Source organism: Bufo gargarizans, chromosome 1 (assembly GCF_014858855.1).
Source record: "Bufo gargarizans isolate SCDJY-AF-19 chromosome 1, ASM1485885v1, whole genome shotgun sequence".
Classification (NCBI taxonomy): Eukaryota; Metazoa; Chordata; class Amphibia; order Anura; family Bufonidae; genus Bufo; species Bufo gargarizans.
The window spans coordinates 739,854,894-739,976,789 of record NC_058080.1 but is presented as its reverse complement, the minus strand read 5'-3'; the positions used below and the strand labels follow the sequence as shown (position 1 = coordinate 739,976,789).

At 47.3% G+C, this 121,896-nt stretch overlaps 4 protein-coding genes across 7 annotated transcripts; 2 read left to right on the top strand and 2 right to left on the bottom strand.

Annotated features, from left to right (window-relative positions):
• Nucleotides 1-2,622: 2,622 nt before the first annotated feature.
• CGRRF1 (cell growth regulator with ring finger domain 1) lies at nucleotides 2,623-38,456 on the bottom strand. 3 transcript variants are annotated; one of them, XM_044276478.1, is made up of 7 exons: nucleotides 38,268-38,452; nucleotides 37,988-38,110; nucleotides 36,943-37,082; nucleotides 32,985-33,162; nucleotides 9,364-9,505; nucleotides 4,515-4,622; nucleotides 2,623-4,030 (listed from the first exon to the last, which is right to left on the bottom strand). In XM_044276478.1, exons 1-7 carry the CDS (start codon nucleotides 38,444-38,446, stop codon nucleotides 3,734-3,736), a joined length of 1,167 nt encoding a protein of 388 aa, XP_044132413.1. In that variant the 5' UTR covers nucleotides 38,447-38,452; the 3' UTR covers nucleotides 2,623-3,733. The 3 variants fall into 3 exon arrangements, with proteins under 3 accessions (XP_044132413.1, XP_044132415.1, XP_044132416.1); XM_044276480.1 differs by lacking the exon at nucleotides 4,515-4,622 and having other exon boundaries at nucleotides 38,268-38,456; XM_044276481.1 differs by lacking the exon at nucleotides 37,988-38,110 and having other exon boundaries at nucleotides 38,268-38,446.
• A 144-nt stretch (nucleotides 38,457-38,600) lies between these two features.
• GMFB (glia maturation factor beta) lies at nucleotides 38,601-58,481 on the top strand. The gene is made up of 7 exons (XM_044276482.1): nucleotides 38,601-38,906; nucleotides 47,656-47,752; nucleotides 51,114-51,163; nucleotides 52,083-52,132; nucleotides 54,607-54,689; nucleotides 57,230-57,303; nucleotides 57,582-58,481. Exons 1-7 carry the CDS (start codon nucleotides 38,904-38,906, stop codon nucleotides 57,651-57,653), a joined length of 429 nt encoding a protein of 142 aa, XP_044132417.1. The 5' UTR covers nucleotides 38,601-38,903; the 3' UTR covers nucleotides 57,654-58,481.
• Nucleotides 58,482-66,544: 8,063 nt separating this feature from the next.
• On the top strand, nucleotides 66,545-80,471 carry CNIH1 (cornichon family AMPA receptor auxiliary protein 1). The gene is made up of 5 exons (XM_044292988.1): nucleotides 66,545-66,732; nucleotides 70,099-70,167; nucleotides 75,990-76,102; nucleotides 77,649-77,792; nucleotides 79,992-80,471. Exons 1-5 carry the CDS (start codon nucleotides 66,652-66,654, stop codon nucleotides 80,017-80,019), a joined length of 435 nt encoding a protein of 144 aa, XP_044148923.1. The 5' UTR covers nucleotides 66,545-66,651; the 3' UTR covers nucleotides 80,020-80,471.
• A 4,331-nt stretch (nucleotides 80,472-84,802) lies between these two features.
• CDKN3 (cyclin dependent kinase inhibitor 3) lies at nucleotides 84,803-94,242 on the bottom strand. 2 transcript variants are annotated; one of them, XM_044292965.1, is made up of 8 exons: nucleotides 93,934-94,242; nucleotides 92,942-93,045; nucleotides 92,339-92,394; nucleotides 91,963-92,007; nucleotides 89,097-89,319; nucleotides 86,873-86,904; nucleotides 85,882-85,985; nucleotides 84,803-85,300 (listed from the first exon to the last, which is right to left on the bottom strand). In XM_044292965.1, the coding sequence occupies exons 2-8, from the start codon at nucleotides 93,013-93,015 to the stop codon at nucleotides 85,214-85,216; spliced, it is 621 nt and encodes a 206-aa protein (XP_044148900.1). In that variant the 5' UTR covers nucleotides 93,016-93,045; nucleotides 93,934-94,242; the 3' UTR covers nucleotides 84,803-85,213. The 2 variants fall into 2 exon arrangements, with proteins under 2 accessions (XP_044148900.1, XP_044148910.1); XM_044292975.1 differs by lacking the exon at nucleotides 91,963-92,007.
• Between the last annotated feature and the right edge of the window lie 27,654 nt (nucleotides 94,243-121,896).

Below are 121,896 nucleotides of genomic sequence, written 5' to 3'. Positions count from 1 at the left end.
TTATCTACAGTGACCCATAACCATCAAGAGGTAGCGTCTATTCAATGCTGCTTCTGCCAATCAGAACATCGTTTTACCACTAGGTGGCGCTCCATAGAGGGACCACTGAAGAGTTTGGGGGGTTTTCTATAAACCAGAGAATGACTGGTTGTGCGGTGCACAGTTCTGCACACTTTATATACTTAGTGGGAGATTTATCAAAACTGGTGCAAAGTAAAACAGGCAACCAATCAGATTCCACCGGGCATTTACCTAAAAGAGCTCTGCAAAATGGAAGGTGAAATCTGATTGGCTGCTATAGACAACTAAGGCTACTTTCACATCTGCGCTTTCCCCTTTCTGCTATTGAGATCCGTCATAGGATCTCAATATCGGGGGGAAAACGCTTCCGTCATTGTCAATGGGGACAAAACTGAAAAAAACCGAAATGGAGGGCTCCAAGATGCGTCCCCATCGCGGACAGAATAACACTGCAAGCAGCGGTTTTCTGTCCGCACTGTGGTGCAGAGCAAGACGGATCTGTCCTGACACACAATGTAAGTCAAAGGGGAAGGTTCCGTTTTTTCAGACACCATAGAAAACGGATCCGTCCCCCATTGACTTTCAATGGTGTTCATGACGGATCCATCGTGGCTATGTTAAAGATAATACAACCGGATCCGTTCGTAACGGATACAGATGGTTGTATTACCAGTAACGGAAGCGTTTTTGGTGATCCATGATGGATCCAGTAGCCTAAACCCGTTTTCCTTTGCACTAGTTTTGCCATCATGTCTCCCACACACAGCACTCAGAACCTAGAGGAGATCCTGCTCCCCTACTACTCAGGGTCGGACTGGTCCACCAAAGTATCCTCCGGTGGGCCCAAGCTCTGACAATAATGGACCCCTATAAAACAGGGCCCTTAAGGAGGATGGGCCCCCAAATTTCCTATGGTGGGACATCAGTCCGACGCTGCTACTACTATATCTCATACATAGGAGGCAGCAATAATATGGAAGTCACTATAGGGAGTTCACGGTTACACCTGACAGAATGCCTTACAGGGCTAGCTCAGCTGAATGTATTCATACCTCTCACTTCATTCCAGAGGAAAAGGACTTTTAATCCATATGCAAATGAGCAGTTAAGTGCACAGAGGGCGGGCCCAAGCCGCTCTGTGCATCCTTGCTCCTCCTGGCCTCTCCTTCTCGATTTTCAGGGCCCACTTTCTGCATATCCATCTCGCCTGCCCCTGTCAATCAAGAAGGAGAGGGAGGAGCAAGGATGCACTAAGTACTTCGGTCCGCCCTTGGTGCACTTAAAGGGGTTGTCTCACTTCAGCAAATAGCATTTATTATGGAGAGAAAGTTAATATAAGCCATGTACTAATGAATTGTGATTGTCCATATTGCCTCCTTTGTTGGCTTGATTCATTTTTCCATCACATCATATATTGCTCATTTCCATGGTTACGACCACCCTGCGATCCATCAGCAGTGGACGTGCTTGCTCACTATAGGAAAAAGAGCTGGCCTCTCTGGTGGGCAGGACCATGGGAGTGCGCATAGGCTGGTGATTTTTCCTGTAGTGTGCAAGCACGTCCACCGCTGAAGGATTGCAGGGTGGTCGTAACCATGGAAACTAGACGTGTAATGGAAAAATTAATCCAGCCAGCAAAGGAAGCAATATGGACAATCACAATACATTAGTAAGTGGCTTGTATTAACTTTCTCTACATAATAAATGCTATTTGCTGAAGTGAGAGGACCCCTTGAACTGCTCATTTGCATATGGATTAAAAGTACTTTTTCTCCAGAGTGAAGCAACAGATCGCTAAGTGAAAGCTATCATCACATTCAGCTGAGGTAGTCCTAGAAGGCACAGTGAATTTCCTGGTGACACTCCCTTTAAGTGTATGGCCGTTGTTCTGCCACTTTTCTATACCCGGACAAAAGTCTATACCCGGAAGTGATGTAGCTGCACCGGAAGTCACGTGGACGCGTTGGAATCAGCTGGAGGAGGGGGTGCGCGCGCTGCGCAAGCGCATTCAGCTAAAGTATGTTAATCTGGCAGAACGCCCCTGCATTTTCCCAGCCCTCCATTTCTTTACTATCCATTTCTTTCTTTACTATCAATGGCGGCATAGAGTTAGTTTTAGCAAATGCCGAGCGCAGCGAGGCCGAGCCCGATGCGTGGCGAGCATACAAATTAATGTAGATTACGGGCTCGCGGCGTTCTGCCAGATTACTATACTTTAGCCGAATGCGCTTGTGCAGCGCGCACACCCCCTCCTCCAGCTGATTCCAACGCGTCCACGTGACTTCCGGTGCAGCTACATCACTTCCGGGTATAGAAAAGTGGCAGAACACCGGCCTTCAATATTATCTATAATATAGCATCATGGTCTGAAGCCCTGGGGATGTATCACTGTATCTGTCCGTACATACAAGAGCTTACAATCTAACATACAGAATAGTCTTCAATGTACGCTGGAGAGCAGCGTTCTTGAACCTGTGGGTTTTAATCTGTTGCACTACAACTCACAGCATCCCCAGCATGCTGTGAGCTGTGGTTCTGAGACCACCTCTGCAGAGAAAACTATGAAAGCTACAGTAAATCAAGAGACAATAAAAACTTGGCTATAACATGATAAGTATAATATGGAATAAAAGCCTAAAAAGGGTCAGTGACTCGTCCGAGGCTACTGCATACATCGTCCATTCTAACTGGAGATCCCTCATATAAGGGTTAATCTTGTAAGTCCCCGCCAGTCCTGGAGTCGTCCTCGTCCAGTAATTCATTCTGTCATATCTTCATAGGGAGTCGGAGCTCCCCTGTTCTAATACAGAGCTCCAAATCCCCAGCATAAATACAGACTTAAAGGGGTTGGTCCATGAACATCGCTTATCCACAGGATAGGTGATAAATGTATGACCGCTGGGGGTCTGACTGCTGGGACCCTCGAGAGTCCTAATGTCCCCAGTGCGAATGCAGCAGTAATGCACATGGGTGACCATAGCTCCATTCACTTCTTTGGGACCACCGGAGATAGCCAAGGCAGTCCCATAGACAGTGAATGGAGCGGTGGTCATTCACACAGAGGACTCGGGGTTTCTCCATTCTCAAGATCGGTGAGGCTCTCATTAGTCAGACCCGCCAGCGATCAGACATGGAGAGGTGATAAATGTTGTCTGTGGGCCAGCCCCTTTCAATGATAACATTCTTACTTTCTGCAGCCACCCCTAGGAGGAGCTGAAGAGCTTACTGCATTATTATGGAGCTCAATGTATAAGCTGTATGCAGGAAGAGCCTGAGCTCCCCCTAGTGGTGGCTGCACATAGCTAGACGTTAAGCATTTAACTATATGACCATAAAGAGGATTTGGAGCTCTGTATCTAATAAAATGGACCATCATCCACTAAACAGATATGTCCAAGAAACTTTGGAGCTTTTTAAATAAGAAAATACACAAAAAATAAAAAACAAAAAGATACCCAACGAGTACTGAACATAAATTAATTACAATTAGACCCTTGCAGGATACTCGCGGGCACTGGATGGTTGCCTCGGCAGCAGTCTTGCCCAGGATGCAGTGGCTTTTCTCCAGATTATGTGGGAGAGCATGCCTAGACAACCCCTTTCCATAAGGATATCCATCAAGGTACCCTCTAAATCACCAATCGGGGGCCCCTACGTGCTGATGGAAGCAGTGCATGACGGCTTGTGGAGGTAGTATTCTAGCTGCAGTTCATTACTCCGTCAGCGGTGTCCTGCTACGTAAAGGGAAGGTTTCCTGAACAAAATGGCGGCATATTGGGCAATGCTGGAAGCGCATCAGGCAGCCGTCACACAGGCACACGTGCCGACACGGTAACAGCACCCAATTCACCGAGTCATTCTGACACACCACACAGTCTTTGACGCTGCTCTCTTGTAGCTCTTCCTCTGATATTCCCAACTTCTCCAGCAGTTCTTTATCCATGGAGACATTGTCCTCCACGGCCTCCACTGACTCTGATGGGTTATCGCTCACAGACATGTAAAGTTGCTAGGAAAGAAACATACATGATGAATGACGGTCATAACGCGTGACTACCAACTAGAACCATGTTCTTAAAGACGCCGGACACGTAAATACTTGTATTCCCCATAATATTCTGGAGCATCTTTACATTGAGCTGTTCCCCTGTTATTCCTACTGGAAATGTGACTGGGTCAGTTGTGGGCGTCCTTACACAATCTAATCTGTGCTGAAAGACTGTGAAGGGACACATCCTCTTGACATGGGGAATGGTAATGCCTAGTTTCCAGGAGGAATAACAGAGGAGAAAAGATGCTCAAGAATTATTTCATGGGGGGGAGGATGCAAACATTTACTGACACTTCGGGAGAACAGCCGGTTCCTTTTTTTTAAGTAAATGTGCAAGATCTATTCTTTTTTTTTTTCTGAGAAAGAGCGCCACCCCTGTCCGCCAGGTTGTGTCTGGTACTGCAGCTCAGGTCACATGCGGAGGACACAAAAGTTTTTTTACCTTCAGGTCGTAGAATTGTCCTTGTGCAGTGAGCAGATACTGGTACATTATCCTACAGGGCAGCCGGTAACTTCTGTCTGGAATATGAATGATGGTCAGCATGGACACCTGTAAGGAGAAGACGTCAGAGTACGTTTAGCGTACATGCCGGGAAAACGTATGACGCGCACTCTAAACGTGACCATAGGGCTACATCAAAGTGTTCTTTTTGCCTCCGTCAGTCCGCCACATTTTGTCATCAGGGGTGCACCTAGCCTTTCTGCTGCCTGAGGCAGAAACTGAAACAGTCCCCCCCCCTTCCCGCGCTAATTTCTCAACCTAACCCCTTTGCCACAATGAAAGCGCTCATTGCCCATGGCCCTTCCGCTGCCGCCCTCTTGCCCCTACATGGTGCTGCCTCATTGGTGGTGCACCCCTGGTCGTCATACCGGATACAATACCGCAGTAGACTGCACAATTCCATTGGACGGATGCTACTGGATGGTATCTGTTGGCGTCACAACCATGGTGTGCGCAGAATCTTAGCAGGACTAGGCCAAGACAGTGTTCAGCCTATGAATGCAATAAAAACTGTTTCCATTCACAGACAGCAAGCAGAGATCTTGAGAACAGTGAGAAACTGAAACACAAAGCATATGCTGCAGAAACTCTTCGTTCTACGATTCAGCTTCATGAAAATGTTGTAGAACAAGAACATTGTGTGGCCCCTGTGCGACGTGATTATCGGCAGGGCGGGTTTAGGTCGAAATCCTCCATTTACTGGAATATAACAGTCAGCAAAACAGGGGAAGCTGGAAATCACCTCCCCGTGGTGAGTAGCAGACGGCGGCTCTACCTGAGCCCCTGCTGCTGACGGGTGAAGCGTCCGTGTCAGCACAATGCCAAATTCCACGCTCGTCTCCTGCAGCTCAGATTTAAGGAGCATGAGTTCAATAACCGAGAGGCGAGATCGGTCGCTCATACTCAGCCGAGGGTCACGTGACTGACGGCGACGCAGTGTGCCGCAACGTTTCACAATCTTACCCCCAGCTCAGGAAGAACCATGGTCACTGCATACTGGAAGCCGCGCCTAGAGTCTATCTACACACGCCCAATCCCGTCCAGTCCCCTTGCTGCCCCCACAAAGTAGTTATGCCACCTTTGTGCCCCCACAAAGTAAAATGTCCCCTTGGTGGCCCCCTGACAAAATGCCTGGTAACTGCTCCCACAGTTATGCCCCATTAATGCCCATTTCACAGCAAAATGCCCCCGCACAGTAATTATGCCCCCATAGTGCTTCCACACAGTAGTACTGCCACCTAGTGCCCCTCTTACAGTTGTGAGGCCCCTTAGTGTTAATAAAACAAAATAGTAATACTCACCAGGCCCTGTTCCCCCCCCGATGAATGGAGCAAAGCATGCTCTTCCCAGCATCAGGAGCAATGAGCTGGGCAGGAGAGCACACAGACCGATTCCCCGGCTAGAGAATGACCTTCGGCCTGTGCGCCCTCCAGCTCAGCTCTGCAGGTGCGATGACATCACCGCATGGCGACTGCAGCTAGGGAGAGCACAAGCCGCTGAATGGTGAAGCAGGGAGCGTCCGGCTCCCTGCTTCACCATTGCATTCAACTCTATCGGCATCCACAGGATGCAGATACAGTTGAAGTCAGGACATACTTCACCCATCCCAGGACCATAGGACAGCTGGCGAAATCTGGGATTGTCCCGCCGTATCCGGGACAGCTGGCAGGTATGTGACATTACGCGATTCTCAGGGGGTACTTTCCCTAATTACAGAGATCTATTTCATGTGTTGAGTCAAATAGGCAATGGTACATGGGAAGAAGTGGAGTAGCATGGGTTACCAGCACCTGGGGCAAGCCAAGTGTTGTGCCCCCTAACCTATGGGCATGCCCTATTTATTAAAGCATGCCCACAGTGTTCCAAGACCAACATAACCAATAATAACACTATATAAGGGCCAAATAATACCGCTCCACCATGACCATAGCCATTTAGGTCCCCACTCAGTGACTTATAGGTGATGTCTCCTGCTGATTGGGGGCATTCCTGTGGTGCCATCTGTACTTATAATGCTGCCCCCCTAGTGCCATCTCTACATATAATGCCCCCCATATCACCATCTTTACATATTATGCCCTCCAGGCCTAGGAGGCTGCACAGCGGGCACAGGGACTATCGACCGCCCTCAATTTTCAAGGGTGTTTCATTAGAACCCCCCTTGAAAATGAAGGCTGCTTTCCCATATACATCAATGAACCTTTCCTTGTATAATGAAGAGTACTGCAACTTTCTCATATATTTTTGGGGGTTTCAATTCCTCACCATTTGTAAGATCTCTGCTTCCTGTCATTGAATGGAAACATTTGGATTAACAGTCAGAGGGGGGAAAACTGGATTTCTGCCAGCGATTTACAGTTCTATCCGGTCCACATGTGGATTAAAGGGGTTAACCAGTTTCCTGTATTGAGGACCTATTCTTAGGACAGGTCATCAGTATAGGAAACTGGTAAGTCCCCGTCCAAGTTGTTAAAAGGGGCTATCCAAAGTCTAAAACATGCCCGCCAATGACCGGGTCCCTCATACAGATTATACTTTACCCGTTCCCCGGCACCCGCGTCGCCCGGGAGATGCAGTGGCGGCCGTTCAGGGATCAGGAACGACACTGGTGCAGGGGAGGGGGGTAAGTATAACCTATATGAGGGGCCCTGGCATTAGGGGGCATGTTTTAGACTTTGGATAACCCCTTTAAAGGGGTTCTCCGGGAATTAAGAAAATGAAAATACTTAAATATTATATTATTATAAATATATTCCCAAATACCTTTCATTAGTTATTATGGCTCGTTTTGTCTGGGGAGCAATCATCAGGGGGAACAAAATGGCCGCTGTCCCATCAGTTCACACAAAACCTGCCCTGATCACACAGGAGGACAAGTTACTTTACAACACTGAGCTGAAGAGCTGCCTCATCCTCCTCTCTGCTTGTCTGGGATTATGATTCTGAATACAGATGATAAGAACTTTAGCTCAATCTCTGGGGAATTTAGTTAATGAGGAGACATGAAGTACAGAGAAGGACGGACTGTGGTAATGGAGACTGTAAACAAGTGCTGCTGTTCATTACCTTCCACTCATGTCTCCTCATCTTCTCCATTCCCACAGAGATTCACCTGTATTCAGGATCATAACCCCTGACAAGCAGAGCAGAGAGGAGGATGAGGCAGCACTATGGCTCATTGTGGTGAAGTAAGAGCTCTTTCACACCTGCGTTCTTTTCTTCCGGCATAGAGTTCCGTCGTCGGGGCTCTATGCCGGAAGAATCCTGATCAGTTTTATCCTAATGCATTCTGAATGGAGAGAAATCCGTTCAGGATGCATCAGGATGTCTTCAGTTCCGGAACGGAACGTTTTTTGGCCGGAGAAAATACAGCAGCATGCTGCGCTTTTTGCTCCGGCCAAAAATCCTGAACACTTGCCGCAAGGCCGGATCCGGAATTAATGCCCATTGAAAGGCATTGATCCGGATCCGGCCTTAAGCTAAACGTCGTTTCGGCGCATTGCTGGATCCAACGTTTAGCTTTTTCTGAATGGTTACCATGGCTGCCGGGACGCTAAAGTCCTGACAGCCATGGTAAAGTGTAGCGGGGAGCGGGGGAGCAGTATACTTACAGTCCGTGCGGCTCCCGGGGTGCTTCAAGAGTGACGTCAGGGCGCCCCACGCGCATGGATGACGTGATCGCATGGCACGTCATCCATGCGAATGGGGCGCTCTGACGTCATTCTGGAGCGCCCCGGGAGCCGCACGGACTGTAAGTATACCGCTCCACCGCTCCCCACTACTACTAAGGCAACCAGGACTTTAATAGCGTCCTGGCTGCCATAGTAACACTGAACTGCATTTTGAAGACGGATCCGTCTTCAAATGCTTTCAGTACACTTGCGTTTTTTCCGGATCCGGCGTGTAATTCCGGCAAATGGAGTACACGCCGGATCCGGACAACGCAAGTGTGAAAGAGGCCTTAACTTGTCCTGCTGTGTGATTAGGACAGGTTTTGTGTGTACTAATAGGACGGTGGCCATTTTATTTCTCCTAATGATTGCTCCCTAGACAAACTGAGCCATTCTAAGTAGTGAAAGGTATTTGTGAATATATTTATTATAAAATATTTAAAAAAAATATATTCCTGGAGAACCCCTTTTAACGTAGGTGTAGCCATTCGCTGTGGTTTCCGCGTGGAAACCATGACCGAGATCGGGCATTTTTTCCATGATGCGGATTTCAAATCTGTGTTTTCAGAAACACTGTGGGATACATGTGGATTTCCCGCGGATTTCAGCACGGAATACCCGCCAAAATCCAACATGTCATAATACTTCTCACAGCTGAGGTGTTGCAACAACTGTATCCGACACATCAGCAGCACAAATCTCTGCTACAGTGTATCAGTGCAGGCCTATGAGCTCTCGGAGGACTGCCTAGACTGGATACAGTTGTAGCAAACCTTCAGCTGTGAGAAGTATTAGGTTGGTACATATTTTTCAGCTTCTTAAACAACATTTTGTGTCCGACAACAGGTGCGGCGTCAAAACAAGTCAGTCCGTAAGACTAGGAAAGACAGGGACTTTCTATCATCGGGCTTGGAAATATGCAAATAATTAGATCGGAGGCCGGGGCTTCCCTTTATACCACCATGCTGAAATGTGATCTGAAAGCAACAAACCACAAGGCCCTGATCTTCATCCAGTAAAAACAAGGACAAAAACTGACTCAGAGCAGGGGGTGCACATACTTAATCATCCATCATGTGCGCGGGTAAACAGCTATTCATGCATTAGTGCAGACTTACTATGAACTCCCGGTCATCCACATCAGCCATTGTCAGCAGGGCTACGAGAGGATAACGAGTCCGGGGCACCGGGCCAAAATCTTCTATCTGGTTGTCCTCTGGCAGCTGAATTAATATTTCTTCCTTGCTTTGTTTCGGCACGCTGAGTGAGTGTTCAGGAAAATGCTGCACCCGCGATACAAGGGGCAGAGTGATTAACGGGGGGCTCTTATTCACTGCTGATACAATGAATCGGTGGTTACTGTGTTGCAATGCTGAGTGACTCATGTCTTTCACTAATTCCTGGTGACCTAAGGTGCACCCAATTTTTTTTTTTCTAGCGTGGCGTCAAGGTTAAGCATAGGATGTTCCATCTTAAAGGGGAACTCTAGCTAAATATATCTTCAGATGTGCCTAAAAGACAATGTAAGGGTACATGTACATGACCGTGTGACGGACGTTTTCAGAACAATTGAAGTCTTTGGAGCTATTCGTATGGCTGCTTTTTTTAAGGGCCAGTGAATAACGGCCGTCAAAAAATAGGAAATGTCCTATCATTGGCCGTTTTGGTGGACCCAGGTTGTAAAGGGACAAGTAGGCGACTGGCCCTATACTTGCCCTGGATGAAGAAAGGGGAGAGGGCCCTATACTTGCCCTGGATGAAGAAAGGGGAGAGGGCCCTATTAGTCTCTTACTTGCATATACAGAGCACATGCCCCGATGGGGGTGACCCCGTCAGCAACCTGAGGAGGCCGTATCCCTACCAGTATCCCTCACTCATGTACCGACATGACATGTTTCGTCCAAAATCGTGGCCTCTTCAAGGGATTAAAGAGTGAAAAAAGAAGCAAGAAGGAACAAAAGTTACAAAAATTACATATGTCAGTGCGCAATTATGCAATGCCGGTAATCTGCTAGAAGGAGCCAGAGTACGCCCGCACCCCCAAGGGATCAAATGGAGGGGTGGAAGACTAGTGGCTCTCCACCCTGGGGCATCTAAAATTAAAGAGGGTGGTCTATGTAACCCATCAAGTCTCACCAGATACAATGGAGGTCGGCATCCTTGTCCAATGCCGTGTTAAGTACTGTTCCCGTATCCACCGGCTCCCCTGCCTCCACCACCGTTGCTCGTGTCAGTGGAACACATGTCGAGGCTTCTTTTCTAAAACCACATATTTTTGCTAGTTTGGCAGTGATTAACCCCTGTGTTTTAGATCAGACATATAAGGAAACAGGGATAAGTTTATCCGAAAAATTTAAGTCAATCTAAAGATGCCTGATAATGGATTAACTGAATATTAAGGCTCCCCCGTAGCTATCATTTTGGGGGCTCATTAAGGCCATTCGGGGACACTGTCTTAAGAAGGAAGATCCACCTAGATTCGCGCTGCAGGATCTTCTTCTCCCAATTGCCCCTCCTTTCTGATGGTTTAACCAGTTCTATCCCCATGGACGTCAATCAGTCTGTTACCACCACGTGCCTCGCTATTGGTGTATCGCCTTTATTGGTCACATCACCTAGATGTTCTCCTACTCTTTGCCTAAATTCTCTAATTGTTTTACCAATGTATTCTATTCCACAAGTCCATGTCATCTTGTAGATGACTCCCCTCGACTTAATCATGTCCTGAGTCTTGTACACCTTGTGACATTACACCTAAATCGTTTCCCTGTGTGCATGAATCTACACGCAGCCATGGATAGGTTTATGGAGCCACATTTTAGGAGCCCATGGTGCCACAAAGTGGCTGTGCAGCAATCTGTCCCCGAGGCTCTTCCCCCGTCTATATGTGATGCCAGGATGTCCCCTTATCACCTTGCAGATATCAGGATCCATTCGCAAGATGTTCCATTGCTTGGTTACAATTTCTCAGATCTTCTCTGCTGCTTCGTCAAAAGTTGCAATGAAGAATCTCTCGAATTGAGTCTAGGGCCCTCATATTAGGCTACTTTCACACTTGCGCTTTCCCTTTCCGCTATTAAGATCCGTTATAAGATCTTAATAGCGGGGGAAAACGCTTCCATGTTGTCCCCATTCATTGTCAATAGGGACAAAACTGAACTGAACTAAACGGAATGCACCAAAATGCGTTCCGTTTGGTTGCGTCCCCATCGCGGACTGAAAAAACGCTGCAAGCAGCGTTTTTCTGTCCGCGATGAGGTGCGGAGCAAGACGGATCCGTCCTGACACAGAATGTAAGTCAATGGGGACGGATCCATTTTCTCTGACACAATAGAAAACGGATCCGTCCCCCATTGACTTTCAATGGAGTTCATGACGGATCCATCAAGGCTATGTTAAAGATAATACACCCGGATCCGTTCATAACGGATGCAGGCGGTTGTATTATCAGAATGGAAGCGTTTTTGCTGAACCATGATGGATCCAGCAAAAAACGCTGGTGTGAAAGTAGCCTAACCCTAACTGGAGGTTAGCAGGGATGTACGTCCTGTCTGGAGAGCCCATTGAAATGCTGGTTTTAATGTGCTCATGGGATAGCCCCTAGCCACAAATCTTCTGCGGGGGTCCTGAGCTTGTCGTCAAAATTCAGTTTTTTTTTTTACAAACTATTGTCCACGGGTAATCCCCCTTTTTACAGAGTAAGGTTGACTACTCTCCCAGAGTAACATAGAATGTGTGGATGTCGGCTTCCAAAATATCGAGGTGTCCAGCTCCCCTTGTGGACTCTTGGTGATACAGATATCTAGGAATGGTAGCCTAGTGGGGCGACATTCTGATGTAAATCTTAACCTGACCTTTAAATTGTTAGCCCAGTTGGTGAAGGTTTTTGCTGTACCGTTCCAGATGACAAATAGGTAATCAATGAAACGTGACCACATATTAATGCAGCCCGTGTCTACTTGCGCCACATCTCCAAAATGTGGGTTCTCTCCAACCAACCCACAAACAAATTTGGATATGATGGGGCACAAGAACCCCCCATCGCAGTGCCCCTGAGCTGTTGGTAGAACTTATTATTAAACCGAAAGAAGTTTCTGGTGAGTGAGAATTCTAGTACTGGTTATATTTCTGATATTGGCACCCTCGTGATGATAAGAAATACTGCACAGCCTGTAGCCCCCATTCATGAGGCATAGGTGAATAGACGGCCTCCATGTCTATGCTGAATTACTGTCCAAATGGATGCCATCAAGCTGTTTCAGAAGATCCCCCATATCTAGGGTGACCACTCAGACCACCCTCAAAAGACGTACTTTATACCCTGCTCCCGTTCCGCTAAACTACGCCCCGACCCGGTTAGGCCAAGCCCCCTCCCAGTAAACAGACGACGGGGATTTCAAAAAATTAAGGCAGAATCAACTTCATTTCAGCTGCGGGGTGAGTGGGAGGGTGACTTTCTCCCTGCAGCTCACACTCAGACAGCACAGTGCTGCTGTCTGAGTGTGAGCTGCTCAACAGGACATCCCTGAGTCCGTCCAGGCCCTGCGCCGGAATGACGACAGGGGGTCTGAAAGCCGGACTGTCCAGCCTAAAACCAGACCTCTGGCCACCCTACCTGTATCACTAATGTATGACAGTAGGGCACTACAGTGGGGGCCATTATAGATCCAGGTTGAACTACAGGGGGGCAATTATGATACTGAGTGCATTATGGTGGGTATTATAGATACTGGAGGCACTACAGTGGGGGCCATTATAGACACTGGGTACACTATGGTGGGTATTATAGATACTAGGAGAAACTACAGGGGCCATTATAGATACTGGGTGCACCATGGTGGGCATTATAGATACTGGTGGCACTATTGTGGAGAAACTGAATGGAATGACGTGGTATAGCAGGAGGTGCTCAAACCCACATGCAGTCGTGCATATATATAGGGGAGCAAATCCTGCACTTGTGGCCCGTTGCTAATGGCAATCCCCAGCAAACATGCATACGGTGGAGGATGCCCGCAGCGAACCACAAGTACCACAATAGACATCCTACACAAGGTAACAATTGTGTGGATGTTATAATCAATATAACAATATAACAAAATAGCAAAAAACAGGTGCACTCTGCGGTATTACTAAATCCTCAAACTGGTTTTAAAATTGAGAGATTAGTCAACATGTCCTACGGTGTAGGACATGTCTAAGCCCGGGCACCGCGACAAGGTTTCTCAAGTAGCCCGGGACCTAACACTCTCCTACCTGTGCCAGTGGGCAAATACCAGGAGCCAGTGGGCAAATTACAGGAGCATAAGGCCGACTCACAGACAACTCACCAGTTGCCTCCAACATGTATCCATGCTTGCAATGGGAGGAGGGAGGAGTCTGCAAGTCCCACTCAAGACTGTCTGGTATGGCCCAGGCCTCACAGGTGCACCTAAATGTGGCCTGTAGATGGAAAACAGGCACATTTAAATTGGAGTTTATATACCTCCAGGAATCTCTATATATACAAACTGAATGGAATGACGTGGTATAGCAGGAGGTGCTCAAACCCACATGCAGTCGTGCATATATATAGGGGAGCAAATCCTGCACTTGTGGCCCGTTGCTAATGGCAATCCCCAGCAAACATGCATACGGTGGAGGATGCCCGCAGCGAACCACAAGTACCACAATAGACATCCTACACAAGGTAACAATTGTGTGGATGTTATAATCAATATAACAATATAACAAAATAGCAAAAAACAGGTGCACTCTGCGGTATTACTAAATCCTCAAACTGGTTTTAAAATTGAGAGATTAGTCAACATGTCCTACGGTGTAGGACATGTCTAAGCCCGGGCACCGCGACAAGGTTTCTCAAGTAGCCCGGGACCTAACACTCTCCTACCTGTGCCAGTGGGCAAATACCAGGAGCCAGTGGGCAAATTACAGGAGCATAAGGCCGACTCACAGACAACTCACCAGTTGCCTCCAACATGTATCCATGCTTGCAATGGGAGGAGGGAGGAGTCTGCAAGTCCCACTCAAGACTGTCTGGTATGGCCCAGGCCTCACAGGTGCACCTAAATGTGGCCTGTAGATGGAAAACAGGCACATTTAAATTGGAGTTTATATACCTCCAGGAATCTCTATATATACAAACTGAATGGAATGACGTGGTATAGCAGGAGGTGCTCAAACCCACATGCAGTCGTGCATATATATAGGGGAGCAAATCCTGCACTTGTGGCCCGTTGCTAATGGCAATCCCCAGCAAACATGCATACGGTGGAGGATGCCCGCAGCGAACCACAAGTACCACAATAGACATCCTACACAAGGTAACAATTGTGTGGATGTTATAATCAATATAACAATATAACAAAATAGCAAAAAACAGGTGCACTCTGCGGTATTACTAAATCCTCAAACTGGTTTTAAAATTGAGAGATTAGTCAACATGTCCTACGGTGTAGGACATGTCTAAGCCCGGGCACCGCGACAAGGTTTCTCAAGTAGCCCGGGACCTAACACTCTCCTACCTGTGCCAGTGGGCAAATACCAGGAGCCAGTGGGCAAATTACAGGAGCATAAGGCCGACTCACAGACAACTCACCAGTTGCCTCCAACATGTATCCATGCTTGCAATGGGAGGAGGGAGGAGTCTGCAAGTCCCACTCAAGACTGTCTGGTATGGCCCAGGCCTCACAGGTGCACCTAAATGTGGCCTGTAGATGGAAAACAGGCACATTTAAATTGGAGTTTATATACCTCCAGGAATCTCTATATATACAAACTGAATGGAATGACGTGGTATAGCAGGAGGTGCTCAAACCCACATGCAGTCGTGCATATATATAGGGGAGCAAATCCTGCACTTGTGGCCCGTTGCTAATGGCAATCCCCAGCAAACATGCATACGGTGGAGGATGCCCGCAGCGAACCACAAGTACCACAATAGACATCCTACACAAGGTAACAATTGTGTGGATGTTATAATCAATATAACAATATAACAAAATAGCAAAAAACAGGTGCACTCTGCGGTATTACTAAATCCTCAAACTGGTTTTAAAATTGAGAGATTAGTCAACATGTCCTACGGTGTAGGACATGTCTAAGCCCGGGCACCGCGACAAGGTTTCTCAAGTAGCCCGGGACCTAACACTCTCCTACCTGTGCCAGTGGGCAAATACCAGGAGCCAGTGGGCAAATTACAGGAGCATAAGGCCGACTCACAGACAACTCACCAGTTGCCTCCAACATGTATCCATGCTTGCAATGGGAGGAGGGAGGAGTCTGCAAGTCCCACTCAAGACTGTCTGGTATGGCCCAGGCCTCACAGGTGCACCTAAATGTGGCCTGTAGATGGAAAACAGGCACATTTAAATTGGAGTTTATATACCTCCAGGAATCTCTATATATACAAACTGAATGGAATGACGTGGTATAGCAGGAGGTGCTCAAACCCACATGCAGTCGTGCATATATATAGGGGAGCAAATCCTGCACTTGTGGCCCGTTGCTAATGGCAATCCCCAGCAAACATGCATACGGTGGAGGATGCCCGCAGCGAACCACAAGTACCACAATAGACATCCTACACAAGGTAACAATTGTGTGGATGTTATAATCAATATAACAATATAACAAAATAGCAAAAAACCTGGGCCATACCAGACAGTCTTGAGTGGGACTTGCAGACTCCTCCCTCCTCCCATTGCAAGCATGGATACATGTTGGAGGCAACTGGTGAGTTGTCTGTGAGTCGGCCTTATGCTCCTGTAATTTGCCCACTGGCTCCTGGTATTTGCCCACTGGCACAGGTAGGAGAGTGTTAGGTCCCGGGCTACTTGAGAAACCTTGTCGCGGTGCCCGGGCTTAGACATGTCCTACACCGTAGGACATGTTGACTAATCTCTCAATTTTAAAACCAGTTTGAGGATTTAGTAATACCGCAGAGTGCACCTGTTTTTTGCTATTTTGTTATATCACTATTGTGGAGATCATTATAGATACTGACGGAACTGCAGTGGGGGTAAATATAGATACTGGGGGCACTATGGTGGGCAGGATACTGGGGGCACTACAGTGGGAGTCATTATAGATACTGGGTGCACTTTGATGGGCATTATAGATACTGGGGCACTCTGGGGGGCCATAATATATGCTGAGGGCACTGCAGGGGTTTGAAAAAACAAACGTTGTAAATGGATAGACAGCCAGGAAATGGATGCACACACTCATGCAAAATAGCCACAAAAAAACTGGCCATTTTTAACACCCTGCACTCTTACCAATCGGTTGTTTCTGGGTGGCCCTGGAGTAGAAGTTGGTGCTACACGGCTCTGTCCATATTACAGGTGTTCTGAATAAGCTACCATTCCTCCCATCATCCAGTCACTAACCAAACAATGAAGCTCCAAATGTTAACAGGGCACAAGCTACGGGAGACGGTGCAGATGACTGTGGTTAATGCTATGTCTAGTGCTTTACTGTAAAGCTGCAAAAATCCTAATGAAGAGTCGGACGTTCCCGTGACAGGTGGCAGGAGATCTGCGAGACTGCCAACATGGACACGTTTTCCTTTTGGATCAAAGGACGTCTGTGTTGTTTCTGGTGCTTGCCTCACCTTATTTCCCCAGGTGTTGCTATTACGGTCATTTAACCTTCTCTATTTATAGTTGTTTCTCCCACTATGCTATGCGGTTTATAGCTTCTGTTGGACTTGTGGTTAGCTGGTGTTTGGTTCTCGGCTGAGTTCCTGGTGCTACCAAAGCTTCATTGAAGATAAGTGTTTCCTTTCCCTTTTGTGTTTTGTTTCTATATATGTGTGTGTTGCCTTTCCCTGTTGTTTGTCATTAGGCCTGAGGGAGACTCCTGTTCGTCCTTCCCTTTGGAGGAGCAGGTAGACTCAGTCCTGACATTAGTTCCAGGGTCCTAAAGGGTGAGAAGGGTTTCTAGGTATACGGTGCATGAACTTGCCTACCACTGGGGCCTATTCATACTGGTAGTCTGTCAGGACTGGAGTTAGGGTTTTCTCTAGGAGGTGCCTATCTTCCTTCCCTAGTTTCCAGGCCTTGTTCCGGTATCCCCTTTCCCTCCTATGCTCGGTGTGGTGTTTTCCTCCAACACACGAGCGTGACAGGTGTAGGCCATATTTGCAAATTTGATCTTCTCCCCTCTTTTCAGAAGTGTGTGGGACTTAGTGGGAGGGAAGTGGTCTTCAGCGGCCCAACGCTCACAGCTCATAGCTGGTGTAGATTTCAGTTTGTGACGTTTGAAAAGTCAGAAGGGGAGCCACATTTATTAAAGGGGTTGTCCTGGATTTTGATATTGATGACCTATCCTCAACAGCTGATTGTGGGGATCCAAATCTTTGCACTTTCTCTGGTGAGTGCTGCAGCCTCTTCTTAGGCCAGTGACGTCACTTTAATCCGTCACATGGCCTATTCAAGTGACTGGGCCTGGGCTGCAATACCAAGCACGGCGCCATACATTGGATAGTGGCTGTGCTTGGTACTGCAGCTGTGAGGAGGCCGCAGCGGTCAATGGAGCGCCGTGGCCTCTTCAAACTCTTAGTAAATCTGCCTGCGTTTCAACTCTTAACCATTTTCAGTATGGATACAATTCTATTAAACTGTTATATGAGATCTGTATGGTTCCAGGCCCTGGATGTAACTATTCCCTCCTATACGTAATCACTCTCAGCTGCAGTCTGGTACAGTTTTATCCACTAAAGATAATCCCCTCCGAGATGCATTTACACATAGGGGTCAATCTACAGAAAGACATCTCTATCCTGGACACATCTGCATGTATATACTCAGCAAGCTTCCTAACAGCGCCACCTAGTGGCCAAACTGTACATAGCAGAAATCATGTAAGTAATAGGACTATAATATTTGTGCTCTGTCAGCACAGACTAAAAAAATAAATATTGCAATCATTAATGCCTTTAGGGTATATTAGCATAAGGTTAATTTTTGCTAGTATCACAATTTCTGCTAATGCTATACTCCCCTGAGTTCCTTGGTTTCTAAGACCAGCCAGAACTAGTTTAAAAAAGAAATGAGAGTAGAGGAGAAGCAGCAGGGAGACATTTACATCTGAATAACAATAAAGTTGCCCATACATCTCTGAATTTAATTGGCCAAATTGCAGCAGGTCAATTACCCACTGAATTGTACATATGAATGATCCTACTAGCAACATAACTAAACTGGTTGGCCAGAGCTGCACTCACTATTCAGCTTTGAAGTATAATACAGGATGTAACTCAGGATCAGTACAGGATAAGTAATGTATATACATAGTGACTGCACCAGCAGAATAGTGAGTGCAGCTCTGGAGTATAATACAGGATGTAACTCCGGATCAGTACAGGATAAGTAATGTATGTACACAGTGACTGCACCAGCAGAATAGTGAGTGCAGCTCTGGAGTATAATACAGGATGTAACTCCGGATCAGTACAGGATAAGTAATGTATGTACACAGTGACTCCACCAGCAGAATAGTGAGTGCAGCTCTGGAGTATAATACAGGATGTAACTCAGGATCAGTACAGGATAAGTAATGTATGTACACAGTGACTCCACCAGCAGAATAGTGAGTGCAGCTCTGGAGTATAATACAGGATGTAACTCCGGATCAGTACAGGATAAGTAATGTATGTACACAGTGACTGCACCAGCAGAATAGTGAGTGCAGCTCTGGAGTATAATACAGGATGTAACTCAGGATCAGTAAAGGATAAGTAATGTAATGTACGTACACAGTGACTGCACCAGCAGAATAGTGAGTGCAGCTCTGGAGTATAATACAGGATGTAACTCAGGATCAGTACAGGATAAGTAATGTATGTACACAGTGAGTCCACCAGCAGAATAGTGAGTGCAGCTCTGGAGTATAATACAGGATGTAACTCAGGATCAGTACAGGATAAGTAATGTATGTACACAGTGACTGCACCAGCAGAATAGTGAGTGCAGCTCTGGAGTATAATACAGGATGTAACTCCGGATCAGTACAGGATAAGTAATGTAATGTACGTACACAGTGAGTCCACCAGCAGAATAGTGAGTGCAGCTCTGGAGTATAATACAGGATGTAACTCAGGATCAGTAAAGGATAAGTAATGTAATGTACGTACACAGTGAGTCCACCAGCAGAATAGTGAGTGCAGCTCTGGAGTATAATACAGGATGTAACTCAGGATCAGTACAGGATAAGTAATGTATGTACACAGTGACTCCACCAGCAGAATAGTGAGTGCAGCTCTGGAGTATAATACAGGATGTAACTCAGGATCAGTAAAGGATAAGTAATGTAATGTACGTACACAGTGACTGCACCAGCAGAATAGTGAGTGCAGCTCTGGATCAGCTGTTCCTGAGCTGCGATTACCTGTGGGTGTGGTCGCCTGTGGCTGTGTGTAGCTGCTGCTGCTGCTCCTGAGCGTTTGGAGGAAAATCTATCCACCTGAGGCCGGCTCTCTCCTCCCCAGGGGGAGAGTGGGTTCTCAGGCATGAGCGAGGGAAGCAAGCCCCAGGCTCCTGTTCCCAGCGGCAGGCCTTCAGGGGACAGGAGAAGCCAGCGTTTGGCCTGCATGGAGGACTCAGGGGTAAGAAGATCTGGCAGGAGTCGCAGTAATGTGGCTTCTGTCTCCCCTGAGTCTGAGGGTAGTAGGAAGAGCCGCAAGGCTGGATCCGCTAAGGAGGACCCGAATGCCAGCATGGGTGAGAGTAGCCCTTCCGGGGCCCAGCAAAAGCCGAGTGTTCACGGAGGTGAAGCAGATCTTGAGGAGGAAGGCTGGGGCGTACTGAGGGCCCGGGAGTCCATTTCCACCTACGGATCCCGGGTCATGAGCCACCTCCGTGAGTACGAAGACGCGACTAAGACCCTGAGGAGGCTCCGTGAGGAGCTGCGCGGCTTGAGGTCTTGTGTTGGAGTGGCCCCAAAGAGGAAGAAGCAGGGGCTGGAGAGCCAAATAAAGCAGCTACAAGCTGACATTGGCGAGATTGAGCAAAGGCGGACTGTACTCCGAGATAAAAGCGGCCCGTTTAAGGAAAAACTCCTAAACGAGGAACGTTTTCGGAAGATGGCGGAGGAGAAGAGGCAGATGGGGCAGCAGCCTGACAGCCAGGTGGAGAAGGAACCAGTCGTGCAGGAGGAGGATGATGATGATGACCAGCAAGATCCACCTGGCAGCCTGCAGGAGCAGATTCCGTACAGTGGGCCCCCTGCACGCCAAATAGCAAGGTCACCCAGCTGCGGCTCGGGGGATGAGTATGAGACCTGCGGCCCGGGAGGGGCCCTAGTGGAGGAGATCCAGCTCCTGGAGTCCCCAGTGCGTTTCCAGGACTTATGCTTTGGTGATGAGTTGCCACCGGAGACGCCTGGGGAAGGAAAGAAAAAGGCTAAGAAGACCAAGCTCCAGGAGCAGGTAAGATATGTATACACCCCCCTCCCTGGGACCCCCGGGTTGACCGCAGGGCCGGCTCACTGTATTAGCCCCTCTTCTCAGCCCAGCCCGTGTCCTGCAGTGGACTCGGTGCAGGAGAGAGGGGAGAGCGAGGTATCCGATATGGTGGTGAGCTCCGTCTCTGTTTGCAGTAACGGGGATGGAGCTGGTGCGACACCGGCTGAAAAGCCGGACAGGAAGGTTACTGCGGAGGATGAGAGAAAAATCTCTGGCGCTGGAGTTTGCTCCCTGATGGGAGGAGGGGGTGGCTCCACGCCACAGATGGCTGCAGGAGCTCCGATGGCTCCAACCGCTGATGACGCTGTTCCCTCGGGCCAGCAGAGGCATGAAGGAGCTGTCGGAGCTATGACGGTTACGCCTCCCAATGAAGGTCAAGAACTGAGGCCAAAGCCTTTGTTTTGTATTGGCGCTGCTGGTCCAGATGAGCGGCGCCATGAAAGAACAGATCAGCAGCGTTTGGATCAGTGGCGCCCGGTAATGGATCAGCGGCGTCCAAAAGTTGTAAATGGTAGTACTGAGGAAGCGGAGGGCAATGATAAAAGTGGGGTTGGGGCTGTGGTCTGTCTTTTGGGGGCAGCTCCGACCCCAGGGCCCAGTGATGCTGAGGTACCAATAATTACACCAAAACACACCGGTTCAGCCAGTATGAGTGAGGGAGCAGGTGGGGGGCAGAAAATTATTTTTAATAAAAATATGTCTGGGGGTTTGGATGGTGGAGTGAATGGTGTTAGGAGGGAAGGAAGGGAGGTCGCAGAATCTGTTGTAAGTAAGGCAGGTTTGGGGATGGAAGATATGGAAGTGGGTGGTGGAGGGTCTTTGGTAAGCGGGGAGGGTGTGGAACCTGGTCCGGTTGCCCCCCCGGCTGTGGCAGCCCCTGTGCGCAGTTTTGCTACTGTCACGGCCGGGGTGAGTAGGGGACCCTCCTTGTCCTCTGGCTCTGGGGACGGCGTTTTGCAGCGGCGTCTTCTGGAGGCTCTAAAGAGAGGGGAGAGCACAATCAATGTAGAGGGGAGGGAGGTTGATCTATCCTTTTGGATAGATAGGCATGGCCTCTCAGCCTTCCGAGAGCAAAGGAGCGGGGAGACCACGTGGTCCCTCCCGACAGCTGGGCAGGGTGCTCTCCGTAGGAATGTGGTCCGTCTGAGGTGGAGGGGCAGTGATACATGTCCTTCAAGATCAGAAGTTGTTGAGCTCCTTCTAAAGATGGGCTTCAAGGCGACAGACATCTACGCCTTGATACATCCCTATGGGACCCCTGAGTTCGATGTCAGCTTTGTTCGGCCGGAGGGACTTGAGCTCTTCTGGTCGAACTATGAGATGGCAAAGGACGAGCCCAGCTGGCGAGATTTTGCCGTCCAGGCAGTGTCTCGTCAGAACAATGTGAAGAGGGTGACCGTTCTAACCCGTAACGAGTCACTCTCGTGTATTGACATCATGACGTGGCTCGGCCGATATGGGGAGGTGGTGGAGGTTCCCAAGAAGAACAGGGATGAACATGGCATCTGGTCTGGGGCCTGGACGTTCATGGTAAAACTTAGGCTTTTAGGAAACACAGTTACTCACATACCATCTGCCACCTTCCTTGGAAGGGATCGCATCCAGATTTTCTACCAGGGTCAGCCGAAGCTCTGTCACAGATGCGGCAGCCCCACACACTTCAGTGCTAACTGCACTGTACAGAAGTGCGCGCTGTGTGGGGAGATTGGCCACCTCGCTGCATCATGTGCAGAGATTAGGTGTCACCTGTGTGGTGACTTAGGTCACCCATTCAGTCGCTGCCCTCATTCCTTTGCCAATGCGGTCAATGCCCCGGCGGGAGGAAGCCGTGAGGCCAATTCTACTGGGGCAGGGGCTGGCAGAAGTGAAGGAACAGAGGGGCCAGGGAAGAAAAGTAAGCAAAAGACGCCTGCCCAACTGAGGCGTCAGGAAAATCGCCGAAGGGAGAGGGAGATGGGTGAATCCCGGGAACCTCAGGCAACTGGGGAAGCTGGGATGACCCCTGATCTCACCCCTGAGACTGCTGCTACTGCTGAGGCCCAAAGGGACAGTGAGCTGGATGAGGAAATTGGGAGGATCCAGGAAGAGGAAGGTGCCATCTCCTCATTATCCCCCCATGACGGGGGAAGTGGGGGATGGCAAAAGCAGGGTAATAAACGTACAGGGAAAAAGGGAGATTTAAGATCTTCTCCCACCCGCCAGATGCCAAAGGAAGGTACAACCAACCCCCCTCTGATTAGTCTCTCAAACCGGTTCCAAGCCATTGGTGACACCTCCCCCTCCTCAGGGGAGGGAGCCGGTGGGGAGGTTTCGGGAGTCGCGGTGACACCTGGGCCTGCGGGGGACGCCGAGCCTCCTTCTACTGGGGAAAACATGTCCTCAGGGGTGGGGGCTGGCTTGGAGTCAGAGCACAAGGGCAGAGGTGAAATGGACACATCTGTTTGTTTGAAGAGGGGTAAGCCATCATCTGATGAAAAAGTTGGTGGGGGCAGTGGGAAAAGAAAGCCATCTAATTCAATCACCCATGATGGCGGCACTCACTCCGTTGACGCTGGCGTCCATTAATGTCGCCAGCATTAAGTCAGATACGGCTAGATTTGCGGCCTTTGATTTTTTCAGCCGGGTTGAAGCTGACATTTTGTTTTTGCAGGAGACCAGGCTGCCAGATTTGGCATCTGTATTTAAAGCTAAAAGGGAGTGGCGACGCGGATCCTCCTACTGGTCTCTTGCGGCCGAGCCGTATAGCGGGGTGGCAGTCCTTTTTACTGCACCGGTAGAATGCCGACGGGTTATTGAATTAGAAATGGGGAGGTGCCTGATCCTGGATGTCCTCATGAGGGGACAAGAACTTCGTCTAATTAACATCTATGGTCCCCAGTCCAAGTGGGACCGTAAGTGTCTCTTCATGAGGATCAAGCCCTATCTTTTTACAAGTTGGCAGGTGGTCTTTGGAGGGGACTTCAATACTGTCACGAGGCCCCAGGATAGGGGAGGTTCCAGGGACAAGCTGACTTACGACAGCATTGCGCTTAATAAAATAGCTAGTGAGGCTCGTCTGGTGGATGTCCACATCCGGCACACCCCAGGCCACCCGGGGTTCACCTATCATAGGGCTAGTTGTAGGTCTAGAATAGACAGGTTTTATTTAAAGGAGGAAGCCGTCTCTTCAGCCGTGTCCGCTGTGGAGGTGGAGTTCTCCGACCACTGTATGATTTTGTTTTCTCTGAATGTTGCAGAGACCCCCCGAATGGGAAGGGGCTACTGGAGGCTCAATTCGTCTCTCTTGGAAGAAGCGGAGATAAGACAGTCCTTTGAGGATTTCGTTCAGAGCCAGGTACCATTGCTGGATCTCTGCGGCAGTAAGTCTGAGTGGTGGGAGATCTTCAAGGAAAGGGTGGGGAGATTCTTCCGCCAGCTCTCGAGCCTCAGGAGTCTGAGTAAGTATCGCCTGTATCAGGGCCTGAGGAGGAAACTCGAACGTCTTGTCTCGACTGGGGGTAGCCGTGAGGAGATCTCCAGAGTGAAGTCTTTGCTTATGAGGTGTCAGTACGATAGGCACGCATCTTTAGTTTTTGAGAGGGATTACGGGAAATACCGCTCGCCCGACCCTTACAAAAACTGCAGGATGTCAGTGAGTAGTAAGATTGTGTCAGGACTGATTGATAGTACGGGTTCTCTGAGAAGGTCCAGATCAGGGATCCTGGAGGTTGTCAGATCCTTTTACTCACATCTCATGGCAAGGAGGGATCTTGATCGTGATAAGATATCGGCTTTCCTGACTGAAACTGTCCCTGAACCAGGGGTAGACCCCTCTCTTGACGGTTTGACGGAAATGATCAGTGAAGAGGAAGTCAGTCTGGTGATTGAGGGGCTTGCTCCCAAAAAATCACCTGGTCCGGGTGGCTTAACATCTGAGTTTTACAAGACCTTTAAGGACACCTTAGTTCCCCTCTTGACTGAGGTATTAAATGAGTGTCTCTCCTCGGGTACTCTACCAAAGTCAATGAGGAGGTCGGCCCTGATCATCCTGTCAAAGGGTAAAGATCCTTTCCACATTGAGAATTGGCGTCCCATAGCGCTCCTCGGTGTGGACAGAAAGATTTTGGCAAAGGTGCTATTTAATCGGCTGGTGAAGTTTGCACCCCAGCTCCTTTCTGGGGCCCAGCATTGCTCTGTTCCCGGCCACAGTACTTTTAGTGCTGTGCTCAGTGTCCGGGAGGCCGTGGAGCAGGGCAGGGCAGGTCACTGGAAGGGGTACATGCTGTCCTTGGATCAGGCAAAAGCATTTGATCGTGTTAACCACGAGTACCTCTGGTCTGTCCTTCTGAGATATGGCCTGCCCGGGGGGTTTGTTGATTGGCTTAAGACCTTGTATGCAGGGGCAGAGAGTTTCCCGCTTGTGAATGGTTGGATTGGGCGTCCTTTTGGGGTGGGATCTGGGGTTCGCCAGGGTTGTCCTCTGAGCCCGCTTTTGTACGTGTTCGCGATCGATCCCTTCCTTAGAGGGGTTGATCGTGGGCCGTTGGCGGGCATCGGGATGGACCGGGCGGCTCCGGAGACTACACTGAGGGTGGTGGCGTATGCTGATGACGTAACTATCTTTGTGTCTTCGAGAGGGGAGGCAGAGTGGGTACTGTCTGAGGTAGAGCGCTACTCAGAGTCATCTGGGTCCAAGATCAACCGAGATAAGTGTGAGAGTCTCTGGCTGGGAGGTGGAGATCCTGGTTTTGATCTCCCGGACACCCTTCCAGAGCCCCAGGAATCTACAAAAGTCCTCGGCATTGAATTTGGCCAGGGGGATTACCCCCATCAAAACTGGGATAGCAGGCTTAAGATTGCCGCTCAGAAGGTGGACCAGTGGAAGGGTTGGTCTTTAACCCTCAGGGAAAGGGTGAACATTATCAAAACCTACCTGATCCCTTTGCTGTTATATCTGGGCAGTGTGTGCGTCTTGCCGGAACCTTTCTGGACTCGGGTCTACAGTCTGTTCTTCCAGATGTTATGGGGAAACAGACTGAACCTTGTCAAGAGGGAGGTTACTTACCGTACGAGGAGACTAGGAGGGTTGGGTATGGTCAACCCTGTGGTGTTCCTGGTGAACACCTTTATTAAGATTAATCTCTCGAACCTCTGGCAAGAGAGGGCTCCTCTGTGGGTAGCCTCCTGTCGGGGATGGTTTCGGCCTTTCTTCCAGGAATGGGAGACAGGGGGGCAAGTGAAGGATCTCCGCACACCACATGGGCATCTCCCGGCTTATGCTGCCCTGGTTCTGAAGGTATTACGTCGGTGGGGTCTGGGGATGTGGGAAATCAGGACTCAGTCAAGGAGACTCCTTGACCAGAGGGTTCTGTTGACCCATTTCCAGAAACCTCTGGCCTTCAGGGACTGCCCAGGTCGGGATCTGAGGGTTGGGTTACGGCTTTTAAATTCCAATAGGATCCCCTTGAAGTTCTTTGACTTGACTTGGCGCTGCTTCCATGGGAAACTGTGTGTGAGGGACAATCTGAAGTGTAGGAGCTCTGAGGACAGGGGGTGTCCCCGTGAGGAGTGCGGTGGTGTGCTGGAAAGCATGGACCACTTCCTGCTTCATTGTCCCTTTAACACAGAGGTTTACACCAGGGTGGGGACCTCCATTGGCTGGCCTAGGCTGGTCACTCTCTCCTATGCGGAATGGGCCTATGGAGCATTCAGACACCTGGGTGGTAGGGACCTTTGCACTTTATTCCTAGTCAGCTCAGTGGTCAGGTACTACACGTGGCATGCACGGTGTTTAGTTTCGACGCAACGCAAAATCCTCCCCGAGGATGAGGTGGTTAGGAACATTCTCGGAGACCTGGTGAAGGTGCGCTCTCTGGAGTACGAGAGGTTGGGGGCGGGTAGAGCCTCTCTCCTCTGGAGGGGTTTTGCCTTTAGGGTACCCTAGCCTGTTGTCTCCCCTCCCGGTGGTGGGCTGAAGCTGACACTGTAGATTTTTGTTTTGTTTTGGTGGCTGTATGAGGACATAGGGCTTGCAGGCGCCAAACTTGGGCTTTAATGGGTTGTGTGTGGCTGAAAAGCCTCACGGTGGGTGGTGAGGTTAAGGTCTACTATGTAATGTACTATGTAATGTAGTTTATATGTCTTTATGTCTATATATATTTGTATATTTGTATAGGTTGAGTTGTCGGGTGTAGTGTTAGGTTGGGTGGTGGGTAAATGGGGGGAGGGTTCCATGGAACATTGGGGACTTTGTGACATATAAGAAAATCCTGGGCTGGTTCATGGACGTCTATTATCATGTACTGGGGGCATGGGATGCGGGACCAGCTCAGGGACCCAAAAAAAATAAATAAATAAATAAATAATATATATATATATATATATATATATATATATATATATATTGTAGGAAGGTGCAAGGGTCCGTCATTGACGGAAGGTACGTGTCACCGAGGTTCCTGGCCTCGGTGAGATAAGAACCGGTTATTTTATGTGTCAGCAGCAGCTAGTGCTCGCTGACACTGTTTATTCTTAGTGTGGCTGAAAAGCCGATCCGGGCCGGTTCTTATTGGGAGCAGCCAAAGAGCAGGGTGGGTGGCTGTTCCCCGCGTCCAGGCCAGGTTTTGGGCTGGGGTTTAAAAACCCAGCCAGCAGCTCAGCTGGGTGTGGTATGTTCCTCCAAGTAAAAGTGGTGCTGTGAAGGCTCTGTGTTTTTGGGGAGCTGCATGAGAGCCACCAGCCGGAAGCCAGGCACCCTAAAAGCCGGCTGTGGATATTCAGGTGACGTGTTCGTCTTGAGTTCTGTGGACTTTGGCCATGTGAAAAAACATGGGGATTTTCTGTGGTGTGCATTAACACCAGGACTCTGCCAAGTGTTTATGTGATTTTTTCCTTGTTGTGTGAATAAACACTGACTTTTCCGTTACTACCGTGTTCTTGCCTCTGTACTGCGTTCGCTTACCCTGCCTACCAGAGCGAATCCCCACAATTGGTGGCTTGGAGCGGGCAAGCGCAGTGAGGCTGGCGTGGAAGCCGAATTTTTTTTTCTCTCTCACGGTTGTATGTCATTTATCAAGCCGGCTAGATTTAAACCGGTGTCAAGAGACAAAATGGTGGCTGTTATGAAGGCCCTCGTGGAAGCTAACCTGCAGCAACGCGAGGCTAATAAGCAGCAGCAGGAGACCAACCAGTTGCTGCTACAACATGTAATGGCATTACAGTCAGCAGGAGCAACCCCAAGCGTACATGATGTCCGGAAAGCAGTACGTGCAGCGATCCCTAAAATGACCCCTGCAGACGACGTCGAGACCTACCTGGCGATGTATGAAAAAGTGGCCACCAGGGAAAAGCTGCCCCAAGACCAGTGGGCTGAGGTCGTCGCTCCGTTTCTGACGTCAGAGTCCCAGCGGGTGTTTTTTGACTTGCCTGACGATCAAGCAGCCGACTACCCAAAGGTAAAGGGGGAGATCTTGGCAAGACTGGGGGTGAATGTACTGGTCCGGGCCCAGCGGGTGCATCAGTGGGGGTTCAACCCGGCGGAGCCCGTGAGACCCCAGTATTATGACTTGCTTAACCTGTTACAAAAGTGGCTACAACCTGACGTGTTGAGCCCCACTGCTATGTTGGACCGGTTATTAGCAGACAGGTTCTGGAGGGCTCTGCCACCCCCTCTCCAGCAATGGATTGGCCAGGTCTCCCCAGGGAATGCGCTGGAGATGGTCGACCTGGTGGAGCGCTATGAGGCTACCCGAAACTTACAGGGGGGTTCTGTTGGGAGGGGGGCAGTCAGATCCCGTAACTCTCCACACCGGACCCAACAACCGGTGCCCATCAAACCTGCCCGAGATATAACCCCTGTGGACCCCGCTCCAATAATCTGCTGGCGGTGTCGGGAGCCAGGCCATGTTCGAGCGGACTGTCCACGTCAGGGGGAACCCATGGACACAAACTGTGGCTTCCGTCAATCGTTATATGCCAGGAAACTGTGTGCAGTGGGTGCTTCGGAGCCTCTGAACCACCTGTGCCAGGTAGAGGTGGGAGACACTCCAGCGGAGGCTCTGTTGGACTCAGGAAGTCTGGTGACCCTGGTAAGGGCTTCCCTGGTACGCTCCGCTGAGTACACCGGCCGTAAGGTTGGAGTCATGTGCATCCATGGGGACTTAAAAGACTATCCTACTGCTATGGTGTCTCTGTCTACGGTTTCCGGCCGGTGGATCCACGAGGTGGCTGTTGCAACCCACCTCCACTATGAACTTATAGTAGGGAGAGACTTCCCGGGTTTCACGGCACTGTGGCCGGTTCCGAGAGTGACTGATATGCATGATACAGGGGTAACCCTAGCAGAATGGCCTGGCTCAGGGGGGAGACCAGAACCCTGGGAACCTGAGTCTAAAGGTCCCGCGGTAGGGGTGACCGCCACTTCGGTGGAAGAGGAGGAGACATCCCCACTGAGTGTAATGGTGGGAGACATGGAGGACTTGCCGCCGGGGCCTGAGCTGGCAGACCTCAATGTCTCTGGGGGTAATTTTGGTACCGCGCAACACCGGGATCCAACCTTATCCCGGGCCTGGGAAAATGTGCTAATAATAGATGGTGAACCACAACAACCAGGGGCAGAGTCGGTGTTCCCCCGTTTTGTGGTCCATCAGGATATGTTGTATCGGGTAAACCAGCTGCGAGGTGAATCCATTGAACAGTTAGTGGTGCCTCAGGCTTATCGCAAACTCGTGTTAGAGTTAGCACACCAGCATGTTCTCGGGGGTCATCTGGGAATGCAGAAAACCCAGGACCGGATACTACAACGGTTTTACTGGCCCAGTGTGTTTAAAGAGGTGGACGACTTCTGTAAATCTTGCCCGACCTGCCAGGCAACGAGCCCCCAGCACCTGTTTCGCAGTCCCTTGGTACCCCTCCCGATCATTGAGGTACCGTTTGAGCGAATCGCTATGGACCTAGTAGGTCCTGTACCAAAGTCCGCCAGGGGACACCAACACATCTTGGTTGTCCTTGATTACGCTACTCGGTACCCGGAGGCCGTGCCACTGCGACATACTTCTGCAAAACTTATAGCCAAAGAGCTAATGGAGATGTTCTCCCGAGTGGGGCTACCTAAAGAGGTCCTGACTGACCAGGGGACCCCTTTTATGTCCAAGGTCATGAGGGAACTCTGCAAGTTGCTGCGTATAAAACAGTTACGGACGTCTGTGTACCATCCACAAACGGATGGACTAGTGGAAAGGTTTAATAAAACCCTAAAAACCATGTTAAAAAGGGTGGTGACCAAAGATGGAAAGGATTGGGACCTTCTTCTGCCTTATCTCATGTTCGCAGTGCGAGAGGTGCCCCAGGCCTCTACTGGGTTCTCGCCCTTCGAATTGCTATATGGCAGACATCCTCGTGGCTTGTTGGACGTAGCCAAAGAGGCGTGGGAAGAACAACCCACTCCGCATAAAAGCGTCCTGGAATATGTTACCAAGATGCAACAGCGGATAGAGACCGTTTTGCCTCTTGTCAGGGAACATATGGAGGCCGCTCAGCGAGCCCAGAGTCGGATCTATAATCGGCAGGCTCGGGTCCGGAACTTTAACCCGGGTGATCGGGTGTTGGTTCTCGTGCCGACAGTGGACAGTAAGTTCCTAGCCAGGTGGCAGGGGCCCTACGAGGTGCGTGAAAAAATAGGAGAGGTAAATTACAAGGTACACCAGCCGGGGAGGCGAAAGCCGGAGCAGGTTTACCATGTTAATTTGCTAAAACCTTGGAAGGATAGGGAAACCTGTACGGAAGACAGCCCGCGACCGGGTTTTCTTGGACAAGAGGGTCCGGCTCCTAAGTCTGATGCAAGGGAAGCGGTTGCCACAGTAAAAATTGCTGACAGCCTCTCCTCTAAACAGGCTCAGGAAACCAGGGAGTTTGTTAGTCGGAACACGGATGTGTTCTCAGACCTCCCTGGACGTACTTCCGTAATCCAACATGACATTGTCACCGAGCCTCAGGCAAAAGTCCGGTTAAAAGCATATCGAGTACCCGAGGCTCGGCGAAAAGCCATCTCGGAGGAAGTGCAACTTATGTTGCGGCTGGATGTCATTGAGGAGTCTAAAAGTGAGTGGGCCAGTCCGATAGTGTTAATACCCAAGCCAGATGGGACACTGAGGTTCTGTAATGACTTCCGCAAGCTTAATGAGGTGTCCAAATTTGACGCGTATCCCATGCCCCGAGTGGATGAGCTTATTGAAAGGTTGGGCCAAGCCCGGTATTTTTCTGTGTTAGACCTCACCAAAGGGTACTGGCAGGTACCCTTGACAGAGGCTGCCAAAGAAAAAACGGCTTTTGTCACGCCAGAGGGGCTTTATCAGTACAAGGTACTACCCTTTGGTCTACATGGCGCTCCCGCCACGTTTCAAAGGCTAACGGATATTATACTCCGTCCACATCGTCGATACGCTTCGGCGTACCTGGACGATATCGTTGTCCACAGCACCGACTGGGAAAGTCACCTACCTAAAGTACAGGCTGTAGTGGACTCCCTTAGAAAGGCGGGACTAACAGCTAACCCAAAGAAATGTGCAATAGGGTTAGAGGAGACTAAATACCTTGGGTATGTCATTGGACGTGGAGTCATTAAACCTCAAGTGAGCAAAATGGAGGCGATACGGAATTGGCCCCGACCTGCTACCTCTAGACAAGTCAGGTCATTCCTGGGAATGGTGGGCTATTACATGAGGTTCGTTCCCCATTTTGCCACTTTAGCGGCTCCGTTGACAGGGCTTTTAAAGGGACGGAAGTCCGTGATAGTCCGCTGGAATGACCAGGCGGAAGAGGCTTTCTCCGCTTTGAAGTCGGCCCTGTGTGGGTCCCCGGTTTTGGTGACGCCCGACTTCAAGAGGGAATTTGTGGTCCAGACTGATGCCTCCGAAGTAGGCCTCGGTGCTGTACTGTCTCAGGAAGTCAACGGGGAGGAGCATCCCGTTGTCTTCCTCAGCCGTAAGCTCACTCCAGCGGAGACCCGGTACAGTATAGTGGAGAGAGAGTGCCTGGCCATCAAGTGGGCACTCGAGTCTCTCCGCTATTATCTGTTGGGGAGGAAATTCCGTCTGGTGACCGACCACTCCCCTCTCAAGTGGATGAGCCAGGCCAAAGAGAGGAATGCTCGGGTCACCAGGTGGTTCTTATCGCTGCAAAACTTCAAATTCACAGTAGAACACAGGGCAGGCCGGTTACAGGGAAACGCGGATGCCCTGTCCCGAGTACACTGTCTGGCGTGTGTTCACCCCCTCAGGGTTGAACAAAGGGGGGAGGTATGTAGGAAGGTGCAAGGGTCCGTCATTGACGGAAGGTACGTGTCACCGAGGTTCCTGGCCTCGGTGAGATAAGAACCGGTTATTTTATGTGTCAGCAGCAGCTAGTGCTCGCTGACACTGTTTATTCTTAGTGTGGCTGAAAAGCCGATCCGGGCCGGTTCTTATTGGGAGCAGCCAAAGAGCAGGGTGGGTGGCTGTTCCCCGCGTCCAGGCCAGGTTTTGGGGTGGGGTTTAAAAACCCAGCCAGCAGCTCAGCTGGGTGTGGTATGTTCCTCCAAGTAAAAGTGGTGCTGTGAAGGCTCTGTGTTTTTGGGGAGCTGCATGAGAGCCACCAGCCGGAAGCCAGGCACCCTAAAAGCCGGCTGTGGATATTCAGGTGACGTGTTCGTCTTGAGTTCTGTGGACTTTGGCCATGTGAAAAAACATGGGGATTTTCTGTGGTGTGCATTAACACCAGGACTCTGCCAAGTGTTTATGTGATTTTTTCCTTGTTGTGTGAATAAACACTGACTTTTCCGTTACTACCGTGTTCTTGCCTCTGTACTGCGTTCGCTTACCCTGCCTACCAGAGCGAATCCCCACAATATATATATATATATATATATATATATATATATATATAATATAAAAAAAAAATTGTGTGTTGCATTGGGGTGGTGGTGGGTGGGCTTTTTGTAAGTTTAACTTCTGTATTTGTTAAGTGTAGGTAGGTGCAACCGGATCAGGAAGGTTAGTACATGTACATAGATATTGTAAATATTGTACATAGCTGGTGTTCTGTGGCGAGTGGGCTGGACCGGTGCTGTCTGCGCCGCGCTGAGGAGCATCATGTCCTGTATGGTTGGTTTGGTCTCTGTTTTATATATTTATTTATCTGTTTGTTTTAAAATTTTAATTAAAGAAATACAGGATGTAACTCAGGATCAGTACAGGATAAGTAATGTACTTACAGAGTGACTCCACCAGCAACTATATTCTGAGCATCTGGAAAGGATACATATGCTGCTCCTTGTGAAGGTATTCACTATACAGGGCGTCCTCCAGCACTCCAGGGGTCTGTATCTGGAAGCAGTAGACATGTTTCTGTAAAGCCTCTTGCACTTTCTGTACACTGCACCCCCAGTAACAGGACAGAATACACTTCTCCAGACAGTGCGGTCTCAATGTAACCCCCTCTGTGTGAAGAGAGCAAAGAAACCAAGATTAGGACCCTTCGCTCCTCTCCCCTCTATGATAGTGAATCAGCAGTCAAGTGCTGTATCCATGCCACTATAATCCTCACCTGTGCATAGACAACAGTTGTTCTACTAAATGTAAATGACAAAGAATATCCTATTGCTAAAGGGGGCTGCCCCATTTGGGACGTATTATGGCATATCCACAAGCTCAGCTATTTTCAGACGTCCTATAGAAGTGAATGGAGAAAGCTGCGCATGTGCCGCACTGTATGCGTTCCCAGGCAGGCGTGATGGAGCTCGGTTCTGGAGATAGGAGCGGGTCCATCCTATCAGACATTTATGGCATATCCTGTGGACATGCCATAAATGTCACATGTGAGAATACCTCTTTATTTGCAGCTCAAAGGGGTTGCCCTTGGATATCCTACCCACAGGACCACTGGGGTCCCCCTGACCACGAGAGTAAAGTACATGCACTTGGCTATCTTCAGTGGCCCCACAGAGCTGAAGGAAGCAATGCGCATGTGTGTCCACGGCTCCATTCAAACTGGGCAGCACAGGCCTCTGTTCTCGTAATCAGTGGGGGCCCCAGTGCTCAGACCCCCTGCCTCAGACACTTATTCCCTATCCTGTGGATCGGGGAAACATTGTCTTAGTGGGACAACCTCTTTAGCGCTCTGCCAACGAGAGTAAGCTCTCAGTGCCCATACTGCGGACCGCAAAGTGTGATCCGCAATGCACGGCACTGGCTGTGTGCATTGATTTGAATGGGTCCGTGATCCGCAACACGGCATCTTTTTGAGATGTGGAGGCACGGATCAGTAGCCCAAGGAAGTGCTTCGTAGTAGGGCTGGGCGATATGGCCTAAAATCTATATTGCCATATAATTTGAAGCATGTGCGATATAACGATATATCACAATATATTATTTTCTTCTGTATGTATATAAATTACAAAACTGTTCAAGGAATTTTGCCATGGCTATTTGCAATCATCCATGTCCCACAGCCAGCGCCATGAGCCCCATGCCATAGCCATCCACCGCCCCCCCACCCCCCGGTAGATTCGGGCCCCTGCTAATATACATACCTTTCCTGCATGGTGGGCGGCTGGCTGATGGAGTCCGCAGGAGACGGACTGCGTCTTCTTCCCAGCATGCACTGGGAGGGACCTGACGTCACACACAGAGTCAGCCAGCACGCTGACGATGTGTGCACGCAAGGCCCTGGCCAATGCAGCGCGGTGCAGAGTCGGGAGGCCACGGAGCAGGGAGTGAGAAGGTTCTACAATTCACTACTGCTCCGTGGTCATCTAACGCGATATGGCGATATTGACAAAATCTATATCATTGCCCGAATTTATATTGTTCATATCGTATATCGTTTATATCGCCCACCCCTACTTCGTAGTGCTTCCGATCCCTGCTTACGAACACCGCAGAAAGATAGGTGAAGCCCTATTTTTGGTCATATCTGACAGATTCGGACCCATTTAAGTCAATTGTCCGTTTACGATCCCCAATACGGGTACTGAGCGCTTACGCCAGTGGGCATGAGCCCTTAAATAAATGTTATTTTCAGTTACTCAGCATTTTCAAAATCTCTGTTTGCTTTCAGTGGATAAAAACATTCTTGTTTACAAAAAGAGGCTGAAAATCTGTACAGCCTTAATATTTTATCATAGCTGAGGGTTTGCTACAATTGTCTAGGGCTCTAGGCAATCCTCTGTGAGCTAAACAGCATGGAATACAAACAGATACATTTTACCTACTTTGTAACAAAACAGGAGAGAATTGTGCTGCTGATGGAATTATCTGAAAGAGGATGCAATAGGAGCGAATCATCAGTATTAGTTCTGTTAGGCCCCATGTGCATGACCGCATCCGTACTGCGGCCCGCAAATCACAATTCTGCAAAACCAGTCATGTGCATTCCGCATTTTCCCAATCCGCCCGTCCAATCATATGTTAAAAATGCTTAATCTTGCCCGCAAAACAGACAAAAATATGACACGTTTTATCTTTTTTGTGGGACAGCGGAACGGACTTACGGATGCGGACAGCACATGGTACTGTGCATCTTTTGCGGCCCATTGAAATTAACGAGTCCTTATCTGATCTGCAATGTTTGAGGCCACAGAACTCCAGTAAGTGCCACGGCCTCCTTGCAGTTTACCAAGCTCGGCACCGTCCATTGTACAGCGGCTGTGCTTCGTATCACAGAACAGCCCCAATCACTTGAATAGGACTGAGCTACGCCTAGGCCATGTGACCGATGAACATGACGTCACTGGTCTAGGAAAAGCAGCGAGCAGGCCTCTTCAGGTGGGCCAGGAGTTGGCCCCACACAAATCAGACCTGATATTTATGATCTATCTTGAGGGTAGGTCATCAGTATTAATGGGGTTGTCCTCAGGATAGGTCATCAATATCAGATCAGTGGTGGTCCTACTGCTAACACCCCCGCCGATCCGCTGTTTGAAGTGAACACAGCACCCGTACGAGCGCTGCATTCTCTCCACTGTTTAGGCTACTTTTACACTCGCGTTTTGGGCGCATCCGTCATGGATCTGCAAAAACGGATCCGTTACAATAATACAACCGCATGCATCAGTCATGAATGGATCCGTTTGTATTATCTGTAACATAGCAAAGACGGATCTGTCATGAACTCCATTGAAAGTCAATGGGAGACGGATCCGTTTTCTATTGTGCCAGATTGTATCAGAGAAAACGGATCCGTCCCCATTGACTTACATTGTGTGCCAGGACGAATCAGTTTGGCTCCGTTTCGTCAAGCAGACACCAAAACGCTGCAGGCGGCCTCCAGAGCGGAATGGAGAATGAACGGAGGCAAACTGATGCATTCTGAGCGGATCCCATTCCATTCAAAATGCATTAGGTCAAAACTGATCCGTTTTGGATGCTTGTGAGAGCCCTGAACGGATCTCACAAACGAAAAGCCAAAATGCGCGTGTAAAAGTAGCCTTACCTGCTCGCCGTTGCCATTGAAGCGGGAGCAGTGTAATGACAACTCTGCTGTCCCCATTCACTTCAAGGGGCCAGCTCCTCCCTATTCCACTGACGGCGAGCAGGTAAACAGAGAAGAGAACACGGCGCTCATACGAGTTTTGCGTTCTCTTCAAACAGCTGATCGTCAGGGGTGGCAGCAGCTGAGCCCCCGACGATCTGATATTCATGATCTACCCTGAGGAGCGGACAACCCCTTTAAGGACAGCAGGCGGAGATCTTAAAATGGTGAGGAACTGAGAAAATTAATATGGAAACCTCATTCAGGTATAATAGTTTGGCGGTTGCTTACTTCAGAAGCCCCTGTCAGTAAGCCCTTTTAGGCCACCTGTTCACACAGCGCATTTTCAGAGTAGATTTTCCTACGGAAACCCACAGTGCAATTCAATACCAGCCATGTAAATGAGATTTTACCAAATCTCATCCACACACTGCGAAGATTTTCTACGAAGAAACTGACCTGCAGTGCGGATTTTAAATTCCACAGTAAGTCAATTTTTGCTGTGGATTTTTACAGCAGATTTCACCTCCATTCAATAGAGAAAGGGGAAAATACATGTTAATTTTGCCAGGGTATCTCCAGGTATAAGGGGGTCCTCTGCTTGCACTTCTCGTGTGCACTCTTGTTACAAACAGTGAAGCTCCCTCTGGAAGACCTGGCATGGTCAGTGTACTACATGGACATATGGGGGGACCCCGCTCCATGAAGTCTTTACCAACCTCTCTCTGCAGCAGCCGGAATCACTTACTGGCTAATGTGGCAGTATCTGGATTAACTATTTCAAGGCCAAAGGGGTTCTTCACTTCTTGCATCTGCTTCTTACAAATGAAGGTATTGGAAGCGGTCTCAGCTGAGTTTCTCAGTATAACAGGGACGTCCAGGCCGCGCCTGCAACAAGAAACCAAGTGCGAAGCTTATACAAGAAAATTCTGAGAATCTTGAAGCCACAATCCATGCCCAGATTTTATAAATTACAGGGGTTGTCCGTATCGATAGCCTACCCTTAGAGTAGACCATCAGTATCAGGGGGGTGGGGGTCTGACACCCAGTACCTCCACCAATCAGCTGTTTAAAAGGAGCGGCGCACTTAGGCCTGAGAGTCAGACACAGCGCCGTCCATTTTATAGAGGCTGCGCTTGGTACTGCAGCTTATCGAATGGGACAGAACTACGGGTTGTACTGCGCACATGCCATGTCTGAACTTTGCAGTCGGATCACTGTAGGGCACAAGAACACCGAGGACGACTGTTGCTATATTTGAGCTCCTCTTTATTTAAAGTGAATGCATCAACAGGAAAACTACGCGTTTCGGGGATGCTCAGCTCCCCTTCATCAGGTTTGAGATGCCATGTCTACACTGTACGGCCGAAGAAGAGGCCGCAGCCCCCGCCGGAGCCCCGCTGCCTCTTCCAACAGCTGATTGGTGGAGGTGCTGATACGTTCATCACATACGTAGCCGTGTAAACAGTGACCACCGTCCATATCCTTTTCCTGTACTGAAAAGGCGCAAATACACAACGTTTAGCAGTTCCTTGACCGCTTTCAGCACAGAACAGGGATTAAGCGCCATCTTGATAAAGGATATGGTTGGCAGCGACTATTTCCACTGCTACCCTGGACACCGAGGGAGGGCAACTCTGTGAGGGCTAAGGTAAGGCCAGAGGCCAGCTAGCACTAGAGCAGGACATTACTGTAATTTACCGTAGAAGCAAGGAGGAAAATTAGCAAAACTGGTGCAAAATTAAAGTGGTGCAGTTGCCATAGAAACCAGACTACTGCTTATACAGCTGTACCTCTTAGCAACCAACCAGATTGCTGCTTGTTGAACGGTTGTCCACAGCAACCAATCACCTTGCTGCCTGTGTAGCCTCTGCCCACAACAACCAATCGCCTTTCTTCTTTCATTTTCCCAAAGGCTTAAAAAAAAAATAAGAGCTTGAATCTGATTGGCTGTCATTGAACAACTGCTTTTATCGTTTTCTATCGCCAGCTGTTATACATCTCCTGTTCTGCCGATGGAAAATAAAGGAAACAAATGGCAGACAGACAGCTTAGCATTCACTAGTGACTCACCATCCCAGCACTATCCCGCAAGTGACTACAAAGCAGATAGACACCACAGTAATGTAGAAGAGAGGGGAATACTCGTATAACGTGGCCAGGAATATCGCTGGCATCGCAGCGCCGGACAGCCTTGCCCCATCCGCAACATAACAGAAGGAAAAAACGCCTTCGCAACCTTTTTTTCCCATCTGAGCCGCCGTACCCACTAGCTGTCATTCTTCCTGCCTCTCTGATTGGTCAACGGTAGGTGACGTATACATCACATGACGTACTATCAGGGAAAGAGTATCGGCCATGTTTGTTTTGGGGCCTGGAGCCATTACCCAGAGATGTCCTATCCCAAACTGTGGACAGATCACTGAGCGATACGTTTATGAATTTTGAAGTCAGAACATACAGACTCTGTACGGCAAATCAAATCAGGGATAAGAGAACTCCAGCTTGCCCTTTACAAAGATGGCAGCTCGCTTTGGTTCCGTCAGACTGCGGTTTGACCACGCCTTTCGACATAATTTCTGCTTTCTGATTGGGCGTTTTCCAAGTCACGTGACGTTTGCCTTTTTCTCCCTCTTACCGGGTGGTTGACTAGTCCGGGCAGAGCCAGAGGTTTTTTACCGCACAGTGTTGCCAGCCGGGGGAGCGGATATGGTGAGTGAGCGGCCGGGGACGTGGCGGTACCGGGGGCGGAGGAGAAGCTGCAGTCATTGACCGGGGGAACGGCTGCCGCAGCCTGCCCTCCTCCCCCTCTCTCATTCCTGGGAGACTCCCTGCACAGGAAACGCAGCCTGAGGGCTGAAAACCTGCTTGACATCAGTTTTCCCTCCTGACACTGAAGCCAGGAAGGGCGGCTTCTTCATCCACCACGGAGGAGCGCGGAAGTTATGCATGCCTGTAGATGGGGGTGTAGTACCGCGGGCAGCCTGTAGATGGAGGTGTAGTACCGCGGGCAGTCTGTAGGTGGAGGGTGTAGTACCGCGGGCAGCCTGTAGATGGGGGGTGTAGTACCGCGGGCAGCCTGTAGATGGTGTCTTGTGGTACCGCGGGCAGCCTGTAGATGGGGGTGTAGTACCGCGGGCAGCCTGTAGATGGGGGTGTGGTACCGCGGGCAGCCTGTAGATGGGGGTGTGGTACCGCGGGCAGCCTGTAGATGGGGGTGTGGTACCGCGGGCAGCCTGTAGATGGGGGTGTGTACCGCGGGGCAGCCTGTAGATGGGGGTGTGGTACCGCGGGCAGCCTGTAGATGGGGGTGCGGTACCGCGGGCAGCCTGGTAGATGGGGGTGCGGTACCGCGGGCAGCCTGTAGATGGGGGCTGCGGTACCGCGGGCAGCCTGTAGATGGGGGCCGCGGTACCGCGGGCAGCCTGTAGATGGGGCCGCGGTACCGCGGGCAGCCTGTAGATGGGGCCGCGGTACCGCGGGCAGCCTGTAGATGGGGCCGCGGTACCGCGGGCAGCTGTAGATGGGGCCGCGGTACCGCGGGCAGCCTGTAGATGGGGCCGCAGGTACCGCTGGGCAGCCTGTAGATGGGGCCGCGGTACCGCGGGCAGCCTGTAGATGGGGCCGCGGTACCGCGGGCAGCCTGTAGATGGGGGCCGCGGTACCGCGGGCAGCCTGTAGATGGGGGCCGCTGGTACCGCGGGCAGCCTGTAGATGGGGCCGCGGTACCGCGGGCAGCCTGTAGATGGGGCCGCGGTACCGCGGGGCAGCCTGTAGATGGGCCGCGGTACCGCGGGCAGCCTGTAGATGGGGCCGCGGTTACGCGGCAGCCTGTAGATGGGGCCGCGGTACCGCGGGCAGCCTGTAGATGGTGGCCGCGTGTACCGCGGGCAGCCCTGTAGATGGGGCCGCGGTACCGCGGGCAGCCTGTAGATGGGGCCGCGGTACCGCGGGCAGCCTGTAGATGGGGCCGCGGTACCGCGGGCAGCCTGTAGATGGGGCCGCGGTACGGCGGGCAGCCTGTAGATGGGGCCGCGGTACGGCGGGCAGCCTGTAGATGGGGCCGCGGTACGGCGGGCAGCCTGTAGATGGGGCCGCGGTACGGCGGGCAGCCTGTAGATGGGGCCGCGGTACGGCGGGCAGCCTGTAGATGGGGCCGCTGTATTCCCTTTGCTATAAATTTGCCGACCATCGGTCATTTTTCCAATTCTAGTGAAATATATTGTCACTAAAACCCAACAGATGCCTGGCAGATGTGTATTCTGTGAATCAGTGGTACATCTTTTCTTAAGACTCTGTGACACTGTTCCTCTGTTATTCCTCTTGGGAATGCATTCCCTTGTCATTGGGGTGGATCCCTGTTCTGAGCTTACAGCGTCAGATTGTGTAGGGAAACCCTCTGTTGACAAAGGAAATGGTAGCAACCAATTGTCAATTGATTCCTGTACTTCTAGGAGGAATAACAGAGGAACTGCATTGTACAGAGCTCTGAAAAGAATACCCATAATTGTTACTTCATGGGGATTGCAAGTATATGCTAACATTGACATGGAGGAGTATTATCAGGTCCTTTTTATAAGGGACAACTGATCTCTTCCCCCTTATATGAGCTGACCGCAAGGTTGATGGTTTCCATTAACAACAAGTAGGATAATGAGTGCAGCTCTGGAGTATAATACATACAGTTACTGTACACGATAAGAAATGTATTTACAAAGTAACTCCACCAGCAGAATAGTGAGTGCAGCTCTGGAGTATAATACAGGATCAGTACAGGATAAGTAATGTATGTGCACAGTGACTCCGCCAGCAGAATAGTGAGTGCAGCTCTGGAGTATAATACAGGATGTAACTCAGGATCAGTACAGGATAAGTAATGTATGTACACAGTGACTGCACCAGCAGAATAGTGAGTGCAGCTCTGGAGTATAATACAGGATGTAACTCAGGATCAGTACAGGATAAGTAATGTATGTACACAGTGACTCCACCAGCAGAATAGTGAGTGCAGCTCTGGAGTATAATACAGGATGTAACTAAATGATTTTCCTATTTCATGACGTAAAGTCATAGTTTTATTAAAGACACGGAGGCGAGTATTGCTTTCTCCTTCTTTACTGAACCACCAATAGCAGCAAAGAGAAAAAATTTACATACAAGGAACCATAGCAACCAAGGTCCCTCCCCACTGGCCCCTATAATAGGCCGCTCTTCCTCTGTAACTTCCTCTTTCTTTGAAACTCTGGTGCTGACATCCCGAACATCCCAACGATAACTCCGAACTTTAACTGGAACGGAAAGTCCAACGCCCATGAAGCGCAATCAACTAGCCAACCTGGCTAAACTGTAGAACACATCCACCGGTAATACGGCATCTTGTCACGTAAAGACTTCATCCTGGAAAATAAAACAGACCATAGGCCCAGGTGAAACAAACATATCAGGACAGAACGTCCGGACGCCATTTACGCCACTGACTCAACAGGCGACAAGGGACAGAAAACAATAAGAATTGTAATAAATAACATGCAATACAATGGCAATGAAAGAAACATTAGGACAATAAAACCTAAATACAACAACATAAAAGGTCAATAATACCTAGAGGCAATGATACATGACCCCTGTAATAAAAACCCCAAGGGAGGGAATAGGGTGGGCAATACTCGCCTCCGTGTCTTTAATAAAACTATGACTTTACGTCATGAAATAGGAAAATCATTTAGTTTTACAGCAAGACACGGAGGCTTCGTATTGCAAGTTCAAAGCCCGTCTATGATTGAAGAAAACAAATTAGGTGGAGGACGGAAATAGAACTCCCTGAACGTGGTAACATTGGACCAATCAGCCAGACGCATAACATCCTCCAATCTGGCCCCCGAAACCGCCAAGGCAGTGGCAGAGGCCCCACGCGCAGAATGGGCCGTGAAGACAGAAACGTCAACACCCGCTAACGACATGACCCATTTAAGCCAGCGTGCAAGCGTAGGGCTAGAAACCGGTCCAAAAGGATGACGCATAGAAATGAACAACTGAGGACTGGCCGGGGACCGATGCGCCAGAGTCCTGGACTCGTATTCCTTAAGGCACGCCACGGGACATAAGACCGGAGAGGAAGGAAAACTGGGGTAGGATACGAAACGGATGCTAGTCTTGGTGCGACTCGAGATGTTAAAGGTAACCCCCTCAGGGGTAAAGGAACGTGCATCATGATCAAGCGCCCTCACATCCGAGACCCTCTTGCATGAAATAAGGCAAAATAACGCCAACAATTTCGCTGACAATTGCCTAAGTGTGAGGTCAGAATTCCCGGGCCAAGAGGCCAAGAAGGTAAGGACCAGGGAAACGTCCCATGTAGTCGAAAAACGAGGCCGCGGGGGACGAGACAAACGAGCCCCCCTTAAGAGGCGGGACACCGAAGGATGTTGGCCAGCCGCGACGCCCTCGAAGCCCGCGTGGGTAGAAGAAATAGCGGACCTGAAAAGGTTAATGGTCCGATATGCCTTCCCCGCCTCAAAGAGAGAGGTGAGAAATTCTAGCAAGTGGCCTACAGGAGCCGAAACGGGATCCAAGTCCCGTTCCACGCACCAGTTAGCCCAAGTTCTCCAGGCTGCCCGGTACGACTTCCTGGTGCCGGGAGCCCATGCACTGTCCAATAGCTGTCGAGTTGCTGCCGAAACTCCCTCGAACGATCCAGGTGTCCGGAGATCCGGCATGCCAGCAGCCGCAGGGATCCGTCCAGTAGAAGGGGGTGTTGTAGACCCAGAGGGTTGCGGAGGAGATCCGACCGGGTCGGGAGAAGAACAGGAATCTCCACTAGAATCCTCAGCAACGAGGGGAACCAGACCTGAGACCCCCAGAATGGGACCACTAGAACCAGGTCCGCCCGATGACGAATCACCTGCAAGAGTGTCCTCGGAATCATCGAGAATGGAGGAAACGCGTACAGGCGGGATACCGACCAATCTTGAAGAAACGCATCCACTGCTAATGCCTCCGGATCCGGACGCCAGCTGAAAAACCGGGTGAGCTGTCTGTTCAGACGTGATGCGAACAGATCGATAGACAACAGACCCCACAATTCCGAAATTGCTGAGAAGACCCGAGGATCCAACTGCCAATCGCTGCCATCCGATAGGTAGCGCGAATTCCAATCCGCCTGAACGTTGTTCAGCCCTGGCAAGTACTCCGCCTGCACCATGATGTCCCTGGACAGGCAAGAGGACCAAAAGTCTTTGGCCAAGCGAGCTAAAGTTGCCGAGCGGGTACCCCCCAACCGGTTGACATACTGGACCGCCGATATATTGTCCATCCGTAGCTTGATGCACGCGTTGGCAATCCCGTTGGAGAAACTCCTCACCGCAAAAGATCCCGCAAGGAGCTCCAACGCATTGATGTGCAGGAGGGACTCCTCCGCTGACCAGGGGCCCCCGGTGGAAACGCCATTGCAATGGGCACCCCAACCCTGGAGGCTCGCATCTGATTCTATCGTCAATTCCGGCAAGAACCCGAAGATCGCTCTGCCGTTCCACGCCTCCAGATTGGCAATCCACCAACTCAACTCCTCTCGGGCCTCCGCGTCCAGAAGCACCGCGTCCGCAAAGGAAGCACCGGTCCGAAGATGGGCGATCTTCAGTCGTTGGAGCGCCCGGTAATGTAACTGGGCTGGAAACACCGCCTGAATGGACGAGGCCAAAAGCCCGATGATGCGGGCCAGGTGTCGCAATGAGAGATGGGGTATGAGGAGTGCATGTCTCAATTCTTTGCGGATCGCCCGCAACTTTGCCGTCGGCAGACTGAGGGACTCCGAGAGAGAGAGTCCACCGTGAATCCTAAGAACTCCATCCTCTGAGCCGGGATGAGGCAGGACTTCTCTATGTTGAGGAGGAATCCTAGATCCGAAAGCAAATCCGATGTCCACTGGAGATGTTCCAGTAATCCCACCCTGGACTCGTGCATCAGAAGGATGTCGTCCAGGTAAATGATGAGGCGGACGCCCCGAGTCCTCAACCATGACACGACTGGACGCAGCAACTTGGTGAAGCACCAAGGAGCTGAAGACAGTCCGAATGGCAGACAGGTGAACCTCCAGACCTCGCCATTCCACCTGAACTGGAGCAAGTCCCTGGAACGAGTGGCCACTGGGACCGTCAGGTAAGCATCCTTCAGGTCCAGCTTCACCATCCAGTCCCCAGGAACTAGCAAGTCCCGCAGAAGGTGGATCCCCTCCATTTTGAAATGACGGTAGCGAACTACCGCATTCAGCGCGCGAAGATTGATGACCGGCCTCATCTGTCCGCCTTTCTTCTGAACGAGAAATATATTGCTGATTACAGACCCCCGCGCAGGGGACGCTCGTTCTATTGCCCGCTTTTGTCTGAGGGAGCGCAGCTCCGCGTCCACCAGGGCACAATCTGGGTGCGACAGGGGGACAAGCGGGGGGGAGGGAACAAGGTAGGGAGACCCCGTGAGCTCTATGTGAAACCCCCTGACCGTGGCCAGCACCCATGGGTCCGAGGTGACGAGACTCCAAGCGTGGGAAAAAAGACGGAGTCTGCCCCCTACACAAGGTACCATAGAATCCCCAATCTGGGGAACACTTACCCAAGGGTCTGCGATGGCTCGGGTTGCCCCGGAAGGAGCGAGAACGCCACTGATTCCCTCTTGTAGCGAAGAATGGAGATGCGTTGCGTTGGTCCTGGAAAGGAGGACGGTGTCCACCGGAACCTCTGTTCGCTCCACGGGCCTGGGAATTTGCACGGCCGGACAGGCGGCCCTTACCACTGCCGGCCCGATGAGAGACCCGTCCCTGGAATACCCTGCGCATAGAGGCTTGGGCCTTGTCCAGCGCAGTAAAAGTGCCCACGAAACGGCTCATGTCCTTAATGAAGGACTCGCCGAAGAGGAGGCCCTGGGCGTCCTTTCCCGCCTCAGTGAGCGCCAAATTTGCCAATTTGGGGGTCTATCTTAAACAAGATAGCCTTGCGCCTCTCAATCGCCACTGATGTATTGGCGTTACCGGTAAGGCAGATGGCCCTCTGGGCCCAGCCCCGTAATTCCTCGTGGTCTATTGGGGATCCCTCATTCCTAGCTGATTCGGCCATCTCCAAGATGTTGGTCAGTGGACCGAGGACATCCAAAATCTTGTCCTGGCAGCTGCGGAGCGCTGAATCCAGTCCCTTTTTAGAGTTCCAGACAGTTTTGGCCATTTTGGGATCCACTATTGGGGTCTCGCACACCTTATTGGGAACCAATGGCCTGGGACACTCAGCTCTGAGTTTGTTGCGTGACTCGCGGGAAAGCGAGTGACGCACCCAGTGTTCCAAATAAGCCCCCACATGAGGGGAGGGGAGCCATTCCGCCGAACGCGGGTGATGTAAAGATTCAGGGTCGAACATAGGTTCTCCTGAGTCATCCAGAACCGCCACAGAGTGGGAAGCGGTACAAGGGGACACCACATCCCTGGCAGAGGAGGTCGCCGCAACGGCAGCCGAGGGGCCCTGAACTGGGGGGGTGACCTCCTCCTCTGCCTCATAATCCATGTCCGCAAATGCCTCCTCGTCTGAAGCTGTCAGAGCCAGATGGTTCCGGAGATTGCGCTCTAGCGCATTTCCATGTCCGCGCCCGTTCTGCCTGGCGGGAAGAGGCCCTCTTCCGTGATCTAAGCACGGTCTCTGGGGTGGCAATATGCGCACCAGTCAAAACCTCCTCTGTAATAGAAGAGTCATTTGAGGTAGGCTGCGGTGTGGCAATGGGGTCCTGCAAAGGTACATTGGAAGGTGGGACGGACAGGGCTTGGGTAATGGTCTGAGAGAGGATGGATGACATGGAGCCCATGGCTGCCATGATCGCATCCGACACTGATCGCTGCAGGGCCAGCGCCTGAGCATCCACATGAGAGGAGCCGGATCCCTCAGGGGGGGAGGGGGGCCTACCGGCAGTCTGAGGGGAAGTGGGTACAGACATTCCTGCAATATGGCCTGGCTAAAGCGCTAACCGGACGAATATGCCACTCACTGACTATGGGAGAGGTGCCTGGGAGAAGCGCTGGATGCTAGCTGGTAGAGGGAGCAGGAGCCGCCGACCGTGCTGCATGCAGGACGCGAATGGCCGGAAGGAAGAGGAGACGCTGTAACCCCGCCCCTCAAAGGCCCGCGAATCGCGGCAGCCAATCCCAAGATGGCCGCCGAGATCTCGCTGCCCCACTGCTCAGGAAGTGCCAGGGACGATGCCGCAGCTAGAAGGGACGGAGGATCCGCCCACCAAATGCCGGGAACCTTAGTGACAAACCGGTAGGTCCATCCAAGCACAAAACCACTGGCTGGGGTAGCGAACCCTCCCTGAGATAAGGGAGAAGGGAAATGAAGGGGAGGAAGACGCGGGGAGGTGGCACCGTAAGCAATCCAGCGCGGTGATAAGCGCAAGGAAAATTAAACCAACCGCCCAGCAATAGGCAGAACGCATAAGGCAAAGGGAGCGCTGCGAGCAAGCAGGGTTAGTCACCCTGGGGTAGACAGCGCAAAGGACACCAAACATCAATGACCCAAGCATAGAAGAAGATGTACTTAACTTGGTGGCAGCAGCAAAGAAAGAGGGAGTTACAGAGGAAGAGCTGCCTATTATAGGGGCCAGTGGGGAGGGACCTTGGTTGCTATGGTTCCTTGTATGTAAATTTTTTCTCTTTGCTGCTATTGGTGGTTCAGTAAAGAAGGAGAAAGCAATATGAAGCCTCCGTGTCTTGCTGTAAAACTCAGGATCAGTACAGGATAAGTAATGTATGTACACAGTGACTCCACCAGCAGAATAGTGAGTGCAGCTCTGGAGTATAATACAGGATGTAACTCAGGATCAGTACAGGATAAGTAATGTATGTACACAGTGACTCCACCAGCAGAATAGTGAGTGCAGCTCTGGAGTATAATACAGGATGTAACTCAGGATCAGTACAGGATAAGCAATGTATGTACACAGTGACTGCACCAGCAGAATAGTGAGTGCAGCTCTGGAGTATAATACAGGATGTAACTCAGGATCAGTCCAGGATAAGTAATGTATGTACACAGTGACTGCACCAGCAGAATAGTGAGTGCAGCTCTGGAGTATAGTACAGGATGTAACTCAGGATCAGTACAGGATAAGTAATGTATGTACACAGTGACTGCACCAGCAGAATAGTGAGTGCAGCTCTGGAGTATAGTACAGGATGTAACTCAGGATCAGTACAGGATAAGTAATGTATGTACACAGTGACTGCACCAGCAGAATAGTGAGTGCAGCTCTGGAGTATAGTACAGGATCAGTACAGGATAAGTAATGTATGTATTATTCTATGAATATACTATAAATCAGATAGAAATACCTATATAATTTATAACTATATGTGAAAGTTTCTCAGCGACCAATGATATTGCAGTTTCCCCCTTAGTAATGTACATTTTGGTTTCTTTCCCGGGTTGTACAGAGTGAGTCCCTGGTTGTATGTGAGGTCGATGAGCAACTCGTGGAGAAGCTTAAGAAATTCCGTTTCCGCAAGGAGACCAGCAATGCCGCCATCATCAGTGAGTACACTACACGCTGCCTTACAGAATTGGCGCTGGTGTTTCTGCAGGGTGGGGATCTGAAAAGCGGTTCACGTAACTGTCATGTGAATATCCCGGAAGAGTCTAAAATGGGGAAAACGCTTTGAAAGATTTGTCTAGGATTTGAAAAACACGGTGCTTTCTTTCAAAAACAGCGCCACCCCTGTCCGCAAGTCGTGTGTGTGTGTGGTATTTCAGCGCGGAGGTGAGCTGCAGTGCCGACATTGTTGGCCAATCCGCATTGCCCCGTTCTCCACCGTGTGACGTTGACGTGCTGAGACTGTACTCTCTGCACTGCCTGTTGCCCTTGGGGTAGTGTACCACCTAGTGGTGGCATCAGGAAGGAAGAATTTTATCATGTAACTCCATGACTGTGTGAAGGAAAGCGGACGATTTGTCCATCTGGATCCGAAACGCGGAGCTCTGACCCCTTTAACCCCTTCTCTCCCTGCACTGTAATAGCACGTTTTGCCGTGAAGGTAGTTCCCACTTGGTGCCGTGCTAATACAGTGCAGTGATGGCTCAGGAGCTGTGGGTGCTGCCTATAACGGCGGTCTTGGACATTTAACCCCTTTTATGCTGCAGGTTAGAAAAAGGGAGGACACCGCAGCCCCTTCCAGTAGCCTATCAGTTTGGGTGCCCGGATTCGGACCCCTTTTGATCAGATATTGACGACCTATCCTGCTTTACGTTCTTGAGATTGGAGCAGGTCCCGGAATTGGGATCCACACCTATCAGACATATATGAGAGATCCTATCAATATGCCATAAATGTTCCAGATGGGGAATACCCCTTTAAGAAACTGACAACTTTATTCCCTGTCCTCTGTGTAATTGTCAGCTTTGCCGGGAACGTTCCTTTTAATAAAGTCTAGGAAATGGTTAAAGCGAAAAGATAGTCACCTGTAAGATCCGAAGGGACGTCTAGTAATGGTCGCTCACTTCATTTACCAGTTAGATCTGTTTCCGGGAAAGGTGGGTGACTGCACACACAGAGGTTGTCACCCTAGAGTCCTGCCCTGCTATACCGGAGTTTCGGAAGTATCATTGTATAGGATTCTAGGAAATCTGGGTGACAACCCCTATGGGAGCTATAATGGCAATCATAATCCTTTTTACCCAACTTTCCCAGGAACAGATATAACTGGAAAGCAAATGAAAAATGTCACTTTTTACGCTGGATTATTATTATATAAATGCTCAAGATGTACGAGGTATCTGTGTAGACTCGTTTGGCCCTGTAATCAGATTTTTGGGAAGTTTGCAGCTGCCATGGTGACGACACGGAGGGGCTGCGCCGCTTGTAGCGGGAGAACAGATAATTGAATAGTGCTCACTTATTACATTATGGCGATATGCAAATGAGTCGATAACAATACCACGGATCTTGCTAACGGGACAGGTAACGGTCTGCCTTATCACCGTGACTACGGGCAGCAGCATCTCATCTGTGTTGCTTTTTGATAAAGATAAATATTACTATGCAAATTATATAATTTAAAGGGCTATTCCAGGAACTCCCGTGGGTGGCAGCCACAGTTGCGGCAATGCTATCTGATAATAAATAGCTAAAGTATATTATTTAACTGCATATTATTGACCTATGGTTTATTTATCCCAGTTCTTGAATAGAATTACAAAACGACAGTTATTTGTGACACCCACTGAAGCAGTGCGGCAGGGGAAGGAAAAAAATACGTAGTGGGATGTAGCTGTGCATATCGACTTTTAAAGGGGTTGTTTACCACTGGGGACCTTTTCTACAGACCCCCCCCCCCCCCTCCCCAGCTTGGCCGGCGGCGCGGTGGTAATCATACTTTATTGATCATCACCGCTCCATTGTTGCTCTGCTGGATTTGCAGGTCTCGGGTGTCCCTGAGTCAACATCCGGTTTCATGCGGGTCACGTGACGTGTCACCTACGCGTCATGTGACCAAGTGACATGACGCATGGGTGACACATGATGTATCATGACTAAACGACCACCGGAGCGGCGCTGTATTGGCAGGGGATTTAATGGGCGAGTAGTGGTTACTTTTTATTTTATACCATTTCCTGCTATTAAAGGGGTCCTCTCACTTTATTATGTAGAGAAAGTTAATACAAGGCAGTTACTAATGTATTGTGATTGTCCATATTGCCTCCTTTGATTCATTTTTCCATTACATTATACACTGCTTGTTTCCATGGTTATGACCACCCTGCAATCCATCAACGGTGGTCGTGCTTGCATGCTATAGGAAAAAGCACCGGCCTCCCTGGTGGCCAGGACCATGGTGGGAGCGCACATAAGCTGGTGCTTTTTCCTATATTGTCCAAGCGCGTCCACCGCTGATGGATTGCAGGGTGGTCATAACCATGGAAACAGGCCGTGTATAATGTGATGAAAAATTCATCCAGCCAGCAAAGGAAGCAATACGGAGAATCCCAATACATTAGTAACTGCCTTGTATTCACTTCCTCTACATGATAAATGCTTTATGCTGAAGTGACACAACCCCTTTAATAGCCAACCTCCTTAGAACCGCAAACAACCCCAAAATATAAACTTACAATAACATCACATTCTATCCTTCTATCTATATATTTTCTGGAATTAGACCCCTGCTGCATTGTAAAAACACCACCCGGTGCTTTACACCCATAGGCGCCTTAGTGCAATTTTGCATGAAAGCACAATATTTTGTAACAAAAATGCATAAAAATTCTTATTTGTGGCTAAAAGCCTGACCCGAGCAGAGCTTGAGGCGCAAAACTCCCAAAAATAAAGGTTCAAGATCTGCACAGTTCACCGTTAATTGAATTGATTAGACCAAAAATCTCTATGATCAAGAGACCAGAGTCAATAACTGATTCTGATTTTCCTGTATCCTCTTTCCTGGGATCACTGGAGGCTGTGCAGGCTCAGAGTTCCTACTAAAAAGCTTTGACTGGTAAAGGGGGATGATGACATGAAGAAAAGTTCCTGAGTCTCCTTTCTAGGTTCACTATAGGCTGTACGGGGACAGAGATAAACATAACAGGCTGCGATTGATAAAGGGGGTGATGACACGAAGCGTAGCTCCTGTATCCCTCCTGGGGGTCACTGGTGGCTGTACAGGGGGAGAGGTGACAGTAGCAAGCTGTGATTGATAAAGGGGGTGATGACGCGAAGCGTAGCTCCTGAGGTCCCTGGAGGCTGTACAGGGACACAGATGAGGGCAATTTAAATAATGTCAAGATGTGTGTCATTGGCAGTGAAGTAGTTAAAAGGTAGGGCCCCTTTAAGGTCTGTGGACACCTAGTTGACATCCTATATTAACTGCAAATTGTGATCTATATATTTTTTTTCTTCCTCTAGTGAAAATTGACAAAGACAGGCGTCTGGTTGTCTTAGAAGAAGAACATGAGGTGAGTACCATGGGGGATTGTTCCATACGTCATGGAAATGTACTGTCACGGGTGAAGTTTGCGGATAGCTGGAAGTTATGAATAAACGTCCGACTGGCTTGATCCCAAACTAAGGAGCTTATAGGTGACCCCTATAAAACCCTAAGATCTCACCCTGACTGCTAAGCACATACAGGGGTCTCTAAGGTAGACGATTGCATGCCCACGTACCTAAGACTGTGTGACATCTGAAAATCCTATAATAGTGAGGGGACACGACCACCAGCAAGGAAACACAATACATGAAAGGACTTATCTGAACAAGCAGCAGCAGAAGCCTCCAGCAGTGAACACTTCAGTCCAGGAAGTAGTATAAACCGCAAAGTGAGGCAGTATGGGAGGGAATATAAAGGAAAGAGGATTAGTCTAAATAGGTGACACCTGGGAGAAGGAAATTAGATGAGAAAGTGAAACCAAAACAAAGAACATCATGCAAGACGTAGAGAAGGAAGTCTGTCAGACCGTCTCACAGAACTGGCGGTGACATGTACTCACACCAGACCCGACCTGCGCAAAATGTTAACATTAAATGACCTGATCCTCTAAGGCAATGGTCTCGCATCTCCAGCATGCCCGGTAAGACGGGATCTGCTAGGGCATGCTGGGATTTGTAGTTTAGCAACATCTGATAGTAGATGGTGACCCTTATGCCTAAGGGGATAGCTACAGTAGAGACTGTATATACCATCTCTGCCCCGATATATCACATGTGTGGGCAGAGCGGCTCTGGCACGTACACCGCTCCCGGCTGTATGGAAATAACACTGTGATTAAATTACTGTAACCTGCCCGGAGAGTCCCCAGGGCCGATCCCGCTCTGCAGTTACCGCTCTCAGAGGTGCTGCTCTGTTAATTGCTGCTTCTTCTTTCTTGTTAACAGGGTATTTCTCCAGATGAACTCAAGGATGAACTTCCAGAGAGACAGCCCAGATATCCTTTCATGTATGGCTGATGGCCGCATGCTCACAGACGCGATGCTGCATCACCGCCTTAAAGGGGATATGCTATGATTAATGCAAAAAAACAAAAATCAGACGTCCTATAGTACATGACTCTTCCTAACAAAGCCAGAACCAGCCCTGGACCTCATATGGATCCAGAGATATCCATTACTCCAGTTGCTCTGCTAGATTTATATCAAGCTAGTAGCTCAGGGGGGGTGTGTCTTGTTTCTTGTTGGTGGCAGCTCAGGGGGGCGTGTCTTGTTGGCGGCAGCTCAGGGGGGCGTTTCTTGTTGGCGGCAGCTCAGGGGGGCGTGTCTTGTTGGCGGCAGCTCAGGGGGGGCGTGTCTTGTTGGCGGCAGCTCAGGGGGGCGTGTCTTGTTGGCGGCAGCTCAGGGGGGCGTGTCTTGTTGGCGGCAGCTCAGGGGGGCGTCTGCAGTTCTCTCCTTATCACACTTCAGGATGGAACTGAGCATCTAAGTCCACCTAATCCCTCATTTACATGTCAGTGTTTGGTCAGTTATTTCCATCAGTGATTGTGAGCCAAAACCAGGATTGGAGCCTCCACAGACATAAGATATAAGGGAAAGATCTGCCCCTGTTCTGTGTTTAGAGCCGCACCTGGTTTGGGCTCAAAATCACTGATGGAAATCACTGACCAAAACACTGACTGTTCTCTTTCTTATTTCTCTGTCCATCTCACTTATGCCTTATTCACACAAACAGCAGGTGGCGCTATACAGTGACATTTTATTGAATAACTCATTACAAAAATATTCAGATCCAGGTGATGGGTTGAAAACTCCAGAATAGTTAGACATGGGGTGATGGGACAACTTTTTTAAAGGGGTAAATTAGAAACTAAGATATTGATGACTTATCAATAGAATAGGACATCAGTATCAGATCGGGGTGGAATCCGGCCTCCCTACCACACACAGGTTCTGGAAGTAAACGGAGTATGGAGTGATAACACCACAGCGCTCGTACACTGTGTAGTGGTCATTCTTGAGTTACTGCAGCTGATACTGAGCTTCACTACCTGAGAACGCCTAGTAAACAGTGCAGGGAGCTGTGGTGGGGGTGTTGGGTCTCGGACCACCACCAATCGGATATTGATGACTGTCCTGTGATTAGGTCATTAATATGTCGGCCCAGTAAACCCTTAAAGATTATTGAGCTGATGCATGGCCATAGACGGCCCCTGCTGATTCACGACTGTCAGATGACTGTGTAGCGTTATCTTCCTGCAGTGATCTTTGTTCGCTGAGGTCAGAGTGTGAACAGGAAGCTACATGCAGGCAACCTCGCCTCAGGTGTAGCTTCCTGACTGCCAGCAGAGGGCGCAGTTCAGGAGTGTGAAGGAATTAAAGGGGTCTTCTGATATTAGAAACTCTTGGTTTATTGCTTGTATATCCCGTCCCTTTTCTGAGACCGGCCAGTATTGAGAATCAAGGGGGATGCAGCGTTGGTTTAGGCTACTTTCACATTTGCGCTTTGTATTCCGGTTTTGAGATCCAGCAGAGGATCTCAGAACCAGAGCCAAACGCTTCCGTTCCATGTAATACATTAGGATGCATCCATTCCGTTAGGATGCGGTTGTGTGAAATCGAAACAGAACAAACCGGATCACCCGGCACCATTGACGTACATTGTTTTAAGTGCCGGATCCGGTTTATTGCGTTTTGTAGACCGGACACAAAACTGCGATGGGTCACAAAGCGGAACATACCGGAACAGAATGCATCCTGATCTGTTTTGTCCCCATTGACCATGCATGGGGACAAAACAGAAGCTTTTTGCTCAGATTCTGAGAGCCTCAAAACCGGAATACAAAACGCGGATGTGAAAGTGGCATTAGTGCTGTGGCGCCTTCACAGCAGCGCTCCCTTCTTTTCAGAGAAATGCTGCCCAGTCCCATTCCCTATACAGGGGATAGACAGGAGCAACGCTGTGAAGGGGCCACAGCTCCACACCAGGGCTTTGTCCCTTAGGCTGTGAGGATTAATGGGGGGGGGGGGGTTCCTGTCAGAAAGAGATGACCGGAGCGATATGCTATCACTTTCTTGCATGGAAAATTCCCTATTAAAAGGGTTAACCCACAAAGTCAGACCCACCGTGATCCTGAGAACGAGGGGTCCCTGACTCCTCTCTCTGAATGGAGTGGTAGCGGAGATAACAGTCCACCGCTCTATTCACTTCTATGGGACTGATGGGAGCGCGGTCATATGTCCGTCCCATAGAAGTGAACGGAGTGATGGACAGACATGTGCACCGCCGCTCCATTCAGAGAGGAGACTCTGGTTCGTGGGGGTCCCAGCGGTCCGGTCCTGCCGACAGGCGATCGTTTTTTTTTTTTTGTGGGAGAACCCCCGTTAAATTACAGGTTGTGGCTACTGTGGGGGAACAACATGGTGGATTGCGATGTTCTGCGCTGTGTCGGTTTCCTTAGCTTGGCCTCACGTTCATAGTGTACAGTTACAAGTACCAGCACGATGATGGGAGAGTGTCGTATCCGCTGTGTTTTATTTTCTCCAGCCCTGTAGGTAAGTACATCTCAGAAGTGCAGCGTGGCTGACGTGGTTCCACGCCGCTTCACCGGTGAAATTAGACTTGATCTGCATAATTATTAGGCGGCCGGTCCTTCTCCCGCAGGTGGCATCTGTGGCCATGACCACTGCTAGCACGATCCTTCCGGCAGCGCCAGTCACGTCAAAGATATAGCATCCCATTAGTTCTGAGCCCAGAGCCGGAGATGGCGGTACATGGCGTCACCACCGCCTTTTCACTTTCTTTGCTGTAAGGTTTGAGTGGCGTCATGGCTGACAGTCTGGTTGCTAGGGATGCACTGCATAACAACCACCACTTTTCCATGGGGATGTCATGCAGCACGTCTCTAGCAACCAGCCTGGCTCCGATTAATCAAGTGCTTGTGCGGAATGAGAAAAACATGGCTGCTTTCCTCCACAACCAGCGCCACATCTGTCAATGGGTTGCGTCTGGTATTGCAGCTGGGCTCCATTGAAGTGAATGGGACTGAGCTTGCAATACCACAAAGAACCTGTCGATATGTGTAGTGCGGTGTTTCTGGGAGAAAGCAGCCATGTTTTTTCTAATCCTTTTACCCACAGGATAAGGGATAAGTGTCACAAGAACAGGAGCCCCTGCTCCCCATTTGAATGGAGCCACAGACTCTCATCAGAGCCCGATTCTCTGCTCAGCCCTTGGGTACTGCCTTTAAAGGGCTTTCCCAGATTCTTAGAATGAATTCCCCTCAATGATCAGTTGATCACAGCACATCCAGTTGCTCCGAGCATTTCCTCTGCAGCCAAAACTGTTATGTCGCCCAGTGGGTGATCACGTTATACATGGCTGCATCAAGTACACGAAAGTGGGGGATGCCCTCTGCCCTGGCTTATGGAGGGTGGTCCCCTGCTTGACATCCATATGGACTCTTAGGCTTAGTTCACACGGGCGTGACGGATTTGTTCAGGATGCGTCCCGGGTGTACTGCTGCAAACCCGCACGAGTAGGTACTCAATTGCAGTCAGTTTTGACAGCGATTGCGTTCCGTTTTTATCGCGCGGGTGCAATGCGTTTTGCACGCGCGTGATAAAAAACTGACTGTGGTACCCAGACCCGAACTTCTTCACTGAAGTTCAGGTTTGGGTTAAGGTGTTCTGTAGATGTTATTATTTTCCCATATAACATGGTTATAAGGGAAAATAATAGCATTCTTTAATACAGAATGCTTAGTAGGTGGTCAATTGAGGGTTAAAAAATAAAAAATTATTAACTCACCTTCTCCTCTTGATCGCGTAGCTGCCGGTCTCTTCTTACTTCTTCTTTAATCATGAGCTGCCGGCTAAAGGACCTGTGGTGACGTCACATCACGTGGTCCATCACCACGGTGATGGACCATGTGATTGGACCATGTGATGCGACGTCACCACAGATCCTTTAGCCGGCAGCTCAAGAAGAAGTAAGAAGAGACCGGCAACTACGCGATGAAGAGGAGAAGGTGAGTTAATAATTTTTTTTATTTTTTAACTGACCAGCTACTAAGCATTCTGTATTCAGAATGCTATTATTTTCCCTTATAACCATGTTATAAGGGAAAATAATACAGTGAATAGACCAGGCATCCTCAAACTGCGGCCCTCCAGCTGTTGCAAAACTACAACTCCCAGCATGCCCGAACAGCCTACAGGTATCAGCCTACAGCAGGGCATTGTGGGAGTTGTAGTTTTACAACAGCTGGAGGGCCGCAGTTTGAGGATGCCTGGAATAGACTGTCATCTTAGCAACCATGCGTTAAAATCACACCGCATCCGCACTTGCTTGCGGATGCGATGCGATTTTCATTCAGCCCCATTCTCTTCTATGGGCCTGCGTGATAAACGCACAATATAGAGCATGCTGCGATAAGTGATGCGTGAAAATCACCGCACATGTGCACAGCCCCATAGAAGTGAATGGGTCCGGATTCGGTGCGGGTGCAATGCGTTCACCTCAGGCATTGCATCCGCGCGGAAATCTCGCCCGTGTGAACTCAGCCTTAGGGTAATCCTCTTTCTGCAGTTCCTTTATAGAATCGCGTCATATTTTTGTCAATTTTAGTATCTCGTAGTATTCTAATTAAAGGGGTATTCCAGCTTTTTGATACTGATGACCTGTCCCCCATTTAGTTCATCAGTATCAGAACGGTGGGGGTCCGACACCCGACAACCCCACCGATCAGCTGCTTAGTCGGGAACTAAACGGCATACGGCTTAGAAGCAGAAGGCTCTGCCCTATTGAGTAGTGGCCGTACCTGGGTACCGTAGCTCGGCTCCCATTCAGAAGCTCGGCTGCATTACCCTGTCCTGGAGACTACACCATAGACATCACCTTCTGCTTCTGGCTCCGTCCACTGCTTCGTTTCCAGTGCTGGCAGCTGATTGGAGGAGTTGTCGGATCTCTATTGATCAGTTTCTGATACTGGGGATAGGTCACCTGTATCAAAATGCTGGAATACCCCTTTATCCAAGTTCAAATCAAAACCCTTTTTTTTACATTTTATTTATTTATTTTTTGCACTTTCTAGGGTGTAAACCAGAACAGCAGATGATGTACGCCGGGAGCAAAAATAAACTTGTCCAGAAAGCTGAACTCACAAAGGTGAGCTAGTTCTATAATCCTGTCCTGTTTGGGCAGAGGCGCTACATACACAAAACGGCAGTTGTTTTCTTTTTATTTATTTATTTTTTAATTCAAGACCATTAGCAAAATTGCTTCATTTTATCATCTTCGATGCATCGGTTGCAAAACTATACATCCCCCCCCCCCCCTTTATGACCTGCCTTACCCCCTGAGTGCGGTAATGTTAGAGGAAACTTAAATGGGAAAAAAAATGATAAAACCTGAATAATTTTTTTTTTTTCTCCCTTCCTTTTAAGGTGTTTGAGATTAGAAACACGGAGGACCTCACTGAAGAATGGCTGATCGAGAAGCTGGGTTTTTTCCACTAACCTGTATTTTTTTTCTATGTCAGCGAGCCCGAAGTATATTCCCTTTATACTTCTTAATTCTCATTTAGACAGGATGTCCACCCACCCTCCAAGTGTCTGTGCTGCAAAGATGTGCAGGTTTTTTTAAAAAAAAGTTTTTCCTTCCTTAATATAAGGCTCCATTCACACGTCCGCAATTCTGTTCCGCATTTTGTGCTGCCCGGATCCGGAAAGGTGGACCCCCACTTCTGGATCCACATTTCCGTTCCTGAAAAAAAAAAATATAGAACATGTCCTATTCTTGACCACAATTGCGGACGAGATCAGGCATATTTTATTATAGTGCCGGCGATGTGCGGTCCGCAAAATGCGGAAAAGCACATTGCCGGTGTCCAATGTTTTGTGGATCCGCAAAACACACACGGATGTGTGAATGGACCCTAAATCTAGTGGGAAAAACTATATCATGCAACACTAAACTGCTTAACTCTTTCACTGCCTGGAGGGCCTGCAGAGCCGTGTGCAGTGGAGGACGTAAGCATTGGAATATCTTATCCTGACCGCACTGGACGACAAGCGTTTATTGTTCTGGATTTACTAACAAGTCTACCTGATTTATTAGAACCATTTATACCTAGCACCAAGGGTATAGACACGTACTGTGACCTGCAGCCGCCATCTCCTGGCTGCCTTAAAGGGGTTTGCCAAATGCATAATAGTGATGAACTAGGTCATCAGTATGTGATGGGTGGGGGTCTGACGCCTGCCAATCAGCTGTTTGAAGAGGCAGTAAGCCCCACAACTTACCAAGCACAGCGCCGTACGTTGTATAGTGGCTGTACTTGGTATTGCAGCTTAGCCCCATTTACTTGAATGGGACTGAGCTGCTTCTATGCCTTGTGACCAATGAACGTGATGTCACTGGCCTAGGAAGAGGCGTCGAACCCCCACGATCAGATCCTGGTGACCTATCCTAAGGATAGGCCTTCAGTATAAAAGTTGGAAAACCATTTTAACACAAACCTCCTATTGTTGTTGTTAATGGAATCTGAGCCTTAGTTCACACAGTGCAGATTTTTCTGTGAGCAGACATCATGTGGGGGGGAATAGAAGACACTTGGTACGTCCATTCCAACTCGAGCATTCTTCGGCAGTGCAAACCACAGCAGACATCCAGCAGTCGGACTCTGGTTCCACAGCGAGAAAAACCCGCTGTCCGATCTTTCCTAAAATCTCCAGTAAATATCAGTCCTTGAGTCGTCCTCTTCTGTCAAGGTCCGTTCAGCCATGATAATAGACCGATAGGCACGCAGCTTTTCTAGAATCCTGATGATCATGTCTCTTTAGTTATGCCCTAACAGCCTGCCCCCATTTCATACATAATTAGGCAGGCTTGCCGTTCAGGAGTCTAGTACATCTGGGTGACGACCCCTGAGCTCTAATGGCAGCCATATTGGTTATCGTCAAGGTGTAGCTACATATGTATCGCTGCACAACTAGGCGGGTTTTCTTTTCAGTAGTCTGGTAAATCGGGGTGACTGCTCGGTTCATCCAGCTGACCTAGAACTGTCTAAAATTGTTGGCTAGTGCTTTTAAAATGACAGTGTTTTACCAAAGTGGGGCCTACCTCTGGGACTCTGTTGTCTCTAGATCAGGGTCCCTGCTGATTCCCTCCGACTGGATGTGGAAGCCCAAGGTGGTCGCAGCTACTGAAACAGCAGAGTGGACTGCGCTACGCTGTTTCGGGTAAAAGGTGGTTGGGGAGGTGGGGGCCCATTCTGAGATGGGAATACCCCTTTAAGAGCTTGACAGATGAGAAAAGCTCAAGAAATGATATTTACAAGGAGTGCATTTACAGCAGTTGTCCAGCCTAACTGATGACAACCCCCATGGTCCAAATATGTGCCCCATGAAAAAAACCACAAAAAAACCGAACACTCGCCTGTCCTTTGTCCCATAGCAACCTGTTCCTGGTCGCTTCTGGGCCCTGCGGGACAGTAGTGACGTACCCTCGGAGAAGATTTGACCGCTGAAGCCTTTGATTGGCTGCAGCGCTCATGGGACCAAGTCACTTCCTGGTCCTGCAGGGACTAAATGGGGAGGATGTGTGGGCATGGCAGGACTTGGACCATAGGGGTTGCCTGCTCCACGGCCGGACAAGCCTGTTGAGGATGGGACCAATCCTTCTACTGTATAACTGTCAATTACTTCTATATTTTCCAGCCATGTATATGTGATACTGTGGTATGTGGGCATTAAAGACTATCCAATTTTCCCAGCAGTGACACAGGGCGGAAATGATGTCCAGGAGGTCATTGTCCATTGCAACGTCTGATGCATGGTGGCCGCTCACACTCTGGACACTATAGGGAAGCGGCACAGCTGGCTGCGCGGTTTCCGTGTTTTAGGGAATGTAAGGGAATTTGGACCAGTGACCCGTTGCAAGCATTTCTGACCCATGTTTGTCCATGTAGGGATAAGTGACTGCCGCCGCTTATCTCCATGGAGAACTGTCAGACTGATTTCCTACACAGAAATCTTTCAGCAGATCCCAGGATGCACTGGGAATCAGTCTTGGCAGTAGGATGCTCCGTTCTCAGGTGGCCCAAGCAGGGCAGGACTGGACTCTCTAATGTAAACTGAACACTAGTTACTACTAATTTTGATCAAAACTAATTTTATTTTATTGAACGAGCATTAGAATTACCGCTAATAATCCGCAATGCAAGTGGCTTGCATGATGAGGCTAAAGGCTTGTGCACACGACCGTATGCCCTCCGAGACATGCGGTCCGTGAGTAGGCCATATGTCCCGGAGCGGCATTGATCGTGCGCGCTGGAGTACACAGCATTATAGATTACAATGATGCTGTGCACGTGGGGCCGCCTGCGGGGCTACTGTCCTGCACTCATATGAATAGCCCCATGTGCAAAGCATCATTGTAATCTATGATGCTGTGTACTCCCGCGCGCACGATCAATGCTGCTCCGGGACATATGGCCTACTCACGGACCGCATGGCTTGGAGGGCATACTGTCGTGTGCAGGAGCCCTAAACCTGCATTTACATTTATTCATCCACCCCCTGATGGTGTCACATATGTCAATCCAGTCTCGGGAATCTACTAAGGCTAGGTTCACCTATGTGACATGAACTCTGGTAGTCTGTACCGGCAGAGCAGTAGACTACCGGAGTTTACCATATCCAGCATAGCCAGATACCCCTGCGCACTGCCGGGTCCTGATTGATTATAATGGGATACGGCCGCTTTCTGGCATAAATGTCACATTTGGCCAGACAAATAAGGCTAGTTTCCCACTAGCTTTAAAATCTTGCTGCAGGCTGTTCCGGCAAAGAAACAACCTGCCGGAGTTCATCATATCCTGGGCACTGCCAGGCCCCCTATGATAATGGGACCCCGCAGGATCCAGTCTATTTTTGGCATTGGTGCCAGGATTCAGCTGGCGGAGCTTGCACTGGTTTTTGTCCGGCTGAATCCCGGCACTAATGCTGGAAATAGCCCAGATCCTATTATAGTCAATGGGGATCCAGCAGTGCGTGGCAGTATTTCTTAAAATCACATCCACTCTGCCAGTACTGTATAACGCTGCAGATTTGCGGGACGGAAAGTTGCAACAGCAAATCTGTGGCGTCTACGCTCTGTGTGAATTTACCCAATATGTCGCATGTTCCAGACGGAGCTCATTTGGCAAATTTTTTTATTTTAATTTTTTTCTTCCCTGTGGGTGAAATGTCAGTTTAGCCCATGAAATCATGCTGTCATATTCCTCCCAGAGCTTGCACTTAGCCCTAGATATCTTATTAGGTAATTTTTTTTATTTTATTTCTTCACCCCCCCCCCCTTACATTCCTGCAGTCAGCCTGCGCGGCTGTGACCGATCCGCTTCTCAGCAGCCTTGCATGTGGTAATGTTCCTTGGCGCAACAGCATGCATCTGTATCGTACTGACAGATATAATGTGCGCTCTTAACTATGGCTTTCCATGATTAACGCTGTGTCATAATTGCACCGGAAAAAAGGGTTCGGTACTCAGGCCGAGCATGCATGTGTTCTGAATAGGGGGAGGGGAGTAAGCAGCTGCCAGGCTCCTACGGTTGGCAGCTCATCTCCTGTTAGAACAAAGGATCAGTCATGCTGAAATTCAACCTCCCGATCGTTCCCCCCCCCCCCCCCCCCCCCCAACATATGCTGCCAGGGGAGAGTTGGGACAACCCATAAACATCAGAAGGTTGACTGTTTCTGCTGAAATCGGGAGGTTCGCACAGCTTTTCCCATGTGTATGGACACTTTTGTGGATCTCCAGCTGTTGGAATGGCTGGAAACAAAACTGAAAAAATGTTTAAAAAATTAAAATTCTACATGGTCACATGTATCTAGAGGTTTTTAATTATTTTATTTTTTTTAAGAGGACACGTTGGTTCTCGTTTTAATAAGTAGTAACTATATTCCCTCTAAATAAATAATTCAGATTTTTTTTATTTTTTTTTAGAACTTTGCATTGTGGCGTTCCTCTGTCATTCCTCCTGGAAATGTATGAATAAATTGACACCTGCATGTTACCATTCCCCTTGTGCATGGGCCATGTCCCTTGGTCAATTCTCATTCTGACAATGTCTAGTCACTGCTGCCCGTGTCAGACTGTGCAGGAACGCACCCCGTTGGGTACTGCAACTCTCAAGTAAAGGGTATTCCCACTGTAGTTAGTTAAAGGGAATAACCACAGTAGGTACCTGACAGGCGGGTGTTTGGCGGCCAGAATTCCGGAAACATCCAAACGGCCACTTCTCCTGTAGCGGTAAATGGGAGGGGCAGGCCGAATTCGCTCGGTGCACCATGGTTCCTCTGGTCTGCAAGCCACTCCCCCTTTCAGTTGATCGCCAGGGCCAGGCGAGATGACCGTTAGGACGGCTGGCCCTGTCAATCAGATGAAAGGGGGGGGAAGCTAGGGAGGGTGCACAAAGTGACTTGGACCCACCCAGTGTGCACTGTAGGCCTCCTTTGCATATTAAGAAAAATCACAGTATCTCTGTAACTCCCCAAATGGGATAATGCCAATATCAATGTAATCGGCTCCGGCAGCCCCACTAAACATTGCGCCTGGTTTCTTATGGTTGTTCCTGGCGACATCCCCTTTCATTCGTGCAGTTCCAGGAGGAATGACAGAGGAACAACACAATGGAGCACACTGGGAAATGATACCCGGTCATTGTTATTTTATGGGAACTACAAGTATTTACTGACGGTGCTTATTAATTGAAAAGCAAATTATCAGTTGCAAGACTACTGAACCCCGAGATGTGGAACAGATGGACATTTGTGCCCCCAACCCCTACTGGTATTGTATCACATAATACACAGTACGCTGCTGCAGCCGCCCTCTGTTCTCATGGCGCCGGCTGCTATCATGTCACATCACTGGCGCTCAGTATCTCGTATAATTATAACGACTCCCCCTGCAGCCTCCTCTGTATATAAAGCACAGCAGACACCGTTTAATTTCCTGCCCCGATTTTGGTAACTTCATTTTATTGTGTGAATGTGTTTTTTGCCTTTTGTGTCCGATCCAATCATTGCCGTTTGTTCTGAACGTCTCCGCTGCTGCCTGTTCGCGGTTCTAGGCTTCTCCGCCGATGTGTAGTGCCAGCGTCCCGTGCATTCACGCTCTTGGTTAAATAAATACATTTTGAAATTCGCAAACGACGCCTGTCTTCATTCTGCGCGCAGTAACTGATCGGCCCCGTGGCCTCATGTGATACCGTTCATGTCAGAAGCTTTAGGCTAGGTCTACACGACGACATTTGTCGCGCAACATTTTGTTGCACTAATGTCGCGCGACAATTTTTATAATGGCAGTCTATGGTGTTGCACTGCAACATGCGACATGCTGCGACTGCGACGCAACAGTCGCAGAAAAATCCATCTCGAATGGATTTTCTGCGACTGTTGCGTCGCAGTCGCAGCATGTTGCAGTGCGACACCATAGACTGCCATAATAAAAAATGTCGCGCGACAAATGTCGTGTAGACCTAGCCTTAAACAGGACGGCCTGTGATTTAAAGGGGTTGTCTGGGTGTTTAATACTGATGGCCTATCCTCAGTATGAGGGCTCATTCACACAACCGTTTGTATTTTGTGGTCCGCAAAAAACTGATAACGTCCATGTGACATCCGTATTGCATCCGTCTTTTTGATCCATTGTAACAATGCCTATCCTTGTCCACAAAACGGACAAGAATAGTACATGTTCTATCTTTTTTTTGCGGAACAGCCATACTGAAATGCAATGCACACGAGTCATTTTAGTTGTTTTTTTGGCGGTTCCATTGAAGTTAATGGTTCCGCATACGGGCCGCAAAAAAGGAACATAGTGGGCACGGAAAAAAAATAAAAATGTTCGTGTGGATGAGCTCTATGTGATTGGTGAAGCTCTGACTCCTGGGTACCCTGCCGATCAGCTGTTTGAGTGGACTGGGGGCGCTCCAGAGAGTGCTGCCGCCTCTTCCAAGGCCATTGACGTCATGTTCATCGGTCACATGGCCTAGGGCAGGGTTAGGCAACTTACGGCACTCCAGCTGTTGTGAAACTACACCTCCCAGCATGCATACCTGCTCTGCTCCTTTAAGAACTCTCATAGAAATGAATGGAGCATGCTGGGAATTGTAGTTTCACAACAGCTGGAGTGCTGATCCCTGACCTAGGGGCGGCTCAGATCCATTTAAAGTGAATGGGGCTGAACTGCAATACTAAGTACAGTCTCTATCGGATTGATGGCGCTGTGCTTGTTAGGCTAAGAGTGCTGCAACAGCTGATGAGTTGGACCCCCACTGGTCAGCCACTGAGGACCTACCTATCCTGAGGGCATAAAGATGGTTTCACTGACTGGCCCTGTCAATCAATGTGCAGAGGGTGTGGCAGTTGCAGAGAGAGCTGAGCCTCTAGGTGTAACAGCAACGCCCCCGTTGCTCCTAGAGGCTCATTTCCATATAATAAAACTTTGTTTTCCACAGCAATGCGGGCACATATGAACATGGGACCAACACAGATGCCTTCAGCTGCCAAGTGCACATGTAACAGGTCAGCCGGTGTCATAGGGACAAAGCTGCTGACAGGGGTTGTCCTGATTGGTCATCCTCCCCAGACGTGTGAATGGAGCCTTACACGGAAAACAATTTGTGCATGGGCGTAGAGCACAGCGCAGGCACAGATCTTGCGCCGTACACCACACTAACATTTTAACATCACACATCAATTAATAGGCGTCCTCTAACAACCGACTGATGGGGGTCCTGATACTGGGCGGATAACAGCACCGAATGGCTGCTTTTCAGCAGAGTCTATGTTTCATTGAGAGAGGTTTACCGATTCTCATGGAAGAGACAGTGGTTGTATGAAGACTTATTTTGTAGCAATGCTCCATGGGAGAAAAAAAAGGATGCAAATCAGCAACTCCTGCAAAGGGAAGAGCGACCCATGCGTAGACCGCTGTTTCGAGGCTCTTGTCACTACAGTGCAGGGTACTGGTCGGCTGGATGAGATGCCGGAGACGCAGCTCCTAGGTGGTGGCGCTCTGGTTTGGCTGTTCAGTCTGTTGATGGCAATGAACCTGCAAGGTCCCCTCCTAGAGCAGGGATGCTCCACCTGCTGCCCTCCAGCTGTTGCAAAACCATAACTCCCAGCATGCCTTAATAACTGTAGGCTGTCTAGGGATGTTGGGAGTTGTAGTTTTGCAACAGCTGGAGGGCCGCAGGTGGAGCATCCCTTCTCTAGAGCCAGCGGTTCCTTCCTGTGGCACCCTCTAAAATGGCCCATAGCACTTAAAGCAGTCATCCTCAAACTGCGGCCCTCCAGCTGTTACAAAACTACAACTCCCAGCATGCCTGAATAGCCTACACAGGTATCAGCCTACAGCAGGGCATTGTGGGATTTGTAGTTTTACAACAGCTGGAGGGCCGCAGTTTGAGGATGCCTGACTTAAAGGTACACTCCATGCAAAATAGATACGCCGTGTCTTAATTATTGCAAGGCTTGAGGGGGCGGAGCATGACACAACAAAGAGAATAGTCATGCTCCTCCCCCTCCTGGCCTGCACAACCTATACCAAAGAGTATCAAATTCGCCCAGACCAGGCATGGCCAATCTGCGGCTCTCCAGCTGTTGTAAAACTACAATTCCCATCATGCCCTGCTGTAGGCAGACTGGGCATGCTGGGAGTTGTAGTTTTACAACAGCTGGAGAGCCGCAGTTTGCCCATCCCTGGCCTAGACTTCCTTCGGGGGCTCGTTCGCATTGGTGTTAGGGTCTATTCACACGTCCGCAATTCTGACGAATTGCAGACGATCCGCGGATCCGCAAAACACACACAGACGTCTGAATGGAGCCTTAGGCTTCTTTTAAAAATGTCCATTCTGTTTCAGGAGTAGAACAAGAAAAGGAGGACGTAACGGACCGCGCTCGACAAGCTCCGGTGACCGTATCGGGGTCCGTTAGGTTCTGCCAAGGTGTGCTTTAATGTCAACTGTGACAAAATCCGCGACGGTGCTGCAATCTGGATCCACAGCTACGGGCGAGTCTCGGATCTTATATACAACTGCATATTATATGGGAAAGTATATGACCCCTTCCCATATTACTTTATTGGATTTAATACATTGAATTTGCAAGTGTTCTTGATCCTTTCTTTAAGGTAATTCACGACATCTCAAACTTTTACAATTAAAATTAATTAGGTAAATATAAAGTTATGGTGGGGGGTACAGAATGTGAACATGCTCCCCCCCCCCCACAGTCAGTTGGTAGCTCCCGGGCTGGCTGTCACACGCGGTCAGCTGACCTCAGCGTGGGCGTTCCCGTAAAGGTGTGAATGCGTGCTCGCGCACGCGCGGCCGCCGCCTGACGTTGCTGCTACGTGCGCGCTCCCCGCTTGGCTGAACCGCCGGTGAATGATTTCTCCCAGCAGCTCCCGCGGCGGCCGCCTCCTCCTGCGCTCCCCGGACTGAACATGGCGTTCACGTTCGCGGCCTTCTGTTATATGCTGGCCCTGCTGCTCACCGCGGCGCTCATATTCTTCGCTATATGGCACGTAAGTATCCGGGACTGGGCGGAAAGTCCGGGGATGGCGGTGCTGAGCTGGCTTCTCCCCCTCCCCCCTCCCTCCTCCATTCTGGGTGCAAGGTTCACACTCTATCCCCACAGTGCCTGCTCTCCCTCAGTCACAGGGCTTGGAACTACGACTCCCAGCATCTATTTCATGAAGAGTATTCACCTGTTACATAGTAACGAAGATTGCCTCGCTGGCTGGGACTTGTAGTCCTTCAGCTGTAGTCCAGATAGGCGGGGAGCTTCCTGTCACAGCTTTTGATTTTCAGTTTTCAACACCTGCTTGGTGTGCTGGGATTTGTAGTTCATCACAGAATCTCTTTTATGCTGCATACTGTCTCGGGGAACTACAATCCCCAGCATCCCAAACTAAGTGGCATATAATAGATTTATTAGATGCGCCAAAACGTGCCGTCCTTATTCATCGAAGATTTTCTCGTGGTTTTCAGGATCTCTGCTTGCTGTTGGTGAAAGGGGGTGTTATACTTGTTTACATCTAGAGGATGAGCCCTTATGTTTGGACTCTGCTCAGAGAATCCTCCTAAGGGGGGGGGGGCGGATCAGCAGCCCTGATAGTTTGTTCCAATGTGTCAGCGATGCTTGCTGTGTCCCTTGCCACGTCAGAATCTTCATGACGGCGACTTGTGGCAAATCCACTCTGCATTTTGGCTCCAAACTGCGTCTGGTGCGGGTCCGGTCCTGTCTGCAAATTGGTGCAGATCAAGAGAAGTCTGCAGCAGATTACAGGTCGGGTTCTGTCCACGCGCCGGGAACATTTTCCGTGAGCGACGCGACCTGTGGTGCAGATTTTCCTGAGGCGGGAACAGTCGCAGGTTTATTCCGGATTCAGATTTTCCTATTGAAGTCAGAGAAGAAATTCCTAAATTTCTGCAGATTTTGCTGCCGATTACCCCTGGATCTGCAGGGCCTAATATAAAGGGGCTATCCGCTATTTGTAAATGATGACCTGACCCCTAGGCAACTGACATCCCTGACCGTCAGTCACGTGGCATGGGCACAGCTCATCCCCAGGGCCTCTCAAACAGCTGATCGGCAGGGGTCCCAGGGTGTCGGACCCCCACTGATCAGATGATGATGACCTGGACAAAAAAACACTGGTCACCTCCTCGAATGGTCACATGAAACGAGGCGTCATCATATGAGGAACCAGGTGATTATTATTATTATTTTTTTTCATGTTAAACTGTCCGTAATCAAATGTGCAACAAAATCCGCCAAGTTTGGTGCATATTTGCCGCTGCAGATTCTTATGAAGCTTGTGTCCTGTGTGGACATCCTAAAGGGGCATAGCAGCCATACGGACAGATGAGGGGGTGGCCGGGGGGGTATACATGATTACTGCCTCCATTGACATGAATCCTATCACAGAAGTCATATTTAGGCCTCATGAACACGACTGTTGTTGTGGTCCGCATCCATTCTGAGCCACATTTTTTTGTGGCTCGGGTGCGGACTTGTTCACTTCAATAGGGCTGCAAAAGATGCTGACAGCACTCCGACATCTAGTTGCTCCGTTCCGTGGCCCCACAAAAAAAAAAATATAGGCATCTCCTATTCTTGTCCGTTTTGCGGACAAGAAAAGGCATTTCTACAATGGGCCGCCTGTTCCATTCCGCAAATTGCGGAAGGCACATGGGTGGCTTCCTGTTTTTTGTTGACCGCAAAAAGCGGAACGGTTGTGTGCATGAGGCCTTAGGATGAGGTCCCTGATGTGTATGAACCTGGGGAGAACTGAAACCGAGCCCACATCGCCTCTTCTGACCTGACCTGGGAACCCATGTACGATACCCGTGTTTTCTGTATCGCAGGAGGTCGTCAGTAGTTGCTGACTGTATGGATTATGACTCTTTGGTTGCCATTAAAGCATGGTGGCTCAGTGGTTAGCACTGGTTTCTTGCAGCAATGGGATCCTGGGTCCATTCTTGGCACAGCCGCAGCTTTAGGTTACTTTCACACTCGCGTTTTGTACGGATCCGTTCAGATAATACAGCCGTCTGCATCCGTTCAGAACGGATCCGTTTGTATTATCTTTAACATAGCCAGGACGGATCCGTCTTGAACACCATTGAAAGTCAATGGAGGACGGATCCGTTTTCTATTGTGCCAGATTGTGTCAGTGAAAACGGATCCGTCCCCATTGCCTTACATTGTGTGTCAGGACGGATCCGTTTGGCTCAGTTTCATCAGACGGACACCAAAACGCTGCAAGCAGCGTTTTGTTGTCCGTCTCCAAAACGGAATGGAGGCAAACTGATGCATTCTGAGTGGATCCTTTTCCATTCAGAATGCATTAGGGCATAACTGATCCTTTTGGACCGCCTGTGAGAGCCCTGAACGGATCTCCCAAACGAAAAGCCAAAAAGAGTGTGAAAGTGGCCTTAAACTGCTCTGCTGAAAGGACACAGCGGTCAGCAGAATTTCGTGTCCAAGGCTGGTCTGAGCCATAGAGGACTTACAGCATGATATTCTTTGGACTTTGTCCTGGCGTCATAGACGGTTTCTCTGTGACCCTCCCTCGTTCAACTTTCAGTAGCATCTCGGATATTTTTGGTGATCACTTTATGCAGTAGAGCGAGTTTACCACATGTCCCTCTAGTGGATATTGAGTGTAACTGCATTGCCTTTTGGTGAAGGGAACCCTTGTCCAAAGCCCTATTAGGGACTCTATTCGCACGAAAACTGCTCAGATGGTGCAGGCTATCCATGTACATGCATACCTGCAGCAATCGCTGTGGCAGGCACTAATTGCATCTTTCCTCCTTCCTGCGGGATACCTAGCGTGTGTCCATACTAGGGCTGCAGTAAACGATTATTTTAGTAATCGAGTATTTTAATAAGAAAAAAAATAATGGACTGTTTTCCTTTATAAAAACTCATCAGACCCCCTGCAATTAGTCCCCAACACCCGTCGTGCCCCCCTGTGCGATCAGCCCAAGTGTTTTAGTTCGCCCAGTGCCATCAGCTCCTTTATCCCCCAGTGCCATCAGCCCCTCCATGCCATCCATTGCCGTGTCCCCCAGTGCCATCAGGGCAGCCCCTCCTTGTCCCCCAGATTTAATTTTTTATTTTTTTCTGAACCACGGTCAGTAACAATAAATACTGGTCTGTGCACAGACACATTAAAGTAAAGGGTTACATGCACTGCCCGTGAAAAAAACGGAAATGTGGACCAGGCCTTTGGGGGCGGCTTTGTGCAGCCCTCTGACTATGGAGGACTAGATAGCAGTCAGCACAGGCCAGCCATACACCCAGCAAATAAATGGTAAGAAAATAGATTTTAGGTGAAGGAATGTTTCTTTACTTATATGTATTTTTTTTCTTTTCCCAGATCATCGCATTTGATGAACTGAAGACAGACTACAAGAATCCTATAGACCAATGCAACACGCTGAACCCTGTAAGTCACAGACCACCTTATTTGCTGTCATTTGTCACGCTCCGTTCTTGCTCTGTCTGTGATATTTGGTGTCTGTGGCAGCTGCGTCACAAAATGGGGCGATGTGGTGACGGCAGAGGAACTGTCCCACTTAGCAGCGTTGAGCCTGTAGAGGCTGTCCTACATTGTGGGTGATGAGATTGGGTGACAGGTGGATCGGCAGCCAACACCTGGTGTAACATTTCTCTTTCCTGCGTAACGTCCATTAGTGGAGACGTGGATCTGCCTCAATTTTCATCCCTCCCACCCCTGCTTTCCCTAGAAGATAAGAGGTGGCAGGTTATGGGGCAGCCGCTTATCTCCTTACTATAGCATACACAATGATCTAGGTTCAGCAGGCTTTAAAGATTTTAAAGTGTCCTGAGGGTTCCACTAAGACAGTGATGGCTAACCTCTGGCACTCCAGCTGTAGTGAAACTATGACTCCCAGCATGCTCCATTTATTTCTATGGCGTTCTTAGAACAGCCAAGCACGTGTACATCTTGGAAGTCGTAGTTTTGCCACAGCTGTAGTGCCGGAGAGTAGCCATCACAGCCCTAAGACATCCTCTCTCCATTCATTACACCCACGTTCTAGCAGCAGTGCCGGCTAATTACAGCTTAATCCCGTTCACTTGGTTAGGGCGAAGCTGCAATGTCCGGCACCATCTCTACTATGTAGATGGCATGCAGGTGGACGGCCCCATGCGCACAGTGAAGATGCCGCAGCGCTCACACAAACCGATCCTGGAAGATGCCTTTCATCCTCTCCTTTTCACCAGTTTGGCAGTGTTTATTAAAGGGGTTAGCTGCAATTTTTTTTTTACTGGTCCGCCATTATGTCATTAAGCACTTTACCAGTGATAATGCTGAAAATATTACTACCAGCGCTGCACGCCCCAGTATAACTAGTTGCGGCCACTTACTGGTTCATGTGCTGAATGTACAGCATGTGATCCGGGAAGCGGCCACAATCTAATTACATCAGGGAGCACAGCGCCGGCCTGGTAGGAATATTTTCAGCATTATTACTGCTTAATCACATGAAGGGATTAAATTTTTTTTTTTTTGCAGATGCCTCCATTAAAAAGGTTGCCCCATCTGGGACATTGATAATATAACAGCATTTGGAGTGCTGGAGTTTGCAGATCCCTCTGCTAGGGTCCTAGTGTCAGATAGGTACGGGTCCCTGCTCCTGTCTAGAAGATTGGGCCCCTGAAGTGAAGGAGAGCACACTGAGCAACATACTCTCCTTTCTTCACTATAGGAGTTGCCAAAACCGCTTGCGCTGCTATTTTCGGAAGTCCCATAGTAGTGAATGGAGAGAGCAAGTGCGTCCACCTCTGTTCACTGCTGCAGGACTGCTGAAAATAGCCGATCCAGCACTCAGCTATTTTTGGAGTGTATGCACGGCTGATCGGTTTGCTTCGTGGGTCCCACATTGAATAATGTTGCACATAAGTCATACTCGCTCTTATTTTATATAACTGTGCTTAGAACCTATGGATTCTGCTAACTGGGATGGTCCCTTTAAGTCGGACTGGCGCGTATTCTGTCGGTGTCGTACGTTTTCTGGTTATTACTTTCCCTCTCGCCGCTCTTTTACACTAACATTCTTTCAATCTGCTTTTTACTCTGTCGCAAACAAAAGACATTTGAAAAGCTGAAAAAGATTAAAAGAGTGAAAATTGCACTGAAGGTGTGTACGTTCCCTTCACTGTTCAGTCCCCACATTTTGTTTTTAGGAACATTTGTTTGTATGAATATTTTCCTCCATCTGCCGTTCGTTTTTTTTTTGTTTTTTTTCCCCCCTGTTTAACATGCCTGATCCATCCGCATCCTCAGATTAAGGCCTCGTGCACACGGCCGTGTTGCGGCCCTCGATCACGGATGCTGACCCATTCACTTGAACATGTTCTATTTTTTTGTGCGGTGCGGACGGATCACGGACCCATTCAAGTTAAATGGGCCTCGATCCGTCCCAGCTGCCGCACGAAGGTTGCCCGTGCATTGGGGACAGCAAATTGCGGTCCCTAATGCATGGAACGGCCGCCCAGTGGAAGTGTGCATGAGGCCTTACATCTAACCTGTTATCTGCTGACATGGAAAAACTTGATTTTGCCTGCTGACTTCAAAGAAAAACTGTTATCTGCCTTCAGGCTTCTCCTTTAAACCCACATACACCCCCAAAACAAAAAGAGGATTCAAAATTCTATTAACCTAAATTATAATAAACTTTTTTTTTTAAGTGGATTTTTCAACATCGGGGGGAGATACTGGGCTCATGGGCTTAACATAGAGGACTGGTCAGCTCTCCGGTGTGTGGAGTAATGTAGTATAGAGGTCCTGTTAGTTTTTCTGACCTCTCTGCTTTTAGGAACTAATTGCATTCTCCATAAAATAAAGATGGGAGTGATTTTTAATTTTTTTTAATTTTTTTTTTTGCAACTCTGCATTGTGCTGTTCCTCCGTTATGTACCCCTAGAAATGTTCTGTCGAAACTAGCATATTTGCATTCCCCAGAGGAATAATAGAGTAGTTACAAAAATTGAGCCAAAGTTGAGTCCAGATGTGTTGGGTAGCTTCTGCAGCAGATTTTTGCCAAGAACCATTGTCAGAGCTGCAGCCGATCTATTGCAAGATGCACCGCCAGGCCCCGTTGACTATAACAGGACCCAGACTGTTTTCGGTGAGCAGCAGCACTAATGCCGCAAACGGCCCGGGTCCTTGACAGGTCCCATTAAAGTCAGTGGGCTCCGGCGGGGAGAGGGAGGGTAGTATCCGGCTTCAGCAGCTCCTCTATTATTCCTCCGGCTGGCTATTCCTCTGCTGGAAGATCTTAGCACTAATATTTTTGGCCGTAGGCCTCCATTATAATGAATCAAAATGAAATGCCTCAAAAGGTTTCAGTTCTGAATTTTGCTATTTTCTGTTATAAGCATATTATTATAGAAAGCTATAACGGAATTGAAAACATCGATGTGGATGGGGGGCCCCCCCCCCCCCCCCCTTCCTTAAAGTTATGAAATGTCTCAATAGTTACATAATATCTGGAATCCTTTTAGGTTCAGCTCTGTTATCAATACATAGTAACCTAGGGGAGCACAGGGTATTGCCCAGCCAGCACTGGGAAAAATTATACCGCTGTTACGAAGCTTATAAGAGTGTATTGTAGGCAGAAAGTCCATGACCGGGACCTACTTTTCAAAACTTTTTTTTAATTTTTAATAGAAAAATGCCCTCCCTGCTGCCTCTAACATGCATCTATAATGCGCTCGAAATCTTCAGAAGGCATTTCACAGTTTGATCGCGCGTCATTGTCACACTTATTATACTTTATAACAAGATTTGACATCACTTGTGAATTGATTTCACCATCGTATTATTCACCGTGAGGCTATTAATATGCATGGAAAGCCGTGTGTGATATTAACCCAGGAATGTGCACGATTGAGGGGTTGTGTTCTGTGCTGACACAAAGGTTCAGGGAGCTCCACAGGCTGCCACGATTCCCGGGAAGGGACACTTTAGATCCAGTGGATACGGTCGATGCCTCGCCTGTTTTATACCCGTTCCCAGCTGCATCTGGAGAGATTATGTGACCGGCGGATCTTCCTTTATCAGGATTAGGGCATTTCTGCCTTCCCAGCTGTTCTTATATTACAGGTCTCTGTGAGCGGCTGCAGGTTTTACTAGAATGTTCCAGCCGGATTGATCTGTATAGAATCTTCCTATTATTTGGAATCAAACAGTCAAGAAAATATCTCCATCACAGGATAAAATGTTTACATTATGACCATTAGTTATTGGGCAGCGTCTGATAATCCAGCACCTCTGAGGGTGCACTGTTGCCAGATAGGAGGAAGATGCATTTTGTCTTCACTTCTAATAAATACAACTACTGTTCTGAAGGGCCCCCATCTTCCCAGGAGGAAGTGCTGGAGTCATTAGTGTACAGCAGTTTGTAGGGTGACTTCATCGGTCCCCACTGTCAGCTCCTAGTGTGAATAGGATGCAAATCTGCATTGAAAACCCTGAAGCTAGCTTAAGTGTGAGTGCAGCTCTGGAGTATAATACAGGAAGTAACTCGGGATCAGTACAGGATAAGTAATGTTTGTACACAGTGACTGCACCAGCAGAATAGTGAGTGCTGCTCTGGAGTATAATACAGGATGTAACACAGGATCAGTACAGGATAAGTAATGTATGTACACAGTGACTGCACCAGCAGAATAGTGAGTGCAGCTCTGGAGTATAATACAGGATGTAACTCAGGATCAGTACAGGATAAGTAATGTATGTACACAGTGACTGCACCAGCAGAATAGTGAGTGCAGCTCTGGAGTATAATACAGGATGTAACTCAGGACCAGTACAGGATATGTAATGTATGTACACAGTGACTGCACCAGCAGAATAGTGAGTGCAGCTCTGGAGTATAATACAGGATGTAACTCAGGATCAGTACAGGATAAGTAATGTATGTACACAGTGACTGCACCAGCAGAATAGTGAGTGCAGCTCTGGAGTATAATACAGGATGTAACTCAGGACCAGTACAGGATAAGTAATGTATGTACACAGTGACTGCACCAGCAGAATAGTGAGTGCAGCTCTGGAGTATAATACAGGATGTAACTCAGGATCAGTACAGGATAAGTAATGTATGTACACAGTGACTGCACCAGCAGAATAGTGAGTGCATCTCTGGAGTATAATACAGGATGTAACTCAGGATCAGTACAGGATAAGTAATGTATGTACACCGTGACTGCACCAGCAGAATAGTGAGTGCAGCTCTGGAGTATAATACAGGATGTAACACAGGATCAGTACAGGATAAGTAATGTATGTACACAGTGATAATGTGATGATACCCCAGTGCACATTATGTATCACACAGCCTGTTTAATGTCTGTTACCGATATGTCATGCATGCATTTGCACTGTTTTCCTGATATCTCTGCAGCTTCAGGCACAATCAGGTTTATTCCAGAACTGTGTGTAATATGAGTTAACCATTTGTCCTTATCGGCAGTATCGATCTTATTATAAGCTGCGGGCAGTAATGTAGTATAGTATGTACAGTTTTTTTCCAATTTTTTTTATACAGGAGCTCCTATCTGCAGGAAGGCTTTAACCTCAGATTTGGACACCTGTGCTCAGCAGTAGGTGTAGGCTCCCTGCACATCTTGAAGGGAACCCGTCCGGACCTTTATTCGAGGGCAGCATGGTGTAGCGACAAGGACCCTGATCTCAATTGTCTTTTCATTAATGTGAAGTTGTTTTTTAGAATACACAAGGAAAAACTGCTCTGCAGCAAGGACTCCAGTGAGTATCCGTGACGTGGGCTCCCACCGCCCTCCAGAAGCTTATGGCCAATCTGCCACAGAAAAGCCCCCCGTGGGAGCCTATGTCATGAATACTCCAGACTCCTTCCTACACAGCAGATTCTGTCCATGACTTTAAATTACGGTACCATAACTTATTACCCCTAAAAGTGGACAGCATCTAGACCTAGCAATGTGCAAATGATGTAGAGAAGGAAAGGGTCGCAGGATCATGTACCCGCAGCCAGCTCCAAAAGGGGATTTAGGACTACTGCTGAGCACCACTTCTCTTTGAGGTCGGTGTAGTTCCCACTTCCCCCCCACCAGTGTTATTTTCTGACACATTGCAGTTCCCCTTTATGTGTGTACTGGGACAAAGGGCTTATGGTGCCTAGGAGGGGGGCCTCTCTGATGTCTTGTGTATGGAGACGTCTGTGGGACTGATGTAAATGTTCTCTTGTCACTCTCTTGCAGCTTGTGCTTCCCGAGTATCTCATCCATGCGTTCTTCTGTGTCATGTTTCTGTGTGCAGCAGAGTGGTTAACGCTCAGTTTAAACATGCCCCTGTTGGCGTACCACATTTGGAGGTAACGTGCATTTCTCTCACTTGTATGACTGTCGAAACATTTCCTTCCTTACTGTACAAAAACTGGAATGATGTTATGGTGCCGTGGCCTCCCAGCTGTTATGAAACTGCAACACCCAGCCGAGCACTGTAGGGGCTCGCTAGGAGTTGTAGTTTCACAACGGCTGGAGAGCTGCATCAAGTGCATCTTCTCACGGACACAAAAATCACCAGAAAATGTATTTATTGGGGTTCCCTGGGCCACCAATATTTAATCAGCGAAGATTTGACCAGGGGGACCCCCGCTAATCAGCACAATTCAAGTGAATGGGACCAACTGCAATACCAGGGACAGTTATTACAAAATGTTTGTGCCTAGTAGTAAAAATGAAGGCGATGTGGTGGTGCGATATGACCCCGCCATAAGCTGAATAGTGGGGGTGACAGCCTCCTAAAACCTCTTTAAAGAAATCTTTAGTTACCCTGTTGGTCATTTTCTATGGGTTAAAAATTTTGCAAGTAGCAGAAATGTATCACAAAGACCCCACTCGTTCCAGATCTTCTATCGTCCATTTTGCAGAGAAAATCCTCATGTTTCGTGTGTGGATTTCACTCTATACATTCCAAGGGTGAAACTCACAACTGTTTGAAATGCTGTGGATTAGAAAATCTGCCCCATGTGGTTGGATTAGAAAATCCTGTACAAATGTGTTGTACTGTAAATTGCATATGTAAAAAGGTTTAATTTTTTTGTTACTGATAAGCCTCAGGATAAGTAATCAGTATCAGATTGGTGGGGGCCCGGTGACCCCGCTGATCAGCTGTTTCAGGAAGCAGAGGATGCAGCTGGAAATAGAAGGTCCCGTCCACGTGTGGTGGCCATGCCGGGGGTACTGCACTTCAGCTCCCATTTAAGTGAATAGAAGGTGAGCTGAAATACGCTGGTGCCAAAAACTACAGTGGACAAACCTTCCATCCACTTTATAGTTTCCGGCGCTGACTGCTGCCCAAAACAGCTGATTGGTAGGGGTGCGGGGTGTTGGACCCCCACTATCTCACCACTAAAGTGAATGAGGATGCAGTACCACACACGACCTGTGGACATGGGTGGTGCTGTTTTTGTTATCCTCCACGACCCATTGAAGGTTTTTGTTACCACTCAGTGCATAGTATTACTGTGACGTTAAATGATCCAAATCTTATTTTAGGCCTCGTGCACGCGACTGTTTTGGTCCGCATCTGAGCTGCAGTTTTTGCATCTTGGATGCGGACCCATTCACTTCAATGGGGCCGCTAAAGATGCGGACAGCACTCCGTGTTCTGTCCGCATCCGTTGCTCTGTTCCGCGGTCCGCAAAAAAAATATAACCTGTCCTATTCTTGTCCGTTTTGCGGACAAGAATAGGCAGGTATATCAATTGCTGTCCGTGCCGTTCCGCAAATTGCGGATGGCACTCGTGTGCATTCAACAAAACGGTCGTGTGCATGAGGCCTTAAAATGAGAGTTTGACCATTGACATCTGTGCGGTCACACTATGATAGTCCAGTAATGTTCCCTCTTGTTTGCAGGTACATGAGCAGGCCGGTCATGAGCTGCCCCGGGCTTTATGACCCCACAACCATTATGAATGCAGACATCCTAGCATATTGTCAGAAGGAGGGATGGTGTAAACTAGCTTTTTACCTGCTTTCATTTTTCTACTATCTTTATGGGTAAGTTGTGTTTTGTATCTGTGCTTTAAGAGGTTGGTGCCAAGTTCTGCGCCATTAGCTATGAAAGCCATGCCCCTTGGGTCAGCAAGCCTTACCCCCCCCCCCCCCCCCCCGTCCATAAGAGTGATGCTGTGTCATTCAGCCTTCTCCCGCAACCACTGCGCTGGATTTCCTGACATTCTGCACCTGCGCAGAGGGGAGGCACAGGCATGCAGGTCAAGGGGGTGGGGCCTATTATGCACCACAGTTCTGGTATAAAAATCTGTCCCAAACTAAGCCAACCAATGGTTGGTACTGAGTCAGAGGAAAGTGTCTGTCCCTGCACCAGTTTTATCATCCAGCCCGTCTAAGCTCACACCGTCTATGGTTTGCTCCAAGGCCACGTGAACAATAAACGTGTCGTCGCTGGCCTAGGAAAAACGGAGAGAAGGCTGTGCTTTCTCTAACAGCTGATTGTGGGGGTCCCGGGTGTTGGACCCCCACCGATCAGATACTGATAACCTATCCAGAGGGAAAGGTCAATAGTTAAAAAAAAAAATCTCAGAAAACCCCTTTGAATACATATTGGTCAACATTAACTCTATAGTGACCAACCCCTTTTAATACAGATTTTATACCGTACTGTGATTAAGGCTCTTTACTCACTTATGTGGTTCCCATAGAGTTTGATTATGAAATACTGCTAAGGAAGAAGTATAATACGGCCAACACAAAGGGGTTGTTCTACCACAGCACTCCATGTCCATATGGCGGTCAAATGAATGGCCAACTAGTTATCGCATGGACAGGTCTTACAGAGCAGCTCTCTGTCCTGGCTACAGCGAGCCTCTCGAAGGGTCCATTCACACGTCTGCAAATTGGGTCCGCGTCCGTTCCGCAATTTTGTGGAACAGGTGCGGACTCATTCATTTTTAATGGGTCTGGAAAAGATGCCGACAGCACACAGTGTGCTGTCCGCATCCGCACTTCTGTTCCGTGGCCCTGCCAAAAAAAAATAATAAAAAAATAGAACATGTCCTATTCTTGTCGGCAGACACTGACAAGAAAAGGCATTTCTATCATAGTGCCGGCCATGTGCGGTCCGCAAAATGCGGAACGCACCTGGCCGCTGTCTGTCTTTTGCGGATCCACAATTTGCGGACGTGTGAATGGACCCTGAAGAGCTCATGCACACGATTGGTTTGCAGTCTGCATATTTTGATCCACTGTCTGTGTGCATTCTGCTGAACAGAACACCTGGCCCCAATAGAACAGTCCCATACTTGTCAGTAATGCAGACAATAATAAGACGTGTTCTATTTTAAAGGGAACCTGTCACCTGGATTTTGGGTATAGAGCTGAGGACATGGGTTGCTAGATGGCCACTAGCAAATCCGCAATACACAGTCCCTATAGCTCTGTGTGCTTTTATTGTGCAAAAAAAAAAAAAGATTTGATTCATATGCAAATTAACCTGAGAGGAGTCCTGTCCCTGACTCATCTAAGGTTAATTTGCATATGTATCAAATCGTTTTTTATACACAATAAAAGCACACAGAGCTATGGGGACTGGGTATTGCAGATGATCTAGCAACCCATGTCCTCAGCTCTATACACAAAATCCCTGTGACAGGTTCCCTTTAAACTTGCAGAATGGCCCATGTGGACACAGAACGCACGCGGAGTCATTTCTGTTTTATTTCTCTATTGAAGTGAATGGTTCTGCATATGGGTGGCAAAAAAAGGGAACAGACTAGAAAAAAAAAGTGTGCATGAGCCCTAAGGCCCTGTCTTGTCCGTGCACTGCATTTTTGCCCATTCATTTAACCTGCAAGATGCTGCTATCCCTGCAGACCCACAGCAATTCCTAGTCCTCAGGTTACCCCTGGTTCAGTATTAGAGCTGTAGGTCCTTCATGTGTTTTATTGACGATGTATTTTTACCCATGAAGTCTATATTACATGCTACCATATAAAATCTAAATATAGTTTGGGTCCATAGCAACCTGTGGCGCACCCCCTTTTGTGACTACAACTCTCGGCATGTCCTTGCAGCTGCAGGCTTCACAAAAGCTAGGAGTCACAGGTTGTAGCTACATTTAGATCTTGTAAGGTCCATTCTTACCGTAGAAGCTTTGATATGACTCTGAGCATAAACATATCTTACATATTGTATTTTCATCCTGTCCCGTTTTTTTTTTTTTTTTTTCTTTCCTTGCAGCATGATCTACGTTTTGGTGAGCTCCTAAAAAACATAGAAGACGCTGGTTGAATTTAATTGCATGCAAAGCTGTAAACACTATAGGCGTTTGATCCGACGAGATCCTACTACAGCGGCCAATGGGTTCCCTAGTCTGCGTATATACTTGATGGGGGGAAACAAGGCTTCCAACTTTTGAAGGGCCGTCACATTTTGTGTCGGTGGGAAGATGATTTTCATGTTTTACAAAGACTGGGAAATTGTGTATATATATCTTTCTTTCGGTTTGTTTCCTCTAAACTGTTGCTATATTTTTTTGTTTGCCATGATATTTCTGCTTGTGTGAAATGTCCTGCACTGACGTTATAGACTTGGCCTCAATGGCTGAAGGAATTGGTTTCACGTTCAGTGCTCAGTGTGTGATTCTGAGTCAAGTTTTGCCCCTTTTTGTATGAACCTGTAGGATCCATTTAGCAAATACATTTTTTTTAAATTTAAAAATGCTCTATCTGCGCATTGTTTTTTTGGCAGATGTGTGACGTGGCCTGTGCCACTAATGACCCTAAAGCATGTGAAACAGTTAGGAATAACACATGCGTGGCTGCTGGACACTTCCTAATGCTGCATGTCCTTTCCTGGTAGAATTTACATTAAGTTTACTGATCCCTTCCCATTGCTGCAGCAAACAGCTTCTCGTGATGACTTGGAGATCTTGCAGCCCCATGCAGACTTCACCATCACTGGTACCTCCTCAGCAGATTGTATTACACGAAAGAAAACATACAGGTACATTATAAAGAAGTTATCCATTTATTGCAGTTTAAAGGGTTGTGGCATGTAGACATCTATATGCCCCATATGAAGGTCAGAATATGGGGGGGGGGAAGCACCCCACCTAGTACATGAGCTAAAGCAGACACACTGACAGAATCTCCATGGATCTGGTTGGCAATTTACTTACATTTATTAAATGCAAATTGATGGCTGGCTGCAGCGCTGTCTGCTTTCAGTGTAGGTAGTCTTTCTGCTTAAAGAGGACCTTTCACTAGACTAAAACATCTAAACTAACTATACAGACATGGAGAGCGGCGCCCAGGGATCTCCCTGCACTTACTGTTATACCTGGGTGCCGCTCCGTTCTCCCGGTATCTTCATAGTTAGGCTCCACCCAGGGGAATCTGCCGGCATCTCATTCTCCCATGCTGTAGCGCTGGCCAATCGCAGCGCTCAGCTCATAGCCTGAGAGGCCTTTTTTTCTCTCAGGCTATGAGCTGAGCAGCGCTACAGCATGGGAGAATGAGACGCTGGCAGATTCCCCTGGGTGGAGCCTAACTATGAAGAGAACGGAGCGGCGCCCAGGTATAACAGTAAGTGCAGGGAGATCCTGTATAGTTAGTTTAGATGTTTTATTCTAGTGAAAGGTCCTCTTTAAATGGGTTGTCTACTTTTTTTTATTTTTTATTTTGGAAACAGTTTGTGGCCTGAAAATAATAAAAGCACTCACACTTCCCATACACTCCTACAGCCAGTAATTGGCTACTGTGATATATGGGAGGTCCCTGACCACAGCTTGGGGAGAGGATGGAGGTGGACCAGAGTGGCCTAAGAAAGTGACGTTAAGTGCTTTTTATTATCGGGCTCGGGCATTTTCCAGAAATAATAAAAACACGGACAACCCTTTAATTTGGGAAATTTTCACAGAACAGGCGACTATGCTAGTGCTTTCTATCCTTTCACTATTTCTACATAACCAACCCATGCTCACCTTACACCAAGCATCTGTGTGGTTTGGTCCAGTTGCGTCTGTCACTGGCTATGATTTCCCCATCCTATTCTATGGCTGCTGTGAAAGACCTTATTAGTCTAGCTAATTTACCTTTTTATTTATATTGCTTTGGATGCATGCCTCACATTTCCACATCCAAACACCCCAAATGCTTTTTTTTTTTTTGAGTTCTGAATACAACAATGCAATATAATATACCAATAAACGAGGGACATGTAACATGTTCAATAACTTTACATCCTCTATTTGCACATTTCTTGCTGGGTGTTAGGATTCTGCAAGTGAAAGATTTTATAAAATTAGGGTACTTTCACACTTGCGTTTTTCTTTTCCGGCATAGAGTTCCGTCACAGGGGCTCTATACCGGAAAAGAACTGATCAGTTTTATCCCCATGCATTCTGAATGGAGAGTAATCCGTTCAGCTTGCATCAGGATGTCTTCAGTTCAGTCGTTTTGACTGATCAGGCAAAAGAGAAAACCGCAGCATGCTACGGTTTTATCTCCGGCAAAAAAAACTGAAGACTTGCCTGAACGCCGGATCCGGTATTTTTTCCCATAGGGATGTATTAGTGCCGGATCTGGCATTCAGAATGCCGGATCCGTCGTTCCATTCTGCGCATGCGCAGACTGGAAAAAAATAAATGCCGGATCCGTTTTGCCGGATGACACCGGAAAGACGGATCCGGCATTTCAATGCATTTTTATGACTGATCAGGATCCTAATCAGTCTTACTAATGCCATCAGTTAGCATACATTTTGCCTGATTCGGCAGGCAGTTCCGGCGACTGAACTCCTTGCCGGATCTCTCTGCCGCAAGTGTGAAAGTAGCCTTAGGGTTTCATACAAGCGGATGCCGTGCGTGGCATCCGCTCTGTGAAAGAGTGCCAAGACCCGATGCAGACTGCAGAGGCACGGAGCATTAACATGACTGATAATGCTCCGTGCCTCTCTGTGACCTCTTTACTACGAAATCACAGTGACAACTGTGATTTCGTAGCAGAGAGGCACGGAGCATTATCAGTCATGTTAATGCTCGGTGCCTCTGCAGTCTGCATCGGGTCTTGGCACTCTTTCACAGAGCGGATGCCACGCACTGCATCCGCTCGTGTGAAACAGCCCTTAGAGCGATTTTGATTTAAAGCTCATAGCAACCTCTCAAAGGTTTTAAGCAGTGGAGGTTTGAGTACTAAGACATCCCCCGACAAGCCCGTCTACTCCCGAGGGCTTCTTTGCATTCTTATGATCCGTAGGGTTCTCCTCACTCAGCCGCCAACTAATCAAAACCTTTTCTGCTATGCCATATAAAAAAATGTATGTATTTTTTTTAGACCGCTCGGGGACACTTTAATGGGTTGTGCAGCCACTTAATATCTTCAAGACAAATCAGTGGTGGTCCAACTTCTGGCATCCCCACTGAATACCTGCACGTCGTCTCCTTTGTTGAGATGGTGTAGTGTAATTACAACTGCTCGTCCCAAGCATTTGAGTGGGACAGAGCAATTGTATTTATACTGCGTCTCCTCTTCAAATACCATGAGGCTCAGGTAATTGAATAGGAGGCAGCACTCTCAACGCCTATACCCCCTTCAACCAGGTGATCAGTGGGTGGTGCCAGCAGTCTGACCGCTGCCAATCTGGTATTTGACCTATCCTAAGGATAGCTCATTAATATTTAGGCACTGCACAACCCCTTTAAGCTGAAGTTGTTTTGTAATGTCTATACATTGTTTGAGATTAGAGCTTCAATATCCAGGCCTCTTTCATGTCAGCGTCTTGCAGTCTCATGAAATTAGTCATTATACCGGATGTGTACACTGGCACAGGTGTAATTTATATTTGAGTCTAAAACAGAAGCAAAGTTTGGATAATACCAGAGTTTGAGGCACGCTGGATAGGTTTTTGTTTATTACCTAATTAACTCCTTCACATGTAAAAAGCATACCAAGAAAAACCCTCAGGCGCATGGACACCAGGAGCCAGCAAATACATAATGAAAAAAGGTGAAGTCTAGGGATGAGCGAACCGGAACTTTACAGGTTCACTGTTCGGGTTGTGTAGAATTCCGTTAGAATATGACAGAATGCAAAAATGAAGCCTTTAAGAGGCATTCTATTTTGATCTGCCATAATGGAGGTCTATCACTGAAAAAGTCTTGCATAAGGGTCCATTCACCCATCCTCAAGTGTTCTCCTATCCACAAAACACAGACACCAGCCATGTGCGTTCCGCATTTTGCGGACTGCACATGGCGGGCACTTTAAATAGAAATGCCTTTTCGGGTGTGTGGACAAGAATAGGACATGTTATATTTCTTTTGCGGAACGGAAGTGCAGATGCACACTATGCTGTCCGCATCTTTCGCAGCCCCATTGAAAATGAATGAGTCCTGATCCGTTCTGCAAGTGTTGTGGAACGGATCCGGGCCCATTTTGTGGACATGTGAATGGACCCTAACAGATCCGTTATGCTTGACCATAGACTTCTGTTATGACGGATCAAAACAGAATGCCTCTTAAAGGCTTCAGTTTTGCATTCAGTCTACGAATTCCTATAATGTTTGGGTTCACTCATCCCTAGTGAAGTCCAGTACACTGTCTGTTAAATTTAATAAAGTCAGTTTAAAAAAAAAAAATAATACAATAGTACAGTACCACAAGATCGGTCTACGCGTTTCATACTTGTTCTTAGGCTACTTGCGTTCAGAGTGTATCCGTCTGGTGTCTGCACAGATGGATCCGCTCATAATGCAGACGATGGGATCCGTCTGCATTATAGTTTAGAAATAATTCTAAGTGTGAAAGTTGCTCTGACAGATCCGTCCAGACATTACATTGAAAGTCAATGGGGGACAGATCCGTTTGAAATTGAGCCATATTGTGTAAACTTCAAACGGATCCGTCCACATTGACTTAAATTGTAAGTCTGGACGGATCCGTTTGCCTCCGCACGGCCAGGCGGACACCCGAACGCTGCAAGCAGCGTTCAGGTGTCCGCCTGCTGAGCTGAGGACAAACGCTGCCAGACTGATGCATTCTGAGCGGATCCGCATCCACTCAATACATTGGGGCCATACGGATCCGTTCAGGGCCGCTTGTGAGAGTCTTCAAACGGAACTCACAAGCGGAGCCCTGAACGCTAGTGTGAAAGTAGCCTTAATTATGATCTCAGGTCATGATGAAGAGCTTTTAAGTTGGAAATGCATAAACGGATCCTATGGTACTGTAGTCACGTTATGTGATTTTTAACAGATTTTATAAAATGATGTTTTAACAGATTGTGTGCTGGAATTCAGCTTTTTCAGACGTCAAGCACAAACTCAACTACAGTTTACAAAATGTACTATTCACAGAGTATACATTTTCACGTATGCAAGAACTGAACACCAAAATGCAGCAAAAGAGACTGGATGGAGGACACTAACAGCGGGGCAACCTCACTGCAGAATATCTGTAGCATCATCTAGACAGGGACTGTCTGGACTCTTCAGATGGAAGGCGAGAATGGCACATGTTTTCACGGAACTCGTTAACAAAGTTATATTGCTGAAAGAGGAACAGAATATTATTAGTCTATGGTTAAAGAGGTATTCCAGTATTTTCAAGTTGTCCCCAGCCACCCGATAACTATTTAGAACAATGTGGGGCCTACCACAGGGACTTCCACCAGTCATTGGGGGGGTCGGTCCTATAACCTTGCTGAATTGTCAAACAGCTGAGCAGAGTGCTCGGGGATCCCCACCAATCTACTATTGGTAGTTACTGTTAAGCCATTTTTTATAAACGCCTCAAGCAGTATTCGAGACGCCATCCCCAGAATCCGAGCTTCTAAAGACAATGGTGTAATTTAATATGCCCCTATACCAGTTTCCTGGCTTACAAAGTTGGGCGCAACTGATGTTTTGAACACTGCTCTTGCCACTTAAAAAAAAAAAAGTGCCGGGAATAGAGTTCTGTTCTGGGACGTAGACGATACAACTAATTTATTACTTAATAAATTAGTCACATCCTCTGCCAGCGAAGAATGACCCCCCAGTCTCTCTCCAATACTCCAGCATAGACAGATATAACAAGTGCGAGAAGGAGACTCAGTGAAAACACTACACCAAATTATAGCCTAATTTTACCTTAACGGTTTGTATGGCTCCACGACCACGTGTTGCCCGAACCAGATTTATTGCTTCTTCAGGTGTCATTTTGTCATCCAGCCAAAGTAACAGGCAAGCTGCAACTGCAAGAGGATAAACCAGACTTCAGCTATCTTTTGGGTTAAAAAATTAATTAAAATATATAAAAAATTACTACTAGAGCATTCCAGAAAATGGGGTAAATAAAAAGCCGTGCGGCGACAGCTGTAGTGCACCTAGAATTGTGTGTTTGCTCACCCTACCCTCTCCCAGCATACAGTCTCACACACAGAAATAATGCAGCTGCATCCCCCTCTTATCTGTGCAATATTAACTATATTACTCCAGGCAGATTTTCTGGTGACTGAGCAAGTTTCTGGCATTTTACAAAAGAGCCCGTAGGCAAGGAAAGGGGAACTATGCAATGCTGGAAGGTGAGGAAGATGCCACTTTGTATACATCTTGGTAGCGTAAACTTTATATATTCCTGTGTACCATGAATTTATGCAATACTAACATAGGAATTTTTTTTTAACTAAAAATCAGTGCCTACATACACAAATCAATGTGTCCATGGATATGTCCAGAGCCACAAACAAGCTACAGATGAGGATGTGTGTGAAAGTTACTACAATATGAATGACATGCATTTCAAAAGATTATCCAGGCATCATTATCATAATCAGTGGTGGCCCAAGTCCTGGTACCCCCACCGATCAGCTGTTTCAGGGGTACCACCGTACTCACCGGAGCTCTGGCAAATATAGCTCACAGCTTTCCAAGCATAGCGATGTACATTGTATTGCAGCTCAGCCCTATTCATTTCAATGGGGCTGAGCTGCAACTAGGCCATGTGACAGCTGATCGGCAGAGTTCCCAGGGGTGTGGACTCCTGTCGACCTGATACTGATGACATATCCCGAGGATAGGTCATTAATATAAATTGCTGGATAACCCCTTTTAAAGCAACATTGTCTGGCGTCGTACTTACTAACACATGAGCGTCCCAGGCCCCCATAGCAGCTGCAAGAAAAAAATAAAAGTAATTAGTATTGAGGAATAAAATCACAGACTGATACAAGTACAATGCAGGACTTACCAGTGCGCAACCTAATCTGACGGGTAATGACACTTAAAGTGAAAGTACACCTAAAGTTCCTACATTGGGAAGAGCGAGCATCGGACGTCACTGGGCTCGGCGCATGCCCAGTGACGAGGATGAAGCTCCTGCCCTCAGTCTCCTGCAGATCGCACAGGCGCAGCCCTCAGTGGGTACTGCGCCTGTGCGAGAGTTCGTTCGGCCGTGAGGGAGGGGGAGGAGAGGCTGTGGCAGGCTGGGGGCGGTTAGACAGTCGCAAGGAAGGCGGGCTGGGCACTGTAAGAGGGGCGTTACTGGGCTCTCTAAGGGGAACAAAACGCCCCTCTGGGCACATTCAGGACTCATTTGCATAACCATAAAAGTCGTTTTTTACAGAAACTACTGGACGGATTACAAGATAAAAGAGCACAGCCTAATCAAGGTAATCTGTGCTGCATGGCTGCTTTAAAAATCGGATTTTGGGTTAGGGGAGATGACAGAATCCCTTTAAGGTATTCAAATGCAAAAATATTCATAATAAAGCAGGAAATTTTTTATCCAAAATAATGAATTTTAGAGGAGATAAAGCAAAACTGCAGTCTGCTGGGCTGCAAACTAATACGTTTTAGGCTACTTTCACATTAGCGTGGTTTAAATCCGGCGTTCAATTCCGACACCGGAACTGCCCGCCGGATCCAGAAAAACGGATTACATTTGAATCCTGATCGGGATTTTGATCACAATGAAAAAATGCATTGGAAAAAACGGATCTGCCATTTATGAACTTTAACTTTTTTTTTTTTCTAATTTTTCGGGTTTAACATGCAAATGCCGGATCCGGTTTGACTGAACACACTGCGCCGGATCAGGCGTTAATGCAAGTCAATGGGAAAAAGACCGGATCCGGCGTTCAGTCAAAGTGTTAAGGATTTTTGGCCGGAGGTAAAAATACAACATGCTATGGTTTTCAGTCAAAAATCCTGAACACTTTGACTGAACGCTGGATCCGGTCTTTTTTACCATTGACTTGCATGAACGCCAGATCCGGCGCCGTGTGTTCAGTCAAACCGGATCCGGCTTTTGCATGTTAAACCCGAAAAATGTGAAAAAAAAGTTAAAGTCCATAAATAGCGGATCAGTTTTTTCCATTGTGATTAAAATCCCGATCAGGATTCAAATGTAATCCGTTTTCACACGTTTTTCCGTATCCGGCGGGCAGTTCCGGTGTCGGAATTGAACGCCGGATTTAAACAAACGCTAGTGTGAAAGTAGCCTTATGCAGCATCTGTATGCTGAAAAAAACAACAACATTCTCCACTAGAGAGAGATTTTACATAAAATTAAACGTACTTGAGGCATTGCAGCGAGTTATAAAGCACTACAGATTGTGCTGAATTAAATCAGATTATCTTCTACTGTACGAGAAAGGCTAACAAGGAATGAACAGTTACAGCAGGGATTAGCAACCTTAGGCACTCCAGCTGTGGTGAAACTACGACTCCCAGCAGGCACACTTGCTCTTGGAACTAACAAGTGTACAGCACAGGTTTTTTTCGCAGCTTCCCATCTATTTCAGTGTGCTAGCCATGCAGATTCCATGCCAAGACAGGGCATGCTGCTTTACTTTTTTTTTATTTTTTTTATATGTGGGTAAAAAAAAAAAAAAAAAGTTAATCGGTGTGCATTCAGTTTCCATATGTTCACTCCAAAAAAGAAAAATAGAACATGTCCTATTATTGTCCGCATTACGGACAAGAACAGGGACTGTTCTATTAGGGGCCAGATGTTCCGTTCCACAAGGAATGCACACGGATGTCATGCATATTTTTTGCAGACTGCAAAATAGATACGGTCGTGTGCATGAGCCCTAACGGCGCCAGAGGGACCCTACTGACTATAATGGGGTCCGTTGGGGAGTCCAACATTTTAGAAGACAAAATAGTCCTGCATGCAGTCAAGCAGGACTATTTTGTCTGATATTTTTTATGGAATTTTCAACAGAGGCCTGTAATGAAGCATCCGACACTGATGCGAGCTCACAGCAGGAAATAGGAGGACAGATGGGAATTTGACTTTACTCTTCTGGCAGTTTTTGTAAGTCTCCCCCAGCGTTTCCTCTTAGGAGCCTAGTACATACTGTATTAAAGTCTTCCTGCTGTTGTCCATGCTGGTCTTTAGGTTTTCCAATATCTTATGGCAGGTGTCAAGTTCTGGAACATCTCCATCAAGGAAAGGGTAGTGGTGAACCACAATATCCTGCTTGCGATATTCTTGTATTAGAGTGGGAACGCGGTAATATGAAAGCTCCGACGTAGTGCAGAATATAAACACATCCTGGATGTCAAGTTTCTTAATTTCCTCTAAGGGGAAAAAAAATAAAAATGCAAAAATAATGAGACCAGAATTGTAAGTAACATTCACCCTGGGTTCACACGTGAGCGTTTCTGAGACGCGCATTTGTCGCGCGATTTTTGCAATAGTAAACGCGCGTTTGTGTGATGGACTGCAGTGTTGTCCAATGAGTCTATGGGCCAAAACGCGCGACAAACGCCCAAAAAAAGCTCAAGAACTTGTTTATGCGTCGGGCGTTTTACACTCAAGTGTGAACCAGGGCCATAGGGAAGCATTGGTTTTCACGTGTTGAGCGTTTTACAGCGCGTTTGAACGTGCTGTAAAACGCTCAGGTGTGAACTTAGGGTCAAAGCAATAGTAGTGCAGAAGGAAAACCTCATTGTACCGCACAGAGTGCATGTTTTTCTTCAACTGGTGGAGATGGTGCGTTGCTAAAGCTTCTACAAAATGTGCAATTAAGACTTTGCTGCTGCACAATTATAACTGTTATTGTGATATGTTCGGCAATCATCATGAATATCTGGTGCCTCTGAAAAATATCTAAAGGGGTGCTCTCATCTGAGACACTGATGGTTTATCGCTAGGATATGTTATCAATGTCAGATAGGAATCGGTCCCGCTCCTATCTCCAGAATGGGACCCCTGAAGCAAGCAGAGAGCAGCCGCGCATGTGCGGAAAACCCCCATTTACCGCTATGGGACTTCCAAAAATAGCCAAGCATTAGCTCGGCTATTTGGTGCAGTCCCATAGCGGTGAATGGAGAGGTGGCCGCACTTGCATGTTGTGCTCTCCATTTATCGCTATGGGACTTTTGAAAATGCACATGCGCTGTGTCCTCTCTGTTACATCAGGGACACAGTTCTCTAGATAGGAGCAGGTCCCAGCGATATGTCATAAATGTCCCAGATAGGCCAACCCCTATAAAGGGGTCACCCCGCATGACTATGGCAGAAAATCATGGCACGGCCGTGTGGGGGCAAACTCGCAGAAGTGTGCTATGATTATCTGCTTTCAATGGATGTGATATCACTACCATGAGTACAGACAGGCTGTTCACATCACGCTTGGTTTTCCTGTTGCAACGTCTGTTTAATTATTTTTGCTATTTAATTTGCAAATGGATCCTCGGCAGTATCTATTGGTTTACAGTAGTGCCACCATCATGTTTTTGGCCCTGTTCACAAAAAAATTTAAATAATAATACATCCATCAGCATGATCATGCTGACAGGAGCTCTCATGCACGGATAATTTCACCCACAATTCAGTGCTGTAAAAAAAAAAAAAAAAAAAAAAACCACACATCATATCTGCCACATGTGAAAATCCTCATAGGGTACTTTCACACTAGCGTTTGTTTTCCGGTATTGAGTTCTGTCCTAGGAGCTCAATACCGGAAAAAAAACTGATCAGTTTTATCCTAATGCATTCTGAATGGAGAGCATTCAGTTCAGGATGCATAAGTTCAGTCCCTTTTACGTTTTTTGGACTGAGAAAATACTGCAACATTCTGTAGTTTTATCTCTGGCCAAAAATACTGCCAGATCCGGCACTAATTTACATTGAAGTGTATTAGTACCGGATCCAGCATTAAGTGTTACGTCAAAACGCATGCGCAGTAGTGATGGGAAGTTCGGATCTTTGAGCTGAATCGGTTCATTTGAATCAGCTCATTCAAATGAACCGATTCATGAATCGGATCTTCGGTTCACTTCATGAGCCGGCAGAGGCAAGTGAACTGAAGATCAATGCGCATGCTCAGCTCATCGAATCTTCGGTTCACTTGCTGAGTCGGCTCTCAAGTGAACCGAAGGTCAGGAGGGACTCGCTCCTGGCAAACACAGCTCTGCTGCAGTGAGCAGACTGTGATAATTGTCTGAGAGTTTTAGTTAAAAGAATCGTGTCACCGAGTCCCTACCAGACTTCCTGCTCTGCTACAGCATGTAGCAGAGCTGTGTGTGTACAGGGTGCATGTAGCATGATGCTACACTGCTGCATGCACCCTGTACACACACACAGCTCTGCTACATGCTAGATCAATGCCTGCACCCCCCACCGGACGGACGGACTGACTGACTTACAGGGAGCCGCAGAGCAGGGAGCCTGGCAGGGACTCGGTGACTCACGGTTCTTTTAACTCAAAAGAATCAAATGAGTCTCTGACTCATTCGATTCTTTTAACTAATAGACTCTCTGAGTCCCTGCGCTGCGACTCCCCCTGTGCTGTGTCAGTGCTGGCTGCCTCGCTCTGATTGGTTGGAGGGCGGGAAGGGGCGGGGCTAGTGTCCACTGGAGGCTGCTTCTATGCTGATCTGACTGAGCCGTTTCATTCGGATCGGCTCAGTCAGAGGAACCGACTCTTCCGGATCAGTGAACTGAATCGGTTCAAAAGAACGATTCGTTCATGATCCGGACATCACTAATGCGCAGACCTTTAAAAATGGAAAAATTAATTATACCAGATCCGTATTTCTGGATGACCCCGGAGAGACAGATCCGGTATTGCAATGCATTTGTCAGACGGATCCGCATGATAAATGCCATCAGTTTGCGTCCGGATTGCCGTAACTGCCTGCCGGATTCCTCCACCACAGGTGTGAAAGTATCCTAATAGAACAGATATTTTGTGTGAAGCCCCATCATGTACTTACCTATGTTTTGAAGAAGGTTCCTCCGTATGTTTTTAAACCTGCACCCTGAAATGCCAAAGATTTTTCAAAAGTTACGTTTAGGGGTGCCCATTTGTCACCCATGGAATAAACATAATATTAAATGTGCAGCGCTGGGTTTACAGTTCCTGCAATCTTGATCTTAGACTTAAATTAGCTCTGCTAGGGATTCATTTCTGCTTTCCCCTGTAAATTAGGCTCCTATGGATGCCCCAGTTACAGTGGAAGACTGCAAATAAAATAAATTATAACTAGGAACTGTCCCCAGAGGTTTTTTTCTTTTCATAAAACACAGTCCACGCAAATCTTTGCCATAACACACACACACACACATTTGCAAAAGGTACTGGGTACATACCTGGAAGAGCGCCGATTCCCAGTATATGGGCATAATTTACTGGTTCTAGGCTGAGCCTACAGGAGAAAGAAATGCATTCACAATATATTCAAAAAGTACATGCACATATAATAACCAGCACCTATATAGAATATATAAGCTCTTAAGTAATTCTCTTCCATTAAAGGGGTTTTCTGGGCTCAGGATAATGGATGACCTATTCTCAGGATAGCCCCTTCACACAGCTGATCGGAAGGGCTGCTGAGAGTCAGACCACCAATCTGATTGTGGATATACCGTGGTTAGGTCGTCAAAATACTTATCCTGGAAACAGACCTTTCGAGTGCTAGAAATAACTAATCTTGTCCACAAAACAGACAAGAACAGAAACTTGCATAATGTACAAACGTGAGCAAGCAACAAAAAATGCGAGCAGCATCCGTATGTCTGATCTGTCGGTCCCACAAAGAAAAAAGAAAAAAAAAAAATATATGAAAAATTTCCCATGTGCATCTCTATAGAACGGGAAAACGTGGGACGCACGTGGCCGGTATCTGTGGCTTGTGGACCACAAAACACCTACAGTCGTGTGCATGAGGCCTGAACCAAGATAATGTGGGTTACCAAGACAGCTCAAGTGGCGTTTGTTCGTCTTTAGACATTTCCTCGTCCGAAGAGTCAAATTCACTTTGGTTCATGGCGTCAATCCCGAGACAATACCGCGCATCCTGGAATGACAGAATTTAGCCAAATAAATCACACACTGTAAAAATGATCACACGTATAAAAAGTAAGTCCAGGGACGGGATCACAGAATGGGGGCACCGGAAAGCAAACCCTACATGCAATAGAAGTTTAAAGGGGTCCTCCACCATTTGGTCCCTTTTTAAATGAAAAGGGGTTATCCAAACCTGGAAAACCCACCCACAATGCCTGGGCCCCTCATTCAGAGAATACTTACCTGGTCTCTGACGTGTGTGCCCTGCCGAATCCTTCCACGGCTGTCGCTGCATCTCCTCGTCGCGCAGATCATAACATGGTGATAGGGAGTACAGCAGGCTGCGGCGATGACCTCCCACTTGCGCCACCTAATAATAGAATCATACCTGACCTGCTCCATGATCCTCCAGTGTGACGCTGCTTGGGAACACGTCACTGCTGAGACCAGTCATTGGCTCCAGTGGCGCGCACACGACCCTAGTCACAAGCTGGGGAACCGGAAGAAAGCCAAACGGAGCAGGCGAGTACAATTCTGTCAGTAGGTAGCACGCCCTACAGAGCTTAAAGGGGTATTTCGAAACTTTTTAACCCATGATCCAACCAATGGATAAATCATCATTATCTGATAAGGTGGGGGTCTGTAGGTGCAACCCACCCTGCTCACATAGCTGCAGCGTCGCAAGCCCTGCAACTGTGTCAAAGGGACACGATCTACATGGGTTGTCGGCCTCTGAATGGAAGCAAGTATGTTTCCATAGTCTAACAGCAAGCAGAGATGTGAAACATGATATGCAGGGACTTGCTGCATGGGAGCGATGCATACTAATGGCAGTTGTGTATGACCATGCACAGCAAGACATGGCTGATAACAGGGGGGCAACAGCTTGCACACTCACAATGTAGGACCAGATAACAGGACCCCAGTCAGCCACCAGCCGAAAAAACAGAGCCCAGGGGGACGCCGCACACTCCAGCCGGGGCCTGGCAGCACATCACGTGACCTAAACCGACGAGCCGTTGAGCTTCCCGCCACACCGCTACCGACCAATCACCTCCTCCCAGTCTCTGAGGGACCGGGGCGGGCAACGTATTTCCTTCACACGCCAAACGTCCCGCTCCTGCGTCGAACTCCGTCGCAGATCGTTGAGCCAATTTAACGTTTCACCATTGTTTTAAAGCCCTTATTCTAAAGGCAGCAGTCCTGTTGCCAGTAGTTAAGATGGCGTTTGTGTACTTCAGGCGATTGTAGCGTCAGGCTGGGAGCGGCTTTTTGATTGGTCGGAGGCAGGAACGTCGTGACGCAGCGGGCACGTCGCTCTGAGGTAACTTCACAGAGGTGGTTGGTTTAGTCAGCTGGCTGGTTGTGGTGATGCCGAGGTGTGTTACACGGGAGTCAGTAATTAGAATATAGATATATATTGACATTTATTACACTTTATAGTGCGGGGTTATGAGTGAGAAATCTGCTGCATGAAAAAAAAAGCGCACGGAAATTAGACCTTTTTAATCACAATTCTGTGGTGGAAACTACACGGCACGTACACTCCATGTGAACGTACACATTCTATATTTTTGTGGGCTGAATTTAAAAATAAAAAGCATGCCTAGAGGAAACCGCCTCCCTTCCTATGGGCCTGTTCACACGGTGGAGTTTTGGTGCAGTATTCCGCCAGTGGTTGCCTGGTCTCTGCCTCTCATTGGGAGGCAGCGCTGCAGTTCACGGGCTGGCGGTTTACGGGCTGGCGGTTTACGGCTGCGACCGCGCCAAGAAGGGACATGTCCCTTTTTGGTGTGATGTTATCTTGCGGTTTAGCGGTATTCAAAGTGAACAGCTTTGGCGTTTTTCTGTTGCGGTGTATCCAGCGGGTTTTGACAGCGTCAGGATCCGCTCTGTGAATGTACCCCTGTGGCGCCATCTCTGTCTGAACGGCCTCTTGAGCTTCCATCACATTTTTTTTTTACATTTGTGATGGGTGCAATTACAAGACTGTGCGATCAAAAAATGTAAGCAGTTTTGCAATGTGTATTGTTACCCCGGCGGCTTGCACATGGAAATTCTGAGCATCCTCCTGTACAAGACTTGCGGACGGAAGCTGCTTTGCAACACCAGTGATCAGCTATAAAAGTGCACGCGGTTTTAATGGCGCAGTCAAGAGCATCCAGTGTAAACTCGCCCCTAGGCGCCATTCACACAACTGTGTTTTTGGTCCGCATCCGATCTGCATTTTTTACAGATAGGATGCAGACCCATTCATCTCAGTGGGTCTGCAAAAAATGTGGACAGCGCACTGTCCACATCCGTATGTCGGTTCTGTAGCCCTGCAAAAAAGATCTAAATGGGTTCGCAAAAAAATAATAAAAATGGACACAACACGGATGTCATCCGTATTTTTTGTGGACTGCAAAATTACGGTCGTGTGCTTGCACCCTTAGGACCCATTCACACAACCGTATTTTTGGTCTGCATCTGATCCTCATTTTTGGCAAATAGGATGCGGACCAAATCATCTCAATGGGTCTGCCAGAAATGCGGGGAGCTCACCATGTGCTGTCCACATCCATATGTCCGTTCCGCGGCCCTGCAAGTTTTTTTTAACATGTATTCTTGTCCGTTTTGCAGAGGATAGGCATTGTTATGATAGATCCACAAAAAAAATAAACGATGCTACACGGACGTCATCCGTATTTTTTGCAGATCTACATTTTTCGTGTGAATGCCTCCTTACAAGTGCTTTTTTGTTATTCGGTCCATTTTTGTTAATCAGCGCCACATCTTCTTCCTAGGCCAGTCACATCACTGTGCCTGCAGCACACTACTGTTACCACATTTATGGCCTCGTACTGGACTAGTTTTATGTACACCTACAGATCCCCCTCCCTATAACAGTGAATTTACTATATGGATAGAAGGTATTTCATAATATAATTGAAATAATAATTGATTCATGATAAAAATTATTAATATCTATATATAAGATGCTATACAGTGCCATCCACTGATTCCCCCTCCCCATAACAGTGCCATCCACTGATTCCCCCTCCCCATAACAGTGCCATCCACTGATTCCCCCTCCCATAACAGTGCCATCCACTGATTCCCCCTCCCCATAACAGTGCCATCCACTGATTCCCCCTCCCCATAACAGTGCCATCCACTGATTCCCCCTCCCCATAACAGTGCCATCCACTGATTCCCCCTCCCCATAACAGTGCCATTCACTGATTCCCCCTCCCCATAACAGTGCCATCCACTGATTCCCCCTCCCCATAACAGTGCCATCCACTGATTCCCCCTCCCCATAACAGTGCCATCCACTGATTCCCCCTCCCCATAACAGTGCCATCCACTGATTCCCCCTCCCCATAACAGTGCCATCCACTGATTCCCCCTCCCCATAACAGTGCCATCCACTGATTCCCCCTCCCCATAACAGTGCCATCCACTGATTCCCCCTCCCCATAACAGTGCCATCCACTGATTCCCCTCCCCATAACAGTGCCATCCACTGATTCCCCCTCCCCATAACAGTGCCATCCACTGATTCCCCCTCCCCATAACAGTGCCATCCACTGATTCCCCCTCCCCATAACAGTGCCATCCACTGATTCCCCCTCCCCATAACAGTGCCATCCACTGATTCCCCCTCCCCATAACAGTGCCATCCACTGATTCCCCCTCCCCATAACAGTGCCATCCACTGATTCCCCCTCCCCATAACAGTGCCATCCACTGATTCCCTCTCCTCCCCTCCCCATAACAGTGCCATCCACTGATTCCCCCTCCCCATAACAGTGCCATCCACTGATTCCCCCTCCCCATAACAGTGCCATCCACTGATTCCCCCTCCCCATAACAGTGCCATCCACTGATTCCCCCTCCCCATAACAGTGCCATCCACTGATTCCCCCTCCCCATAACAGTGCCATCCACTGATTCCCCCTCCCCATAACAGTGCCATCCACTGATTCCCCCTCCCCATAACAGTGCCATCCACTGATTCCCCCTCCCCATAACAGTGCCATCCACTGATTCCCCCTCCCCATAACAGTGCCATCCACTGATTCCCCCTCCCCATAACAGTGCCATCCACTGATTCCCCCCTCCCCATAACAGTGCCATCCACTGATTCCCCCCCTCCCCATAACAGTGCCATCCACTGATTCCCCCCCTCCCCATAACAGTGCCATCCACTGATTCCCCCCCTCCCCATAACAGTGCCATCCACTGATTCCCCCCCTCCCCATAACAGTGCCATCCACTGATTCCCCCCCTCCCCATAACAGTGCCATCCACTGATTCCCCCCCTCCCCATAACAGTGCCATCCACTGATTCCCCCCCTCCCCATAACAGTGCCATCCACTGATTCCCCCCCTCCCCATAACAGTGCCATCCACTGATTCCCCCCCTCCCCATAACAGTGCCATCCACTGATTCCCCCCCTCCCCATAACAGTGCCATCCACTGATTCCCCCCCTCCCCATAACAGTGCCATCCACTGATTCCCCCCCTCCCCATAACAGTGCCATCCACTGATTCCCCCCCTCCCCATAACAGTGCCATCCACTGATTCCCCCCCTCCCCATAACAGTGCCATCCACTGATTCCCCCCCTCCCCATAACAGTGCCATCCACTGATCCCCCCCCTCCCCATAACAGTGCCATCCACTGATCCCCCCCCCCTCCCCATAACAGTGCCATCCACTGATTTTCCCCCCCCTCCCCATCCCAGTCCAAGCATTCTCATTTTATATACTAACCTTTTATGTGGTACAGTGTGAAATGCTTTGGAGAAGTCCAGATATACGACATCCATTGATTTTCCGTTGTCAAGTCTAGAACTTACCTCCTCATAGAAACTGATTAAATTAGTTTGACATGACCGATCCCTCATGAAGCCATGCTGATATGGCGTTATTTGCTTATTTTCATTGAGGTGCTCCAAGCTGGCAGCTCTTAGAAAACCTTCAAACAGTTTAATCCCACGATAGATGTTAAACTTACCGGCCTATAGTTTCCAGGCTCTGTTTTTGGACCCTTTTTGAATATTGGCACCACATTTGCTATGCGCCAATCCTGTGGAACATTCCCTGTCAGTATAGAGTCCTTAAATATCAGAAATAGGGCTCTGACTATGGCATTACTTAATTCTTTTAGGATACAAGGGGTGTATGCCATCTGGTCCTGGCAATTTGTCTATTTGAATCTTTTTAAGCCGCTGTTGTACTTTTTCCTGGGGTCTAACAGGGCACTTTTAATGGTGAATTAACTTTTACATTCTGCATTTCATCTGACAGTTTATTTTCTTCAGTGAATACAGTGGAGAAAAAAATATTTAATAGCTTTGCTTTCTCCTCATCGCTCTCTGCAACTCTCCCCTCATTACTCTGTATAGGGCCGACACCTTCAGATTTATACTTTTTACCATTTATATAATTGAAGAACATTTTAGGGTTAGTTTTGCTCTCTTTGGTAATTAATCTCTCGGTCTCTAGTTTGGCTGCTTTTATTTGTTTTTTACATATCCTATTTTTTTCCTTATAGTTTTTCAGTGCTTCCTCGCTCCCCTCCTTAGTGATTTAAATGCTTTCTTTTTGTCATGTATTGCTTTCTTTACAGTTCTATTTATCCACATTGGTTTCTTCTTGTTCCTTAACCTTTTATTCCCATAAGGTATGTACCTCTCACAATTAGATTTTAGGATGCTTTTAAAAATAATCCCATTTTGTGGCTGTATTTTTATTTTTGAGGACTTTGTCCCAGTTAGTTAGACCTATGGCCTCTCTTAGTTGGCTAAATTTAGCTTTTTTGAATGATAATTGGAAGGTTATTACTTTATGGTCACTATTTCCCAGGTGTCCCCCGACCTGCACATCTGTTGTTCTGTTAGGTCTATTGGTTAATACTAAGTCCAGTATGGCCGTCCCTCTAGTCGGGTCCTGAACCAGTTGGGAAAGGTAATTGTCTTTGGTTATTGCCAAGAACCTGTTTCCTTTATGAGATGTACAGCTTTCAGTTTCCCAATCTATATCTGGGTAGTTGAAGTCCCCCATAATAACCACCTCATTATGATTTGCCGCCTCGTCTCTCATTTAGTAGTAGATTTTCTTTGGACTCTGGTATATTAGGTGGTTTATAATAAACGCCTATTAGTAATTTATTATTGTTTTTGCTTCCATGTATTTCTACCCACAGTGACTCCACATGTTCATGTCCCTCACTTATATCTTCCCGGAGTGTGGACTTTAGACAGGACTTTACATAAAGGCAGACCCCTCCCCCTCTCCGGTTTTGGCGATCCTTTCTAAACAGACTGTAACCCTTGTACATTAACCGCCCAGTCATAGCTATCATCCAGCCATGTCTCAGTTATTCCCACTGTCATAGCTATCATCCAGCCATGTCTCAGTTATTCCCACTGTCATAGCTATCATCCAGCCGTGTCTTAGTTATTCCCACTATGTCATAGTCCTCCTTAGGCTACTTTCACACTTTCGTTAAGAGCGGATCCGTCTGGGGTCTGTCCCAGACGGATCCGCTCATATAATGCAGACGATGGGATCCGTTCAGAACGGATCCGTCTGCATTATATTGTAGAAAAAATTCTAAGTGTGAAAGTAGCTTCAGACTGATCCGTCCAGACTTTACATTGAAAGTCAATAGGGGAAGGATCCGTTTAAAAATTGAGCCATATTGTATCAAATTCAAACGGATCCGTCCCCATTGACTTACATTGTAAGTCTGGACGGATCTGTTTGCCTCCGCACGGCCAGGACGGACACCCGAACGCTGCAAGCAGTGTTCGGGTGTCCTCCTGCTGAGCTGGAGGCCAAACGCTGCCAGACTGATGCATTCTGAGCGGATCCGCATCCACTCAAAATGCATTAGGGCTGGACGGATGCGTTCGGGGCCGCTTGTGAGAGCCTTTAAACGGAACTCACAAGCGGAGCCCCGAACGCTAATGTGAAAGTAGCCTTACACATCACTAATTCCAGTTCCCCATTTTTATTAGTCAGGCTTCTGGCATTAGTATGCATACATTTTTATGTATATTTTTTACCCTACACTTGCCTGCAATTCATCAGTGCTGGTAGTGCCTTCACACTAGATGATAAAGCGCAGGTGTCTTTAGTGGCCAGGACCATGGGAAGCGCACATAAGCCATCGTTCTTTCCTCTAGTTTTCAAGCACTACCACCACTGATGGATTGGTGGCTAGTCATTTCCAATGGAAACGAGTATATATTATGATGTAGAAAATAAGGCTGCCAGCAAAGGAAACAATATGGTTAATAACAATACCTTAGTAACTGCCTTGTATGAAGTTTATGGTACTAATCAATGTTATTTGCAAAAGACAAACAACTCCTTTTAATAAAAACATTGTCACCTGTTCTTATGGCCAATATACTGGCACACGAGATGAAATGATTACATTGACTATGTTATTTGCCTACTATATACTCCAGCCCGCAAGCCCACGTCAAGGTTCCTCATTGTCTTGCGAGTCCCTACACTACTATCTAGCAAAAAATAAAATAGTAAGGAGTCAGGACCTGGCTAAAAAAATAAGATGCCCAGAGTCCGGCATTTATCAATGTCTGCCACGAACGGCGTCCATTTGCCATGGCAATGCCCCCTCAGGGCTGGAGAAATACTCGGCGTACATTTCCCGAACTGCCATTCCAGCTGTTCCATGTCGCCTATGCCGGCTATGATCATATCCAACAGATGTAGCTGTCAGACTTTGGTCCACTGCAGGATCTGAAGGAGCATCATGAATCTTGACGAAGTTGTGCAGTATAACACTGTGCTTGAATATCCAGGGTGGCAGTGTCCGGTGACATCTGTAAGGATGACAGGAATACTCTCCATTTGTTAGTAAGTATTCCAAACGCACACTCAACATACCGACGGGCTCTTGTCAGCTAAAAATTGAATACACGTCTGCCGTCATCCATGTTGCGTCTGGGGAAGAGTCGCATGACATGGGGTGTCAAAGCAAACCCTTCACGGAGCTGGTGGTCCTGCAGATCCTGGCAGCTGTCTGGGCTCTGGGAGGGCAAGTTGGTTGGCTTGAAGCCGATTACCCATTATAGAAGCCCTGAAAATGCGGGCATCTGCGGTGCTCCCATAGGCCCCTATATCAACAATGATAAACTTGTAGGTACTGTCAGCCAAAGCGGAAAAATATTGTTTATAATTGTAGAATCTGGACCCTGAGTGAGGCAGCTTCTTCACATAGATGTGTTTGCCATCCATTGCCCCAATGCAGTTTGGGAACTGCGCATCACGTTTAAAGCCCTTAGCGATTCGCATCCAATCATCTACCTTGGGCTCTGGCATCACCTGGAGTTGCTGCCAAAAGACTTGACATGTTTGACGAACAATCCGAGAAATGGTTGAGACGCCCATCAGGAACTTAAAATGCAGTGAAGCAAATTAATTTCCGGTTACCAGGAATTATTAAAGTGTGAAAATAAAAAGAAAAGGATATTACAATTACATTTGACTATATCATAGTCATCAGGAAATATATTGAAAATGACACTATAAAAGGTAAGAGAAATTTAAAGGGCTTCTGTCACCCCACAACAGTCATTTTTTTTTTTGGGCTAGTTACATTCATTATAGCGCGATATATGAGAATATAATGTTGTCACTTACTTTCATGCGGCCGTTTCTTGAGAAAAGAAGTTTTATAATATGCAAATCCGGTCTCTACCAGCAAGTAGGGCGTCTACTTGCTGGTAGCCGCTGCAGAAAACCGCCCCCTCGTCGTGTTGATTGACAGGGCCAGCCGTGATCTCCTCCTCCGGTCGGCCCTGTCAGTATTTCAAAAATCGCGCGCCTCTGTTCATTCGGCGCAGGCGCTCTGAGATGAGGAGGCTCGTCTCCTCAGAACTCCCTCAGTGCGCCTGCGCCGATGACGTCTTCTCTTTCGGTGATGTCATCGGCGCAGGCGCACTGAGGGAGTTCTGAGGAGACGAGCCTCCTCATCTCAGAGCGCCTGCGCCGAATGAACAGAGGCGCGCTATTTTTGAAATACTGACAGGGCCGGCCGGATGAGGAGATCACGGCTGGCCCTGTCAATCAACACGACGAGGGGGCGGTTTTCTGCGGCAGCTACCAGCAAGTAGACGCCCTACTTGCTGGTAGAGAGCAGATTTGCATATTATAAAACTTCGTTTTCTCAAGAAACGGCCGCATGAAAGTAAGTGACAACATTATATTCTCATATATCGCGCTATAATGAATGTAACTAGCCCCCCCCCAAAAAAAAATGACTCTTGTGGGGTGACAGAAGCCCTTTAAAACACAAATTTAGGAAACCTACCTCAACGTCATGATGAGCCATTCCTCTGGTGAAATGCAGCTCCAGGACGCAGAGCCGCTAACAAAATGTCAAAGCTGCTCACAGACATACGACAAAACCCATGACATTTCTCAGGATGATGTCGCGACTCCATGTACAGCGTGTGGGTGTGGCCCTTCCTGCGCCGCTGAGAGACAATGGGTGAACCAAATGCCTCCGCCTTGGTTCCTCAGTCCGCATAGTTGACTGCAGTCCTAAATTCCGAGAAATCAGCCAGCACTGGAAAACCTCTTCCTCCGATTCGTCAGACATGATACAACAGATGGCGGTAGCCAGAAAACAATGCCAGCCAAGCACAGTGTTTCAACAAAGCTCTCAATGCTGCAACAAGCTGAAGAAAATTCTGTTAAGGCAATCACATGACCATCTTATATAGGGGGTGTGAAAAACGGACAGCAAAACAACGGTCGTGTGCATGAGCCCTAAGTGTGATTTCCACATCCTTATATGTTCTGTGAGCTCCAGAGCTGAAAACTAACAGTGGGAAGAAAGGAAAAAGATGTCACAGCCGTACACTAATGGCAGATCCCACAGAAGAGAGACGCCCACTACTTCTGAGTGAAATTCATCAAGCTGTGCAGCTGAAACAAGGAATAATATGGCTGAAAAAAAATAATATAATAATCAGGGAAGCCCCACAGTTATGATTGTATGAATAAGCCGAAGTCGGGATAAAGTCGAAGATGTACACACGCGCCATTCTGGACACGTGTGCGGTCTGATACTGTCAATCTAAAGGCAGGGGGATGTGATAAAAAAGAGGGGTGGCATTATGGTGCACCAGGGGCATTAGTATCTGAGTGGTGGGAGTCCGACACCTGGGACCCCTGCCGAACAGCTGTTTGAGATGGCACCGGCGCTCGTAGTAGCACCGCGGCCTTCTCGCAGCTTTCCTTAGGCCATGTGACATCATGTTCATTGGTCACATGGTCTAGGTGCAGCTCAGCCCCATTGATCTGCGATACCAAGCACATCTATAAAATGAACAGCGCTGTGCTTGGTGAGCTGAGAAAAGGCCGCTGCGCCACTGCGAGTGTTGGTGCCTTCTCAAACAGCTGATCACAGGGGTCCCGGGTGTCGAACCCCTCACAGATCAGACACTGATAACCTTTCTAAGGTTATGGTGGGCATTACTTCCCTTTTTTTTTCTTTTTGTTCATGGGATAACCCATTTTAAGGGGTTGTCCCATCATTACATGTCACATTCATTTAATAAATCGCAAAAAGGTTAAGCATATTTGCCTCTAAAGCATTAGCATTTTCTGACGCAGTAGGAAGCCACCTGGTGTTCAAAGTGTATAGTAAGGTGCAAGTCCGTCTAATGAGTTATATGTTGGTCAAACATGGTCTATTTAATGAATATGACAACCCTTTTATATACAGAAATATAAAAATCAGTTGAGAGAATTTTTACAATGAACTACAAGAACTAAAGGTCCAGTCACACAGTGCGCAGTATTAATTCAAGAGTATTAATCAACCACAAGCTCCCATTTTATAAGAAAAGTTTTTTTCTTTTCTTTTTTTGCAGGATACTTTAGGCTAGAATAACATGGTCGACTATGCTACAGGCACAATGGGGACTCATTTGTCCTCTGTTGGGTGAATGGTACCTATGTATAGGTTTATTGTACATGCCTTGAGCTTTCCTGGCAAATGCGTTAGTGGGAAGATTAGTTGGCAGGTTGGGATTCCCAATGAATGTTAATGAAGCTTACTATAAGAGTTTTTGGGAAACAGTTGAAATTTAGGAGGAAAACAATGTAAATTTACTGGACATAACCCATACATACTGTACATTGTATTTGAAGATGATTTTTATGACAGATGAGCTTGAACTTTGACAGTATAATTTTTGAACACTAGGTGGCACCAAAGCTGTTCTATTGACCTATAACTATGAAAATGAATCAAAACTTGATCATTTCTGGGTGGATGCTCTGACAACATGAGATACATTTAGAGTGATTCTAAAATGAGACAAAATAAGATTGTTTGTAAATGAAATACCAGTTTAGAGAAGTAGCGGCGAACACACCACATTTAGACAGTTGTGAAAGTTCTGAATTGTGAAGGCTGGAGCTCTACTTTAGTCCTAATATATTTCCCCAAATGTGTGATCATAGTCTACTAGTGGATTTTGAGTAATGCAGCAATATAAATAAATGGACAAAGTTTTATTTCAGCGGGTTACGTAAGTATAGAGATGTTGTATATGTAAAGTTGCATGACCTCCACCTTACAGTTATTTTCTCACATTTACTTCAAACCCTCAATGATATTTATGAAAAAAAAAAGTAAAGTCAAAACCTTTTGATTTTTATGCCTTTTTGAAGGAGTACTGTGAAAATTGATGGCATATCATCGCTTGAAAATCAGTGTGAGTCTGGAACAGTGATGACTAGAATGAAGAAGCCATGGTGGTAGGTGGAGTACCACAATCCCTCTAGAGTTTACCGGATGCAACGCCACCTTTGTTCCTGTACTGTCTCTGTTATTGCAGTTCGGTACCATCCACGTGAATAGTCCTTAGCTGCAATGCTAGACATAGTGCAGGTGGAAAAAAATTGAACTGCAAGCAAAACAATCTCCCCTATGAAAAAGGTTTAAGGCTTGTTTCCAAAGTTATTTTATTTTTATGTTTTTGAATTAAAAGCCAGGATCCAAAAAGAAAAGACACAGGTATTTCCAATTTACGTGTCCTCCATTTTATGATCCATTGCTGGCTTTGGCTTTAAAAACTATATAACATGGACATGGAAACTCACCCGTAGACCTCATGCGGTCTGCAAAAAATACGGATGATGTCCGTGTGCATTCCGTACTTTGCGGAACGGAACAGCTGGCCCCTAATAGAACAGTACTATCTTTGTCCATAATGCGGACAATAATAGGACATGTTCTATTTGTTTGCAGAATAGAAATACAGACATACGGAAACGGGATGCACACAGAGTAACTACTGTATTTTTTTTTTTGCGGACCCATTGAAATGAATGGTTCCGTATACGGTCTGCAAAGAAAATGGAACAGACACGGAAAGAAAATACGTTCGTGTGAATGAGGCCTTAGGGATAGTACTGTTCTATTAGAGGCCAGCTGTTCCGTTCCGCAAAATACGCAATGCACACGAATGTCAGCCGTATTTTTTTTTGTGGATTCGTTTTTTGAGGCGCACAAAATACATACGGTCATGTGCATGAGCCCTTAGGGTCAGCTTTTTGAGCATGACTGTTTAAAGCCCTGACTTGTGAAAACCTTGCCTTTTTTTTTTTTGTTTCAACTGCAGATTATTTCACACCTGTAAATTAAAGTACGTTTTGATTTCCATTTCGGAAATTGCAGAATGTGGAAAGTGAAGGAATGCTCACTTACCATGACATTAAAGTAAATGAAGAAATTCGTCATAGCATGACACAGAATTGTATGTAGGGATTTAACGTCTGGATGATAGTGGAGTAACAGTTTTTCCTATTGACCCTGTAGTCCTGTGATGGCTAACCTCCGGCACTCCAGCTGTGGTAAAACTACGACTCCCAAGATGTTCACTTGCTTGGCTGTTCTCAGAACTCCATAGAAATGAATGGAGCATGCTTGGAGTTGTAGTTTCACCACAGCTGGAGTGCCCGAGTTTAGCCATCACTGTCACTCTCTGTTTAGCCATCATAGTCACTCTCAAAGGGGTTGCCCGGGTTCAGAGCTGAACCAGGACACAACCCAATCTGCTCTCATTCACCATGAATGAGTGGATCATCTGAGCTTTTTACGCTCCAATGCTCCCCCTTGCCCTGTGCTGAAGGGCGAGGGAATTTTTGTGAGAACTGGTGACATACGGGGCTCTCCATGGGTAAGCTAGGCTGAGGCTTCTCCCAGTGGTGCCCGCCGCATGTAATGTGCTGAAAGAGGGAACGGACTCACTCTGTCTCCCATCGTCACCCTGCAAATGCGATCGTGTGGTGCCGATGTGTGTGAAGACTGTCTGCGGTCTGATATAGGCCCCAGAACAGCCTTCGGTAATTTCCAGCAGGTCAATGTTAGAATAGCATTGCCATTAAAATGCAATGCGCTATAGAGAGAGTGCATTGCATTTTAAAAGCAATAAAAAAGTCTGTTATAGTCCCCTTGTGGGACTATTAAATGGTCAAAAAAGTGAAAAAAATAAATTATATAAAAAATATAATTTATTTTAAAAAAAATCCCATAAAAAAACTATGCGTTTTTTTCGATTGAAAATATGCTTTTTAATGAAAGAAATTTGCACAAAAAGGTGAATGCCGTAAAAAAAAAGACAGAATTGCTAATTTATACTTAGTTGCCACCGAAAAAGTGTAGTAACAAGCAATCAAAAAGCGCCATTTACTCCACAAATGATACCAATGAAAAATACAAGTCGTCCCCCAAAAATCAAGCTCTCTCACAACTCAAAGAAAAATAAAAAAGTTATGGGTTTTGGGAAGCAGCAATGCAAAAACATATTTTCCTTTTAAAAAAAGGGGTTTTATTGCAGTAGTAAAATGTAAAAAAAAAAAAACTATATGTATTTGGTATCACTGTAATCATACTGACCCAGAGAATAAAGATATTATGTTATTTATACCGAAAAATGAACGCCGTAAAATCTATAATGTAAAAACGCAGTGGCAGTATTGCTGTTTTTCCCATATCCCTCCCAGAAAGAGTTAATAAAAGTTGATCAGAAAGTTGTGTGTACCCCAAAATGGCGCCATTAAAATCTACAACTTGTCCTGCAAAAAACAAGCCCTCATAAGCTATATAGAAGGAAAGTTATAGCTCTTGGAACGCGACGATGAAAAAAGGAAGACAAACGCTTGGTCAGTAAGGCCCAAATTGGCTGGTCACTAAGGGGTTAAACACATGAATTTGCACTGGCCTTTTTTTAATTTTTATTTCGGAAAGTATGATTAAAACACCAGAGTAACCGCATTCAGGTTTTTTTAGGGTGCTTTTTTTTAGGTTCTTTTTGTAAACAGTGTTTTCCCATTACCACTTTCTTCATGGTTTTTCCACTATACAGAAGGTGATGTGGAAACGCCAAGAGCTACAGCATTTTACTTTTTTGAAAACTCCACCTAGTTTTTCCCATAGACCTTCGGGTAACATCTAGAGCTGGTGTTTTTACTGTAAAAATAAAAAAAATATAAAAAAGAACCAAACTTATGTTTGAAAGCAGCCTAAATAAGTAAATCTTTCGTGCTGTAATATTACTGCGTGAGCTCCTCTATGTTGGACAAATACTTCCCAGAGCACTTTTGGACCAGTGAAGATACTTGGGTAAATGTATCAGAACTGGGACAAATAGTGGTATTCCAATAGTTTAATATTGATGTCCTCAGGATAGGTAATCAATATCAGATTGACAGGGGTACAACACCAATCAGCTGATTGAAGTGTCTTGATCTCCTCGCAGCTTACCAAGCACTGCGCCATGTGATGCATAGTAACTGTGCTTGGCATTGCAGCTCAGGGCCCTTTCACTTGAATAGGACAGAGCTGTTCCTAGGCCACGTGAGTGATGAATATAATGTCACATGGCATAGGAGGCTGCACTCACCCCCACTCCTCCTTTCCTTCCCCACTGAACAGTTATTGATGACCTGGAGGATAAGTAATCCTATATTTAACATTTGGAAAACCCTATTCAAATGTTCATTACTTAACTGTGGTAACCACACGGACTTCACCCTTTCATTTTTAAGTCGCCAAATGGGAAATAAAAGCAGTGAGCTGATTGGTTGCCGTGGATATACACTACATTTTTCCTTTTAACCATCTTCTCCGTATAGTCCATTTATATTTGGGATTCACAGCCACGTTCAGTAATAACAATATACATTGATGGCAAGGTGTACATTTTGGTACATTATACATCATGTAGCTCTGAAATTAATGAATCCTGTCTCATGACTTATATTGCAGATCCACTTCGGAACTGCTTTACCGAAGATATTTACATAAGGCTTTAAATATCGCATCATGATGTAACCGGAACAGATCCACTGAAGCTGTCCATCTTCTGTGCTGACTGAATAACGTGGCCAAATATCAAGTGGTTTTTAAAAATCCATGTTGATCAATATATCATGATCTGAATTTATCTGGGGGAACTCGATTCACCCGTGGCTTCATTGCTATGCTGTTTTATGATAGCCTGTAGACTACCGTCTTCTACCAGCTGGAAGGAAACATTGGGGCATTTACATTTTCTATGCAGCAGAGCAATATTTTCAGAATAACAATTTTATAATCTGGTCTCTAAAGTAGCTGCAAAGCGGAGCTATATGTTCAGTCTTCATAGCGTAGATATCTGTGGGAATGATTCATATGTAAATATTTCTTAACCCCATTAGGACAGCGTTTCTGAACATACTGGCCCCCAGTCTTTTGTTTTGGTATTTTGCATTAAAAGCCGCAGAAAGAGTCCAGTCACACAACTGGCAGTGCAGATGAAATGTTTGACATTTCCTGCTCTAGGCTTCCTGTATCTGTTTTTCCTGGATATGAAAGGATATTTTTTTAATGCTGAATAATACAGAAGGCCACAGCCTGGGTGGCCACCTCTCAAAGCCACTGCACGTGCATCTTACCCGGGACCTTACTCGCAGAGCATAAAAATATGCTGTCATTTTTTTTTTTCTCTTTTTCTTCCTCTTCTGTTTGTTCTTAAAACTAACAGTAAACAAACAGTAGTTGGAAGGAACTCTGCTCTGTTTTAATTAAGTAGATGATTAATTTGGCATGGCAGCCTCTGCCATCCAGTGCAGTAGGTCTGTTTGTGTAGGCCAGTAATTAATATTCTCTTTTTCAAGTTGTGCTTCCTTTTTCTGACTGTTCTCATTTCTTTGTAGTTTATCTTGACGATCAGAGTTTACTGCTGGCCATTGTGTGGGTTTATTGCTTATATTATAAGTAGAGTACACATACCTTTAATGTGTGTGTATACATATATAAAGCTGTATTCACCATATGGAATGTACAACAGAAGTTGGGAGCCCAAGTCCAGCTGCTGTGGATCTGTTATGCTAGCCATCGACACAGAGAGACCGGCAGACCTCTAAATGTGTAGTAATTATTGAACTATATGAATAGACATGATTGCTTGCATCTTAACAAAGTTAATACTGTTGAATATTTACACTGCCCTCAATAGAATATTTGGTAAGTAATATTGTAGCCGTAACAGGCAGGAACAAAAAAAAATGTGAACCCTGTCCTATAAATGTTTCAAGTATCATGTCAGTGTAATAATATATTCTATTGAAAAGTGTTCAATTAAATTGGTTTTCCCATAAACCCATTTTAGTACATATCCACTGGATAGATGCTAAATGTAGGATTGCTATAGATCCAACCACTGGGAACCTCAGCAATCGATAGCATGGGGGTCACCAAACCCCCTGTGTGAATGAAGCAGATGTGTGTATGCATGACCACCACTCCATTCACTTCCATGGGACTGGCAAACATAGCAAAGTCCTATACTTAGCAGTCCCATAAAAGTTAATGGAGTGGTGGTTAGGCATGTGCATCACTTGTAGGACTTCCAGCAATCATACATTTATTATCCTGTGGGTAGTCGTTAAAAGGGTTGTGCAAGATAATTAAAAATCTCAGACAAGCCCTGAAATGGCCTAAAATCAACTTATTCTCACTGCTTTGTCCAGTGCTGTTCTGGCCCTCCTGCCACTGCTTATGTACACATTGCAGCGGCCATGTGCCATACTTCGGCATGTTACCAAGAGTGTGAAGTGCAGGTACCGTATTTTCCGGGGTATAAGACGACCCCCAACTTTTCCAGTTAAAATATAGGCTTTGGGCTATATTCGCCGTATAAGACTACCCCTCCAACGCTATTTACTTTGGCATCAAGATCTGCAGGTAATTGTTGTGCAATTTTCATCTTTTGCCTCAGTACCATATTATGCCTTTTCAAGAATCTAGTACACCAGGATACAGTGGCCTTAAATCTGTTGCTGTGATCTGGGTTAGATTTGGCCCACTGAAGTGCAAACAAACGTATTTTATTTCGTGTCACTACATAACCGTTTTGGCGATGCTCCTACTGGCGCCTGCCTCTTAACTCCCTCCTTTGTTTGGACTTTAAAAGCATGGCAAAAGTTTGACTTTCATAGTAAGAACATTCACTCGATCATAGATGAATGGGATGAGTGACTCAATTAGAGCATGTTCTTTTGTAGGCATCTTTATCTTGGTCTGTCATAGAGCTGTCGTACTGTTATCCTAATTCTGTTTATGTACTGTTATACTAACAGATAATGCCCACCCCTCACAGCGAATTCATATGCGGTGCACCAAGGACGGCAGTGGTTGGCTGCAGGAGTCATGTGTTATCTACAGTACATCACCACTACAGCTGGGTAAACAGATCTTAGAGAGGGATCTGGCTGGTAAGTAATGATCACTTCTTGAGGATCCCCTGTGCTGTGCAGTTTCCTCCTGAAACTGCACAACCTCTTTGATACACCAGTTTTACTAAACATCCTGCAAAGCTCTTGCGAGCAGGGCCCTCACTCCTAGTATTTTAGTTATATATTAGCTAGTTACATTGTGATGTCTTTTGTTTTGTACATGAACCCTCTGAATTTGTAAAGCGCTGCAGAATATGGTGGCACTATATAAATTATTATTATTAATAATAACATTTGATACATTTTGTGTAAATTACAGCAAGATTTACACTCAAGCAAAGCTGACTTTAAAGGGAACCTGTCACCTGGATTTTGGGTATAGAGCTGAGGACATGGGCTGCTAGATCATCGCTAGCACATCCGCAATATCCATTCCCCGTAGCTGTGTGTGCTTTTATTATGAAAAAAAAAGATTTTATAGATATGTAAATTAACCTTAGATGAGTCCTGTCAGAGATGAGTCCACTGTTCTCTGACTCTGAGCCCAGCACCGCCCCACATTCCTCCGAATCTCCTCCTTGCTCCCCGATGTCACAAAGCTAGAGCACTGTAATCTCGCGATGCGCGAGCTAGCGCATGCGCAGTTCATTCCCTGAGGCTGATGCCAGCACAGGGAAGGAACAGTATGCTGACACTGCGCATGCACTAGCTCGCATATCTCGAGATTACGTCTCTCTAGCTTTGTGACGTCGGGGAGCAAGGAGGAGATTCGGAGGATGCGGGGCAGTGCTGGGCTCCTTCACAGTGGGCGTGGCTGGGCTTAAATTGTTTTTTTGACACAATAAAAGCACAGAGAGCTATGGGGACTGGGTATTGCGGATGTGCTAGCAGCGATCTAGCCCATGTCCTCAGCTCAATACCCCAAATCCAGGTGACAGGTTCCCTTTAAGGGGCATCTGTCAGTAGATTTGTGCCTAAGACCCTGGCTGACCTGTTACATGTGCGCTTGGCAGCTGAAGGCGTCTGTGTTGGACCCATGTTCATATGTACCCGCATTGCTTTGAAAATTGATGTTTTATTATATGCAAATGAGCCCCTAGCAGCAACGGGGGCGGTGCCATTACACCTAGAGGCTCTGCTCTCTTCATCTGCCGTGCCCTCTACACTTTAATTGACTTTAGGAGAATTCAGGGCCACACGTGATTACATTTACACGTTCTGGCCCTGTAAATCAAAGTACAGAGGGCGTGGCGGTTGCAGAGAGAAAAGAGACTGTAGGTGTAACGGCAACGCCCCTGTTGCTCCTAGATGCTCATTTGTATATATTGACTTTTCTCAGCAATGCGAGCACATATGAACATGGAACATGGGACCAACACAGATGTCTTCAGCTGTCAACCACACATGAAACGGGTCAGCCAGTCTCATAGGTACAAATCTGCTGAAAGATGCCCTTTAAAAATGTCCCTCATAATAAAACCTTTGTTTTTAACTGCTTATGCTTTTTTACTACATTATGGTTTACTGAATAATTTTATAGATACTGGCCATAAGCATCCGTAATTAATATATATATATTTAAAAAAATGGATTACCCAAGTTGCATTGTATTGTCTTTCTTGCTCTCTGTGCATTATCTGTTGCTAAATGTAATCGAGCTCTTATATCACAAAAAACAGAGGAGGAATTACTATCTTTGTATTCTTGCAGAAGCCCTGATGAATTATTATGGTGCAAAACTGCAAAAAATGATATGGAAGTCTATCTCTGATTCCCTTTATTTCCTACATTTTTGTTTTACACTTGCTTTCTTTTTAGTTATCACATGAGATCATGGTTATTGTAGTGCTCATGATATGTACTGTGCATTATAAATAATCTAGCTGTGTGATCAACACTTTTATTACTTGCATTTAAATCTATTTTGAACATATATTAGCGATGTTACTTCAGTTCATGTGTTTCTGTAGGACAATATATAGTTTGTAGTTCAGTCTTGTAAAAAATATTTTTCATTAGATCTCAGATCAGACCCCCAGTGTTAATCATACCTTAGCTCAGACCCCCACTGTTAATCAAATCTCAACTCAGACCCCCAATGTTAATAAAGACCCCCAATCAGACCTCAGATCAAACCCCTGGTGTTAATCAGACCCCCACTGTTAATCAGACCTTAGCACAAACCCTTAATGTTAATAAAGACCCCCAATCAGACCCCCAATGTTTTTAGACCCCCACTCAGACTTAGGGCTCATGCACAAGGCCGTTGTACAGCCGTTCTGTGAGATGGGGACGGCAATTTACGGTCCCCAATGCACGGGCAACATCCATGCGGCAGCCAGGACGGATCGAGACCCATTCAACTTAGAATGCGGAGGCATGGACAGAAAACTCATAGAAGCATTCTGTAGTGCTTTCGATCCGTGCCTCCGTTCCCCAACGGACAGCATCTCCTAGATTGTGTATTGTGGACCCACCGTATGCGGAACGCAATGCGGCCGGGCAATAGCCGTGTGAATGAACCCTTAGGCTCAGACCCCCATGTTAATCAGACCTCAGTTCAGACCCCATTGTTTATAAAAAACCCATGTTAATCAGACCTCAGATCAGACTCCCATATTAATCAAACAAAACAAAAACCCACCTCTCCTGTTTCGGATACTGCTCCTCGGGCCCAGCTCTCTTCCTGCCCCACTGTGCTGTGACCTGCCTTCGCATTGTGTGAGGTCGCAGAGCGCGCCGACGTCCTTATGCTGTGTGCAGATCACAGCTCAGCGTGCGGAGCCTGCACAAGCAGACCAGGAAGCGGTGAGTACAGACCCCACACAGGGAGCGCTGCATTCACCGCTCCCCAGTCCTGCTGTACTAATAAGCGCTTCCATAATGGAAATGCTCATTAGTATTCATCCCATAAGACGCACTGAAATTTTCCTCCCACTTTGGAAACGGGGGTGTGTGTGTGAGTGCATTTTATAGGGCAAAAAATACAGTACATGTTCTTTACAAGTAGAGATATTATATTAGGAATACCTTTTTAACCCTTTTTCAACCAACAAGGACTGTAAATCTTCCTTCTGGCGCCCATAGACCACCTGGCAGTCACATAGAATTACTGCCCTGCATTTATGGTGTAAAATATCTGATGGACTCTGTATAAACACATTCCAATATTACTTGATGGTTATCTTAATCCTGAATGACTGTGCAATAGAAAAATCTGACAATAAAAATGCAATATCCTTAATATCAACCATCTGTCTGAAAGGGCTAAGCCCTGTAAACTGTACTTATTACTCCCTTGCTGTGATTCGCCTATTAGTGTCAATGCTCCAGGAACGAAGTGCACTACAACAAGCCCATTAGTGTGCTCAGCCATTTCACTCTGTTTGTAGAACATGATCTCCCTAAGCCAGAATTGATTCTTTTTCACAATGAGTGACTGGATCCAGCTTATGTTCTTGGGTTTGCTCACTGAAAAAATATTTTTGGAGGGATTTGTTGGGCTTGCGATAACTGAATTAACACTTTCTAATTGGCTTACACATTATTTCTAAGATAGCTTTAATTGTGCTTACAAAATAGAAATAAATAGTCTGTTGCGCTGTTTGACCAAATTTAATTTCTCTGGAAAATGTATTATAAATTGAGTATGAGCCAAGCACATCCTGATTCTCCAACATGTTTTGTCTGGTAAAATCTCCTAGTGTTGACCTTGGGTACCACTTGAGGGGAGGCATTGGTTGTTGATATGTGCTGCCTTCAGGATAAAATGGTTATGACTGCTTTCTATGGGAGGAATACATCCTAGGCTTCTTAGTGCTCTTTAGCTGTCCATACACGTTCTATAACCGTTGGCCAACCGATCGTTAGACTGATAACTATCTCTCACTCCTGGCTTCCCCATACACATTTGACTCCGGCAGCTTATCTCTCGGGAGAACAAAAGGATCAGGTGGAAATATTAATTTTGCCCAATCATTATCTTCCCCAACATAGTTTTCCAGGGGAGAGTAGGGAGCTTCCAACACACTTTAGTTTGTTGGCCGAACCAGGTGTTCTTGTCGGGTTCGTCCTACTGAAGACGAGGTGCAGGTAGTGTATTTCACCAGTCACTAGTCAAAACCTGTCCATTAAACTTTCAGATGATGTAATATCATTATTTTGGGTGTAAACCATAATTTTCACTTGCAAAATAAACCCTTTGGAATTGCCTGGATTTCTGCATTGATTGTAGACAAAAATGAACTACTAAACTAATTAAGAGTCCATGGAATGGGAATTCATCTCTTCTTTCCTACCAATCCTGATTGTGGCCACCATGTGTGAATAAAGCCTAAGGTAACCCTCTTATTTTATTTTTTTCATTTTATTTTATTTTTTTACCATTAAAATGACAGACAAAATTCCATAAACCAGATGGACCAATCAATGGATTTCAATCAATGTGGTTCATCTGGCACCATTGGTGCCTGCTATGTGATGGATCCAGCACTGAAGTTTTTTTGTTCCTATAAGGTCTCATGCACGCGGCCGTTGTTTTGGTCCGCATCCAAGCCGAATCCCATTCACTTCAATGGGGCCGCAAAAGATGCGGACAGCACTCCGTGTGCTGTCTGCATCCGTTGCTCCGTTCTGTGGCCCCGCCCAAAAAATATAACCTGTCCTATTCTTGTCCGCGCTTTGCGGACAAGAATAGGCAGTTATATTAAAGGCTGTCCGTGCCTGCCATCGTGTGGTGTCAAAGGGTAAAAAGGGATCAGCCTGGCCAAAAGGAGAGTAATAAGGGAGCAGGTCACCTCCTACAGCTTCCCTAATCCTCTTCCTGACTCCTCACCGTATGACCGGACCCCGATTGGTAGGACGACTCATACTCAGGATTCCTAGAGACCTTAAGTCGCCCTGGTAATCCCTCACCAAGGAGCAGGGAAGAGACAGCCTGTTCATCCCAGTCATGGAGGAACAGGAGTCTCTATCTGAGGCCAGGCTGCAAGGAGAGAGGAACACATACAGCTTAAAGAGATGGCAGGTAAGCAAAACCAATAACACACTTACCTGCCACAGACACTGACTGGAACCCGTGCACTAGTGCTGCTGTCCACACCAACATTAAAGGACACAGCACACACCACAAACCACACAGGAACCCAGGACACCTATAGCTGCAATAAACACGAGACAGGATAATGTCTAGTAAACATGCTGGACACCAAACACCACCAGACATGTAACACCAAACTAGACATACAAATACCCTGAACATAACCCACTCCATACAAATAGGGACAGGAAGGAAAGGAGACACCGGGATAACATTGGTGACCACAAGTGTGGCCCTCACTGGACAGATGGAACACCCTGGACTGGAGCAGAGCTCCAGCACCAACCACAGCTGAAGTACAACTGACTCCAGCCAGGAAACCACAGAAGATATAAGCCAAGTGACCACACCCAGTCAGGGAGTTAACCCTTACAGCACCAGACAAAGGGAGGCTACAACTTAAAGGGGAAGTGCACACACAAGCATACCAAACACGTAACCATCGGAAACAGCATGTGTGGCAACCATGTCCCAGCAATCGCCCAGAAGGCCGAGACCCTGCCACCGCAGGTTCTCACAGCAACACGTTGCCGCGGGCAACCGCAAGTGTGGCAACAGTGTCACAGCGTACACCATAGGCTGTGACAGAGCCGTTCCTCTGTCACGGACCGCAAAACACACAACGGTCACGTGCATGAGGCCTAACAGAACAGAAAAATGGAAATACAAGTGCGGATGTGAACCCAGCCTATGTAAGCCGCATTGAAAGTGCTTCGTTTCTTATTTTCTGTTATGTGAACTAAACAAAAAGTTCTGCAACTTAACAAAATACTTTGAGTTTCAGTTCACCACCATCTCCAATTCTGGTGTGGCCACATGAGAGTTTGCAGGATGGTGCCTACCGCCATCATGCATAGTGCGGAGACACACAGGACCAACACCAGGTGTTAGAGTGCAGGGTGCCACATGGCCATTCTCATATGGTATTGATAGAGGGATCATTGACTATCCTTTGGTATGTCCATGGCATCTTTCAACCAGTCCTACTGCCTTTTTATTTTGCTCTGGAGACGTGGTGTTCCAAGTCCAACAAGATGATAACGCGGCACACTGCCTGAACTACACAATGTGCTCTTTAGGGTATCCAGCAGCTCTCCCGGTCAGATTGATCCCCCAGATCTTTCTCCTACCGGAATGTCCAGAACTTGATGGGATCTCATATGCACAGCAGTCAACAACCGCCTTGGCTGAACTAAGGGTCCAAGTTGAGAAGAGTTTGGAATGACCACACAAGGATAGCCAGGATCTGCATGGCTGCTGCCATGCCAGAGCGGCAGTCTGTATGGCAGCAAGGGGAGATGCCACCCAGTATTAAAGTCACCCTGTCTCAACATATATGCAAAGTAACATAGTACCCGCCTCCAAAACAGTCTAGGGCAGAGCTGTAGACCACGGTGATGTCACCGGGCTCACTGCTAGGCAGAAGTCTCCACTTAGCATAGTGTTGTGAAGCCTGATACGTCACCGCCTTACAACAAACCGCGACTCACGCTGCCCATTGCAGCGCGACAAGGGGGAGGATCGGAGCAAGGAAATGCTGTGATGCTCCTCTCATATGTAGTAAAAGAAAGAAGAGGTTATATCCGGGTTCAGCCTTGAACCCCTTTAAGTTTTCCAGGTGGTCTGTTTTCATATTCCACTAGTGTATGATACCACAGGTATGCCTTCAGGTAACTACAGGTAGACAAGCACATCTGCTTTTAGGAGTGGAGGGGATCTTGTAGCACATGCTGAACTTTATGGCAGTGTCTGATTCTTACTATTAATATATAAATTGAAAACCTAAGCTCTGAAACTGTAGTTTTGTATTTACTTTTGAGTTTACTTTACTGTATCTGTGTGCTCTCCAGGTGCAGTTAGGGAAACATACAAGTGGAAAATACTGTCATGTGAAAGAGCAATCTCTGTTGACTACCAGATCATCCGAGTGTGCGCGTTTAGGGTACGGCTACACGGCAACACTGGTTGCAGCCAGGTTCGTTGAGTAGCAGGGATCCCATAGAAAAAAATGGGATCGCCACGCTCGTGTTGAATTTATTGCGATGGGCACGGTGATTCCATTCACTTCTATGAGATCACCATTACTCAGCGAATCTGGCTGCTTCGGCTGTTGAGTGACTCGTGTCGCTATGTAGCCGTACTCCTTTTGAAAAGGAGAGGAAATATTTGTAGCTGGGTGAAATGCAACATACAGGTCCAGAGAAACTCTCAGGCTACCTCTATGTACATAAGATTGCATATTAGCAGCTTCAGGAGAATATATTAGGTATGTGACTATATACATATAGGGGGACATTTATCATCTACAGTTGTTTATGTTGAATTTTTCAGTCTGTCTTTTCTTTGTGTATCTGTGCCAAATTTATGAAATGCCACACCTTAATAATATGTTTGACATGATTGCAATGTGGTTTTATGTGTGTAAAAGTACACCAGGTGATTGTGACTTTTGCCAAAGTCACACATAGTAAATGTGTCATAATCCAGGTCTAACCTCACTATTATCCCATAAACATAGACCACTTTGAAAAGTGGCGAGACTTGCACATATAGACCAAAAGTTGCAAAAAACAGTGCAATCGCCTTAACTTTTTTAGACAAAACACTGATAAATGTCCCCCCACACCCTAATGTTTTTTCATGTGTGACACACATTCCCCAGTTTCTTCTGGTTCATTCTTTGATATTCCCCAAGGGTGTGTAGTGACCATTTTTTTTGGTGACTAAACCTAAAAGCATTTGGTCCTTGTGACTAAGCAGGAGGTTACTGGCCCTAGACGTCTCTTGATAAGCATCTTTGTGAATCAAATCTGCTTACAAATGCAAACTGCGCTTCCCTTTCGCAGGTCAGTGTTACTTTGTGGCTCCAAGTCGGTGCAATTGGGGGCAGTAAAGAGATAGAGATAGTGACAATTAATGGTGACACTCTGGCTGGCTTATTCATTCTTAGGGAAAAAAAGACACATACCTGCCAAATAAAATTCTGACAGAATCATGAGCTGACATGATGGGACAGGATGGAAAGAGGACAAGTGTGTGATTTACAACCAAATTAAGGATGGAATTGTATGTACTGTACCTCCTGTTAGGCCTTATTCATTTGGGACTATAGTTACACTTATTACACAGGTCTATATCTATATTTCAAATATAATTATCTTTGTATAGCGCCAACATATTCTGCTACGCTTTACTCAGGGGGTTCAATTACAAACTGAGTCATAAATAACATAGCAACAAACAAGTCAGCAATTAAAATGAAGAATGAGGCCCTGCTCACAATAGCTTACAATCTACTGTATGAGGAGATAGGGGCGAGAGAAAAGGTAACAAGAGCTTGTTTTCTGCAATGGTCCGCCCATCTTAAAAAAGGATAGGGGAGTAGATATAAAGCTGCAGTCACCAGCTGCTATCTGTAGTGCTTCTGAGTGCATGGGGAGTGGATATTTGACAATGGATCAGGTTTAGAAGAATGATGCTGAAGTGTGTGGCGGACAGTGAATGAAGGAGAGTTAGATCAGGGGATGCGATGTGTTTTTATTTTTAGGGAGCGCCTAAGACTGTGGATGTTATGCATTAAAGGGAGTCTGTCACCACATTTGAGCATATTAGACTGATCAAATAGCGTTATATGTGCCACCGAGAACTTAAAAACGGTACCTTTGTTGTATCTAATGGAGTTTTCTTTCAGCCAAAAATGAACTTTTAAGATTCTGTAAATGCGCCCTCTCAAGTGCAGCCGCAGTGGAAAAGGAGAGAGGAGGAGAGTAAACGGGCGGGCAGAGGCACACGGAGGGCAGGGTTATGAGCCGTTGAGGAGGATGCTGCCTGGGGCTCGGACGATTGAGACGCCGCCCTGGGCACTTGAGAGGGCGCATTTACAGAATCTTAAAAGTTCATTTTTGGCTGAAAGAAAACTCCATTAGAGACAACAAAGGTACCGTTTTTAAGTTCTCGGTGGCACATATAACGCTATTTGATCAGTCTAATATGCTCAAATGTGGTGACAGACTCCCTTTAACCTAGTTGCTTGGGGTAGGGCATTCCAGAGAACTGGTGCAGCTCAGGAAAAGTCTTGGAGACGGCATTAAGCGGTTCGGATTATGGTGGATGTCGGTCGTAAGTCATTGGCTGCGGTGGGATAGTGGCACAGGTGGGATGGTAGACAGCGATGAGGGAAGAGATGTCTGGGTGCAGCACTGTGGAGAACTTTGTGGGTGAGAATGAGGATTGAATCCTGTACTGAATAGGGGAACCAGTGCAATAACTGTCACAGGACGGAGGCATCAGAGTAGCGGTTAGACCAGGGGTGCACAACGTTTTCTGGGTGGGGGCCACAATGTCAGACTGAAGGAATAACAAGGGCCGAAAATAAAAGTTAAAGGGGTATTAACAAGTGAAATACTGCATTTATTGCGTATTGTACACACAGTTATATATCATAAATGTCTAGTTATACCTCCAGGACTCCCATCTAATGGGAGAATACATGAAAAATGCATGTGAGCAGCCACAAGACATAGGCATACATGTCTGTTACCAGATGGTTGGGGGCCACACAGAATGGTATCAAGGGCCGCATGTGGCCCCTAGGCCGCAGGTTGTGCACCCCTGGGTTAAACAGATAGATGAGCCTGGCTGCTGCGTTCAGGGTTGATTGGAGAGGGGAGACTATGGCGAGGGGGAGACCAATTAGTAATGAGTTACAGTAATCAAGACTGGAATCGATCAAGGAAAAAATGAGAGTTTTGTTGTTTCCACAGTTAGGGCTCATGCACACTAACAATTTTTTTTTTCGGTGTTCCGTATGTGGAACCATTCACTTCAATGGGTCAGCAAAAAAAAAAACAACGTTACTCTATGTGCATTCCATTTCCGTTAGTACTGTTCTATTAGGAGAGATAGATAGTACTATAGTATAGATAGTACTGTTCTATTAGGAGCCAGCTGTTCCGTTACACAAAATGCAGAATGCACATGGACGTCATCCATATTTTTTGCAGACCGCAAAATGCATACGTTCGTGTGCATGAGCCCTAAGGAAGGGGCGAATTCTAGAGATGTTTTTGAGTTGCAGGTGGCATGAGTGGCGAGAGAGATTGAATATAGGGGGTGAATATGCATCATGATCTGTTGTTGTCCATGTTTTCGGCTTTGAGTTTTCACACTATAACTTAAAGGGGTATTCCGTTCTCAGACATTGGGGGCTACTGTGCTACTGACACAAAATGTGAATAAAATTAATATATTTTGCAGCAGACTAGTTGCTGTAGATGCCGACAGTGTGGCCATTTTTATTCCTTTGCATTTTTAAGCGCCTGTGTGGCAAATCTCGGCAAAAGTAAAGTTTTCCTTTAAACCCTAATGACTGTTTCTCCCTTTGACAGCGGTTTAGCTGCACCTGTATGGGTTTAGCTGTGTTGTAATCTCTGGCAGCACTCTGTGGAAGAAAATGTATACATTATTTTTATAAGTCATCTGGTTTTATGATCTTACATTATCTCAGTAGTTCTCCTGTAACATCGTTCACATCCCTGCCCTGACGAGCACACCACATGAAAAGAATGTCAGGGGATACTGCTGCCTCCCTGCTGCATTTTACTTGTGGTTAAATATGAGTCAGTTCTGTTTTCTGCGGTTGCGTTCCAGTCAGGTACTTTAACTCTTTCTATTTCAAAAGTTCAACAGTGACCACATTAATAGAACTTTCCATCGTACTGTGTATTCTGTGCATGTAGCTGCACTCCTCTTTACACATCTTATTAGTAGATTCTCTGTGATTGATGTGACCATAGGTTGTAATTAGGTATGAGCGAATCGACTTTGGATGAAACATCCGAAGTCGATTCGCATAAAACTTCGTTTTAATACTGTACGGAGCCGGAGCTTTGTACAGTATTAGAATACATTGGCTCCCATGAGCCAAAGTTATTACTTCGCGAAGTCTTTGCGTAATAACTTCATAAATTAATTAGAACTGTAAAAAAACATTTCCCGAAC

Coding starts and splice junctions, on each gene's coding strand:
- CDKN3 (XM_044292965.1), bottom strand. CDS start 93,015: ATGAACCAAAGTGAATTTGACTCTTCGGACGAGGAAATGTCTAAAGAC. Junction 89,320..91,962: donor GAACCTTCTTCAAAACATAG/GTAAGTACATGA, acceptor TTTTCCCCTTAG/AGGAAATTAAGAAACTTGAC. Junction 85,986..86,872: donor CCTGGGACGCTCATGTGTTA/GTAAGTACGACG, acceptor ATCCTCTTGCAG/TTGCAGCTTGCCTGTTACTT.
- GMFB (XM_044276482.1), top strand. Junction 52,133..54,606: donor CTTCCAGAGAGACAGCCCAG/ATATCCTTTCAT, acceptor GCTTGGCCTCAC/GTTCATAGTGTACAGTTACA. Junction 54,690..57,229: donor TATTTTCTCCAGCCCTGTAG/GTAAGTACATCT, acceptor TGCACTTTCTAG/GGTGTAAACCAGAACAGCAG.
- CGRRF1 (XM_044276478.1), bottom strand. CDS start 38,446: ATGGGAAAAAAAGGTTGCGAAGGCGTTTTTTCCTTCTGTTATGTTGCG. Junction 38,111..38,267: donor TGCGGGATAGTGCTGGGATG/GTGAGTCACTAG, acceptor TTTTTTTTTAAG/CCTTTGGGAAAATGAAAGAA. Junction 4,031..4,514: donor GACAATTCTACGACCTGAAG/GTAAAAAAACTT, acceptor TTTCTTTCCTAG/CAACTTTACATGTCTGTGAG.
- CNIH1 (XM_044292988.1), top strand. CDS start 66,652: ATGGCGTTCACGTTCGCGGCCTTCTGTTATATGCTGGCCCTGCTGCTC. Junction 66,733..70,098: donor TATTCTTCGCTATATGGCAC/GTAAGTATCCGG, acceptor TTCTTTTCCCAG/ATCATCGCATTTGATGAACT. Junction 70,168..75,989: donor AATGCAACACGCTGAACCCT/GTAAGTCACAGA, acceptor ACTCTCTTGCAG/CTTGTGCTTCCCGAGTATCT.